This window comes from Oncorhynchus mykiss, chromosome 10 (genome assembly GCF_013265735.2).
Source record: "Oncorhynchus mykiss isolate Arlee chromosome 10, USDA_OmykA_1.1, whole genome shotgun sequence".
Lineage (NCBI taxonomy): Eukaryota > Metazoa > Chordata > Actinopteri > Salmoniformes > Salmonidae > Oncorhynchus > Oncorhynchus mykiss.
Window position 1 is genome coordinate 85,973,329 of NC_048574.1, and position 144,179 is coordinate 86,117,507.

Consider the following 144,179-nt stretch of genomic DNA (forward strand, 5'->3'; position numbering starts at 1 on the left):
CTCCACCATGGTCTCTGGTGTCCTCAGGTCCAGACTTGATACAACTCTCTCCACCATGGTCTCTGGTGTCCTCAGGTCCAGACTTGGTCCAACTCTCTCCACCATGGTCTCTGGTGTCCTCAGGTCCAGACTTGGTCCAACTCTCTCCACCATGGTCTCTGGTGTCCTCAGGTCCAGACTTGATACAACTCTCTCCACCATGGTCTCTGGTGTCCTCAGGTCCAGGCTTGATACAACTCTCTGCACCATGGTCTCTGGTGTCCTCAGGTCCAGACTTGGTCCAACTCTCTCCACCATGGTCTCTGGTGTCCTCAGGTCCAGACTTGATACAACTCTCTCCACCATGGTCTCTGGTGTCCTCAGGTCCAGGCTTGATACAACTCTCTCCACCATGGTCTCTGGTGTCCTCAGGTCCAGACTTGGTCCAACTCTCTCCACCATGGTCTCTGGTGTCCTCAGGTCCAGACTTGGTCCAACTCTCTCCACCATGGTCTCTGGTGTCCTCAGGTCCAGACTTGGTCCAACTCTCTCCACCATGGTCTCTGGTGTCCTCAGGTCCAGACTTGATCCAACTCTCTCCACCATGGTCTCTGGTGTCCTCAGGTCCAGGCTTGATACAACTCTCTCCACCATGGTCTCTGGTGTCCTCAGGTCCAGACTTGATACAACTCTCTCCACCATGGTCTCTGGTGTCCTCAGGTCCAGACTTGATACAACTCTCTCCACCATGGTCTCTGGTGTCCTCAGGTCCAGACTTGATACAACTCTCTCCACCATGGTCTCTGGTGTCCTCAGGTCCAGACTTGATACAACTCTCTCCACCATGGTCTCTGGTGTCCTCAGGTCCAGGCTTGTTCCAACTCTCTCCACCATGGTCTCTGGTGTCCTCAGGTCCAGGCTTGATACAACTCTCTCCACCGTGGTCTCTGGTGTCCTCAGGTCCAGGCTTGATACAACTCTCTCCACCATGGTCTCTGGTGTCCTCAGGTCCAGGCTTGATCCAATACTCTCCACCATGGTCTCTGGTGTCCTCAGGTCCAGGCATGATACAACTCTCTCCACCATGGTCTCTGGTGTCCTCAGGTCCAGGCATGATACAACTCTCTCCACCATGGTCTCTGGATTTGGTAAAGCAGAAGGATAGACTGTGATTAAACTAAATACAACTTATAAAGGCTTTATATAGCATACATACAGTCTTCATAAGCAGTACAAAGGGTGTTTAAAGGTTGACAGACTAGCTCCCTATGTAGGGTGCATTACCTAAATGTGACATAACCCACTATGTCACCTTCCATAAAGTCAATACTGATGGTGATATTTAACTAGGCACAGTCTAACTGTCTGTAGGTCCAACAGAACACATTAAAACACACCACTACTACTAATCTAACTGTCTGTAGGTCCAACAGAACACATTAAAACACACCTCTACTAATCTAACTGTCTGTAGGTCCAACAGAACACATTAATACACACCACTACTACTAATCTAACTGTAGGAATGATTCCAGGGGAAAACAAATGATGAAACATTGCTATTTGACTCACCTCTGAATGTGTTGGTCATCTATCTGACACAGGGTCACTGAGGAGGAGGAGTAAATACCAAATACAGGATAGAGGGGTTCAGTGAATCTGGCGTGTTCTGATTCAAGGTGTGTCAGTGTACCAGAGGAGGACACACTATAGAAGGACAAAGTACCAGCTGGCCAGTCCAGATACACTCCAACTCTCTTAGAAACAGGAAAAGTATCTGGATCAGAGATGGATCTGCAGATGGTGCTGCATCCACTATGTCTAAAGATATATATATCATTAGAGCAGAATAACCAGCAGGACCATTCCTTCTTCTTCATTCCTTTGGACGCCACACCAATGACAGCCTTGTCACCATTCATCTCCACCTCCCAGTAATAATGACCTCCAGATAAGCCTTCTCTGCAGAGAACTTGGTAACGACAATTAAAGGGTATTGAAGGGTATTGAACTTCGGGACGACAATCAAATCTTTCTGGATGGTCTTCATAATGCTGCTTCTCTTCAACCAATGTCACCTTCCTGTTCCCTTCAGACAGTATCAGGTTTCGGTGTGCTGTATCTGGGTCCAGGGTGAGATGACAGGCATCTGTAGACAAAAGGAGAGTTTAATCAAACCACATCTTCATATAAAATGTAGTTTTGTAGGAACAGAACAAGTATTGATTAGTTACTATGTTACTATAGTTCTGAATATGCAGTTAATTAGGATTGAAGAGACTTACATTTCCTCGGCCCTGATTTCAACCTGCACTCTCCACCATGATCCACACTATAGGACAAACAGGTTATTGACTGACAAAGACCTAATAAAGCAGTCAACATTTAAAACATATTGTTGTGTTCTGGTGCACTATCCCAGTGCATTACTATCCTACCTACTGCGTACAGAACGGAGTACAATTCCAACAGGATATCAGAGATGCAGAAGAAGAGTATTCATGTGGTGATGATGTATGCTGTGTTGGAGTGCTCAGCCTGCTGGGTAAACGTCCCCTTAATTCTATCATCATGTCCTCATGTTACTGACCCTACTACACTACATATGACACAACCGCTGCTCACACTATTAGGACATCTATTCTGACTTACTTCAGCTTCATCAGTTTATATGTGGGATCCATCAGAGCAGCTGAAAGCAGGCCCCCTGCAGAGTCTCCTGGGTGATTGTAGCTCAGGTCCAGCTCCTTCAGGTGGGAGGGGTTTGACCTCAGAGCTGAAGACAGAGCAGCACAGCCCTCCTCCGTGACCAGACAGCAAGACAGCCTACAGAGAGACACACAACAGCTGTCTAGGTTGATGTCCTGGTGTCAATCATCTTGTAGGACACCAATACATTTGTCCATGACATAAACAATGTGATAAAAAATAAGATTTTCAGAGTATTTGTTTTACTCAGCTCAGTACAGACCTGACTGAAACAGCTGTACTTACCCCAGTGTGTGTAGTTTACAGTCTGGATCCTCCAGTCCAGCAGACAGCAGTGTAACTCAGCTCAGTACCGACCTGACTGAAACAGCTGTACTTACCCCAGTGTGTGTAGTTTACAGTTTGGATCCACCAGTCCAGCAGACAGCAGTGTAACTCAGCTCAGTACCGACCTTACTGAAACAGCTGTACTCACCCCAGTGTGTGTAGTTTACAGTCTGGATCCTCCAGTCCAGCAGACAGCAGTGTAACTCAGCTCAGTACCAACCTGACTGAAACAGCTGTACTTACCCCAGTGTGTGTTTACAGTCTGGATCCTCCAGTCCAGCAGACAGCAGTGTAACTCAGCTCAGTACCGACCTGACTGAAACAGCTGTACTTACCCCAGTGTGTATAGTTTACAGTCTGGATCCTCCAGTCCAGCAGACAGCAGTGTAACTCCTGAGTCCTGCAGGTCATTGTCTCTCAGCTGCAGCTGTTTCAGTTGTGAGTTGGGTGAACTCAGGACTGAGGCCAGATCTGAACAGCAACCCTCTGTCAGACCACACTGACCTAGACTAGAGGGCAGAAGAGCACATGATTAACACATGTTTAAAACATCCACATAATAACTCATACTGAAGATATTTAACTCACACTAGTGTCTGTATGTTGCGGAGTGGACTGGTTTGTCCAACACAGAGAAGCTTCACTCCTCTGTCTCCCAGGTCATTGTAGCTGAGGTCCAGTTCTCTCAGGGGGGAGTTTGGTGTCTGCAGAGCTGAGGCCAGAGTCTCACAGGATTCATATGTGAGTTCGCATTCAGCCAGTCTGGAGAGAGGAGATATGTCGATACACTGTTAAATATGCAAAGCTTTAACAAAAATGAGATGCATTGAGACAATAACAGAAGGACATGATTAGACAATGTTAATTAAAAACATACTTTATTTATTCATATATTTTTAGTATATGTTTTTACACGATGAGTGATGAGAAGAGAATCAACCAGCTCATTGGGTCCCTCTCTAAACCCCCTTATGCCATGTCATGAAATATGCAGACAGACGGATTTAAAGTATGTTTACATTGTAATACTTCTGACAGACATCAACAACTGACACCCTCGAAGCATCGTTACCCATCGCTCCACAAAAGCCGCGGCCCTTGCAGATTAAGGGGAACCACTACTTCAAGATCTCAGAGCGAGTGACGTCACCGATTGAAACGCTATTAGCGCGCACCATCGCTAACTAGCTAGCCATTTCACATCGGTTACACTAACTTTAATTTCGTTAGTTATGTTCCAACATTCCCTCCGTCTTGTGCCAATATCAGTTATTTTTAAGTCTTGGTTTCAATAGTTTATATTTTTTACTAAAAAATAAGCTATTCTCTGATGATAGCACAACCAGTAAACAAAGGGGTTGGCATATTTCAACCCTGCAGGCGCTACACAAAACGCTGAAATAAAATATAAAACATGTTTAACTCACACTAGTATCTGTATGCTGCAGAGTGAACTGGTTAGTCCAACACAGAGCAGCTTCACTCCTCTGTCTTCCAGGTCATTGTAGCTGAGGTCCAGTTCTCTCAGGGGGGAGTTTGGTGTCTGCAGAGCTGAGGCCAGAGTCTCACAGGATTTATATGTGAGTTCACAGTCAACCAGTCTAGAGAGAGGAGATAATCTGTTAGATATACAAATCCTTCATTATAATGATACTGTATACATCAACTCAATAACAGAACTTACAGTGCTCTCTTGCAGGTTTTCACTACCGGCAGCAACCTCTGATAACCTTCCTCTAATGTGTTGTATGTCTTCAGGTCAAACTCCTCCAGCACCTCCTCTGACATCAGTAACAGGTAGGCCAGGGCTGAACATTGGTCAGGTTCTAGTCTTGTTTCTGAAAGAGTTCCTGATCGCAGGGAGGTCTGCATGTCTTCAACTAGAGAGTTGGAACCAAGTTCATTCAGACAGTGGAACAAGTTGATGATCCTTTCTGGTGAGGATTCCTCCTTGATGTTGTATGAAAGGTACCTGACTGTTCTCTCAACTGTTTCCTCATTGGTCTGTGTTGTACCTCCTGTCTGTGTCAGAAGGCCTCGTAACAGGTTCTGATTGGACTCCAGTGAGAGACCCAGAAGGAAGCGGAGGAACAGGTCCAGGTGTCCATTCTCACTCTTCAAGGCCTGGTCCACTGCTCTCCTGTGTAAGTCAGACAACTGGGTTGACTCCTTCTCTTCATCATCACTAGTGGGGGAGAAAACATTTTCCTTCTTGTCTAGACATGATTCTAAAGCATGCACTGCTGCTAGAAACTCCTGAATGCTCAGATGCACAAAGCTGTAGACCTTGTCTTGGTACAGCAAAGATTCTTCTTTAAAGATCTCTGTACACAATGCTGAGTACTCTGATGCCTCTGTGACATCAAGGCCACAATCTCTCAGGTCCTCCTCATAGAAGATCAGGTTGCCATTCTGCAGCTGTTGGAAAGACAGTTTTGCCAGTTTCAGGATCATCTCTTTGTCTGACTGAGACAGTTCCTTTGGGTTTGTCTCTGTGGCTTTGTTGTACTTCCTGTTCTTCACAATGATTTGGATGAGAATGAAGTGTGAGTACATCTGGGTCAGAGTTTTGGGGACTTCATCCTTCTCTGCCTCGTTCAGTATCATCTCAAGGACAGTGGCTGATATCCAACAGAAGACTGGCATGTGGCACATGATGTAGAGGCTCCTTGATGTCTTCATGTGCTTGATGATTTCATTGGCCAGATTCTGATCTGTGATTTTCTTCCTGAAATACTCCTCCTTCTGTGGATCATTGAACCCTCGCACCTCTGTCACCTGGTCAACACACTCAGTAGGGATCTGATTGGCTGCTGCCGGCCGTGAGGTTATCCAGAGGAGAGCACAGGGAAGCAGATTCCTCTCGATGAGGTTTGTCAGCAGCACGTCCACTGAGGTTGGCTTCGTGACATCACAGCACTTCTCATTGTTTTTGAAGTCTAGAGGAAGTCGACACTCGTCCAGACCATCAAAAATGAAAACAGTTTTGGTTTCACCATCTTCAATGCTGTCAATCTCTTTCAGCTCTGGGAAGTAGTGGGAAAGAAGTTGCATCAGACTGTATTGGTCCTTTTTCAGGTTCAGATCACGGAAAGGAAGAGGAAACATGAAATGAACGTCCTGATTTGCCTTTCCCTCTGCCCAGTCAAGGATGACCTTCTGCACAGAGACTGTTTTTCCAATGCCAGCGATTCCTTTTGTCAGCACAGTTCTGATTGGTTTGTCTTGTCCAGGTAAAGGCTTGAAGATGTCGTTGCATTTGATTGGTGTCTCTTGTGTGGTTTGTTTCTTGGATGCCATCTCTATCTGTCTAACCTCATGTTCATTATTGAGCCCTCCACTTCCACCCTCTGTGATGTAGAGCTCTGTGTAGATGTCTTTGAACAGACTTTGGTTTCCATGGTGTCCAATTCCTTCAGATATGTGTTGATACTTGTGTTTCAGTTTAGCCTTAATGTCTTGTTGGACTGTCAGCAGAGTTTGACCTGTAGGAAAACAATGAGAGTTGGGACTCATAAGTTAATGTGTGTGTTTTATAAGGGCCTTTGTACCCTACTTTGTGATATTGTATTAAACACAGTCTTACTTCTTCTGTCCAGAAGGTTGTGTGTGATCTTTAATACATCCTCACTGTCCAAACTCTCCACTTCCTTATTGTCATCTGGTAATGGTTCCTGGCTGAAAGCAGGTGGCTGATCACTCTTCATTGATAGCAGGCTGGTTGTAGGGGACTCTGCTCTGGGCTTCTGGACACTGAAGAAAATAGGGAGACAGATCACCTCATCAATATCACATCAAATCCTCATCTACTTCATTTCAACAACTGTATAGTGGAACCTCTGAAGTCCTGATGTTTCTTCATAAAGCTACAGTCTGCAATTGGTAAATCCATTGTTGGCCTTTTAAATGAATGATATCGACCTACAGTTTATGTAATTTGGGAACACTTTTCCCTTAGTTTTATATCTTTAATAGAACTGTATATTTTACATGTAATCTCTTACCACTTAGAACTGGTGTCTTGAGTCATTTTAGAGTCAGTGGTCCGGTCCTCTCTCTCCCCAAAGAGACTAATTTTAGAGTCAGTGGTCCCCTCCTCTCTCTCCCTAGAGAGACTCATTTTAGAGGCAGTGGTCTCCTCCTCTCTCTTCCCAGAGAGACTCATTTTAGAGGCAGTGGTCTCCTCCTCTCTCTCCCCAAAGAGACTCATTTTAGAGTCAGTGGTACCCTCCTCTCTCTCCCCAGAGAGACTCATTTTAGAGGCGGTGGTCTCCTCCTCTCTCTTCCCAGAGAGACTCATTTTAGAGGAAGTGGTCCCCTCCTCTCTCTCCCCAGAGAGACTCAATTTAGAGGAAGTGGTCCCCTCCTCTCTCTCCCCAGAGAGACTCATTTTAGAGGAAGTGGTCCCCTCCTCTCTCTCCCCAGAGAGACTAATTTTAGATGTAAGTCACAGCTCACTCAGCTGCAATAAGAAATAACAGAACAGTCAATATTTCTGAACATTGTTGAAGAACCATTAACAACAAATTTACTGTCTGAGGTCAAAGAGTTCAATCAGACTTTATGAATCAGATTTTATATTGTATCCAACAGTCCACTATTTTATTAAAGATACACAGTCCAATATGTTATTAAAGATACACAGTCCACTATGTTATTAAAGATACACAGTCCACTATGTTATTAAAGATACACAGTCCACTATGTTATTAAAGATACACAGTCCAATATGTTATTAAAGATACACAGTCCACTATGTTATTAAAGATACACAGTCCACTATGTTATTAAAGATACACAGTCCACTATGTTATTAAAGATACACAGTCCACTATGTTATTAAAGATACACAGTCCAATATGTTATTAAAGATACACAGTCCACTATGTTATTAAAGATACACAGTCCAATATGTTATTAAAGATACACAGTCCACTATGTTATTAAAGATACACAGTCCACTATGTTATTAAAGATACACAGCCCAATATGTTATTCATTTGATTTGACTTGGATCCTTATTAGCTGACATTTGTCAACAAAAAATGGAAAAAAAATTAAATAAAATTGCTACGTTATTTGATCTAATAGAAGTTTCGTAATGGTTAGGTTGTTACGAGGGGAAAAAACAACTTTATATTGGAGTTGTGCCTGTTGCCCTGGAGATGGAGGACTCATCATGGATATAATCTGTTTTAGAACGGAATGTGGTTGAGGCCTACAACCATTTTAAAAGTAGTCAACTGGGTGGGGATTCCTATGAGTTGAGTTTCCTATGAGTTTTACCAGTTTTTAATATGATAACTGTCACACCCTGACCATAGTTTGCTTTGTATGTTCAATGTTTTGTTTGGTCAGGGTGTGATCTGAGTGGGCATTCTATGTTGGATGTCTTGTTTGTCTGTTTCTATGTTTTGTTTGGTCAGGGTGTGATCTGAGTGGGCATTCTATGTTGGATGTCTTGTTTGTCTGTTTCTATGTTTTGTTTGGTCAGGGTGTGATCTGAGTGGGCATTCTATGTTGGATGTATGGTTTGTCTGTTTCTATGTTTTGTTTGGTCAGGGTGTGATCTGAGTGGGCATTCTATGTTGGATGTCTTGTTTGTCTGTTTCTATGTTTTGTTTGGTCAGGGTGTGATCTGAGTGGGCATTCTATGTTGGATGTCTAGTTTGTCTGTTTCTATGTTTTGTTTGGTCAGGGTGTAATCTGAATGAGCATTCTATGTTGGATGTCTTTTTTGTCTGTTTCTAGGTTTTGTTTGGTCAGGGTGTGATCTGAGTGGGCATTCTATGTTGGATGTCTTGTTTGTCTGTTTCTATGTTTTGTTTGGTCAGGGTGTGATCTGAGTGGGCATTCTATGTTGGATGTCTTGTTTGTCTGTTTCTATGTTTTGTTTGGTCAGGGTGTGATCTGAGTGGGCATTCTATGTTGGATGTCTTGTTTGTCTGTTTCTATGTTTTGTTTGGTCAGGGTGTGATCTGAGTGGGCATTCTATGTTGGATGTCTAGTTTGTCTGTTTCTGTGTTTGGGCCTGATATGGTTCTCAATCAGAGGCAGGTGTTAGTCATTGTCTCTGATTGGGAGCCATATTTAGGTAGCCTGTTTTGTGTTGGGTTTTGTGGGTGGTTGTTTCCTGCCTTTGTTACACCAGATAGGGCTGTTTTCGGTTTTTCACTTTACTTGTTTTGTATATTGTTCATTTATCATATTCATTAAAGATGTATCACAATAACCACGCTGCGTTTTGGTCCGCCTCTACTTCAACAGAAGAAAGCCGTGACAATAACTGATGAACAATGGGACCCACCCGGTTGGTAATTCAACCATGTTTATTGCAAGTTTTATTAACATGGGCTTATAGACTGACTGCTGATGCTCAACCACATTTACAAACTGCACCGTGTGTTTTCTCAACAGGAAGTTGGGATCCAGACTGAGTTCCAAAACAATGTTTTTTATTCTTGGTTGCGGGCCACCAGTTGCCCATCCCTGGTTTAGTGAATAGACCCATGTACTGATTGAGTTCATTTGAGTTGCGATCCGTTTATCTCGTCCGGCGCACCGGGGTTTACATTCTGAGAAAAGTTGTGGTGATGATTCAACCCGGGGTTCAAAACGCGCATAGATGAGCCGGTGACGTTATATCGAGCGCATCTGCAGTTCGCCAAACAGACCACTGCCTTCCTGATCTGTCGTCAGAAAGCTTTAAACTTAATATTTGATTTAACACAACATTTAAATAGTTCCTACGCACATTGTTGAACGTCACATTTACTTGACGAGACATACTATTTGATTTAATGACAGCTTTACATAATTCCGATGCACGTCTTCTTTCGGGAAGTGAAAGTGAGCCAGTTTCCTCAGATAATCATGTGCTGTCAATCACCGATAACAATAATACCATACCTCATAGCCCTGTAGCCTTTCTCACATCACATTGTATCTTATTGATTAGGCTAATCACTATGAATCAATACCAACGTAAATAAGCCTAAAATAATAATTATTGAACGTTTAAATCAATATTGTATTAACTTGGCGGATGTCTTAAACCCTAAATCATCTCTCTCTTTATGATGAACTAACTTCTCAAAAATACTTTTCTACATTACATTAGAAAAGAAAGCTACAAACCTCTGAAACATGTTTCTTCGACGATAACGTCCGTTACTTCCTCTACTTCCTTATACAAATGTTTCCCGTTTAGACTAGTGATGGGTCGTTCGTTAACGACAGGTTGTTTTTGAACGGATCTTTTTGGTGAACGTCGGTAACCGAATTGCATCGGTGAAAGAGCCGTTCATTTCGCTCCCTGGTTTACATACGAGGTGCTTTTTGAGCTCAAAACAACGATTACCTGCAGATAAGTTACACAATAATTCTCTGAAGAGGGTGAATCCTTACTGCAGAAACAATAAATAGTGGGCCGAGCGCGTCATTCTTGTCAAGGCTTTGTAGTGCGTAAAAAACAAACAGTTGATCTAATCATTTAAATATTAGTTATCGAAAAAAAGAAAACGCCAAATTACTTTTTGGGCCAAAACTTTTGTATTATCCAGATGTTATGAATTTTAGTGACGTTGCCAGTTCTTGTTCCTGAATGTATTTCGTTATTTGGTTCTCAAAACTTGAACTCGAGATTTACCATTTGGAGATTGCAGCGTTTCCCGCAACCATATGATTGGTCGGGTAAGCTTTGCGTCTTCACACTCCCTCATCTGATTGGTCGGGTAGGCGGACCTTCTTACTTTGTCCGACTGGGAAAAATCGATGTGAACGGTCTTCTTTCTCGAGCGCTTACATCGTATTTTTCCGAGGTCCCTGTTGTTATGAACGCGGCATAAATTGACGAGAATTACTTTTATTTTTCAAAAAAACTAGTTTACGTGACACACGTCTTCCTCCGGGAAGTGAAAGAGCGCAAAGACAATAATCACGATCATGTGCAGTCAATCTCCCACACCCTACCTACCTCATGGCCCTGTAGACTATAATATAACATTGATTCATATTGACTAGGCTGATCAATATGAATCAGCATCAATGTAAGGAAGCCTAAAATAATAATTATTGAAAGTTGAAATCAGTATTGTAATAACTTAACAATTCCGCGGATATTACCCCCTAAATCACCTCTCTCTGTGATGGCCTAACTCATGGTTCCCCAACTGGCGGCCCGCTGGCTAAATCTGGCCCCTATTATAATAATAATAATAATATAGGCTAAATGGCTTGTTCCTGACTGATTTAAAGTAAGTCAGTTGTTTAGTAGCCAGTTGAAATGACGAAAGTCAATTGATAGTGACAGAGTCCGACATATTTTCCCAGCAAAGTCCATGTTTTTGTTTCCTCGGCTATAGAAGGTTGTAGCACAGCCGCTGAACGTCATAGAGACAAACCAATGATATTCTATATGCAACACAAATCCCTAAGGTCAAATTAAAATAAACGCTGTTTATGTGAATTAAGCCTCGAATTAGCCTACTTTGCTGGGAGAGGACATAGAGAGGTGGAGGGAGGGAGAGGACATAGAGACATAGAGAGGTGGAGGGAGGAGATAGGGAGAGATGGAGGGAGGAGAGAGGGAGGGAGGAGATAGAGGGGGGTTGAGGGAGGACACAGGGAGAGGTTGAGGGAGGAGACAGGGAGAGGTGGGGGGTGGAGGGAGGAGACAGGGAGAGGTGGAGATAGGGGAGGGAGGAGACAGGGAGAGGGGAGGGAGGAGAGAGTGGAGGTGGAGGGAGAGATGGGGGAGGGGAGGAGAGAGGTGGAGGGAGGAGACAGGGAGAGGTGGAGGCAGGAGAGAGGGGAGGGGAGAAGACATAGAGAGGTGGAGGCAGGAGAGAGGAAGGTAGAGAAGTATCAGGGATATACTGTAAATATAGTGCACTATATAGGGAAATGGGTGTCATTTGAGGGTACGTACTCTACACAATGTGTAGTAACATAGGACCTTATAGATTATTGACATAGGATCTGTCTCATTAACACACACACACACACACACACACACACACACACACACACACACACACACACACACACACACACACACACCTCACCTCAATGGACTGACTACACTACATTTACAATATCTCACCTTAACAGACTGACTACACTACATGTACAACACCTCACCTTAACAGACTGACTACACTACATGTACAACACCTCACCTTAACAGACTGACTACACTACATGTACAACACCTCACCTTAACAGACTGACTACACTACATGTACAACACCTCACCTTAACAGACTGACTACACTACATGTACAACACCTCACCTTAACAGACTGACTACACTACATGTACAACACCTCACCTTAACAGACTGACTACACTACATTTACAACACCTCACATTAACAGACTGACTACACTAGATTTACAACACCTCACATTAACAGACTGACTACACTAAATGTATTACAGTAATGATATGCTGTGGTATTTATGTATAATATATTACAGTAATGATATGTTGTGGTATATATGTAGAATATATTACAGTAATGATATGCTGTGGTATATATGTAGAATATATTACAGTAATGATATGCTGTGGTATATATGTAGAATATATTACAGTAAAGATATGCTGTGGTATATATTTATAATATATTACAGTAAAGATATGCTGTGGTATATATGTAGAATATATTACAGTAAAGATATGCTGTGGTATATATGTAGAATATATTACAGTAAAGATATGCTGTGGTATATATGTAGAATATATTACAGTAAAGATATGCTGTGGTATATATTTATAATATATTACAGTAAAGATATGCTGTGGTATATATGTAGAATATATTACAGTAATGATATGCTGTGGTATATATGTAGAATATATTACAGTAAAGATATGCTGTGGTATATATGTAGAATATATTACAGTAATGATATGCTGTGGTATATATGTAGAATATATTACAGTAATGATATGCTGTGGTATATATGTAGAATATATTACAGTAATGATATGCTGTGGTATATATTTAGAACATATTACAGTAATGATATTCTGTGGTATATATGTAGAATATATTACAGTAATGATATGCTGTGGTATATATGTATAATATATTACAGTAATGATATGCTGTGGTGTATATGTAGAATATATTACAGTAATGATATGCTGTGGTGTATATATTTAGTGTCTGAATGCTTTCCGAAGGCAATGTTCGGGGTTCATGAGAGAGACTGAATATCAACACAACCATTCTCAGAGCCAGTTTCCACATGACACATTCTCAGTTACTCAACCAGCCCGGACTTGATCCATATCAACCATCTCTGACGTGACCTGAAAATAGCTGTGCAGCAACAGTCATCATCCAACCTGACAGAACTTGTCAGGCCCTGCAGAGAAGAATTGTTGTATATTTCCATAGTGGTGTTGGTGTGTCCATGGATTTGTGGTCTGGGTCAGAGAACAGTCTGGACAGGTAGGCAGGAAGACGGCGGTGGAAGAGACAACGAACACTTTCTTTCTTTCTTTCTTTCTTTCTTTCTTTCTTTCTTTCTTTCTTTCTTTCTTTCTACAGACAGACAGACAGACAGACAGACAGACAGACAGACACGACAGACTCGCTCGCTAACTTTAACCCATGCGTATGCACAGTTTCTAGTGAAGTATTGCATTTCAAGAAGGCCAGTAGATTAGTATTTAGTGTAAATGTGGGATGTGAAGGACACGCTTATTCATAACAATTAAAAGGTTAATAAGAAGATGCAATAATTTTGTCGTTAGTGAGAAGAGAGAACATCCATTCCGTTTATCTTTGCATTTTAAAATAATAAAAAAATAGCCGTCTATTCCCTAGGCTATTATTTATTTAGTTTCCATGATGATTGCATAATAAATTCCTCACCTTTTCTGTGATGGTTTCATTCTCACGAGGTTACCATTCGTCCCATCTCTTGTTTAATTGGACCCACTTCCCAGCAGCAAATAGATAAGCTATTTCAAGAATTTTGCTCTATGGAAAATACCAGGAGCCTCACTTGTAAACGTTGTCTACACACAAAATATGCCACAAAATATGCATGTTCCAGTTTTCACTCAAATGTTGTCATTTATAAAAAGTGAACTTGACATGAGAATGTGCTAACCCTCCCGCTGACTTTAGACCAGGCGTCCTTACACTTTCTAATGGTTGAAGTTGAAGCAAATAATGCAATCGGATGTCATTATGCTCCACTGACACTGAGGGTCTGTCTGTCAACATCCCTCCGCTATCCCTATCCTCCACTGACTCTGACCCAAAAGGGACACTGTCTTCCAGCTGATGACGAAACTCGAGTCGCACCGCATTATTTCTGCCTCCTGCACAAATTCATGTTGTTACTCCTATGAACAGAGAAAGTGAAATATTGCTTGATATTAAAAAAGACCCAAGCCGCTAATAATAACAAGGACTATAGATCCACTTTCCTCCTCGTTCATTACTGCTGAACTGCTTGTTGTAGCGCTGACTGGAAATAGGAACAACGAGCATTTTATGGGTTATAAAAGTGTTGAATACAAGGTGTTGACAGTGCTGAGTAAAAACTTAACATGAACTCACTCATAAAAACACCAGCTTTTTGTTGTATTCGCTGACAGTCTCCCTCTAATCATGGTTTTAAACGGTTTGAAATCTCACAGTATCAATTTGGCCGAAGCTTTCTTTTATGCCTGCTACGTTACTGCAGACTCGGTCGTCTGAGCAATCTGATTGGCCAGCGGTAACATGGTGCACTTGATTTCCTCCCCAGGCCCACCGGGAAGGCAGTTTGCACATTCAGACACATGAAATGGAAACATTTGTACCTTCAGACATGAAATGGCAACAGTTTGTACATCCAGACACATTAAATGGCAACAGTTTGTACATTCAGACACATTAAATGGAAACAGTTTGTACATTCAGACACATTAAATGGAAACAGTTTGTACATTCAGACACATGAAATGGAAACAGTTTGTACATTCAGACACATGAAATGGCAACAGTTTGTACATTCAGACACATGAAATGGCAGCAGTTTGCCTACCCGGCGCGCAGGGCAGCGGCTGAATTGTCTGCACCGACCACCAACAGCCCGAGACTAATAATACAAATGGAAACACAAGACTTTATCGTTTTTTTACAGAAATGTTTGGCGATCATCTAGAAATGCCTTGGAGATCGACGAGGCGATCGCGATCGACCGGTTGGTGACCACTGGCATAGAGCAAAATAGGCTGCTTGAAATACCGTAGTTGATCTATTTGCTGCTGGGAAGTGGGTCCAATTCAACGAGAGATGGGACGAATGGTGACCTCGTTGTAGGCCATAATATGATACCCCGTGAGAATGAAAACATCACAGAAAAGGTGTGGAATTTATTATGCAATTATCATGGAAACGAAATAAATAAAAGCCTAGGGAATAGACGGCTATTTTTTAATTATTTTAAAATGCAAAGATAAACGGAATGGATGTTCTCTCTTCTCACTAACTGTTAAAGATTGCATCATGTTATTAACCTTTTAATTGTTATGAATAAGCGTGTCCATCACATCCCACATTTACACTAAATACTAATCTACTGGCCTTCTTGAAATGCAATACTTCAACCACTAGAAACTGTGCATACGCATGGGTTAAAGTGAGCGGGAAGGAGATTGTGTGTGCGTCTGTCTGTCTGTCTGCATGTCTGTCTGCGCGTGTGCTTTGTGCGCATAAACCTATACCTGTTGAACCCGCCCACTGTGTTGAAACATGAAGTACATTTATAAGGAAGTAAAAGAAAAACTGGACACTGTCGGTCGAAGAAAAAAATTTCTACGGTATGTAGCGTAATCTTTTTTTTGTTTGTAGAAAAGTGTTTTGGAAAAGTTAGGCCATCGCAGAGAGAGGTGATTTATGGGGTAAGACAATAGCAAACTTGTTAAGTTATTACAATACTGATTTCAACTTTCAATAATGATCATTTTAGGTTTCCTTACATTGATGCTGATTCATATTGATCAGCCTAGTCTATATGAATCAATGTTATATTATAGTCTATTATAGTCTACGAGGTAGGTAGGGTATGGGATATTGACTGCACATGAAAGTTATTATTGTCTTTGCGCTATTTAACTTCCCGGAGGAAGACGTGTATCACGTAAACTAGTTTCTTTGGAGAAAAAAATTGTCAATCCGGTAAAAAAAAAAACACGTGCGGTAATGGGCATTGAAACTAAATGTGACCGATTGATTCGGTCATATGTAGCAGCATTTAAAATTGTTATTTTTCTTAATTTGATAAAATCAGAAACAGAGATACAAAATGGTGTGTCATACTCTACATGTGAGGAACAATGGGAAAGTATTTCTGCTTTGAAAGTTGATCAACCTGAAACACCACTTTTGAGAAAATGGCTCCTGAATGTTTTTGGTGCACCTACTGGAGAGCTCTCGTTTGTCTACACCCATTCAGCATTGTTCACACCCCCTTAAGCCTTAGCTCCACCCATCTGTTTAAGGATTCACATGTGAGGTCATGTGATAAACAGTGAGTAGTGTAGTAAAGATTAAGACTAAAAGTAGTAGCCTACAATAAGGAACAATTCCAGATCAACAGAAAGTGTCCAGATATAAATATTGTATAAATGTTAGATGATGCTAATCCAGACACTAAACTGATGTTTTATGTGATAGAAATGCTATACCCCCCAGCCACATCTAGCAACGTGGATGGGTCATGTGATAGAAATGCTATACCCCCCAGCCACATCTAGCAACGTGGATGGGTCATGTGATAGAAATGCTATACCCCCCAGCCACATCTAGCAACGTGGATGGGTCTCTACAGAAGGCAGAAACTGTACAGACAAATGGATACTGACATAGTAGCAATATCAGAAATAGATAGTGTCAATATAAATAATATAATTACAAGTGTCAATGTAGAGAAAGAACTACATACTATACAGTATGTAAAGGAACCATATCAATACCCATAGTAGTGATACAGTATGTAGAAGATGTTGGATTAATCTTAATTAATTATTGATTAAGGGGACCTTAAGATTCATATGTTTTGCTGCAGGCCTTTGAATAGATACTGTTGCTACGTGTCTAAAACGCTGCCACTATACGTTGCACAAGCATCTATATTAGTCTTTGTGGTTTAAGTCCTGGCTGTTGTGAGAGTGGGCTTGTAGGCTGGGTCTGAGTCTATATAAGTCCTGGCTGTTGTGAGAGTGGGCTTGTAGGCTGGGTCTGAGTCTATATAAGTCCTGGCTGTTGTGAGAGTGGGCTTGTAGGCTGGGTCTGAGTCTATATAAGCTCTGGCTGTTGTGAGAGTGGGCTTGTAGGCTGGGTCTGAGTCTATATAAGTCCTGGCTGTTGTGAGAGTGGGCTTGTAGGCTGGGTCTGAGTCTATATAAGTCCTGGCTGTTGTGAGAGTGGGCTTGTAGGCTGGGTCTGAGTCTATATAAGTCCTGGCTGTTGTGAGAGTGGGCTTGTAGGCTGGGTCTGAGTCTATATAAGTCCTGGCTGTTGTGAGAGTGGGCTTGTAGGCTGGGTCTGAGTCTATATAAGCTCTGGCTGTTGTGAGAGTGGGCTTGTAGGCTGGGTCTGAGTCTATATAAGTCCTGGCTGTTGTGAGAGTGGGCTTGTAGGCTGGGTCTGAGTCTATATAAGTCCTGGCTGTTGTGAGAGTGGGCTTGCAGGCTGGGTCTGAGTCTATATAAGTCCTGGCTGTTGTGAGAGTGGGCTTGTAGGCTGGGTCTGAGTCTATATAAGTCCTGGCTGTTGTGAGAGTGGGCTTGTAGGCTGGGTCTGAGTCTATATAAGTCCTGGCTGTTGTGAGAGTGGGCTTGTAGGCTGGGTCTGAGTCTATATAAGTCCTGGCTGTTGTGAGAGTGGGCTTGTAGGCTGGGTCTGAGTCTATATAAGTCCTGGCTGTTGTGAGAGTGGGCTTGCAGGCTGGGTCTGAGTCTATATAAGTCCTGGCTGTTGTGAGAGTGGGCTTGCAGGCTGGGTCTGAGTCTATATAAGTCCTGGCTGTTGTGAGAGTGGGCTTGTAGGCTGGGTCTGAGTCTATATAAGTCCTGGCTGTTGTGAGAGTGGGCTTGTAGGCTGGGTCTGAGTCTATATAAGTCCTGGCTGTTGTGAGAGTGGGCTTGTAGGCTGGGTCTGAGTCTATATAAGTCCTGGCTGTTGTGAGAGTGGGCTTGTAGGCTGGGTCTGAGTCTATATAAGTCCTGGCTGTTGTGAGAGTGGGCTTGTAGGCTGGGTCTGAGTCTATATAAGTCCTGGCTGTTGTGAGAGTGGGCTTGTAGGCCGGGTCTGAGTCTATATAAGTCCTGGCTGTTGTGAGAGTGGGCTTGTAGGCCGGGTCTGAGTCTATATAAGTCCTGGCTGTTGTGAGAGTGGGCTTGTAGGCTGGGTCTGAGTCTATATAAGTCCTGGCTGTTGTGAGAGTGGGCTTGCAGGCTGGGTCTGAGTCTATATAAGTCCTGGCTGTTGTGAGAGTGGGCTTGTAGGCTGGGTCTGAGTCTATATAAGTCCTGGCTGTTGTGAGAGTGGGCTTGCAGGCCGGGTCTGAGTCTATATAAGTCCTGGCTGTTGTGAGAGTGGGCTTGCAGGCTGGGTCTGAGTCAGACTGAAACTAGATAAAGAGAAGTAACCACTGTCTGGTTTTGACATGTTGATCTTGTGTGACAGTGGACAATGCTAATGAATTCACAGAAGCTACTGTAGTCAGCTCATGGAAACACACACACATTGACGTAGGTGATCATACCACTAGGGAGTGATCATGGGTATATAGTCTATATAGATAACCAGCCCTTTGGTTGGTTGCAGAAACATACATGCTATGGTTCCATTGTCAAATTCTGTCTGCAGTTGCATTAGTAAAGGTTTGATTGATTTACTTAAAGCAGATATTGTCTGATTGCTGATTTCACCAGTAAACCAATGATTGACAAGGAACAAGGAACCTACCCTGACAAAGAACAATATCAATAACCATATCAGTGATACTGGTGATAGATGAGGGTCATACCCCCCAGCCACATCTAGCAACGTGGATGGGTCATGTGATAGAAATATGTAGTAGAACAATATCAATAACCATATCAGTGATACTGGTGATAGATGAGGTAGTTAGTTACATGTATACAATCAGTATAGGTAAAGTGGCTGAGCAGCAGGATACTTTTTTAAAAGTAGCAACAACGTATGGCGTTGTGCCATAATGTCTTTTAGTTAGTTGTGTTTGGACCCCAGGTGTTATTGAGTCAGCTAATGGGGATCCAACCAGGTAGACTAGCTGTTGTTATGGAGTCAGGGGATCCAACCAGGTAGACTAGCTGTTGTTATGGAGTCAGGGGCTCTAACCAGGTAGACTAGCTGTTGTTATGGAGTCAGGGGATCTAACCAGGTAGACTAGCTGTTGTTATGGAGTCAGGGGATCCAACCTGGTAGACTAGCTGTTGTTATGGAGTCAGGGGATCCAACCAGGTAGACTAGCTGTTGTTATGGAGTCAGGGGATCCAACCAGGTAGACTAGCTGTTGTTATGGAGTCAGGGGCTCTAACCAGGTAGACTAGCTGTTGTTATGGAGTCAGGGGATCCAACCAGGTAGACTAGCTGTTGTTATGGAGTCAGGGGCTCTAACCAGGTAGACTAGCTGTTGTTATGGAGTCAGGGGATCTAACCAGGTAGACTAGCTGTTGTTATGGAGTCAGGGGATCCAACCAGGTAGACTAGCTGTTGTTATGGAGTCAGAGGATCCAACCAGGTAGACTAGCTGTTGTTATGGAGTCAGGGGATCCAACCAGGTAGACTAGCTGTTGTTATGGAGTCAGGGGATCCAACCAGGTAGACTAGCTGTTGTTATGGAGTCAGGGGCTCTAACCAGGTAGACTAGCTGTTGTTATGGAGTCAGGGGATCTAACCAGGTAGACTAGCTGTTGTTATGGAGTCAGGGGATCCAACCAGGTAGACTAGCTGTTGTTATGGAGTCAGGGGATCCAACCAGGTAGACTAGCTGTTGTTATGGAGTCAGGGGATCCAACCAGGTAGACTAGCTGTTGTTATGGAGTCAGGGGATCCAACCAGGTAGACTAGCTGTTGTTATGGAGTCAGGGGATCCAACCAGGTAGACTAGCTGTTGTTATGGAGTCAGGGGATCCAACCAGGTAGACTAGCTGTTGTTATGGAGTCAGGGGATCCAACCAGGTAGACTAGCTGTTGTTATGGAGTCAGGGGCTCTAACCAGGTAGACTAGCTGTTGTTATGGAGTCAGGGGATCTAACCAGGTAGACTAGCTGTTGTTATGGAGTCAGGGGATCCAACCAGGTAGACTAGCTCTTGTTATGGAGTCAGGGGATCCAACCAGGTAGACTAGCTGTTGTTATGGAGTCAGAGGATCTAACCAGGTAGACTAGCTGTTGTTATGGAGTCAGGGGCTCTAACCAGGTAGACTAGCTGTTGTTATGGAGTCAGGGGATCTAACCAGGTAGACTAGCTGTTGTTATGGAGTCATGGGATCCAACCAGGTAGACTAGCTGTTGTTATGGAGTCAGGGGATCCAACCAGGTAGACTAGCTGTTGTTATGGAGTCAGGGGATCCAACCAGGTAGACTAGCTGTTGTTATGGAGTCAGGGGATCCAACCAGGTAGACTAGCTGTTGTTATGGAGTCAGGGGATCCAACCAGGTAGACTAGCTGTTGTTATGGAGTCAGGGGATCCAACCAGGTAGACTAGCTGTTGTTATGGAGTCAGGGGATCCAACCAGGTAGACTAGCTGTTGTTATGGAGTCAGGGGATCCAACCAGGTAGACTAGCTGTTGTTATGTAGTCAGGGGATCCAACCAGGTAGACTAGCTGTTGTTATGGAGTCAGGGGATCCAACCAGGTAGACTAGCTGTTGTTATGGAGTCAGGGGATCCAACCAGGTAGACTAGCTGTTGTTATGGAGTCAGGGGATCCAACCAGGTAGACTAGCTGTTGTTATGGAGTCAGGGGATCCAACCAGGTAGACTAGCTGTTGTTATGGAGTCAGGGGATCCAACCAGGTAGACTAGCTGTTGTTATGGAGTCAGGGGATCCAACCAGGTAGACTAGCTGTTGTTATGGAGACAGATCAGGTAGACTAGCTGTTGTTATGGAGACAGATCAGGTAGACTAGCCGACAATAAAAGTGTTGTCATTGTTAATGGTTCTTCAATGTTCAGACATACTGTTCTGTTATTTCTTATTGTAGCTGAGTGAGCTGTGACTTACACCTAAAACGAGTCTCTCTGGGGAGAGAAAGGAGGAGACCACTGCCTCTAAAATGAGTCTCTCTGGGGAGAGAGAGGAGGAGACCACTGCCTCTAAAATGAGTCTCTCTGGGGAGAGAGAGGAGGAGACCACTGCCTCTAAAATGAGTCTCTCTGGGGGGAGAGAGGAGGGGACCACTGCCTCTAAAATGACTCAAGACACCATTTCAAAGAGGTAAGAGATGAATTGCAAAATATACATTACTATTTAAAAAATCAAACTAATGAAAACTAATGAAAAGTGTTCCCAAATGACATGGAATGTAGATCTACATAATTAATTTAAAATGCCAAACATGGATTTACCAATTGCAGACTGTAGCTTTAAAAGAAACATCAGGACTTCTAGAAGTTCCACTATATCGTTGTTAAAATGAAGTAGATGAGGTATTAATGTGATATTGATGAGGTGATCTGCCTCCCTGTTTTGTTCAGTGTCCAGAAGCCCAGAGCAGAGTCCCCTACAACCAGCCTGCTATCAATGAAGAGTGATCAGCCACCTGCTTTCAGCCAGGAACCATTGCCAGATGACAATAAGGAAGTGGAGAGTTTGGACAGTGAGGATGTATTAAAGATCACACACAACCTTCTGGACAGAATAATTAAGACTGTGTTTAATACAATATCACAAAGAATGGTACAAAGGCCATTATAAAACACACCAACTTATGAGTCCCAACTCTCATTGTTTTCCTACAGGTCAAACTCTGCTGACAGTCCAACAAGACATTAAGGCTAAACTGAAATACAAGTATCAACACATATCTGAAGGAATTGGACACCATGGAAACCAAAGTCTGTTCAAAGACATCTACACAGAGCTCTATATCACAGAGGGTGGAAGTGGAGGGCTCAATAATGAACATGAGGTTAGACAGATAGAGATGGCATCCAAGAAACAAACCACACAAGAGACACCAATCAAATGCAACGACATCTTCAAGCCTTTACCTGGACAAGACAAACCAATCAGAACTGTGCTGACCAAAGGAATCGCTGGCATTGGAAAAACAGTCTCTGTGCAGAAGGTCATCCTTGACTGGGCAGAGGGAAAAGCAAATCAGGACGTTCATTTCATGTTTCCTCTTCCTTTCCGTGATCTGAACCTGAAAAAGGACCAATACAGTCTGATGCAACTTCTTTCCCACTACTTCTCAGAGCTGAAAGAGATTGACAGCATTGAAGATGGTGAAACTAAAACTGTTTTCATTTTTGATGGTCTGGATGAGTGTCGACTTCCTCTAGACTTCAAAAACAATGAGAAGTGCTGTGATGTCACGAAGCCAACCTCAGTGGACGTGTTGCTGACAAACCTCATCGAGAGGAATCTGCTTCCCTGTGCTCTCCTCTGGATAACCTCACGGCCGGCAGCAGCCAATCAGATCCCTACTGAGTGTGTTGACCAGGTGACAGAGGTACGAGGGTTCAATGATCCACAGAAGGAGGAGTATTTCAGGAAGAAAATCACAGATCAGAATCTGGCCAATGAAATCATCAAGCACATGAAGACATCAAGGAGCCTCTACATCATGTGCCACATGCCAGTCTTCTGTTGGATATCAGCCACTGTCCTTGAGATGATACTGAACGAGGCAGAGAAGGATGAAGTCCCCAAAACTCTGACCCAGATGTACTCACACTTCATTCTCATCCAAATCATTGTGAAGAACAGGAAGTACAACAAAGCCACAGAGACAAACCCAAAGGAACTGTCTCAGTCAGACAAAGAGATGATCCTGAAACTGGCAAAACTGTCTTTCCAACAGCTGCAGAAGGGCAACCTGATCTTCTATGAGGAGGACCTGAGAGAGTGTGGCCTTGATGTCACAGAGGCGTCAGAGTACTCAGCAATGTGTACAGAGATCTTTAAAGAAGAATCTGGGCTGTACCAAGACAAGGTCTACAGCTTTGTGCATCTGAGCATTCAGGAGTTTCTAGCAGCAGTGCATGCTTTAGAATCATGTCTAGACAAGAAGGAAAGTGTTTTCTCCCCCACGAGTGATGATGAAAAGAATGAGTCAATCCAGTTGTCTGACTTACACAGGAGAGCAGTGGACCAGGCCTTGAAGAGTGAGAATGGACACCTGGACCTGTTCCTCCGCTTCCTTCTGGGTCTCTCACTGGAGTCCAATCAGAATCTGTTACGAGGCCTTCTGACACAGACAGGAAGTACAACACAGACCAATGAGGAAACAGTTAAGAGAACAGTCAGGTACCTTTCAGACAACATCAAGGAGGAATCCTCACCAGAAAGGATCATCAACTTGTTCCACTGTTTGAATGAACTTGGTGCCAACTCTCTAGTTGAAGACATGCAGACCTCCCTGCGTTCAGGAACTCTTTCAGAAACAAGACTAAAACCTGACCAATGTTCAGCCCTGGCCTACCTGTTACTGATGTCAGAGGAGGTGCTGGAGGAGCTTGACCTGAAGACATACAACACAACAAAGGAAGGTTATCAGAGGTTGCTGCCGGTAGTGAAAACCTGCAAGAGAGCACTGTAAGTTCTGTTATTGAGTTGATGTTTACAGTATCATTATAATGAAGGATTTGAATAGCTAACATATTATCTCCTCTCTCCAGACTGGATCGCTGTAAACTCACGTATAAATCCTGTGAGACTCTGGCCTCAGCTCTGCAGACACCAAACTCCCCCCTGAGAGAACTGGACCTCAGCTACAATGACCTGGGAGACAGAGGAGTGGAGCTGCTCTGTGTTGGACTAACCAGTCCACTCTGCAACATACAGACACTAGTGTGAGTTAACTTCCTTCAGTAGCCACTGTGGGTGTTTATATATTTTGTATATGGTTAGTATGTGTGTGTTTTTAACATTGTTAAATCATGTGCCCTTCTGTTTTTGTCTTACTGCATACAGTATATCACATAAGTGAGTACACCCCTCACATTTTTGTCAATATTTGAGTATATCTTTTCATGTGACAACACTGAAGAAATGACACTTTGCTACAATGTAAAGTAGTGAGTGTACAGTTTGTATAACAGTTTAAATCTGCTGTCCCCTCAAAATAACTCAACACACAGCCATTAATGTCTAAACCGCTGGCAACTAAAGTGAGTACACCCCTAAGTGAAAATGTCCAAAATGGGCCCAATTAGCCATTTTCCCTCCCCGGTGTCATGTGACTCGTTAGTGTTACAAGGTCTCAGGTGTGAATGGGGAGCAGGTGTGTTAAACGTGGTGTCATCGCGCTCACACTCCCTCATATTGACTGGAAGTTCAATACGGCACCTCATGGCAATGAACTCTCTGAGGATCTGAAAAAAATAATTGTTTCTCTACATAAAGATGGCCTGGGCTATAAGAAGATTGCCAAGACCCTGAAACTGAGCTGCAGCACGGTGGCCAAGACCATACAGGGTTTTAACTGGACAGGTTCCACTCAGAACAGGCCTCACCATGGTCGACCAAAGAAGTAGAGTGCACGTGCTCAGCGTCATATCCAGAGGTTGTCTTTGGGAAATAGACGTATGTGTGCTGCCAGCATTGCTGCAGAGGTTGAAGGGGTGGGGGGTCAGCCTGTCAGTGCTCAGACCATACGCCGTCTGCATGGCTGTCGTGCCAGAAGGAAGCCTCTTCTAAAGATGATGCACAAGAAAGCCTGTAAACAGTTTAACAAGCAGACTAAGGACATGGATTACTGGAACCATGTCCTGTGGTCTGATGAAACCAAGATAAGTTTATTTGGTTCAGATGGTGTCAAGTGTGTGTGTGGTGACAACCAGGTGAGGAGTACAAAGACAAGTGTGTCTTGCCTACAGTCAAGCATGGTGGTGGGAGTGTCATGGTCTGGGGCTGCATGAGTGCTGCCGGCACTGGGGAGCTACAGTTCATTGAGGGAACCATGAATGCCAACATGTACTGAAACAGAGTATGATCCCCTCCCTTTGGAGACTGGGCCGCAGGGCTTTATTCCAACATGATAACGACCCCAAACACACCTCCAAGATGACCACTGCCTTGCTAAAGAAGCTGAGGGTAAAGGTGATGGACTGGCCAAGCATGTCTCCAGACCTAAACCCTATTGAGTATCTGTGGGGCATCCTCAAATGGAAGGTGGAGGAGTGCAACGTCTCTAACATCCACCAGCTCCGTGATGTCGTCATGGAGGAGTGGAAGAGGTTGTCATATGAAAAAAATATACTCAAATATTTACAAAAAAATGTGAGGTATAATCACTTGTGATATACTGTATCATTAAAGCTTTGAGTATTTAATTGTGTATCGACACATCTCCTCTCTCCAGACTAGCTGGCTGTAAAATCACATATGAATCCTGTGAGACTCTGGCCTCAGCTCTGCAGACAAACTTCCCCCTGAGAGAACTGGACCTCAGCTACAATGACCTGGGAGACAGAGGAGTGGAGCTGCTCTGTGTTGGACTAACCAGTCCACTCTGCAACATACAGACACTAGTGTGAGTTCAATATCTTCAGTATCCACTGAGTATTGATACAGAATATTTTGTATGTAGTTAATATGTTTATTTTTTTAACATTGTTAAATCATGTGCCTTTCTGTTATTGTCTCAATGCATCTCATTATTCTTAAAGCTTTGCATATTTAACAGTGTCGACACATCTCCTCTCTCCAGACTGGATCACTGTGACCTCACATATGAATCCTGTGAGACTCTGGCCTCAGCTCTGCAGACACCAAACTCCCCCCTGAGAGAACTGGAACTCAGCCACAACAATGACCTGGGAGACAGAGGAGTGGAGCTGCTCTGTGTTGGACTAACCAGTCCACTCTGCAACATACAGACACTAGTGTGAGTTACATATCTTCAGTATCAGTTATTATGTGGATGTTTTCAACATGTGTTAATCCTGTGCTCTTCTGCCCTCTAGTCTAGGTCAGTGTGGTCTGACAGAGGGTTGCTGTTCAGATCTGGCCTCAGTCCTGAGTTCACCCAGCTCACAACTGAAACAACTGGAGCTGAGAGACAATGACCTGCAGGACTCAGGAGTTACACTGCTGTCTGCTGGACTGGAGGATCCAGACTGTAAACTACACACACTGGGGTGAGAATCCAGAATCCAGAATCACTGTTGTGGCTGAGGTCTAGTTAATTTTACTCTGGTTTTGAAATATGAAATATGAAAGTAGCAGATACCTACCCTCTCAAAGCCCGGTCCCTTTTTTTTAGGACATATTTTTAATTTTGGGGGGGGGGTGTTAAATTCACACTTTTGAAGGGTTTTCCTACCTAATTTCCTCATCTGCTTGCATCTGCCATCCCTATATCAAGGTGTTTTGGTACTTTTTTGAAAAACGATTTGAACCATTTTCCTGTTTGACTGCTAGGTTTTATGGGTATTATGGCTCATACTGTGGTACTCTATGTTGAGTAGATGGGTGACAAAAATCATACATTTAATCAATTTTTAAATCTGGCTGTGACACACCAAAATATGGTATAAGTCAAGGAGGATGAATACTTTCTGAAGGCACTGTATAGTCTACCAGTCTAACTCTCTATCCTGTCCTCTATCCACCATAAATAATAGTCACTGTATAGTCTACCTATCACACCCTGATCAGTTGCACCTGTCCTTGTTATTGTCTCCACCCCCTCCAGGTGTTGCTTGTTTTCCCCAGTGAATTTATCCCTGCGTTTCCTGTCTCCTGTCTCTCTGTGTCGTCTATGTTCCAAATCAACCAGCGTGTTTCTCGTTCTCCTGCCTTTGCTTTTCTTTTTTTTCTAGCCCTCCCGGGTTTTGACCCTTGCCTGTTCTAGACTCTGTACCCGCCTGCTGACCACGAGCCTGTCTGCCACTCTGCACCTCCTGAACTCTGATCTGGTTTTGACCTTTTGCCTGTCCACGACCATTCTCTTGCCTTCTCCTTTTGGATTATTAAACATTATTAGACTCCAACCATGTGCATCTGGGTCTCGCCTTCTGTCATGATACTACCAGTCTACCTGTTTATCCTGTCCTCTATCGACCATAAATAGTGACAATAGTGGATCGGTTGTCCAGATCTGCAATAGGATAACTAGCTAATATCAAACCACACATACAGTCATTTGAATTTTTAATATAAGACCATGGTGCGTCACTGAAAGAACAGTGAAGACATGAGACACGCAGCTAAAAAATAACTCCCATATTGATCTTGTTTAGTGACAATACAATTATCTAGCCTACAACACCACATTGCAATGAATAATTGTCTTACAAAATTCCACTCTAGGCTGTAAACTGCAGTGAAAATTTCATCCAAATAATGGCCCTTTGAGAATATTTAATTCTATAGATTGCATTTGGCTCAGTTGTGGGTCTCGACTCTCAACAGCTTATAGGAAAGGCCAGTCTGGCCTTGATTAGGTCTCGCTTTACCGCAGCCGCCGGGTCACTCAAGCAGACAGCACACAGTTGTACAATTTTACCAAGTAAGATGTTTGCTGTAGTGTGTCTTAAGTGGAAAAAATGTGCAGATAAACAAGTCATATCTCATTGAATGACAACACATACTTTATTGAATAATCTCTACTGTTGACCAATCAGACAAAGGGGCATCGACTTCGGCTATCGACTTCGGCTTGCCTCGAGGAAAAAATGTGTGCACGAACAGCCGAAAAACCCGAAGACCAAAATTAACAAAAATGTCCCAAAATGTCTTCATAATAAATGCAAGAACTGTTCCGAACTGTTTATTGGATGCCTTAAGCTGGCATGTGCCTAAAATAATGGTAATTGCTACCTAGGTAGCTGGCTAGCTAAATGCACACGTTAGCTCTAATACAAGTTGCTACCAGTGGTGGTGTAGATCAGCATGCTTGTGCAACAGCATGTTCTGAGTTAGCTAAAATCTTTGTCTAAATGTCGCATCTATCTATTTAAATGTGATTAGTGTCCGCTGGGAAACACTCACCAACACTTTGGTTCCTACCCTGTCATAACTCCTACCTGGCTTTTTTTTTTGTCATGCTAAACACCAACCATAAAATTAGAATAATCATTCTATTTATGTTTCCAACAGTTCAAGTCTTTTGATCTATAAAAAATAAAACATCTATCAAAAAAATTGCAATATTTGGTTGAGTTAGATTTTCTGCCCATGTTGTGGAGCCCTACTATCAACCTGGTAACTTTATATGCAAACATTTTGTGGCACAGAAAGAAAGGTGAAAAGTTTTAAAAGTTAGTAGGAATAATTTACACTGTAGGCCCAACAGGCTAAATCTCAATCAATTTAAAAATAGATTATTCTGGTGCTCCTAAATTTGATGTGGCATCCAACCAAATATTGCAATTTATCTTCTATAGATACCAATGAAAGACAAGACAATGTTTCCCCATCTTAGACTCAACACAGAGGCAGACAGAAGTTACCATTCTGTCACCAGAGATGTGTGTGCTAAGTTTTCCCTTCTGCCCTCTAGTCTTGGTCAGTGTGGTCTGACAGAGGGTTGCTGTTCAGATCTGGCCTCAGTCCTGAGTTCACCCAACTCACAACTGAAACAACTGGAGCTGAAAGACAATGACCTGCAGGACTCAGGAGTTACACTGCTGTCTGCTGGACTGGAGGATCCAGACTGTAAACTACACACACTGGGGTAAGTACAGCAGTTTCATTCAGGTCGGTACTGAGCTGAGTTACACTGCTGTCTGCTGGACTGGAGGATCCAGACTGTAAACTACACACACCGGGGTAAGTACAGCTGTTTCAGTCAGGTCGGTACTGAGCTGAGTTACACTGCTGTCTGCTGGACTGGAGGATCCAGACTGTAAACTACACACACTGGGGTAAGTACAGCTGTTTCAGTCAGGTCTGTACTGAGCTGAGTTACACTGCTGTCTGCTGGACTGGAGGATCCAGACTGTAAACTACACACACTGGGGTAAGTACAGCAGTTTCATTCAGGTCGGTACTGAGCTGAGTTACACTGCTGTCTGCTGGACTGGAGGATCCAGACTGTAAACTACACACACTGGGGTAAGTACAGCTGTTTCAGTCAGGTCGGTACTGAGTAAAACAAATATTTATACATCTCATTTTTGATTTGACTCTGGGTGCCGAGCAGTGGCGTGTATTCATGGTTGCCAAGGAAACATTTCTTTACAAAATAAAATAATGAATCTTTCACCTCTCTGTGTTTCCAAATTTTCCTTACATTCGTAAGATACTTGTGAATTTATCTCACAGGAGAAAGCATCCGATCGGCGATTCTGATCCAACCATTAATTCATACATTGTTGTGTTCTGGCCTGAGAGGATGGAAGTTCAATATGTAGCTAGATGTAGAGATCTAATGTTAACCAGCTTACGTTGACCATGAATGGAAGTTAGGTTAGCGAGCAAGCATTTTAGCCACCGGATAAGAGCGACGTACTCCAGATATAACAAACTGACCATAGCCCCCCGACAAACAAACTACTGCAGCATAAATACTGGAGGCTGAGACAGGAGGGGTCAGGAGACACTGTGGCCCCATCCGATGATACCCCCCAAGACAGGGTCAAACAGGAAGGATATAACCCCTGTGCCAAAGCACAGCCCCCACACCACTAGAGGGATATCTTCAACCACCAGCTTACCATCCTGAGACAAGGCCGAGTATAGCCCACCAAGATCTCCGCCACAGCACAACCCAAGGGGGGGAGCCAACCCAGACAGGAAGATCACATCAGTGACTCAACCCACTCAAGTGACGCACCCCTCCTAGGGACAGCATGAAAGAGCACCAATAAGCCAGTGACTCATCCCCTGTTATAGGGTTAGAGGCAGAGAATCCCAGTGGAGAGAGGGGAACCGGGCAGGCAGAGAAAGCAAGGGTGGTTCTTTGTTCCAGAGCCTTTCCGTTCACATTCACACTCCTGGGCCAGACTACACTCAATCATATGACCCGCTGAAGAGATGAGTCTTCAGTAAAGACTTAAAAGTTGAGACAGAGTCTGCGTCTCTCACATGGGTAGGCAGACCATTCCATAAAAATGGAGCTCTATAGGAGAAAGCCCTGCCTCCAGCTGTTTGCTTAGAAATTCTAGGGACAATTAGGAGGCCTGCGTCTTGTGACTGTAGCATACGTGTAGGTATGTACGGCAGGTAAAACCTTGAAATCAGCCCTTGCCTTAACAGGAAGCCAGTGTAGGGAGGCTAGCACTGGAGTAATATGATCAAATTTGTTGGTTCTAGTCAGGATTCTAGCAGCCGTATTTAGCACTAACTGAAGTTTATTTAGTGCTTTATCCGGGTAGCCGGAAAGTAGAGCATTGCAGTAGTCTAACCTGGAAGTGACAAAAGCATGGATTAATTTTTCTGCATCATTTTTCGACAGAAAGTTTCTGATTTTTGCAATGTTACATAGATGGAAAAAAGCTGTCCTTGAAACAGTCTTGATATGTACGTCAAAAGAGATCAGATGCTGAATGGAGCTGATGATGTTTTTATAATTTGATTATTTCTCAGCAGTGTAACAATATCTCTCTACCAGATTAAGTTATTTTCCCCATCAGAGAAGCTCTAGAGGCCTGTAGAGAGGCCGACAAATATTAATATTTGTTAATGTCATTTTTGTATTTACAAAATGTTTTTAACATACGTGTACGATAAGGTGTGTGTGTGTGTGCGCATGTTTGTGTAACTAATGAAGGTTGTCCTCTACTCTCCTCTAGTCTAGGTCAGTGTGGTCTGACAGAGGGTTGCTGTTCTGATCTGAACTCAGTCCTGAGTTCACCCAACTCACAACTGAAACACCTGGAGCTGAGAGACAATGACCTGCAGGACTCAGGAGTTACACTGCTGTCTGCTGGACTGGAGGATCCAGACTGTAAACTACACACACTGGGGTAAGTACAGCTGTTTCAGACAGGTTGGTACTGAGCTTAGTAAAACACAAACTCTGAAAATCTAATATTTCATCACAATGTTTGTGTCATGGACAAATGGATGGGTGTCCTACAAGATGATTGACACCAGCACATCAACCTAGACAGCTGTTGTGTCTCTCTGTAGGCTGTCTGGCTGTCTGGTCACAGAGGAGGGCTGTGCTGCTCTGTCTTCAGCTCTGAGGTCAAACCCCTCCCACCTGAAAGAGCTGGACCTGAGCTACAATCACCCAGGAGTCTCTGCAGGGGGACTGCTTTCAGCTGCTCTGGTGGATCCCACATGTAAACTGATGAAGCTGAAGTAAGTCAGAATAGATGTCCTGATAGTGTGAGCAGCGGTTGTGTCATATGTAGTGTAGTAGGGTCAGTAACATGAGGACATGATAGTATAATTAAGGGGAAGTTTACTCAGCAGGCTGAGCACTCCAACACAGCATACATCATCACCACATGAATACTCTTCTTCTGCATCTCTGATATCCTGTTGGAATTGTACTCTGTTCTGTATGCAGTATGTAGGATAGAATACCTGTATGTCTCTAGTAATGAATTGTACTCTGTTCTGTATGCAGTAGGGAGGATAGAATACCTGTATGTCTCTAGTAATGAATTGTACTATGTTCTGTATGCAGTAGGTAGGATATAATACCTGTATGTCTCTAGTAATGAATTGTACTCTGTTCTGTATGCAGTAGGTAGGATAGAATACCTGTATGTCTCTAGTAATTAATTGTACTCTGTTCTGTATGCAGTAGGTAGGATAGAATACCTGTATGTCTCTAGTAATGAATTGTACTCTGTTCAGTATGCAGTAGGTAGGATAGAATACCTGTATGTCTCTAGTAATGAATTGTACTCAGTTTCGTATGCAGTAGGTAGGATAGAATACCTGCATGTGTCTAGTAATGGGTGTGGCCAGTAGCCTAGTGTTTAGAGTAGGTTGCTTGATTGAATCCCCGAGCTGACAAGGTAAAAATATGTTGTTCTGCCCCTGAATAAGGCAGTTAACTCACTGTTCCCGGGCGCCGAAGACGTGGATGTCATTAAGGCAGCCCTCTGCACCTCTCTGATTCAGAGGGGTTGGGTTAAATGCGGAAGACAGATTTCAGTTGAATGCATTTAGTTGTACAACTAATTGTCCCTTGGATAGTGCACCAGAACACAACAATATGGTTTAAATGTTGACTGCTTTATTAGGTCTTTATCAGTCAATAACCTGTTTCTCCTACAGTGTGGATCATGGTGGAGAGTGCAGGCTGAAATCAGGGCCGAGGAAATGTAAGTCTCTTCAATCCTAATTAACTGTATATTCAGAACTATAGTAACATAGTAACTAATCAATACTGGTTCTGTTCCTACAATACAACATTTGATATGAAGATGTGGATTGATTAAACTCTCCTTTTGTCTACAGATGCCTGTCATCTCACCTTGGACCCAAGTACAGCAAACCCAGACCTGATACTGTCTGAGGGGAACAGGAAGGTGACACCGGTGGTGGAGGACCAGCATTATGAAGACCATCCAGACAGATTTGACCGTTATCGCCAAGTTCTCTGCAGAGAAGGCTTATCTGATTCTCGTTATTACTGGGAGGTGGACTGGGATGGTGGTGGGCCTGCTATTGGTTTGGTGTACAAAGGAATGTTGGGAAGGGCTGGCATTTGTATTGGACTCACAAGCAATTCCTGGTGTATGTACTGCTCTGACAGCGTTACTGACTTTTACAATGCTGGAGTCCATAGTAGATCCATTCTTAGCCCTGTATCTAGCAGAGTTGGAGTGTATCTGGACTGGCCAGCTGGTACTTTGTCCTTCTATAGTGTGTCCTCCTCTGGTGCACTGACACACCTTCACACATTCTACACCACGTTCACTGAACCCCTCTATCCTGGATTTGGGTTTCTTTTGTTGAAAACCTCCTCAGTGACCCTGTATCAGATCAACGACATTCAAAGGTGAGGTCATAGTTGACAAAGGGCAAATCCTTGAAGTCGGAAGTCAACTAGCTTAATGATTGGTTTACCGGCCATCAATTAGCTTTCTGATTGGTTACTTCACATACAGTGGAAGTCAGAAGTTTACATACACCTTAGCCAAATACATTTAAACTCTGTTTTTCACAATTCCTGACATTTAATCTTAGTAAAAAATTCCCTGTCTTAGGTCAATTAGGATCACCACTTTATTTTAAGAATGTGAAATGTCAGAATAATAGTAGAAAGAATATTTTATTTCAGCTTTTATTTCTTTCATCACCCAGTGGGTGAAGTTTACCCAGTGGGTCTGAAGTTTACATACACTCAATTAGTATTTGGTGGTATTGCCTTTAAATTGTCAATCGTTTTGGGTAGCCTTCCACAAGCTTCCCACAATAAGTTTTTTATTTTATTTATTATTTGTTTTACCTTTATTTAACTAGGCAAGTCAGTTAAGAACAAATTCTTATTTTCAATGACGGCCTAGGAACAGTGGGTTAACTGCCTGTTCAGGGGCAGAACAACAGCTTGGGTATTTGAACTTGCAACCTTTCGGTTACTAGTCCAATGCTCTAACCACTAGGCTACCCTGCCGCCCGTGAATTTTGGCCCATTCCTTCTGACAAAGATTGTGTAACTGAGTCAAGTTTGTAGGCCTCCTTGCTTTTTCAGTTCTGCCCACAAATTTTCTATGGGATTGAGGTCAGGGCTTTGTGATGGCCACTCCAATACCATGACTTTGGAAGACCCATTTGCGACCAAGCTTTAACTTCCTGACTGATGTCTTGAGATGTTGTTTCAATATATCCACGTAATTTTCCTGCCTCATGATGCCATCTATTTTGTGAAGTGCACCAGTCCTTCCTGCAGCAAAGATCCCCCACAACATGATGCTGCCACCCCTGTGCTTCACGGTTGGGATGGTGTTCTTCGGCTTGCAAGCCTCCCCCTTTTTCCTCCAAACATAACGATGATCATTATGGCCAAACAGTTCTATTTTTGTTTCATCAGACCAGAGGACATTTCTCTAAAAAGTATGATCTTTGTCCCCATGTGCAGTTGGAAACCGTAGTCTGGCTTTTTTTACGGCGGTTTTGGATCAGTGGCTTCTTCCTTGCTGAGCGGCCTTTCAGGTTATGTCAATATAGGACTCGTTTTACTGTGGATATAGATACTTTTGTACCTGTTTCCTTCAGCATCTTCACAAGATTCTTTGCTGTTATTCTGGGATTGATCTTCACTTTTCACACCAAAGTACGTTCATCTCTAGGTGACAGAGCACGTCTCCTTCCTGAGCGGTATGATGCCTGCGTGGTCCCATGGTGTTTATACTTGCGTACTATTGTTTGTACAGCTGAACGTGGTACCTTCAGGTGTTTGGAAATTGATCCCAAGGATGAACTAGACTTGTGGAGGTCTACAATTATTTTTCTGAGGTCTTGGCTGATTTCTTTAGATTTTCTCATGATGTCAAGCAAAGAGGCCTTGAAATACATCCACAGGAAAACCTGCAATTGACTAAAATTACGTCAATTAGTCTACCAGAAGCTTCTAATGCCATGACATCCTTTCCTGGAATTTTCCAAGCTTTTTAAAGGCACAGTCAACTTAGTGAATGTAAACTTCTGACCCACTGGAATTGTGATACAGTACATTATAAGTGAAATAATCTGTCTGTTAACAGTTGTTGGAAAAATTACTTGTCATGCACAAAGTAGATGTCCTAACCGACTTGCCAAAACAATTGCATTGATGGAAGCAACAATCTGCAACATTAAAGCTGAACCACCCCTGATTATTATCAACAGCTGTAAAAAGTTGTCCACTGCAGGAAACCCTCACTGGTACCATAATTTATAGAAATATCCATGTATGCTATACAATATAAAGTTGTAGTTTGTTTAATCACGGTCAATCTGTCTGCTTTCTCAACACCAGAGACCATGGTGGAGAGAGTTGGATCAAGCCTGGACCTGAGGACACCAGAGACCATGGTGGAGAGAGTTGGATCAAGCCTGGACTTGAGGATACCAGAGACCATGGTGGAGAGAGTTGGATCAAGCCTGGACCTGAGGATACCAGAGACCATGGTGGAGAGTGTTGTATCAAGCCTGGACCTGAGGACACCAAAGACCATGGTGGAGAGAGTTGGATCAAGCCTGGACCTGAGGATACCAGAGACCATGGTGGAGAGAGTTGGATCAAGCCTGGACCTGAGGACACCAGAGACCATGGTGGAGAGTGTTGGATCAAGCCTGGACCTGAGGACACCAGAGACCATGGTGGGGAGAGTTGGATCAAGCCTGGACCTAAGAACACCAGAGACCATGGTGGAGAGAGTTGGATCAAGCCTGGACCTGAGGACACCAGAGACCATGGTGGAGAGTGTTGGATCAAGCCTGGACCTGAGGACACCAGAGACCATGGTGGAGAGAGTTGGATCAAGCCTGGACCTGAGGACACCAGAGACCATGGTGGAGAGTGTTGGATTAAGCCTGGACCTGAGGACACCAGAGACCATGGTGGAGAGTGTTGTATCAAGTCTGGACCTGAGAAATGTGAGTTTTAACTGAATTGTTTATGACTCAAAATATTTTTAAAGCGTTCATTACAGTTGATTCCCAGGCAAGGAACACAATTATGATCTATTTGGTCAAAACAAACTTAAAGGTAGAGTCAGCGATATGACGTACAGTGCCTTGCGAAAGTATTCGGCCCCCTTGAACTTTGTGACCTTTTGCCACATTTCAGGCTTCAAACATAAAGATATAAAACTGTATTTTTTTGTGAAGAATCAACAACAAGTGGGACACAATCATGAAGTGGAACGACATTTATTGGATATTTCAAACTTTTTTAACAAATCAAAAACTGAAAAATTGGGCGTGCAAAATTATTCAGCCCCCTTAAGTTAATACTTTGTAGCGCCACCTTTTGCTGCGATTACAGCTGTAAGTCGCTTGGGGTATGTCTCTATCAGTTTTGCACATCGAGAGACTGACATTTTTTCCCATTCCTCCTTGCAAAACAGCTCGAGCTCAGTGAGGTTGGATGGAGAGCATTTGTGAACAGCAGTTTTCAGTTCTTTCCACAGATTCTCGATTGGATTCAGGTCTGGACTTTGACTTGGCCATTCTAACACCTGGATATGTTTATTTTTGAACCATTCCATTGTAGATTTTGCTTTATGTTTTGGATCATTGTCTTGTTGGAAGACAAATCTCCGTCCCAGTCTCAGGTCTTTTGCAGACTCCATCAGGTTTGGTCCTGTATTTGGCTCCATCCATCTTCCCATCAATTTTAACCATCTTCCCTGTCCCTGCTGAAGAAAAGCAGGCCCAAACCATGATGCTGCCACCACCATGTTTGACAGTGGGAATGGTGTGTTCAGGGTGATGAGCTGTGTTGCTTTTACGCCAAACATAACGTTTTGCATTGTTGCCAAAAAGTTCAATTTTGGTTTCATCTGACCAGAGCACCTTCTTCCACATGTTTGGTGTGTCTCCCAGGTGGCTTGTGGCAAACTTTAAACAACACTTTTTATGGATATCTTTAAGAAATGGCTTTCTTCTTGCCACTCTTCCATAAAGGCCAGATTTGTGCAATATACGACTGATTGTTGTCCTATGGACAGAGTCTCCCACCTCAGCTGTAGATCTCTGCAGTTCATCCAGAGTGATCATGGGCCTCTTGGCTGCATCTCTGATCAGTCTTCTCCTTGTATGAGCTGAAAGTTTAGAGGGACGGCCAGGTCTTGGTAGATTTGCAGTGGTCTGATACTCCTTCCATTTCAATATTATCGCTTGCACAGTGCTCCTTGGGATGTTTAAAGCTTGGGAAATCTTTTTGTATCCAAATCCGGCTTTAAACTTCTTCACAACAGTATCTCGGACCTGCCTGGTGTGTTCCTTGTTCTTCATGATGCTCTCTGCGCTTTTGACGGACCTCTGAGACTATCACAGTGCAGGTGCATTTATACGGAGACTTGATTACACACAGGTGGATTGTATTTATCATCATTAGTCATTTAGGTCAACATTGGATCATTCAGAGATCCTCACTGAACTTCTGGAGAGAGTTTGCTGCACTGAAAGTAAAGGGGCTGAATAATTTTGCACGCCCAATTTTTCAGTTTTTGATTTGTTAAAAAAGTTTGAAATATCCAATAAATGTCGTTCCACTTCATGATTGTTGTTGATTCTTCACAAAAAAATACAGTTTTATATCTTTATGTTTGAAGCCTGAAATGTGGCAAAAGGTCGCAAAGTTCAAGGGGGACGAATACTTTCGCAAGGCACTGTAGATGCACAACGTAAACAGCATAGTGGGTCAATTTCTACAACAACTAAGAGTGTTGGAGAGCAAGGCTAAACTTCTCTGCTGTTTTGGTCCCATAACTACCACACTGTAAGAGAGTGAAGAGAACCCACGCACATGGGTAGATACTGTGTGTGACTGTGTGAGAGAGAAGTCAGGCATCTTGCTCATCACAATATCTGTGGTGCTGCTCGTACATCATCATTTATCTGACTCTACCTTTAAGCTCTCATCCTAGGATCTACCAGAAATCAGGCCCCCAACATCTACAAAACATGGACCAGAACGATGTTGTTTCCTGCTTCTACAAACATTCATTAATATAACACTAATGTCAGATTATGGTATGCTAATGAGTGTACATTCTGAAACTGTTGCTCACTTATATTCATTTTTATTACAAGTCTAATTATAAATTCATTATTCCAGGATATTGTCAGTTTTAAATAACAACTACTTTTGACTTCAGGGATTCCTCAGACCTGTAAGACTTGTGACCATGTTGAGGTAAGTCATAATGTCAATTCTTACTTTTACATACCTGCAGGAGTCAGGTACAGTCTCAAAGCCAGGTGTGTACTGACCAACCATTCATACTGGGATATAGACAGTCCTGTGTTCTGCTTTAGTAATATAAACACAGTCTCAAAGCCAGGTGTGTACTGACCAACCATTCATACTGGGATATAGACAGTCCTGTGTTCTGCTTGGAGGCATGCAGGATTTTAGCTGTTGTCATATTTTGTCATTAGACAGTTTAATTGATAATTCACCAGCATTCCATGTAACATTGAATAAATACATTAGATGAGTTACTTTGGTTAATGGGCCAGTTTCCCAGACACAGATTAAGTCTAGTCCTGGACCTTAAAGAACTTTCTATTGAAACTTCCATTGAGCATGCTTTTTAGTACAGCACTAGACTCAATCTGTGTCCAGGAAACAGGCCCCATATGTATTACTGACATGCTTGTCCTTGTTCAGAACTCCACACACTGGCTTCAGATTGAACCCTTGACTTCCACTGTCCAGGGAGTGACAATGTTCAGGTAAAATAACTACTTTTAACATTTCATTCCAATTGCTAGTGTATTTCCCCATTACCTTTGGGAATAGTCTTCTAATCCAACCTCTCCATTTGACCATTGACCCTCTCTACCATATCTTGTTGTTGCTCTCAGACACAGGACACCCAAAGGGAGTTATGAGTGCACAGTGTCTGGGCTCCGCTGGCTGTGTGAGAGAGATGTCATCCTGAAGTATCACTTCAGGAACTGGGAACCCTACAGTCAACTTCTGAAAGACATGCAGTACACACAAGGTGGTCCATTGCTGGACATCACTATGGAGTTAGGTGAACTGGAGGAAGTTCATCTGCCACACTTTGTCTGTTTAGGTAAAACCACATAGATTTAGTATTCAGAAAGACATTTCCATGTAACTGAGTTTCACTTCCTAAATTAATGAATGAACTGTTCTGGGAGTTTGAGTTTACTGTGATCTGGTACTGCATATTCTTTGTGTTTTAGTTGGATGAATAATACAATATTTGTCTTTCTGTCTCCTTTGTATTGTGTTGTTCAGGGACCAACCCTTCCCTGAGGAATGAGATGAAGATTCTTCATGTAGAGGAACATGGAGTGTCTTTAGAGGAAGTGCATGAGGTCACCAGATTCCATGTTAAGATTCTCCATCCCAAGTTCTCACCTATCTCTGTTATACTGAGATTACTGTCTTGGAACGTAGATGTCCACTGTGACGTGGTCCTCTACATGGCAGTAAAAAAGTCAACAGTCATTTCAAGGCTGTACCTGCTCCTCAGAAACTCCAGTCAGAAAGAGGTGAGCCACTATCACTGAAGTGACAACAGGATGTTGAAATTTACTGAAGGAAAGCTGATAATTTGTTGAAATCTCTAGATTACAAAGACAACATGCAGCTCTGTGAGAAATCTATTTCTGTCTCGTTCATTTGAAGAGCCAGTAGACGGCACTCTTCCCTCTGGTCGAAGGAGAACCCAATGCCCGGGGCAGTGAAGGGGACATTGCCCTGCGTAGGGCGCTGTCTTTCAGATGGCATGTTAAACGGGTGGCCTCTCCATGGTCACTGAAGATCCCATGGCACTTATCGTAAGAGTGAGGATTTTAACCCCGGTGTCCTGACTCTCAATGGTCACTAAAGATCCCATGGCACTTATCGTAAGAGTGAGGATGTTAACCCCGGTGTCCTGGCTAAATTCCCAATCTGGCCCTCATACCATCATGGCTACCTAATCATCCCCAGCTTCCAATTGGCTCATTTTCCCCCTCTCCTCTCCCCTGTAACTCTTCTCCAGGTCGTTGCTGTAAAAGAGAATCTCCTCTCAGTCAACTTACCTGGTACACCTTTAAAATAATATCCTGGTAAAATAGGGATAGTAAAACAAAAGCATACACATTTGTTGTTGTTGACAAAAAATGGAATGCTCAGTGAGCTGCATGTTGTGTGAATTACGAGACTACATTGTTCTGACTGACTACTACATTGCTCATTTTGTAGGCTGTTCAGGAACGGGAGAAAAATCAGGTGTCCAAAGGATTTTCAGAATTCGTCCTGTCAAGTCCAAACGGGTCCTTAAAGCTGAACAGTTGGTTTGCGTTCAAGAATCCCCGCTCCACTTCCATCAATCCAGAGGTGTAGTTTTATCAGGCTGAGGACATGAATCTGTCATATTGTATATGAATAACTGGAATGTCATTCTATTTCACTCTCTCTTTCTCTCTCTGTCTGTTGTCTCAATCGTTGCACCATATGGCCTCCTACAGAAGATTCAGCTGTTACCTGCAGACACCACACCAAGCTGTTGTCAGATGATAATGGGAAACACAGGGGTGGACATTGAGATGGAGTTAATCGGGGATGATGAGAGGACAGTATGGAAATCAGTGTTATCAAAAGGTAAGAAATACTAGACATGAACAGTATGTCAATCATCAATGTCCTTTTCTAACAGATGCTATTAAAGTGTTTTATGATATTTTATCTTGTTTGTTTTTCAGATGTGTACAGCAACGACTCTCATCCAACATGTAAGTTTGTTTTTGTGGACGAGGTTTATAAAATGCGTTATAGAGCTAACATCTCTTCAAGTTGGGATGAAGGACACTGATGAAGGTCTTCATGAGTCGTGTTCAGTGGGGTGATGAAGGTCTCCATGAGTCGTGTTCAGTGAGGTGATGAAGGTCTTCATGAGTCGTGTTCAGTGAGGTGATGAAGGTCTTCATGAGTCGTGTTCAGTGGGGTGATGAAGGTCTTCATGAGTCGTGTTCAGTGGGGTGATGAAGGTCTTCATGAGTCATGTTCAGTGGGGTGATGAAGGTCTTCATGAGTCGTGTTCAGTGGGGTGATGAAGGTCTTCATGAGTCATGTTCAGTGGGTTGATGAAGGTCTTCATGAGTCGTGTTCAGTGGGGTGATGAAGGTCTTCATGAGTCACATTCAGTGGGGTGATGAAGGTCTTCATGAGTCGTGCTCAGTGGGGTGATGAAGGTCTTCATGAGTCGTGCTCAGTGGGGTGATGAAGGTCTTCATGAGTCGTGTTCAGTGGGGTGATGAAGGTCTTCATGAATCATGTTCAATGGGGTGATGAAGGTCTTCATGAGTCATGTTCAGTGGGGTGATGAAGGTCTTCATGAGTCGTGCTCAGTGGGGTGATGAAGGTCTTCATGAGTCATGTTCAGTGGGGTGATGAAGGTCTTCATGAGTCGTGTTCAGTGAGGTGATGGTCTTCATGAGTCATGTTCAGTGGGGTGATGAAGGTCTTCATGAGTCGTGCTCAGTGGGGTGATGAAGGTCTTCATGAATCGTGTTCAGTGGGGTGATGAAGGTCTTCATGAGTCGTGTTCAGTGGGGTGATGAAGGTCTTCGTGAGTCGTGTTCAGTGGGGTGATGAAGGTCTTCGTGAGTCGTGTTCAGTCGGGTGATGAAGGTCTTCATGAATCATGTTCAGTGGGGTGATGAAGGTCTTCATGAGTCGTGTTCAGTGGGGTCATGAAGGTCTTCATGAGTCGTGTTCAGTGGGGTGATGAAGGTCTTCATGAGTCGTGTTCAGTGGGGTGATGAAGGTGTAATGATATAAATACTTACAAAGGCACTGTATATGAGGCCTTGTCTTTGTAGAAAGTTGAATCTGTGCTTGAAATGTGATACTTGACTGAGGGACCTTCCAGATGTTGTATGTATGGGGGACAGGTCCAATTTGACATTACAGAGTATTTTCAGTCGACTTAACATTACAATTAAATCCATTTTAATCCCACTATGTAACACAATAGAGATATCCAAGGGGTATGAACACTTTTGCCAGGCTCTGTATGTTATGTAGAATAGACAATCGTGTCAGCCAGGGTAGGTGTCAATTCCAAATAAATCAGTCAATTCAGGAAGTAAACTGAAATTCCAATTCAATAACTGGAAAAGGGCATCTACTTTTAACTTTCAGTGACTTCTCAATAAACCCAATAGGAATTTCATTTTTATTTTTTGACTGACTTCAATTGTAATTGCCTACAACCCTGGAGTCAGCTCTATTCAAGAAATGACTATCATAGGAATGTTAACTGGAGAGACTGTTAGATGTAGAAACAGCTGCTGTTAACCCTAAAACCATATTAATTTAATTGACCCCCCCTTCAGCATTAACACTCTCTGGGATTCCTGCTGAGGAGTTTCTGAAGAAATACAGGGCTATACTCATTCAGGGAGTCAAAAACACAATGCCAATAGCAGATGATCTGTCGTCAAAGAGCATGATTGGTGATGAAGAGTACTCCAGAATAACAGCTGAAACAACTGAACAGGAGCGAATGAGAGAACTACTGAACGCAGTCCTCCCTAAAGGACCAGAAGTGATGGGAGCTTGTCTCAAAGCTCTCAGTGAACATGAACACCATCTTGTTAAGTACTTGAGTGAATCTAGGTAAGACCGGTTTCTTTTCTCCCTCCCTTGAATATGTGGAATGATTAAATATAGGTCAAATAAAAACATAGCTACCCAGATCAAAGAGAAAGTATTTTTCAGAATGGAATTATGTTTTTGTGTTGCTGCCTGTAATAGATGTATATTTTTATAGTTCTATCATAGGACCACCATCACATCATTATCTCAGGTGTATCATAGGACCAAATACGCAAATCATTATCTCAGGTGTATCATAGGACCATCATCACATCATTATCTCAGGTGTATCAAGGACCATCATCAAATCATTATCTCAGGTGTATCATAGGACCAAATACGCAAATCATTATCTCAGGTGTATCATAGGACCATCATCACATCATTATCTCAGGTGTACCATAGGACCATCATCTCATCATTATCTCAGGTGTATATCAGGACCATCATCACATCACATCATTATCTCATAGGACCATCATCACATCATTATCTCAGGTGTATCAGGACCATCATCACATCATTATCTCAGGTGTATCAGGACCATCATCACATCATTATCTCAGGTGTATCGTAGGACCATCATCACATCCTTATCTCAGGTGTATCATAGGACCATCAACACATCATGATCTCAGGTGTATCATAGGACCATCATCACATCATTATCTCAGGTGTACCATAGGACCATCATCTCATCATTATCTCAGGTGTATATCAGGACCATCATCACATCACATCATTATCTCATAGGACCATCATCACATCATTATCTCAGGTGTATCATAGGACCATCATCACATCATTATCTCAGGTGTATCATAGGACCATCATCACATCATTATCTCAGGTGTATCATAGGACCATCATCACATCATTATCTCAGGTGTATCACAGGACCATCATCACATCATTATCTCAGGTGTATCATAGGACCATCATCTCATCATTATCTCAGGTGTATATCAGGACCATCATCACATCACATCATTATCTCATAGGACCATCATCACATCATGATCTCAGGTGTATCATAGGACCATCATCAAATCATTATCTCAGGTGTATCATAGGACCATCATCACATCATTATCTCAGGTGTATCATAGGACCATCATCACATCATTATCTCAGGTGTATCACAGGACCATCATCACATCATTATCTCAGGTGTATCATAGGACCATCATCACATCATTATCTCAGGTGTATCTCACTCCTCATCCTTCCCGTTTTGTAGCACCTAATCTGAAGATGCTGAGGCCTGTCTTTTAGTCTGTGGACAAAGACACTTCTCCACCTAATCTGAAGATGCTGAGGCCTGTCTCCTAGTCTGTGGACAAAGACACTTCTTCACCTAATCTGAAGATGCTGAGGCCTGTCTCCTAGTCTGTGGACAAAGACACTTCTTCACCTAATCTGAAGATGCTGAGGCCTGTCTCCTAGTCTGTGGACAAAGACACTTCTTCACCTAATCTGAAGATGCTGAGGCCTGTCTCCTAGTCTGTGGACAAAGACACTTAAATTATTGTAATGTAAATGTTTATGTTCGTGCTATTATTTTAACAAATGTCTGTGTTTTATTCATGTGCTGTTCTATAAACCAATGTGTGTTCATTAAGTGGCCGACTGTACAAATCCTCACTATCAGTAGCTGTAATTTGGCAGTAAGGCCAGACGTTGGTTTGAGAAGGAGAGATCTCAGTTTCAGTTTAGAGAGAAGAAGACTGGTGACGTGTTGGTCTGTCAAATGCTATGAACCAGTATTGGTCGGTCACATGAATGGAACAAAATGGTAAAGAATCATGAATAAATGATAAATATAATATAGTAATATATCTGTGTATAGCATATATATAAGACAACTGCTGGGTCTGACCAGGTAGAGCTCCTGATTGACATGTGTACTGTGGTACATTGAGTTGGGTCTGACCAGGGAGAGATCCTGATTGATATGGGCACTATGGTACATTGAGTTGGGTCTGACCAGGTATAGTCAGATTGTAAATGTTATTCGAACATCACATATAAGATGCAGCGTTATTTGGTGAATATTTGTTGTGCGTTTTTTTGTAGAGAATTCCCGCTAATACTAGCTAACAACTACTACAAGTTGGAGTTCGTGTCGATGATTGATTGTACACAACGCAAGAAGAGGATTGTTACAGTGGATGGTGTCAGATAATGAATAGAGGTGATAGTGTCAGATATTGAATAGAGGTGATAGTGTCAGATATTGAATAGAGGTGATGGTGTCAGATATTGAATAGAGGTGATGGTGTCAGATATTGAATAGAGGTGATAGTGTCAGATATTGAATAGAGGTGATAGTGTCAGATATTGAATAGAGGTGCTAGTGTCAGATATTGAATAGAGGTGCTAGTGTCAGATATTGAATAGAGGTGATGGTGTCAGATATTGAATAGAGGTGCTAGTGTCAGATATTGAATAGAGGTGCTAGTGTCAGATATTGAATAGAGGTGATAGTGTCAGATATTGAATAGAGGTGATAGTGTCAGATATTGAATAGAGGCGCTGGTGTCAGATATTGAATAGAGGTGATAGTGTCAGATATTGAATAGAGGCGCTGGTGTCAGATATTGAATAGAGGTGATAGTGTCAGATATTGAATAGAGGTGATAGTGTCAGATATTGAATAGAGGTGCTGGTGTCAGATATTGAAGAGGTGTTAGTGTCAGATATTGAATAGAGGTGCTAGTGTCAGATATTGAATAGAGGTGATAGTGTCAGATATTGAATAGAGGTGATAGTGTCAGATATTGAATAGAGGTGCTAGTGTCAGATATTGAATAGAGGTGCTAGTGTCAGATATTGAATAGAGGTGATAGTGTCAGATATTGAATAGAGGTGATAGTGTCAGATATTGAATAGAGGCGCTGGTGTCAGATATTGAATAGAGGTGATAGTGTCAGATATTGAATAGAGGCGCTGGTGTCAGATATTGAATAGAGGTGATAGTGTCAGATATTGAATAGAGGTGATAGTGTCAGATATTGAATAGAGGTGCTGGTGTCAGATATTGAAGAGGTGTTAGTGTCAGATATTGAATAGAGGTGCTAGTGTCAGATATTGAATAGAGGTGATAGTGTCAGATATTGAATAGAGGTGATAGTGTCAGATATTGAATAGAGGTGATAGTGTCAGATATTGAATAGAGGTGATAGTGTCAGATATTGAATAGAGGTGCTAGTGTCAGATATTGAATAGAGGTGATAGTGTCAGATATTGAATAGAGGTGCTGGTGTCAGATATTGAAGAGGTGTTAGTGTCAGATATTGAATAGAGGTGCTAGTGTCAGATATTGAATAGAGGTGATAGTGTCAGATATTGAATAGAGGTGATAGTGTCAGATATTGAATAGAGGTGATAGTGTCAGATATTGAATAGAGGTGCTGGTGTCAGATATTGAATAGAGGTGATAGTGTCAGATATTGAATAGAGGTGATAGTGTCAGATATTGAATAGAGGTGCTGGTGTCAGATATTGAATAGAGGTGATAGTGTCAGATATTGAATAGAGGTGATAGTGTCAGATATTGAATAGAGGTGATAGTGTCAGATATTGATTAGAGGTGATAGTGTCAGATATTGAATAGAGGTGCTGGTGTCAGATATTGAATAGAGGTGATGGTGTCAGATATTGAATAGAGGTGATAGTGTCAGATATTGATTAGAGGTGATAGTGTCAGATATTGAATAGAGGTGCTGGTGTCAGATATTGAATAGAGGTGCTAGTGTCAGATATTGAATAGAGGTGCTGGTGTCAGATATTGAATAGAGGTGCTAGTGTCAGATATTGAATAGAGGTGGTAGTGTCAGATATTGAATAGAGGTGCTGGTGTCAGATATTGAATAGAGGTGCTAGTGTCAGATATTGAATAGAGGTGCTAGTGTCAGATATTGAATAGAGGTGATAGTGTCAGATATTGAATAGAGGTGCTAGTGTCAGATATTGATTAGAGGTGATAGTGTCAGATATTGAATAGAGGTGCTAGTGTCAGATATTGAATAGAGGTGGTAGTGTCAGATATTGAATAGAGGTGCTGGTGTCAGATATTGAATAGAGGTGATAGTGTCAGATATTGAATAGAGGTGCTAGTGTCAGATATTGAATAGAGGTGATAGTGTCAGATATTGAATAGAGGTGCTAGTGTCAGATATTGAATAGAGGTGCTAGTGTCAGATATTGAATAGAGGCGCTGGTGTCAGATATTGAATAGAGGTGATAGTGTCAGATATTGAATAGAGGTGCTGGTGTCAGATATTGAATAGAGGTGGTAGTGTCAGATATTGAATAGAGGTGATAGTGTCAGATATTGAATAGAGGTGGTAGTGTCAGATATTGAATAGAGGTGCCAGTGTCAGATATTGAATAGAGGTGCTAGTGTCAGATATTGAATAGAGGTGATAGTGTCAGATATTGAATAGAGGTGCTGGTGTCAGATATTGAATAGAGGTGGTAGTGTCAGATATTGAATAGAGGTGATAGTGTCAGATATTGAATAGAGGTGATGGTGTCAGATATTGAATAGAGGTGATGGTGTCAGATATTGAATAGAGGTGGTAGTGTCAGATATTGAATAGAGGTGATAGTGTCAGATATTGAATAGAGGTGGTAGTGTCAGATATTGAATAGAGGTGATGGTGTCAGATATTGAATAGAGGTGCTAGTGTCAGATATTGAATAGAGGCCCTAGTGTCAGATATTGAATAGAGGTGCTGGTGTCAGATATTGAATAGAGGTGGTGGTGTCAGATATTGAATAGAGGTGATGGTGTCAGATATTGAATAGAGGTGCTAGTGTCAGATATTGAATAGAGGTGCCAGTGTCAGATATTGAATAGAGGTGCTGGTGTCAGATATTGAATAGAGGTGATAGTGTCAGATATTGAATAGAGGTGATGGTGTCAGATATTGAATAGAGGTGCTAGTGTCAGATATTGAATAGAGGTGATAGTGTCAGATATTGAATAGAGGTGGTAGTGTCAGATATTGAATAGAGGTGATAGTGTCAGATATTGAATAGAGGTGCTAGTGTCAGATATTGAATAGAGGTGATGGTGTCAGATATTGAATAGAGGTGCTAGTGTCAGATATTGAATAGAGGCCCTAGTGTCAGATATTGAATAGAGGTGCTGGTGTCAGATATTGAATAGAGGTGGTGGTGTCAGATATTGAATAGAGGTGGTAGTGTCAGATATTGAATAGAGGTGATAGTGTCAGATATTGAATAGAGGTGCTGGTGTCAGATATTGAATAGAGGTGATGGTGTCAGATATTGAATAGAGGTGCTGGTGTCAGATATTGAATAGAGGTGGTAGTGTCAGATATTGAATAGAGGTGATAGTGTCAGATATTGAATAGAGGTACTACTGTCAGATATTGAATAGAGGTGATGGTGTCAGATATTGAATAGAGGTGATAGTGTCAGATATTAAATAGAGGTGATAGTGTCAGATATTGAATAGAGGTGCTGGTGTCAGATATTGAATAGAGGTACTACTGTCAGATATTGAATAGAGGTGATAGTGTCAGATATTGAATAGAGGTGCTGGTGTCAGATATTGAATAGAGGTGCTAGTGTCAGATATTGAATAGAGGTACTACTGTCAGATATTGAATAGAGGTGATAGTGTCAGATATTGAATAGAGGTGATGGTGTCAGATATTGAATAGAGGTGATGGTGTCAGATATTGAATAGAGGTGATAGTGTCAGATATTGAATAGAGGTGCTAGTGTCAGATATTGAATAGAGGTGATAGTGTCAGATATTGAATAGAGGTGATAGTGTCAGATATTGAATAGAGGTGATGGTGTCAGATATTGAATAGAGGTGCTAGTGTCAGATATTGAATAGAGGTGATAGTGTCAGATATTGAATAGAGGTGATAGTGTCAGATATTGAATAGAGGTGCTAGTGTCAGATATTGAATAGAGGTGCTGGTGTCAGATATTGAATAGAGGTGCTAGTGTCAGATATTGAATACAACCAAAAGGTTGTATTTGTCTCACTCAGTTGTGGTTTGATGTGTAAAAATGTAAACATATCTACAAATAGAGGACCATTAGGACAATTCAAGTTGATTTATCAATGACAAATATACTTCATATTAGTAGTCAATACTCACCAATAAGCCATCCGTCCTCAACAGCTCCCTCCTGTAGGCGGAAAGGCCAACACTGTTCTGAAGAACGAACAAGTCGTGCTTTCTACCTGGCCACCACATTCAGTCTTTTACACATAACATTACCTATCATCACCTACACATTTACCCTGCCCCCACCACCCAACGGACTATCATCACCTTCACATTAAGAGTAGAAACCTTCTCTGTTCATATAGTCTATCACCTTCACATTAAGAGTAGATGTCTTCTCTGTTCATATAGTCTATCACCTTCACATTAAGAGTAGAAACCTTCTCTGTTCACATTAAGAGTAGATGTCTTCTCTGTTCACATAGTCTATCACCTTCACATTAAGAGTAGATGTCTTCTCTGTTCACATAGTCTATCACCTTCACATTAAGAGTAGATGTCTTCTCTGTTCACATAGTCTATCACCTTCACATTAAGAGTAGAAGCCTTCTCTGTTCATATAGTCTATCACCTTCACATTAAGAGTAGAAGCCTTCTCTGTTCATATAGCCTAGTTGAACTCGTTTTTGGATGGTGCTCTTATGGCGATGTGGCTACCGTCTATTTCTCCATTCGTATTTGGGAACCCATTGATGGCAAAGAAACCCCTCTTAACCTGTTGCGTGTGTGAGATGCCTCTGTCTGAAAAGTTCCCCTTGCCGCCTCTACACTCTAACCACTAGGCTACCCTGCCGCCTCTACACTCTAACCACTAGGCTACCCTGCCGCCTCTACACTCTAACCACTAGGCTACCCTGCCGCCCAGTGTGTGAGATGCCTCTGGCTGAAAAGTTCCCCTTGCCGCCTCTACACTCTAACCACTAGGCTACCTGCCTCCTCTACACTCTAACCACTAGGCTTCCCTGCCGCCTCTACACTCTAACCACTAGGCTACCTGCCTCCTCTACACTCTAACCACTAGGCTACCTGCCTCCTCTACACTCTAACCACTAGGCTACCTGCCTCCTCTACACTCTAACCACTAGGCTACCTGCCTCCTCTACACTCTAACCACTAGGCTACCTACCTCCTCTACACTCTAAACACTAGGCTACCCTGCCGCCTCTACACTCTAACCACTAGGCTACCCTGCCGCCCAGTGTGTGAGATGCCTCTGGCTGAAAAGTTCCCCCTGCCAAAAACCCGAGGATGGATTTGGATGCAGCGGTGCCAAATCTTCCAACAGATCAGAACAGACATCTCTCATTGTGTTTCCATTATCTCAGTCTGTTATAGTATTTGCACAGTAGTTGACCTTTCACACGTTCCTCTAACTTAACACATTACTGGCCTTTATATGGATGATTATCGTATCAAATGACCTGATGTGGTCAGATTATATACAGCCTGTCAAGACATGTTGAATTCACACTGGAAATACAAATAAATAAAACAATACTGTCATTATTACTCTCACAATTTCACACATTTTCAACATACAGAATATTTTCTACATTCTACACTTGACAAGCCGTTCCCTCATTCCACCACGCGGCACTGTTCTGTACGTACCATGGTCACGGGGCTGCACACTGTCAAGATAACGTTTATATTGATACATCTCACACTTTTCGTGGTAATGATCCCTAGCATGGTTCACACACAGATGATCTCCTACGTCTGATTAATTAAATGAGGCCTCAGGTAATGAATAATAATAATAACAACAGTAAAAAATATTCATTATTTTGAAAACAAGAAAAATCTTAAAGTGCATAAAATAAAGGAGAAAATAAAGGTGAACAAACAACACATTAGTGTGTTTGGGGGGGTTGAAACAGAATTGTATTTTAGAACAAAACAGGACAGAAACAAAACTATGAGAAGACGGGAGACAAATTCAAAGGAAATTAAACCAAAGCTGGTTTGTTGTTACTAATGACCACCATGGATCACTTCCTCATTTACACATTACCCAAACAGACTCGTACCCTGCCCCCCACCACCCAACAGACTCTTACCCTGCCCCCCAACACCTAACAGACTCTTACCCTTCCCACCCACCACCCAACAGACTCTTACCCTGCCCCCCACCATCCAACAGACTCTTACCCTGCCCCCCACCACCTAACAGACTCTTACCCTTCCCCCCACCATCCAACAGACTCTTACCATGCCCCCCCACCACCTAACAGACTCTTACCCTTCCCCCACCACCTAACAGACTCTTACCCTTCCCCCCACCATCCAACAGACTCTTACCATGCCACCCCTACCTAACAGACTCTTACCCTGCCCCCCAACACCTCACAGACTCTTACCCTTCCCCCCCACCACCTAACAGACTCTTATCCTTCCCCCCAACACCTAACAGACTCTTACCCTTCCCCCCAAAACCTAACAAACTCTTACCCTTCCCCCCAACACCTAACAGACTCCTACCCTGCCCCCCCACCACCTAACATACTCTTACCCTTCCCCCCACCACCTAACAGACTCTTACCCTGCCCCCACCATCCAACAGACTCTTCCCCTTCCCCCCCACCACCTAACAGACTCTTACCCTTCCCCCCCACCACCTAAGACTCTTACCCTTCCCCCCACCACCTAAAAGACTCTTACCCTGCCCCCCACCACCTAACAGACTCTTACCCTTCCCCCCCACCACCTAACAGACTCTTACCCTTCCCCCCCACCACCTAACAGACTCTTACCCTTCCCCCCCACCATCCAACAGACTCTTACCCTTCCCCCCCACCAAACAGACTCTTACTCTCCCCCCCACCATTCAACATACTCTTACCATGCCCCCCACCATCCAACATACTCTTACACTTCCCCCCCACCACCTAACAGACTCTTACCCTGCCCCCCACCATCCAACGGACTCTTACCCTGCCCCCACCATCCAACACTCTTACCCTTCCCCCCCACCACCTAACAGACTCTTACCCTGCCCCCATCACCCAACAGACTCTTACCCTGCCCCCCCCCCCACCATCCAACAGACTCTTACCCTTCCCCCCCACCACCTAACAGACTCTTACCCTGCCCCCCACCATCCAACAGATGCTTACTCTTACAATTTTACATTCCTTTTCACAATGCAAATAGTAAATGGTAACAATAGACCTTTACAGGCCTTGTTACATTAACAGCTATTGACAGAATTTAACCCGCAACATATTTGATGTGGAAAAATATCAGAGCCTTCGTGAATGGTGGCCCTCAAGAGCTTTTGATGGTGATTTGATGGTCTCCAGAATGTGAAATGTTGGGAACCACTGAGCTAGTCAGTCACATCTGGGTGGTAACATGATAGGAAGGGTAACCAATGATATACAATTATTTTGCAAACCCAAAACAGACTGATTAGAATGTTTGGTATATGATTTTACATTGAACTCATCACAGTAATCAGAGACCAACTCACACACACAGTATGTACAAAGACACACAAAATGCATTCCTTTTAATTTACATATACTGCATGTATTTGACAGAGATTCTGCACATCAGGAATATGATGCCATTTGTGACATCTTTGGCTGATCAGTAAAGATCGAGGGTCATGCTCAGGGGATTACCATGGAGATAGAGGAATATGTAAAACGGTGACAGGTTAACAGCTCCTTATATGTCCTTCAGACACTCTCAAGTCATTGGTAAAGGAGTGACAGGTTACACAGCTCCTTATATGTCCTTCAGACACTCTCAAGTCATTGGTAAAGGAGTGACAGGTTACACAGCTCCTTATATGTCCTTCAGACACTCTCAAGTCATTGGTAAAGGAGTGACAGGTTAACAGCGGGTCCAGCTAGGTACCTAGTGGAGGACTAACTGACCCTCCTGCTAGATAGGGGTCCAGCTAGGTACCTAGTGGAGGACTAACTGACCCTCCTGCTAGATAGGGGTCCAGCTAGGTACCTAGTGGAGGACTGACTGACCCTCCTGTTAGAAGATCCACACGTCCATGAGGCTGCAGAAGGAGAGAGGCTGTGTGGTTGGACCTAACTGACCCTACTGCTAGAATATCCACACATCCAGGAGGCTGCAGAAGGAGAGAGGCTGTGTGGTTGGACCTAACTGACCCTCCTGCTAGAAGATCCACACGTCCAGGAGGCTGCAGAAGGAGAGAGGCTGTGTGGTTGGACCTAACTGACCCTCCTGCTAGAAGATCCACACGTCCAGGAGGCTGTGTGGTTGGACCTTTCGTACGTGCCTTCTCTGCCCTCTCAGCTATCCCCCTTAGTGAGTCCATTTCCTCATCCCATAAAGAATCTAAGGAAGGTCAAGATGACAACGTGGTGGTGTGTATCTTTGACTAGCCTCACACAGTGACACTCAAAGTCAATCTTAAATGAATCATTATTTATTGTCAGTGAGCTGGAGAGGTTCCAACCAACTCAATGCACCATAGTACACATGTCAATCAGGGGCTATGCCTGGGGCAGCCCCAGCAGTTTTCTTATATATAGCTATACACAGACAAGTTACATTTGCATGATTTAGCATAATTAATGAATCATTACTGTTTGCTTCATTCATGTGACCGACCAATACTGGTTCATAGCATTTGACAGACCAACACCTCACGAGACTTCTTCTCTCTGAGATGAGACCTTGAAACTGAGATATCTCCTTCTCAAACCAACGTCTGGCCTTACTGCCAAATTACAGCGACTGATAGTAAGGATTTGTACAGTCAGCCACTTGCATGAACACAGAAATTAGTTTACAGAACAGCACATGAATAAAACACAGACATTTGTTAAATTAATAGCACAAACAAACATTTCCCTTAAAATCATTTAAGTGTCTTTGTCCACAGACTAGGAGACAGGCCTCAGTATCTTCAGATTAGGTGAAGAAGTGTCTTTGTCCACAGACTAGGAGACAGGCCTCAGTATCTTCAGATTAGGTGAAGAAGTGTCTTTGTCCACAGACTAGGAGACAGGCCTCAGCATCTTCAGATTAGGTGGAGAAGTGTCTTTGTCCACAGACTAGGAGACAGGCCTCAGCATCTTCAGATTAGGTGAAGTGTCTTTGTCCACAGACTAGGAGACAGGCCTCAGCATCTTCAGATTAGGTGCTACAAAACAGAGGATGGAGGAGAAGGGAAGCGAGAGATCAGAAAGTATGGAGAAGAATAGGAGTGAGATACACCTGAGATAATGATGTGATGATGGTCCTATGATACACCTGAGATAATGATGTGATGATGGTCCTATGATACACCTGAGATAATGATGTGATGATGGTCCTATGATACAACTGAGATAATGATGTGATGATGGTCCTATGATACACCTGAGATAATGATGTGATGATGGTCCTATGATACACCTGAGATAATGATGTGATGATGGTCCTATGATACACCTGAGATAATGATGTGATGATGGTCCTATGATACACCTGAGATAATGATGTGATGATGGTCCTATGATACACCTGAGATAATGATGTGATGATGGTCCTATGATACACCTGAGATGATGATTTGACGATGGTCCTATGATAGAACTATAATAAGACACATTTATTACAGGCAGCAACACAAAAACATGGTCCCATTCTGAAAAAGACTCTCTTTGATCTGAGTAGCTATGTTTTTATTTTAACCAATATTTAATCATTCCACATATTCAAGGGAGGGAGAAAAAGAAACCGGTCTTACCTAGATTCACTCAAGTACTTAACAAGATGGTGTTCATGTTCACTGAGAGCTTTGAGACAAGCTCCCATCACTTCTGGTCCTTTAGGGAGAACTGCGTTCAGTAGTTCTCTCATTCGCTCCTGTTCAGTTGTTTCAGCTGTTATTCTGGAGTATTCTTCATCACCAATCATGCTCTTTGACAACAGATCATCTGCTATTGGCATTGTGTTTTTGACTCCCTGAATGAGTTCAGCCCTGTGTTTCTTCAGAAACTCCTCAGCAGGAATCCCAGAGAGTGTTAATGCTGAAGGGGGGGGGGTCAATTAAATTAATATGGTTTTAGGGTGAACAGCAGCTGTTTCTACATCTAACAGTCTCCAGTTATCATTCCTCTGATAGTAATTTCTTGTATAGAGCTGACTCCAGGGTTGTAGGCAATTACAATTGAAGTCAGTCAAAAAATAAGAATGAAATTCCTATTGGGTTTATTGAGAAGTCACTGACAGTAAAAAGTAGATGCCTTTTTCCAGTTATTGAATTGGAATTTCAGTTTACTTCCTGAATGGACTGATTTATTTGGAATTGACGCCTACCCTGGCTGACACGATTGTCTATTCTACATAACATACAGAGCCTTGTAAAAGTGTTCATACCCCTTGGATTTCTCTATTGTGTTAAATAGTGGGATTAAAATTGATTTAATTGTAATGTTAAGTCGACTGAAAATACTCTAATGTCAAATTGGACCTGTCCCCCATACATACAACAGCTGGAAGGTCCCTCAATCAAGTATCGCATTTCAAGCACAGATTCAACTTTCTACAAAGACAAGGCCTCATATACAGTGCCTTTGTAAGTATTTATATCATTACACCTTCATCACCCCACTGAACACGACTCATGAAGACCTTCATCACCCCACTGAACACGACTCATGAGGACCTTCATCACCCCACTGAACACGATTCATGAAGCCCTTCATCACCCCACTGAACACGACTCATGAAGGTCTTCATCACCCCACTGAACATGACTCATGAAGACCTTCATCACCCCACTGAACACGACTCATGAAGACCTTCATCACCCCACTAAACACGACTCATGAAGACCTTCATCACCCCACTGAACACGACTCATGAGGACCTTCATCACCCCACTGAACACGACTCATGAAGATCTTCATCACCCCACTGAACACGACTCATGAGGACCTTCATCACCCCACTGAACACGATTCATGAAGCCCTTCATCACCTCACTGAACACGACTCATGAAGACCTTCATCACCTCACTGAACACGACTCATGAAGACTTTCATCACCCCACTGAACACGACTCATGAAGGTCTTCATCACCTCACTGAACATGACTCATGAAGACCTTCATCACCCCACTGAACACGACTCATGAAGACCTTCATCACCCCACTGAACACGACTCATGAAGACCTTCATCACCCCACTGAACATGACTCATGAAGACCTTCATCACCCCACTGAACACGACTCATGAAGACCTTCATCACCCCACTGAACATGACTCATGAAGACCTTCATCACCCCACTGAACGACTCATGAAGACCTTCATCACCCCACTGAACACGACTCATGAAGACCTTCATCACCCCACTGAACACGACTCATGAGGACCTTCATCACCCCACTGAACACGACTCATGAGGACCTTCATCACCCCACTGAACACGACACATGAAGACCTTCATCACCCCACTGAACACGACTCATGAAGACCTTCATCACCCCACTGAACATGACTCATGACTCATTAAGACCTTCATCACCCCACTGAACATGACTCATGACTCATTAAGACCTTCATCACCCCACTGAACATGACTCATGAAGACCTTCATCACCCCACTGAACATGACTCATGAAGACCTTCATCACCCCACTGAACATGACTCATGAAGACCTTCATCAGTGTCCTTCATCCCAACTTGAAGAGATGTTAGCTCTATAACCCATTTTATAAACCTCGTCCACAAAAACAAACCTACATGGTGGATGAGAGTCGTTGCTGTACACATCTGAAAAACAAACAATAGAAAATATCATAAAACATTTTAATAGCATCTGTTAGAAAAGGACATTGATGATTGACATACTGTTCATCTATAGTATTTCTTACCTTTTGATACCACTGATTTCCATACTGTCCTCTCATCATCCCCGATTAACTCCATCTCAATGTCAACCCCTGTGTTTCCCATTATCATCTGACAACAGCTTGGTGTGGTGTCTGCAGGTAACAGCTGAATCTTCTGTAGGAGGCCATATGGTGCAACGATTGAGACAACAGACAGAGAGAGAAAGAGAGAGTGAAATAGAATGACATTCCAGTTATTCATATACAATATGACAGATTCATGTCCTCAGCCTGATAAAACTACACCTCTGGATTGATGGAAGTGGAGCGGGGATTCTTGAACGCAAACCAACTGTTCAGCTTTAAGGACCCGTTTGGACTTGACAGGACGAATTCTGAAAATCCTTTGGACACCTGATTTTTCTCCCGTTCCTGAACAGCCTACAAAATGAGCAATGTAGTAGTCAGTCAGAACAATGTAGTCTCGTAATTCACACAACATGCAGCTCACTGAGCATTCCATTTTTGTCAACAACAGAAAATGTGTTTGCTTTTGTTTTACTATCCCTATTTTACCAGGATATTATTTTAAAGGTGTACCAGGTACGTTGACTGAGAGGAGATTCTCTTTTACAGCAACGACCTGGAGAAGAGTTACAGGGGAGAGGAGAGGGGGAAAATGAGCCAATTGGAAGCTGGGGATGATTAGGTAGCCATGATGGTACGAGGGCCAGATTGGGAATTTAGTCAGGACACCGGGATTAACATCCTCACTCTTACGATAAGTGCCATTGGATCTTTAGTGACCATTGAGAGTCAGGACACCGGGGTTAACATCCTCACTCTTACGATAAGTGCCATGGGATCTTCAGTGACCATGGAGAGGCCACCCGTTTAACATGCCATCTGAAAGACAGTGCCCTACGCAGGGCAATGTCCCCTTCACTGCCCCGGGCATTGGGTTCTCCTTCGACCAGAGGGAAGAGTGCCGTCTACTGGCTCTTCAAATGAACGAGACAGAAATAGATTTCTCACAGAGCTGCACGTTGTCTTTGTAATCTAGAGATTTTCAACAAACTATCAGCTTTCCTTCAGTAGGTTTCAACATCCTGTTGTCACTTCAGTGATAGTGGCTCACCTCTTTCTGACTGGAGTTTCTGAGGAGCAGGTACAGCCTTGAAATGACTGTTGACTTTTTTACTGCCATATAGAGGACCACGTCACAGTGGACATCTAAGTTCCAAGACAGTAATCTCAGTATCAGAGCGATAGGTGAGAACTTGGGATGGAGAATCTTAACATGGAATCTGGTGACCTCATGCACTTCCTCTAAAGACACTCCATGTTCCTCTACATGAAGAATCTTCATCTCATTCCTCAGGGAAGGGTTGGTCCCTGAACAACACAGTACAAAGGAGACAGAAAGACAAATATTGAATTATTCATTATTCTAAAAAAACACAAAGAATATGCAGTACCAGATCACAGTAAACTCAAACTCCCAGAATAATGAATTCATTATTTCAGGAAGTGAAACTCAGTTACATGGAAATGTCTTTCCTGAATACTATTTCCATATGGTTTTACCTAAACAGACAAAGTGTGGCAGATGAACTTCCTCCAGTTCACCTAACTCCATAGTGATGTCCAGCAATGGACCACCTTGTGTGTACTGCATGTCTTTCAGAAGTTGACTGTAGGGTTCCCAGTTCCTGAAGTGATACTTCAGAATGACATCTCTCTCACACAGCCAGCGGAGCCCAGACACTGTGCACTCATAACTCCCTTTGGGTGTCCTGTGTCTGAGGGCAACAACAAGATATGGTAGAGAGGGTCAATGGTCAAATGGGGAGGTTGGATTAGAAGACTATTCCCATAGGTAATGAGGAAATACACTAGCAAGTGGAATGAAATGTTAAAAGTAGTTATTTTACCTGAACATTGTCACTCCCTGGACAGTGGAAGTCAAGGGTTCAATCTGAAGCCAGTGTGTGGAGTCCTGAACAAGGACAAGCATGTCAGTAATACATATGGGGCCTGTTTCCTGGACACAGATTGAGTCTAGTGCTGGACTAAAAAGCATGCTCAATGGAAGTTTCAGTAGAAAGTTCTTTACGGTCCAGGACTAGACTTAATCTGTGTCTGGGAAACTGGCCCATTACCAAAGTAACTCATCAAATATATTTACTCAATGTTACATGGAATGCTGGTGAATTATCAATTAAACTGTCTAATGATAAAATATGACAACAGCTAAAGTCCTGCATGACTACAAGCAGAACACAGGACTGTCTATATCCAAGTATGAATGGTTGGTCAGTACACACCTGGCTTTGAGACTGTGTTTATATTACTAAAGCAGAACACAGGACTGTCTATATCCCAGTATGAATTGTTGGTCAGTACACACCTGGCTTTGAGACTGTGTTTATATTACTAAAGCAGAACACAGGACTGTCTATATCCCAGTATGAATGGTTGGTCAGTACACACCTGGCTTTGAGACTGTGTTTATATTACTAAAGCAGAACCCAGGACTGTCTATATCCCAGTATGAATGGTTGGTCAGTACACACCTGGCTTTGAGTCTGTGCCTGACTCCTGCAGGTATGTAAAAGTAAGAATTGACATTATTACTTACCTCAACATGGTCACATGTCTTACAGGTCTGAGGAATCCCTGAAGGCAAAAGTAGTTATTTAAAATGGACAATCTCATGTAATAATGAATTAATAATGATTAAATAGACTTGTAATAAAATGAATATAAGTGAGCAACAGTTTCAGAATGTACACTCATTAGCATACCATAATCTGACATTAGTGTTATATTAATTAATGTTTGTAGAAGCAGGAAACAACATCGTTCTGGTCCATGTTTTGTAGATGTTGGGGGCCTGATTTCTGATAGATTCTAGGATGAGAGCTTAAAGGTAGAGTCAGCTAAATGATGATGTACGAGCAGCACCACAGATATTGTGATGAGCAAGATGCTGACCCACTATGCTGTTACCTTTGTGCATCTACGTCATATCGCTGACTCTACCTTTAATTTTGTTTTGACCAAATAGATCATGATTTTGTTAATTGCCTGGGAATCAACTGCAATGAACGCTTTAAAAATATTTTGAGTCATAAACAATTATCAGATAACACTCACATTTCTCAGGTCCAAACTTGTCTCTGGTGTTCTCAGGTCCAGGCTTGGTCCAACACTCTCCACCATGGTCTCTGGTGTCCCCAGGTCCAGACTTGATACAACTCTCTCCACCATGGTCTCTGGTGTCCTCAGGTCCAGACTTGATACAACACTCTCCACCATGGTCTCTGGTGTTCTCAGGTCCAGACTTGATACAACTCTCTAAGCCATGGTCTCTGGTGTCCTCAGGTCCAGGCTTGATCCAACACTCTCCAGCATGGTCTCTGGTGTTCTCAGGTCCAGGCTTGATCCAACTCTCTCCACCATGGTCTCTGGTGTCCTCAGGTCTAGGCTTGATCCAACACTCTCCACCATGGTCTCTGGTGTTCTCAGGTCCAGGCTTGATCCAACTCTCTCCACCATGGTCTCTGGTGTCCTCAGGTCAATGCTTGATACAACACTCTCCACCATGGTCACTGGTGTCCTCAGGTCCAGGCTTGATCCAACTCTCTCCACCATGGTCTCTGGTGTCCTCAGGTCCAGGCTTGATACAACACTCTCCACCATGGTCTCTGGTGTCCTCAGGTCTAGGCTTGATACAACTCTCTCCACCATGGTCTCTGGTGTCCTCAGGTTCAGACTTGATCCAACTCTCTCCACCATGGTCTCTGGTGTCCTCAGGTCCAGACTTGATCCAACTCTCTCCACCATGGTCTCTGGTGTTGGTAAAGCAGAAGGATAGACTGTGATTAAACTAAATACAACTTATAAAGGCTTGATATAGCATACATACAGTCTTCATAAGCAGTACAAAGGGTGTATAAAGGGTGACAGATCAGGTCCCTATGTAGGGTGCATTGCCTAAATGTGACATAACCCACTATGTCACCTTCCATAAAGTCAATACTGATGGTGATATTTAACTAGGCACAGTCTAACTGTCTGTAGGTCCAACAGAACACATTAAAACACACCACTACTACTAAGCTAACTGTCTGTAGGTCCAACAGAACACATTAAAACACACCACTACTACTAATCTAACTGTCTGTAGGTCCAACAGAACACATTAATACACACCACTACTACTAATCTAACTGTCTGTAGGTCCAACAGAACCCAACACACCACTACTACTAATCTAACTGTCTGTAGGTCCAACAGAACACAACACACCACTACTACTAATCTAACTGTCTGTAGGTCCAACAGAACACATTAAAACACACCACTACTACTAATCTACCTGTCTGTAGGTCCAACAGAACACATTAAAACACACCACTACTACTAATCTACCTGTCTGTAGGTCCAACAGAACACATTAAAACACACCACTACTACTAATCTAACTGTCTGTAGGTCCAACAGAACACATTAAAACACACCTCTACTAATCTAACTGTCTGTAGGTCCAACAGAACCCAACACACCACTACTACTAATCTAACTGTCTGTAGGTCCAACAGAACACAACACACCACTACTACTAATCTAACTGTCTGCAGGTCCAACAGAACACATTAAAACACACCACTACTACTAATCTAACTGTCTGTAGGTCCAACAGAACCCATTAAAACACACCACTACTACTAATCTAACTGTCTGTAGGTCCAACAGAACACAACACACCACTACTACTAATCTAACTGTCTGTAGGTCCAACAGAACACATTAATACACACCACTACTACTAATATAATTGTAGAAATGATTCCAGAGGAAACAAATTATAAATCATCGCTATGACTCACCTCTGAATGTGTTGGTCATCTATCGGACACAGGGTCAATGAGGAGGAGTACATTATAAACCCAGGATAGAGGGGTTCAGTGAATGTGGTGTGTTCTGTGTAGAAGTGTGTCAGTGTACCAGAGGAGGACACACTATAGAAGGACAAAGTACCAGCTGGCCAGTCCAGATACACTCCAACTCTCTTAGAAACAGGACAAGTATCTGGTCGACTGTATCTGATGACTCCATTATGGTAAAAGTTATAAGCACTATCATAGCAGACTAAACACCAGGACTCCTTATTGTGTCCAATCCTACGGTCAATCTTCCCTCCCTTCCTCTTCATTCCTTTGTACACCACACCAATGAAAGCCCCGTCACCATCCCTCTCCACCTCCCAGTAATAACGACCTCCAGATAAGCCTTCTCTGCAGAGAACTTGGGGATGAAAGTCAAATCTTTCTGGATGGTCTTCATAATGCTGGTCCTCCACCACCCGTTTCAACTTCCTGTTCCCCTCAGACAGTCTCAGGTTTGGGTGTGCTGTATTTGGGTCCAGGGTGAGATGACAGGCATCTGTAGACAAAAGGAGAGTTTAATCAAACCACATCTTCATATAAAATGTTGTTTTGTAGGTACAGAACAAGTATTGATTGGTTACTATGTTACTATAGTTCTGAGTATTCAGTTAATTAGGATTGAAGAGACTTACATTTCCTCGGCCCTGATTTCAGCCTGCACTCTCCACCATGATCCACACTGTAGGAGAAACAGGTTATTGACTGACAAAGACCTAATAAAGCAGTCAACATTTAAACCATATTGTTGTGTTCTGGTGCGCTATCCCAGTTCATTACTATCCTACCTACTGCATACAGAACGGAGTACAGTTCATTACTAGAGACATACAGGTATTATATCCTACCTACTGCATACAGAACGGAGTACAGTTCATTACTAGAGACATACAGGTATTATATCCTACCTACTGCATACAGAACAGAGTACAATTCATTACTAGAGACATACAGGTATTATATCCTACCTACTGCATACTGAACAGAGTACAATTCATTACTAGAGACATACAGGTATTCTATCCTACCTACTGCATACAGAACGGAGTACAATTCATTACTAGAGACATACAGGTATTCTATCCTACCTACTGCATACAGAACAGAGACATACAGGAATTCTATCCTACCTACTGCATACAGAACAGAGTACAATTCATTACTAGAGACATACAGGTATTCTATCCTACCTACTGCATACAGAACGGAGAACAATTCCAACGGGATATCAGAGATGCAGAAGAAGAGTATTCATGTGGTGATGATGTATGCTGTGTTGGATTGCTCAGCCTGCTGGGTAAACGTCCCCTTAATTCTACCATCATGTCCTCATGTTACTGACCCTACTACACTACATATGACACAACCACTTCTCACACTATTAGGACATCTATTCTGACTTACTTCAGCTTCATCAGTTTATATGTGGGATCCCTCAGAGCAGCTGAAAGCAGTCCCCCTGCAGAGACTCCTGGGTGATTGTAGCTCAGTTCCAGCTCTTTCAGGTGGGAGGGGTTTGACCTCAGAGCTGAAGACAGAGCAACACAGCCCTCCTCTGTGACCAGACAGCCAGACAGCCTACAAAGAGACACACAACAGCTGTCTAGGTTGGTGTACGGGTGTCAATCATCTTGTAGGACACCAATTCATTTGTACACGACACAAATATTGTGATGAAACATCAGATTTTGAGAGTTTTTGTTTTACTCAGCTCAATACCGACCTGAATGTAACAGCTGTACTTACCCAAGTGTGTGTAGTTTACAGTCTGGATCCTCCAGTCCAGCAGACAGCAGTGTAACTCAGCTCAGTACCGACCTGACTGAAACAGCTGTACTTACCCACGTGTGTGTAGTTTACAGTCTGGATCCTCCAGTCCAGCAGAGAGCAGTGTAACTCAGCTCAGTACCGACCTGACTGAAACAGCTGTACTTACCCCAGTGTGTGTAGTTTACAGTCTGGATCCTCCAGTCCAGCAGACAGCAGTGTAACTCAGCTCAGTACCGACCTGACTGAAACAGCTGTACTTACCCAAGTGTGTGTAGTTTACAGTCTGGATCCTCCAGTCCAGCAGACAGCAGTGTAACTCAGCTCAGTACCGACCTGACTGAAACAGCTGTACTTACCCCAGTGTGTGTAGTTTACAGTCTGGATCCTCCAGTCCAGCAGACAGCAGTGTAACTCAGCTCAGTACCGACCTGAATGAAACTGCTATACTTACCCCAATGTGTGTAGTTTACAGTCTGGATCCTCCAGTCCAGCAGAGAGCAGTGTAACTCCTGAGTCCTGCAGGTCATTGTCTCTCAGCTCCAGTTGTTTCAGTTGTGAGTTGGGTGAACTCAGGACTGAGGCCAGATCTGAACAGCAACCCTCTGTCAGACCACACTGACCTAGACTAGAGGGCAGAAGAGCACATGATTAACACATCTTTAAAACATCCACATAATAACATATAATGAAGATATTTAACTCACACTAGTGTCTGTATGTTGCAGAGTGGACTGGTTAGTCCAACACAGAGCAGCTCCACTCCTCTGTCTCCCAGGTCATTGTAGCTGAGGTCCAGTTCTCTCAGGGGGGAGTTTGGTGTCTGCAGAGCTGAGATCAGAGTCTCACAGGATTTATATGTGAGGTAACAGTCAGCCAGTCTGGAGAGAGGAGATATGTTGATTCACTGTTAAATATGCAAAGATTTAACTATAATGAGATGCATTAAGACAATAACAGAAGGACATGATTAGACAATGTTAAAAACATACTTTATTTATTCATATATTTTTAGTATACGTTTTTACACCATGAGTGATGAGAAGAGAATCAACCAGCTCATTGGGTCTCTCTCTACACCCCCTATACGCCATGTCATGAAATATGCAGACAGATGGATTAAAAGTATGTTTACATTGTAATACTTCTGACAGACAACTTCTATCTCCTCCCATAACTTTAGGAATTATAGCATTCCCAGAAAGCATGAATTATTGACTCATTGTTAGATTTACACTTAAGACATGGCTCTGTCGTTGTGCTGTAGAATTTGTTAATTTTGTCTTGTGTAACAAATTCTATACATTACTTTATACTGGATTAACCGCACATTTTTGCTAACTTTAATTTCATTAGTTATGTTCCAACATTCCCTCCATCTTGTGCCAATTTCAGTTATTTTTAAGTCTTGGTTCCAATAGTAAAACATTTTTTTTTCTCTAAAAACAAATACTAACTCACACAAGATATTTAACCTTAGTTTGATATATTTATCACATTCGATTAATGTTTCTGCATATTTACCAAGATGTTCAAATAATGTTAAAAACCTAACACATACTAGCTACATACAAAATATATAAACACTATAGAGACAGTGGATACTGGAGATATTGAACTCACACTAGTGTCTGTATGTTGCAGAGTGGACTGGTTAGTCCAACACAGAGCAGCTCCACTCCTCTGTCTCCCAGGTCATTGTAGCTGAGGTCCAGTTCTCTTACGGGAGAGTTTGGTGTCTGCAGCGCTGAGGCCAGAGTCTCACAGGATTTATATGTGAGTTTACAGCCATCCAGTCTGGAGAGAGGAGATAATCTGTTAGATAAACAAATCCTTCATTATAATGATACTGTATACATCAACTCAATAACAGAACTTACAGTGCTCTCTTGCAGGTTCTCACTACCGGCAGCAACCTCTGATAACCTTTCTCTGATGTGTTGTATGTCTTCAGGTCAAACTCCTCCAGCACCTCCTCTGACATCAGTAACAGGTAGGCCAGGGCTGAACATTGGTCAGGTTTTAGTCTTGTTTCTGAAAGAGTTCCTGAATGCAGGGAGGTCTGCATGTCTTCAACTAGAGAATTGGCACCAAGTTCATTCAGACAGTGGAACAAGTTGATGATCCTTTCTGGTGAGGATTCCTGGTTGATCTTGTCTGAAAGGTACCTGACTGTTCTTTTAACTGTTTCCTCATTGGTCTGTGTTGTACTTCCTGTCTGTGTCAGAAGGCCTCGTAACAGATTCTGATTGGACTCCAGTGAGAGACCCAGAAGGAAGCGGAGGAACAAGTCCAGGTGTCCATTCTCACTCTTCAAGGCCTGGTCCACTGCTCTCCTGTGTAAGTCAGACAACTGGATTGACTCCTCCTCTTCTTCATCATCAGTAGGGACTGCTTTGGGGGAGAAAACATTTTCCTTCTTGTCCAGACATGATTCTAAAGCATGCACTGCTGCTAGAAACTCCTGAATGCTCAGATGCACAAAGCTGTAGACCTTGTCTTGGTACAGCCCAGATTCCTCTTTAAAGATCTCTGCACACAATGCTGAGTACTCTGATGCCTCTGTGACATCAAGGCCACACTCTCTCAGGTCCTCCTCATAGAAGATCAGGTTGCCCTTCAGCAGCTGTTGGAAAGCCAGCTTTGCCAGTTTCAGGATCATCGCTTTGTCTGACTGAGACATTTCCTTTGGGTTCGTCTCTGTGGCTTTGTGGTACTTCTTGTTCTTCGCAATGATTTGGATGAGAATGAAGTGTGAGTACATCTGGGTCAGAGTTTTGGGGACTTCATCCTTCTCTGCCTCTTTCAGCATCATCTCAAGGACAGTGGCTGATATCCAACAGAAGACTGGCATGTGGCACATGATGTGGAGGCTCCTTGATGTCTTCATGTGTTTGATGATTTCATTGGCCAGTTTCTGATCTGTGATTTTCTTCCTGAAGTACTCCTTCTTCTGTGGATCATTGAACCCTCGTACCTCTGTCATCTGGTCAACACACTCAGGAGGGATCTGATTGGCTGCTGCAGGTCGTGAAGTTATCCAGAGTAGAGCAGAGGGAAGCAAATTCCCCTTGATGAGGTTTGTCAGCAGCACGTCCACTGAGGTTGGCTTCGTGACATCACAGCACTTCTCATTGTTTTTGAAGTCTAGAGGAAGTCGACACTCATCCAGACCATCAAAAATGAAAACAGTTTTGGTTTCACCATCTTCAATGCTGTCAATCTCCTTCAGCTCTGAGAAGTAGTGGGAAAGAAGTTGCATCAGACTGTATTGGTCCTTTTTCAGGTTCAGATCACGGAAAGGAAGAGGAAGCATGAAATGAACGTCCTGATTTGCTTTTCCCTCTGCCCAGTCAAGGATGACCTTCTGCACAGAAACTGTTTTTCCAATGCCAGCGATTCCTTTGGTCAGCACAGTTCTGATTGGTTTGTCTTGTCCAGGTAAAGGCTTGAAGATGTCGTTGCATTTGATTGGTGTCTCTTGTGTGTTTTGTTTATTGGATGCCATCTCTATCTGTCTAACCTCATGTTCATTATTGAGCCCTCCACTTCCACCCTCTGTGATGTAGAGGTCTGTGTAGATGTCTTTGAACAAACATTGATTTCCATGGTGTCCAATTCCTTCAGATATGTGTTGATACTTGTGTTTCAGTTTAGCCTTAATGTCATGTTGGACTATCAGCAGAGTTTGACCTGTAGGAAAACAATGAGAGTTGGGACTCATAAGTTTGTGTGTGTGTTTTATAAGGGCCTTTGTACCATTCTTTGTGATATTGTATGAAACACAGTCTTACTTCTTCTGTCCAGAAGGTTGTGTGTGATCTTTAATACATCCTCACTGTCCAAACTCTCCACTTCCTTATTGTCATCTGGTAATGGTTCCTGGCTGAAAGCAGGTGGCTGATCACTCTTCATTGATAGCAGGCTGGTTGTAGGTGACTCTGCTCTGGGCTTCTGGACACTGAACAAAACAGGGAGACAGAACACCTCATCAATATCACATCAAATCCTCATCTACTTCATTTTAACAACTGTATAGTGGAACTTCTAGGCCTGATGTTTCTTATAAAGCTACAGTCTGCAATTGGTAAATCCATTTTTGGCCTTTTAAATGAATGATGTACAGTCATGGCCAAAAGTTTTGAGAATTAATATTAATTTTCACAAAGTCTGCTGCCTCAGTTTGTATGTTGGCAATTTGCATATACTCCAGAATGTTATGAGGAGTGATCAGATGATTTTCAAAGTCCCTCTTTGCCATGCAAATGAACTGAATCCCCCAAAAACATTTCCACTGCATTTCAGCCCTGCCGCAAAAGGACCAGCTGACATCATGTCAGTGATTGTCTTCTTAACACAGGTGCGAGTGTTGATGAGGATAAGGCTGTAGATCACACTGTCATGCTGATTGAGTTTGAATAACAGACTGGAAGCTTCAAAATGAGGGTTGTGCTTGGAATCATTGTTCTTCCTCTGTCAACCATGGTTACCTGCAAGGAAACACGTGCTGTCATCATTGCTTTGCACAAAAAAAGGGATTCACGGGCAAGGATATTGCTGCCAGTAAGATCGCACCTAAATCAACCATTTATCGGATAATCAAGAGCTTCAAGGAGAGCGGTTCAATTGTTGTGAAGAAGGCTTCAGGGCTCCCAAAGTCCAGCAAGCGCCAGGACCGTCTCCTAAAGTTGATTCAGCTGTAGAATCGGGGCACCACCAGTACAAAGTTTGCTCAGGAATGGCAGCAGGCAGGTGTGAGTGCATCTGCACGCACAGTGAGGTGAAGACTTTTGGAGGATGGCCTGGTGTCAAGAAGGGCAGCAAAGAAGCCACTTCTCTCCAGGAAAAAAGTCAGGGACAGACTGATATTCTGCAACAGGTACAGGGATTGGACTGCTGAGGGCTGGGGTAAAGTCATTTTCTCTGATGAATCCCCTTTCCGATTGTTTGGGGCATCCAGAAAAAAGCTTGTCCGGAGAAGACAAGGTGAGCGCTACCATCAGTTCTGTGTCATGCCAACAGTAAAGCATCCTGAGACCATTCATGTGTGGGGTTGCTTCTCAGCCAAGGGAATGGGCTCATTCACAATTTTGCCTAAGAACACAGCCATGAATAAAGAATGGTACCAACACATTCTCTGAGAGCAACTTCTCCCAACCATCCAGAAACAGTTTGGTGACGAACCATGCCTTTTCCAGCATGATGGAGCACCTTACCATAAGGCAAAAGTGATAACTAAGTGGCTCGGGGAAGAAAAAACAGATCAATATTTTGGGTCCATGGCCAGGAAACTCCCCAGACCTTAATCCCATTGAGAACTTCTGGTCAATCCTCAACAGGTGGGTGGACAAACAAAACCCCACAAATTCTGACAAACTCCAAGCATTGATTATGCAAGAATGGGCTGCCATCAGTCAGGATGTGGCCCAGAAGTTAATTGACAGCATGCCAGGGTGGAATGCAGAGGTCTTGAAAAAGAAGGGTCAACACTGCACATATTGACTCTTTGCATCAACTTCATGTAATTGTCAATAAAAGCCTTGGACACTTATGAAATGCTTGTAATTATACTTCAGTATTCCATAGTAACATCTGACAAAAAATATCTAAAGACACTGAGGCAGCAGACTTTGTGAAAACTAATATTTGTGTCATTCTCAAAACTTTTGGCCACGACTGTAGACCTACATTTGATATAATTTGGGAATACTTTTCCCTTTAGTTTTATATCTTTAAGAGAAATGTATATTTTACATTTAATCTCTTACCACTTAGAACTGGTCTCTTGAGTCATTTTAGAGTCAGTGGTCCCCTCCTCTCTCTCCCCAGAGAGACTCATTTTAGAGGCTGTGGTCTCCTCCTCTCTCTCCCCAGAGAGACTCATATTAGATGTAAGTCAAAACTCACTCAGCTACAATAAGAAATAACAGAACAGTCAATATTTCTGAACCTTGTTGAAGAACCATAAACAATGACAACACATTTACTATCTGTGGTCAAAGAGTTCAATCAGCGACTTCATATTGTATCCAACATACACAGTCCACTATGTTATTAAAGATACACAGTCCACTATGTTATTAAAGATACACAGTCCACTATGTTATTAAAGATACACAGTCCACTATGTTATTAAAGATACACAGTCCACTATGTTATTAAAGATACACAGTCCAATATGTTACATACACAGTCCACTATGTTATTAAACATACACAGTCCACTATGTTATTAAAGATACACAGTCCACTATGTTATTAAAGATACACAGTCCACTATGTTATTAAAGATACACAGTCCACTATGTTATTAAACATACACAGTCCACTATGTTATTAAACATACACAGTCCACTATGTTATTAAAGATACACAGTCCACTATGTTATTAAAGATACACAGTCCACTATGTTATTAAAGATACACAGTCCAAAATGTTATTAAAGATACACAGTCCAATATGTTATTAAAGATACACAGTCCACTATGTTATTAAAGATACACAGTCCACTATGTTATTAAACATACACAGTCCACTATGTTATTAAAGATACACAGTCCACTATGTTATTAAACATACACAGTCCACTATGTTATTAAAGATACACAGTCCACTATGTTATTAAACATACACAGTCCAATATGTTATTAAACATACACAGTCCAATATGTTATTAAAGATACACAGTCCACTATGTTATTAAAGATACACAGTCCACTATGTTATTAAAGATACACAGTCCACTATGTTATTAAAGATACACAGTCCACTATGTTATTAAAGATACACAGTCCACTATGTTATTAAAGATACACAGTCCACTATGTTATTAAAGATACACAGTCCACTATGTTATTAAACATACACAGTCCACTATGTTATTAAAGATACACAGTCCACTATGTTATTAAACATACACAGTCCACTATGTTATTAAAGATACACAGTCCACTATGTTATTAAACATACACAGTCCACTATGTTATTAAAGATACACAGTCCAATATGTTATTAAAGATACACAGTCCACTATGTTATTAAAGATACACAGTCCAATATGTTATTAAAGATACACAGTCCACTATGTTATTAAACATACACAGTCCACTATGTTATTAAAGATACACAGTCCAATATGTTATTAAAGATACACAGTCCACTATGTTATTAAAGATACACAGTCCACTATGTTATTAAAGATACACAGTCCACTATGTTATTAAAGATACACAGTCCACTATGTTATTAAAGATACACAGTCCACTATGTTATTAAAGATACACAGTCCACTATGTTATTAAACATACACAGTCCACTATGTTATTAAAGATACACAGTCCACTATGTTATTAAACATACACAGTCCAATATGTTATTAAACATACACAGTCCAATATGTTATTAAAGATACACAGTCCACTATGTTATTAAAGATACACAGTCCACTATGTTATTAAAGATACACAGTCCACTATGTTATTAAAGATACACAGTCCACTATGTTATTAAAGATACACAGTCCACTATGTTATTAAAGATACACAGTCCACTATGTTATTAAAGATACACAGTCCACTATGTTATTAAACATACACAGTCCACTATGTTATTAAAGATACACAGTCCACTATGTTATTAAACATACACAGTCCACTATGTTATTAAAGATACACAGTCCACTATGTTATTAAACATACACAGTCCACTATGTTATTAAAGATACACAGTCCAATATGTTATTAAAGATACACAGTCCACTATGTTATTAAAGATACACAGTCCAATATGTTATTAAAGATACACAGTCCACTATGTTATTAAACATACACAGTCCACTATGTTATTAAAGATACACAGTCCAATATGTTATTAAAGATACACAGTCCACTATGTTATTAAAGATACACAGTCCACTATGTTATTAAAGATACACAGTCCACTATGTTATTAAAGATACACAGTCCACTATGTTATTAAAGATACACAGTCCACTATGTTATTAAAGATACACAGTCCACTATGTTATTAAAGATACACAGTCCGCTATGTTATTAAAGATACACAGTCCAATATGTTACATACACAGTCCACTATGTTATTAAAGATACACAGTCCACTATGTTATTAAACATACACAGTCCACTATGTTATTAAAGATACACAGTCCACTATGTTATTAAACATACACAGTCCACTATGTTATTAAACATACACAGTCCACTATGTTATTAAACATACACAGTCCACTATGTTATTAAAGATACACAGTCCACTATGTTATTAAAGATACACAGTCCACTATGTTATTAAAGATACACAGTCCAATATGTTATTAAACATACACAGTCCAATATGTTATTAAAGATACACAGTCCACTATGTTATTAAAGATACACAGTCCAAAATGTTATTAAAGATACACAGTCCACTATGTTATTAAAGATACACAGTCCACTATGTTATTAAAGATACACAGTCCACTATGTTATTAAACATACACAGTCCACTATGTTATTAAAGATACACAGTCCACTATGTTATTAAAGATACACAGTCCAATATGTTATTAAACATACACAGTCCAATATGTTATTAAAGATACACAGTCCACTATGTTATTAAAGATACACAGTCCACTATGTTATTAAAGATACACAGTCCACTATGTTATTAAAGATACACAGTCCACTATGTTATTAAAGATACACAGTCCACTATGTTATTAAAGATACACAGTCCACTATGTTATTAAAGATACACAGTCCACTATGTTATTAAACATACACAGTCCACTATGTTATTAAAGATACACAGTCCACTATGTTATTAAACATACACAGTCCACTATGTTATTAAAGATACACAGTCCACTATGTTATTAAACATACACAGTCCACTATGTTATTAAAGATACACAGTCCAATATGTTATTAAAGATACACAGTCCACTATGTTATTAAACATACACAGTCCACTATGTTATTAAAGATACACAGTCCAATATGTTATTAAAGATACACAGTCCACTATGTTATTAAAGATACACAGTCCACTATGTTATTAAAGATACACAGTCCACTATGTTATTAAAGATACACAGTCCACTATGTTATTAAAGATACACAGTCCAATATGTTACAGACACAGTCCACTATGTTATTAAAGATACACAGTCCACTATGTTATTAAACATACACAGTCCACTATGTTATTAAAGATACACAGTCCACTATGTTATTAAACATACACAGTCCACTATGTTATTAAACATACACAGTCCACTATGTTATTAAAGATACACAGTCCACTATGTTATTAAAGATACACAGTCCACTATGTTATTAAAGATACACAGTCCACTATGTTATTAAACATACACAGTCCACTATGTTATTAAACATACACAGTCCACTATGTTATTAAAGATACACAGTCCAATATGTTATTAAACATACACAGTCCAATATGTTATTAAAGATACACAGTCCACTATGTTATTAAAGATACACAGTCCAAAATGTTATTAAAGATACACAGTCCACTATGTTATTAAAGATACACAGTCCACTATGTTATTAAAGATACACAGTCCACTATGTTATTAAACATACACAGTCCACTATGTTATTAAAGATACACAGTCCACTATGTTATTAAAGATACACAGTCCAATATGTTATTAAACATACACAGTCCAATATGTTATTAAAGATACACAGTCCACTATGTTATTAAAGATACACAGTCCACTATGTTATTAAAGATACACAGTCCACTATGTTATTAAAGATACACAGTCCACTATGTTATTAAAGATACACAGTCCACTATGTTATTAAAGATACACAGTCCACAATGTTATTAAAGATACACAGTCCACTATGTTATTAAACATACACAGTCCACTATGTTATTAAAGATACACAGTCCACTATGTTATTAAACATACACAGTCCACTATGTTATTAAAGATACACAGTCCACTATGTTATTAAACATACACAGTCCACTATGTTATTAAAGATACACAGTCCAATATGTTATTAAAGATACACAGTCCACTATGTTATTAAACATACACAGTCCACTATGTTATTAAAGATACACAGTCCAATATGTTATTAAAGATACACAGTCCACTATGTTATTAAAGATACACAGTCCACTATGTTATTAAAGATACACAGTCCACTATGTTATTAAAGATACACAGTCCACTATGTTATTAAAGATACACAGTCCACTATGTTATTAAAGATACACAGTCCACTATGTTATTAAAGATACACAGTCCGCTATGTTATTAAAGATACACAGTCCAATATGTTACATACACAGTCCACTATGTTATTAAAGATACACAGCCCACTATGTTATTAAAGATACACAGTCCACTATGTTATTAAAGATACACAGTCCAATATGTTATTAAACATACACAGTCCACTATGTTATTAAAGATACACAGTCCACTATGTTATTAAACATACACAGTCCAATATGTTATTAAAGATACACAGTCCAATATGTTACATACACAGTCCACTATGTTATTAAAGATACACAGTCCACTATGTTATTAAAGATACACAGTCCAATATGTTTTTAAACATACACAGTCCACTATGTTATTAAACATACACAGTCCACTATGTTATTAAAGATACACAGTCCAATATGTTACATACACAGTCCACTATGTTATTAAACATACACAGTCCAATATGTTACATACACAGTCCACTATGTTATTAAAGATACACAGTCCACTATGTTATTAAAGATACACAGTCCACTATGTTATTAAACATACACAGTCCACTATGTTATTAAAGATACACAGTCCACTATGTTATTAAAGATACACAGTCCACTATGTTATTAAACATACACAGTCCAATATGTTATTAAACATACACAGCCCAATATGTTATTAAAGATACACAGTCCACTATGTTATTAAAGATACACAGTCCACTATGTTATTAAACATACACAGTCCAATATGTTATTAAAGATACACAGTCCAATATGTTATTAAACATACACAGTCCAATATGTTATTAAAGATACACAGCCCAATATGTTATTCATTTGATTTGACTTGGATCCTTATTAGCTGACATTTGTCAACAAAAAATGGAATTACTAAATTGCTACGTTATTTGATCTAATAGAAGTTTCGTAATGGTTAGGTTGTTACGAGGGGAAAAAACAACTTTATATTGGAGTTGTGCCTGTTGCCCTGGAGATGGAGGACTCATCATGGATATAATCTGTTTTAGAACGGAATGTGGTTGAGGCCTACAACCATTTTAAAGTAGTCAACTGGGTGGGGATTCCTATGGGTTGAGTTTCCTATGAGTTTTACCAGTTTTTATAGAAGGAAACAAAATAAACTGAACATTAATTATGATGGTTTTATTTTATTTTTGTTTTGGAATCAATGATTATAGTTGTAGTTTTTCAAATGGAGGAAAATTGACCAGTTTTTAATATGATAACTGTCACACCCTGACCATAGTTTGCTTTGTATGTTCTATGTTTTGTTTGGTCAGGGTGTGATCTGAGTGGGAATTCTATGTTGGATGTCTAGTTTGTCTGTTTCTGTGTTTGGGCCTGATATGGTTCTCAGAGGCAGGTGTTAGTCATTGTCTCTGATTGGGAGCCATATTTAGGTAGCCTGTTTTGTGTTGGGTTTTGTGGGTGATTGTTCCTGTCTTTGTTACACCAGATAGGGCTGTTTTTGGTTTTTCCGCATTTCTTGTTTTTTATATTGTTCATTTATCATATTCATTAAAGATGTATCACAATAACCACGCTGCGTTTTGGTCCGCCTCTCCTTCAACAGAAGAAAGCCGTGACAATAACTGATGAACAATGGGACCCACCCCGGTTGGTAATTCAACCATGTTTATTGCAAGTTTTATTAACATGGGCTAATAGACTGACTGCTGATGCTCAACCACATTTACAAACTGCACCGTGTGTTTTCTCAACAGGAAGTTGAGATCCAGACTGAGTTCCAAAACAATGTTTTTTATTCTTGGTTGCGGGCCACCAGTTGCCCATCCCTGGTTTAGTGAATAGACCCATGCACTGATTGAGTTCATTTGAGTTGCGATCCGTTTATCTCGCCCGGCGCACCGGGGTTTTCATTCTGAGAAAAGGCGTGCTGATGATTCAACCCGGGGTTCACAACGCGCATAGATGAGCGGGTGGCGTTATATCGAGCGCATCTGCAGTTGGTCAAACAGACCACCGCCTTCCTGATCTGTCGTCAGAAAGCTTTAAACTTAATATTTGATTTAGCCCTACATTTAAATAGTTTATATGCACATTGTTGAACGTCACATTTACTTGACGAGACAGACTATTTGATTTAATGACAGCTTTACATAATTCCGATGCACGTCTTCTTTCAGGAAGTGAAAGTGAGCCAGTTTCCTCAGATAATAATCACCTTAATGTGCTGTCAATCACCGATAACAATAATACCATACCTCATAGCCCTGTAGCCTTTCTCACATCACATTGTATCTTATTGATTAGGCTAATCACTATGAATCAATACCAACGTAAATAAGCCTAAAATAATCATTCTTGAACGTTTAAATCAATATTGTATTAACTTGGCGGATGTCTTAAACCCTAAATCATCTCTCTCTTTATGATGAACTAACTTCTCAAAAATACTTTTCTACATTACATTGTAAAAGAAAGCTACAAACCTCTCAAACATTTTTCTTCGACGATAACGTCCGTTACTTCCTCTACTTCCTTATACAAATATTTCCCGTTTCAACTAGTGATGGGTCGTTCGATAACGACAGGTTGTTTTTGAACGGATCTTTTTGGTGAACGTCGGTAACCGAATTGCATCGGTGAAAGAGCCGTTCATTTCGCTCCCTGGTTTACATACAGCTACGAGGTGCTTTTTGAGCTCAAAACAGCGATTAACTGCAGATAAGTTACACAATAATTCTCTGAAGAGGGTGAATCCTTACTGCAGAAACAATAAATAGTGGGCCGAGCGCGTCATTCTTGTCAAGGCTTTGTAGTGCGTAAAAAACAAACAGTTGATCTAATCATTTAAATACTAGTTATTGAAAAAAAGAAACACGCCCACTTAATTCTTTGGCCAAAACTTTTGTATTTTTCTGATGTATGAATTTTAGTGACGTTGCCAGTTCTTGTTCCTGAATGTGTTTCGTTATTTGGTCCTCAAAACTTGAACTCGAGATTTGCCCATTTGGAGATTGCAGCGTTTCCCGGAACCATATGATTGGTCGGGTAAGCTAATGCGTGATCACCCTCCCTCATATGATTGGTCGGGTAGGCGGACCTTCTTACTTTGTGGATGTGGTAACTAGTGAGCAAAGCAGATCACCACCTTTCTGAGTTTATCAACTTAATGTCGCATTCAAAACCACAGGGATCTCGGTAAAAAAAATAAATCTGACTGGGAAAAATCGATTTGAACAGTCCTCTTTCCCGAGCGCTGACATCGTATTTTTCAGAGCTCCCAGTTGTTGTGATGGCGGCAAAAACTTTTCACATGAGCCCTTCATTCAGTTTCAATACCCATTGCCGCACGTCACTTTTACTTGCCCGAATTGACGAGAATTACTTTTATTTTTCAAAGAAACTAGTTTACGTGACGGGTCTTCCTCCGGGAAGTGAAAGAGCGCAAAGACAATAATCACGGTCATGTGCAGTCAATCACCCATACCCTACCTACCTCATAGCCCTGTAGACTATAATATAACATTGATTCATATTGACTAGGCTGATCAATATGAATCAGCATCAATGTAAGGAAGCCTAAAATAATTATTATTGAAAGTTGAAATCAGTATTGTAATAATTTAACAATTTTGTGGATGTCTTACCTGTGCGATGGCCTCACTCCTCCGAACCACTTTTCTCCGTAAAATTGTAAAAGAACGGTACAGTACAAACCTTAGAAAAAAATTTATTCTACCGATATTGTCCATTTCTTCCTTCACTTCCTTATAAATGTACTTCCTATTTCAACACAGTGGGCTGGTTCAACATGTATACGATTATATTATATATTCACATTTATGTCATGTAACGTTTTCATACACTTAATGCCAGAATTCAGCCCATAAATTCATATTCTATCTGGTAGACGTGCATTTTGTATTATTTTATATTAGGATTTGTTTGAGTGATGTTTTACAGTACTACCAGCAGAGGGCAGTGTGACAACAACCAGGTTCGGCAGAGGGACGCAAGACGTTCATATCTGTGTTTTTATGGTAACAATGATAGACAATGACAATGATTCTGTAAACCCCCCAAAATATTGATTATAATGTATAGCATATGAAGTTAAAAATAGACTATTTATAATGTGAAGTTACATTGAACTAATCACACTAATCAAAGACACAGAGACCAACACACATTCAGAGATAGACATGCGCAGACAAATACATTCCATTCCTTTTCCTGTCATTTATTGAAAATGTATTTGACAGAGATACTTCACATCAATCATAATTTCTGTAAATGTGACAGATTTAGCCAGCTAGCTAATTTAACTGTAGTTTCTGGGCAGGTAGATCAACGTAGGTCGAACAGCTCCTTATATGTCCTTCAGACACTCTCAAGTCATTGATAAAGGAGTGACAGGTCACACAGCTCCTTATATGTCCTTCAGACACTCTCAAGTCATTGGTAAAGGAGTGACAGGTTACACAGCTCCTTATGTCTGTCAATGGTCAATGTGTTCCAGACGTGAGGCTCTCACTGACAAAACTACTGATATACTGAGGTGGTGGTGTTGATAATCAGTCTCTCTCATGAACCTCTAACAGGCCAACACTGTATAGTATATTCATCAAATAAATGTCTGTGGTTTTAAGTTGAATGCCAAATTCTCAGAGCCAGTTTCCCAGACACATTCACAGTGAGTATGCAAATACAGTAAATACATTCCAATAACATCACAATACATGTTTACAATCTCCTCCCATAGGGTGTCATTTCAGATGGTAATCCTAGACTCCCCTCATCTCCTCCAATAGGGTGTCATTTCAGATGGTAATCTTCGACTCCCCTCATCTCCTCCAATAGGGTGTCATTTCAGATGGTAGTCCTCGACCCCCTCATCTCCTCCAATAGGGTGTCATTTCAGATGGTAATCCTAGACTCTCCTCATCTCCTCCAATAGGGTGTCATTTCAGATGGTAGTCCTAGACTCTCCTCATCTCCTCCAATAGGGTGTCATTTCAGATGGTAATCTTAGTCTCCCCTCATCTCCTCCAATAGGGTGTCATTTCAGATGGAAGTTCGTTTTCTAATACTCATACTAACCATACTAACCACACTATTTGTGACGTGAATTGAGTATATAGTACGCTTAATGGTCATAGTATGATATAGTTTAGTATGCCAAAAGTTTCCGGATATCGTACAAAATTTGCCAAAATATGAAGTTTATACGCAGAGGACACTACTTCCGCACTTTAGGGCCCATAATGCAATTCTTCATGAAATGGGCGGGGCTTCACGTCGTTTTCAGATTTGAAGAAAATAGTGGAAAGTATGTTGCTGAAGTCCAACGACAGCGGATACAAATTAATTGCTTTAACTAATTATGACAAATGTTAAGAACATTTTGAGCAATGTAATAAAGTAATTACTTTTCAAATAAATTACCTTACACGTTATGTTGGCTGACAATTTGCTAGCTGCGCTGTCCTTACGAACCACACATCATATCATTACAGCTGTATGTACCGGTATGTTAGCTACCTACCTAACGCTACAGTAGTTGGCTACTTATACATCAAACGTGCCAGTATATTAACTACAGGCTAACTAACTACTCAACGTTTATTGACTGGATTATTCCCGTCATTCTTAGCTTAGCTAAATGGTATAGTCGTTGTGTTTTCGTAAATTCTCTCTGTCTCTACTCCGATTTCAGAGCATCTCGCCTGAGAGACCAGAGCGCAGAATAATGAATTTACGAGCCGCTCAACACCCGTTGAATATGACCAGTGTCAGTAAACATCGGGGGGAAAAAACGTAATTAAATTGTTTCCAGCAGCACCAGAAAGCTCAAATCAACCCTACTCCTCTGTCTGAGCGTCCAGCACTCCAGATTTAATTTAATAACACACCCAAAGTCGAACAATGTCTAACTAGTAATTTGTTACGCTAACTAGCTAGCAAGAGGTTGCATAGCAACAGCATCAACTTCCGGTAGAGAAAGCAACGAGCTGGTCGGTTACAGTATACTAAAATTAACTAATAGTATGTAGTATATAATCATTAAGTATGTAGTATACAGTATACTAAAATGAACTAATAGTATGTAGTATATCCTCATTAAGTATGTAGTATACAGTATACTAAAATGAACTAATAGTATGTAGTATATACTCATTAGTGTGTATGTAACGGATGTGAAACGGCTAGCTTAGTTAGCGTGGGCGCTAAGTAGCGTTTCAATCAGTGACGTCACTTGCTCTGAGACCTTGAAGTAGTAGTTCTGCAAGGGCCGTGGCTTTTGTGGAGCGATGGGTAACGACGCTTCGAGGGTGACTGTTGATGTGTGCAGAAGGTCCCTGGTTCGCGCCCGGGTATGGGCGACGGGACGGTCTAAAATTATACTGTTACATGTAGTATACAGTATACTAAAATGAACTAATAGTATGTAGTATACTGTATACTAAAATGAACTAATAGTATGTAGTTTTCTCATTAAGTATGTAGTATACAGTATGTTAGTATGGGTATTCGAAAACAGCTCTAGACTCCCCTCTCCCACTCATCTCTGCACACTAGACTGTCACGTCTAAACCAGAGACAGTCACACAAACTTTGTAGTCTATGATCATACCCTCAAATGGCACCCTCCTCCTTATATAATGTACTACTTCCCTCACAGCTCTGGTCTAAAGTAGTGCACTTCATAGGGAACAGGGTGCCAGTTGAGATTAGAGCCTATTTGTATGGACCCGTATGCTAAAGCTGGACATGGGCCAGTTTCCTGTATCCATGGCTCTGGGTTGTAGTGTCAGCCTAGTGACCGTTGCTTAGCGATAGACGGAGGACTGATCAGCGAAGCAGAACGACCGGAACAGTTTGTTTTTCTTCACCCTGTTGTTATGGTTACCTGTTCTGGTTTTTGTTTGGCACATTATTTACCTGTTCAGGGACACGGGGCAGTAGATGTTTTTGCGTTACTGTGTGTGTGTGTGTGTGTGTGTGTGTGTGTGTCTCATTCTTAATGTGTGTGTATTAGATTAATGTTTACAGGCTTCCCAGCCAACCAATAATGAATAGACAGAAGTGTGGTGGAATACTCACCAAGTTAAAGAATGAGTCCTAAATGGTACCCTATTGCCTATGTAGTGCACTACTTTAGACCAGAGCCCTATTCCCTATATAGTGCACTACTTTAGACCAGGGCCCTATTCCCCATATATAGTGGTACTACTTTAGACCAGGGCCCTATTCCCTATATAGTGGTACTACTTTAGACCAGGGCCCTATTCCCTATATAGTGGTACTGCTTTAGACCAGGGCCCTATTCCCTATATAGTGCACTACTTTAGACCAGGGCCCTATTCCCTATGTAGTGCACTACTTTAGACCAGGGCCCTATTCCCTATATAGTGCACTACTTTAGACCAGGGCCCTATTCCCTATATAGTGCACTACTTTAGACCAGGGCCCTATTCCCTATATAGAGCCCTATGGGCCCTGGTCTAAAGTAGTGCACTACATAGGGAATAGGGCCCTGGTCGATACTAGTGCACTACATAGAGAATAGAGCACTATGGAACCATTTTAGGAACCAAAAACTATATTTAATTGGTCTAGGATCAGGATCAACACTGTTACTACCCATTCTACCATTAGGATGGTACCCCAACACTGTTACCATCCATTCTACCATTAGGTTGGTACCCCAACACTGTTACTATCCATTCTACCATTAGGATGGTACCCCAACACTGTTACTACCCATTCTACCATTAGGTTGGTACCCCAACACTGTTACTATCCATTCTACCATTAGGTTGATACCCCAACAGTGTTACTATCCATTCTACCATTAGGTTGATACCCCAACACTGTTACTATCCATTCTACCATTAGGTTGATACCCCAACACTGTTACTATCCATTCTACCATTAGGTTGATACCCCAACACTGTTACTACCCATTCTACCAGTAGGTTGATACCCCAACACTGTTACTATCCATTCTACCATTAGGTTGATACCCCAACACTGTTACTGTCCATTCTACCATTAGGTTGGCACCCCAACACTGTTACTATCCATTCTACCATTAGGTTGATACCCTAACACTGTTACTGTCCATTCCAAATCAAATCAAATGTATTTGTCACATACACATGGTTAGCAGATGTTGTTAATGCGAGTGTAGCGAAATGATTGTGCTTCTAGTTCCGACAATGCAGTAATAACCAACAAGTAATAACCTAACCTAACAATTCCACAACTATTTCCTTATACACACAAGTGTAAAGGGATAAAGAATATGTACATAAAGATATATGAATGAGTGATGGTTACAGAACGGCATAGGCAAGATGCAGTAGATGGTATCGAGTACAGTATATACATATGAGATGAGTAAAGTGGCATAGTTGGGGTACCATTAGGTTGGTACCCCAACACTGTTACTGTCCATTCTACCATTAGGTTGATACCCCAACACTGTTACTGTCCATTAGGTTGGTACCCCAACACTGTTACTATCCATTATACCATTAGGTTGATACCCCAGCATTGTTACTATCCATTCTACCATTAGGTTGGTACCCCAAAACTGTTACTATCCATGCAACCATTAGGTTGGTACCCCAACACTGTTACTATCCATTCTACCATTAGGTTGGTACCCCAACACTGTTACTATCCATTCTACCATTAGGTTGGTACCCCAACACTGTTACTATCCATTGGGTTGGTACCCCAACACTGTTACTGTCCCCATTCTACCATTATGTTGGTACCCCAACACTGTTGATCTGAAGCTGTGAACAAAGATAGGCGTCCAGCTTCCCAAGAAGGTTGATCATCCTGGAACACGACTCAGTTCCTTTTCTCAACACCATGTCGATGATGTCACGTGCCTTCTCTGCCCTCTCAGCTATCACCTTCACTGACTCCATTTCCTCCTGGTTGATGACTGTGTGTTGCAGGAGTCTGTCCAGCAGACCATCCAGGACAGGTCCTGATACTCGTTTCACAAACTCTGTCCGTACAGAACGCAGCTGCTGCTCTGAAGAACCAGTCAGACTGCTCTCAGCCGGACCTCCTGACCCCAACACAGCACCTGAGAGAGTCAGGTTACAAAATAATTACATTTGTACATTTACATTTCAGTCATTTAGAAGCAGACTCCTAAAATAAAAGTATTGAGAAAACATTATCTTTTACAATAACGACCTGAACATATCACATATTCACATTTAGGGACGGTTTCACAGACATAGAAAAACAGACTGGGGCATTCAGAACCAGGCTAATCTACATCACGTCCTGGAGGAGATGTCATTGGGGCATTCAGAACCAGGCTAATCTACATCACGTCCTGGAGGAGATGTCATTGGGGCATTCAGAACCAGGCTAATCTACATCAAGTCCTGGAGGAGATGTCATTGGGGCATTCAGAACCAGGCTAATCTACATCACGTCCTGAAGGAGATGTCATTGGGGCATTCAGAACCAGGCTAATCTACATCACGTCCTGAAGGAGATGTCATTGGGGCACTCAGAACCAGGCTAATCTACATCACGTCCTGGAGGAGATGTCATTGGGGCATTCAGAACCAGGCTAATCTACATCACGTCCTGGAGGAGATGTCATTGGGGCATTCAGAACCAGGCTAATCTACATCAAGTCCTGGAGGAGATGTCATTGGGGCATTCAGAACCAGGCTAATCTACATCAAGTCCTGGAGGAGATGTCATTGGGGCATTCAGAACCAGGCTAATCTACATCACGTCCTGGAGGAGATGTCATTGGGGCATTCAGAACCAGGCTAATCTACATCACGTCCTGGAGGAGATGTCATTGGGGCATTCAGAACCAGGCTAATCTACATCAAGTCCTGGAGGAGATGTCATTGGGGCATTCAGAACCAGGCTAATCTACATCAACTCCTGGAGGAGATGTCATTGGGGCATTCAGAACCAGGCTGATCTACATCAAGTCCTGGAGGAGATGTCATTGGGGCATTCAGAACCAGGCTAATCTACATCACGTCCTGGAGGAGATGTCATTGGGACATTCAGAACCAGGCTAATCTACATCAAGTCCTGGAGGAGATGTTATTGGGGCATTCAGAACCAGGCTAATCTACATCAAGTCCTGGAGGAGATGTCATTGTTCTTGAAGACAGTCTTTTATAATCAGGACTAGTCCAGGTCCTACAGTAAACCATGTTGACTGACCCTCAAGTCATTGGTTTGTATCTCTCATGTTTACTTACTAGTTGAATGGGTTTCAGTGATGAATTCATCTGAAATAAACATACATTGGTTATATCACTAAATAGTATCTGTCAGAAAAAGTTGTGATTGACATGTTCTCCTACATTTTTGTACAGTTTCTTTCCATACTATCCTCTCATCATCACCGATTAACTCCATCTCAATCCCTGTAATTTCCATATCCACCTTGAAAAAGCTTGGTGTGGTGTCTCTATGTATGAGATGAATCCTCTGGGGGGAGGGAGGGAGAGAGAGCGAGAGAGGTTAAACAAAAACATGGTTAAACATTAATTAAAAACACAACACCAAATCTTCCGCCACAGTAACTAAAAACAACAGCCTCTAAATACCCCATATACTCAAACAGATCAATGTTAACCATTTTGTAACAGGCAAACTCAACCCTCAGTCTGGCTGCCAACATCCCCTCCAGCATTCCCACCACGTCCACAGTCCCCTGTTCCCGAATACTGTTCTTTCATGTCTATCAAATTGATAATTTAGCTGCCCCTGACACAAAGTTAAGTAAGAGAACAACACCCCTTCTACTAAACCTGTACTTTGTCCCAAATATAAACATTTGGGAAGAAAAAACCTCTCCCAGAGCTGAGAACCAACCAGTGATCAGGTCAATCATCTCGACCAACCTGGGACACTGTAAGAACAGATGTGTCAGAGTTTCAGACTCAGCACAGAATGGACACCCCTCCCCAACATGGTGAAAACTCTCCAAGCCTGTATAATAGACTTATAGAATGGAGTCAGACCAGACAAATCACCCCCCCCCCCCCCCTCCAGCTTTAAGAGGAAACTCTCCAAGCCTGCATAACAGACTCATAGAATGGAGTCAGGCCAGACAAATCACCCCCCTCCATCTTTAAGAGGAAAAGTTGCTTGTCTAAGCAAAACAGCCTGCTCTCCTCATCAATGTGTCGGCTGTATCCACCCAGCTAGAACCGTCACAGTACAACAGTCTCTGGGCTGCATGAAGCCAGAAAGCCATGATCCAAGAAGAGATGTCCACCAGGCCTTGTGTAACAGTTTAGACTTTACACCCATCCCCTCGCCCCAACCTGGGCGCGAACCAGGGACGCTCTGCACACGTCAACAGTCACCCTCTTGGCATCGTTACCCATCGCCCCACATAAGCCGTGGCCCTTGCAGAGCAAGGGGAACCACTACTTCAAGGTCTCAGAGCAAGTGACGTCACTGATTGAAATGCTATTAGCGCGCACCACCGCTAACTAGCTAGCCATTTCACACCGGTTACACTCACCTCCCTTTTGACCTCCTCCTTTTCCGCAGCAACCAGTGATCCGGGTCACGGCACCAATGTAACAGTTTAACTTTAGACAATATATCAGTCCTGAAATTGGGCATCCCTGCCTGATGCCCCTTTGGATGGGGATGGGGCAGCTCAACCCACCCTCCCCATACACGAGGCCCCAGCAGACAGTAAACTCATCCAAGACAAAAAAAACATCCCCAAACCCAAAGGCTTTCATTGTTTTAAACATGGTGGTCCACACGATCAAAAGCCTTCTTCATTCTATATACCTGTTTGAGAGACACGTAGATATCATTTAAAATTCTGCACACAGCAATGCAACAAGTTGGCAGTTTTTTTTAAAAGGGCCAAATCCCCCCCTTTTGCAACAATGAAAGCACAACACGTTGACAGGATACAGGAAGAGAATACTCATGACAAGATTCACACACCACTTCATAAAAATCCCCCCCAATAGACAGCTGGGGTAGCACCCCAGTGCTTATAGAACTCAGATTGTAAAACATTGATGCCAGGGGCTCCGGGGTCCATCTGAGTGAGCAACTTCAATTCAATAGATGTGATGTCCTGTTTAAGGGCCCTGATAGTCTCTTTAACTCAATACTAGACGGAGCAGTATACTGTTGACAAGACACACGTATTTGGGCCTTCCCAACCACCCACCATTGTCTCAAAGATTCTAAATTCAAATTAATAACCCTCAATTTTTCCCAAAACACCAAAAACCTTTCCCAAAACATTGCGTCATGTAATATCTTCATGTTGAAATACCAATAAGGTGAACCTTCATGGACATGACAAGTGAATATCAACAGTAACAATATGGTGATCAGAAAAACCCTCAGGAGTAATGTCACCTTACAACCGTACTGCAGTAGTGATCAGATACATACAACCTGTTTGACCTTGCTGCACCGACACCACCTTCATTAACTACTACAGTAGAGCTCAGATACATACAACCTGTCTAACCTTGCTGCACCGACACCACCTTCATTAACTACTACAGTAGAGCTCAGATAATACAACCTGTCTAACCTTGCTGCACCGACACCACCTTCATTAAATACTACAGTAGAGCTCAGATAATACAACCTGTTTAACCTTGCTGCACCGACACCACCTTCATTAACTACTACAGTAGAACTCAGATACATACAACCTGTCTAACCTTGCTGCACCGACACCACCTTCATTAACTACTACAGTAGTGATCAGATACATACAACCTGTCTAACCTTGCTGCACCGACACCACCTTCATTAACTACTACAGTAGAGCTCAGATACATACAACCTGTCTAACCTTGCTGCACCAACACCACCTTCATTAACTACTACAGTAGAGCTCAGATACATACAACCTGTCTAACCTTGCTGCACCGACACCACCTTCATTAACTACTACAGTAGAGCTCAGATACATACAACCTGTCTAACCTTGCTGCACTGAGACCACCTTCATTAACTACTACAGTAGAGCTCAGATAATACAACCTGTCTAACCTTGCTGCACCGACACCACCTTCCTCAAATACTACAGTAGAGCTCAGATACATACAACCTGTCTAACCTTGCTGCACCAACACCACCTTCATTAAATACTACAGTAGAGCTCAGATACATACAACCTGACACCACCTTCATTAACTACTACAGTAGAGCTCAGATACATACAACCTGTCTAACCTTGCTGCAGCGACACCACCTTCATTAAATACTACAGTAGAGCTCAGATACATACAACCTGACACCACCTTCATTAACTACTACAGTAGAGCTCAGATACATACAACCTGTCTAACCTTGCTGCAGCGACACCACCTTCATTAACTACTACAGTAGAGCTCAGATACATACAACCTGTCTAACCTTTCTGCACCGACACCACCTTCATTAAATACTACAGTAGAGCTCAGATACATACAACCTGTCTAACCTTGCTGCACCAACACCACCTTCATTAAATACTACAGTAGAGCTCAGATACATACAACCTGTCTAACCTTGCTGCACCGACACCACCTTCATTAACTACTACAGTAGAGCTCAGATACATACAACCTGTCTAACCTTGCTGCACCGACACCACCTTCATTAAATACTACAGTAGTGATCAGATACATACAACCTGTCTAACCTTGCTGCACCGACACCACCTTCATTAACTACTACAGTAGAGCTCAGATACATACAACCTGTCTAACCTTGCTGCACCGACACCACCTTCATTAACTACTACAGTAGAGCTCAGATACATACAACCTGTCTAACCTTGCTGCACCGACACCACCTTCATTAACTACTACAGTAGAGCTCAGATACATACAACCTGTCTAACCTTGCTGCACTGAGACCACCTTCATTAACTACTACAGTAGTGATCAGATACATACAACCTGTCTAACCTTGCTGCACTGAGACCACCTTCATTAACTACTACAGTAGTGATCAGATACATACAACCTGTCTAACCTTGCTGCACCGACACCACCTTCATTAACTACTACAGTAGAGCTCAGATACATACAACCTGTCTAACCTTGCTGCACTGAGACCACCTTCATTAACTACTACAGAAGTGATCAGATACATACAACCTGTCTAACCTTGCTGCACCGACACCACCTTCATTAATTTTTAACCATGTTTACTGACTAACTTTTGCATTCTTTACACTCCACACATCAGAAGGCTCAAACTCAGTTAGTAGACCAGACAGACAAGAAGCCACGCTGTCTTAAGGTTTCCATTACTTGATGAAATACAGCAATGGACTCTGTACCCTCATCAGGAGCAGAAACATTACAAAAAAAACATTGACCACTAAAACCTAACCCTTGACAATCTCTAGATACCAGTCACCCTTAAGCCTGAGGAAAACAAAATTGCCGTCCCAGCACTGAAAGTAGTACCATGACTGAGTATATCAAATCAAATGTATTTATAAAGCCCTTCGTACATCAGCTGGTATCCCAAAGTGCTGAACAGAAACCCAGCCTAAAACCCCAAACAGCAAAACATGTGTAAAAGCTGCCCCTCCCACCATATTCCCAAGTCCACCTCATTGGCCTCATCATGTAACTCCTGTTGAAAAACTAAATGAAGCCATTTCTGTTTTATTACCTCTAATACCCAAGCCAATTTAACAGATTTCCCCAAAGTCTGGTCCAGAAACGCATTTACCTAGATTGTCCATTGAGTCATCGCCAGCTGCTATCATATCAGAAATGTTCATATCCTTATCCTGATCCTCCTCAACTGAGGTCACAGACACGTGACTCCCCTCTGCCACATCCCTCTCAACACTCCCCTCCTGTACCACATCACCCGTACTGGGCATCTCCACTACCTGGGAGACTAGCTCCACCTGAACCCCCTCCTGTACCACATCACTAGTACCGGGCATCTCCTCCACTACCTGGGAGACTAGCTCCACCTGAACCCCCTCCTGTACCACATCACTAGTACCGGGCATCTCCTCCACTACCTGGGAGACTAGCTCCACCTGAACCCCCTCCTGTACCACATCACTAGTACCGGGCATCTCCTCCACTACCTGGGAGACTAGCTCCACCTGAACCCCCTCCTGTACCACATCACTAGTACCATCTTCTCCACTACCTGGGAGACTAGCCCCACCTGAACCCCCTCCTGTACCACATCACTAGTACCGGGCATCTCCTCCACTACCTGGGAGACTAGCCCCACCTGAACCCCCTCCTGTATCACATCACTAGTACCGGGCATCTCCTCCACTACCTGGGAGACTAGCCCCACCTGAACCCCCTCCTGTACCACATCACTAGTACCGGGCATCTCCTCCACTACCTGGGAGACTAGCCCCACCTGAACCCCCTCCTGTACCACATCACTAGTACCGGGCATCTCCTCCACTGCCATCCCCATTTCCAGTGACATCCCCATGTGGGTCGCCATCCCAACCAAAACAATTCAACAAGAAATACAATATATCTAATTCTACCACTGAAAAAAACCTGAATCAGTGGCAAAAAGGAAACCACCCAGAAAAGTAACCACAGGCGATCTAACTCCAGGCAACACTCACACTCGCTCATACAATACCCAGCATGCACCAAACACTGCCAGCATGAACAGAGACAGAGAGAGAGAGATATATGTGACTTAAATGTCAGATTCCTGTTCTTAGTCTACTAAAACTGTACCGGTGGAGTGATGGAGGTTGAACAGGGAATGTTCAGTCTGAAGTAACTATTCAGTTTGAAGGACCGCTCTGGTCTTGTGATGGGAATCCTTTTAGACCCTTGAAACTTTATTTCCTGTTGTTCCACAGCCTGCGAAACGAGGCACGGAATACACAGCCAGTCAATGTATAGTCTAATTCAAACATTATTCAGAAAACTAGCAACACACTTATCTTCATTTAATGAGTGTCAACATAACTAACCAGTGGTACAGTTTAAGGTCATCTCTATAATAATGGTACCTCACCTGTATCTGGCCGGGGTTACTGGGAAACAGGTATAGGCGTTGAATTAGTTTTTCCTTTATCACTGTCAGATAGAGCATCAGCTCACAGTGGACATCTACGTTCCAAGACAGTAATCTCAGTATAACAGAGATAGCTGAGAACTTTGGATGGAGAATCTTAGCATGGAATCTGGTGACCTCATGCACTTCCTCTAAAGACACTCCATGTTCCTCTACATGAAGAATCTTCATCTCATTCCTCAGGGAAGGGTTGGTCCCTGAACAACACAATACAAAGGAGACAGAAAGACAAATATTGTATTATTCATCCAACTAAAACACAAAGAATATGCAGTACCAGATCACAGTAAACTCAAACTCCCAGAATAGTTCATTCATTCAGGAAGTGAAACTCAGTTACATAGAAATAGTATTCAGAAAGACATTTCCATGTGGTTTTACCTAAACAGACAAAGTGTGGCAGATGAACTTCCTCCAGTTCACCTAACTCCATAGTGATGTCCAGCAATGGACCACCTTGTGTGTACCGCATGTCTTTCAGAAGTTGACTGTAGGGTTCCCAGTTCCTGAGGTGATACTTCAGAATGACATCTCTCTCACACAGCCAGCGGAGCCCAGACACTGTGCACTCATAACTCCCTTTGGGTGTCCTGTGTCTGAGAGCAACAACAAGATATGGTAGAGAGGGTCAATGGTCAAATGGAGAGGTTGGATTAGAAGACTATTCCCAAAGGTAATGGGGAAATACACTAGCAAGTGGAATGAAATGTTAAAAGTAGTTATTTTACCTGAACATTGTCACTCCTTGGACAGTGGAAGTCAAGGGTTCAATCTGAAGCCAGTGTGTGGAGTCCTGAACAAGGACAAGCATGTCAGTAATACACATGTATTAGTACTTGTGTTTTATTCTCCGGTCTATTTTGATCCTGTGTGTTTGGTTGACCGTGTTTTTTGTGCTCCGGAGAATGAACTGTCGAATCACTGAAACCTGCTCTCTGCGCCTGATTCCACCCACCTTGATAAAACGTGACACTATAACTAATGTATTTAATCAATGTTTCATGGAATGCTGGTGATTTATCTATTGAACTGTCTAATGACAAAATATGACAACAGCTAAAATCCTGCATGCCTCCAAGCACAACACAGGACTGTATATATCCCAGCATGAATGGTTGATCAGTACACACCTGGCTGTGAGACTGTGTTTATATTACTAAAGCAGAACACAGGACTGTCTATATCCCAGCATGAATGGTTGATCAGTACACACCTGGCTTTGAGACTGTGTTAATATTACTAAAGCAGAACACAGGACTGTCTATATCCCAGCATGAATGGTTGATCAGTACACACCTGGCTGTGAGACTGTGTTTATATTACTAAAGCAGAACACAGGACTGTCTATATCCCAGTATGAATGGTTGGTCAGTACACACCTGGCTTTGAGACTGTGTTTATATTACTAAAGCAGAACACAGGACTGTCTATATCCCAGCATGAATGGTTGATCAGTACACACCTGGCTTTGAGACTGTGTTAATATTACTAAAGCAGAACACAGGACTGTCTATATCCCAGCATGAATGGTTGGTCAGTACACACCTGGCTGTGAGACTGTGTTTATATTACTAAAGCAGAACACAGGACTGTCTATATCCCAGTATGAATGGTTGGTCAGTACACACCTGGCTGTGAGACTGTGTTAATATTACTAAAGCAGAACACAGGACTGTCTATATCCCAGCATGAATGGTTGGTCAGTACACACCTGGCTTTGAGACTGTGTTAATATTACTAAAGCAGAACACAGGACTGTCTATATCCCAGTATGAATGGTTGGTCAGTACACACCTGGTTTTGAGACTGTGCCTGACTCCTGCAGGTATGTAAAAGTAAGAATTGACATTATGACTTACCTCAACATGTTCACAAGTCTTACAGCTCTGAGGAATCCCTGAAGTCAAAAGTAGTTATTTAAAATGGACAATCTCATGTAATAATGAATTAATAATTATTAAATAGACTTGTAATAAAATGAATAAAACTAAGCAACAGTCTCAGAATGTACACTCATTAGCAGACCATAATCTGACATAAGTGTTATATTAATTAATGTTTGTGGAAGCAGGAAACAACATTGTTCTGGTCCGTGTTTTGTAGATGTTGGGGTCTGATTTCTGCTAGATCCTAGGATGATCTCTTCACTCTCTAACAGAGTGTCAGCCAAGAAGTTTAGCATCGTGTTACAAAGCTCTTAGTTGTTGCGGAAATCAGCCCACAATACCGTTTACTTTGTGCATCTACGTCATATCGCTGACAATACCTTTAAGTTTGTTTTGACCAAATAGATCATGATTGTGTTCCTTGCCTTGGAATCAAGTGCAATGATTGCTTTCATCGTATTTGGATTTTAAAACAATTAAATTAGTTTACTCACATTTCTCAGGTCCAGACTTGATAAAACACTCTCCATCATGGTCTCTGGTGTTCTCAGGTCCAGGCTTGATACAACACTCTCCACCATGGTCTCTGGTGTCCTCAGGTCCAGGCTTGGTCCAACTCTCTCCACCATGGTCTCTGGTGTCCTCAGGTCCAGGCTTGATCCAGCTCTCTCCACCATGGTCTCTGGTGTCCTCAGGTCCAGGCTTGTTCCAACTCTCTCCACCATGGTCTCTGGTGTCCTCAGGTCCAGACTTGATACAACACTCTCCATCATGGTCTCTGGTGTCCTCAGGTCCAGGCTTGGTCCAACTCTCTCCACGATGGTCTCTGGTGTCCTCAGGTCCAGGCTTGGTACAACTCTCTCCACCATGGTCTCTGGTGTCCTCAGGTCCAGGCTTGGTCCAACTCTCTCCACCATGGTCTTTGGTGTTCTCAGGTACAGGCTTGATCCAACTCTCTCCACCATGGTCTCTGGTGTTCTCAGGTCCAGGCTTGGTCCAACTCTCTCCACGATGGTCTCTGGTGTTCTCAGGTCCAGGCTTGATCCAACACTCTCCACCATGGTCTCTGGTGTTCTCAGGTCCAGGCATGGTCCAACTCTCTCCACGATGGTCTCTGGTGTTCTCAGGTCCAGGCTTGATACAACACTCTCCACCATGGTCTCTGGTGTCCTCAGGTCCAGGCTTGGTCCAACTCTCTCCACGATGGTCTCTGGTGTTCTCAGGTCCAGGTTTGATCCAACACTCTCCACCATAGTCTCTGGTGTTCTCAGGTCCAGGCTTGGTCCAACTCTCTCCACGATGGTCTCTGGTGTTCTCAGGTCCAGGCTTGGTCCAACTCTCTCCACCATGGTCTCTGGTGTTCTCAGGTCCAGGCTTGGTCCAACTCTCTCCACCATGGTCTCTGGTGTTCTCAGGTCCAGACTTGGTCCAACTCTCTCCACCATGGTCTCTGGTGTCCTCAGGTCCAGACTTGGTCCAACTCTCTCCACCATGGTCTCTGGTGTTCTCAGGTCCAGGCTTGGTCCAACTCTCTCCACCATGGTCTCTGGTGTTCTCAGGTCCAGGCTTGGTCCAACTCTCTCCACCATGGTATCTGGTGTTGGTAAAGCAGAAGGATAGACTGATTCAACTAAAAACTTATTAAGGCTTTATAAAGCATACATTACATTTTTTTATTTAACCTTAAGCAAGTCAGTTAAGAACAAATCCTTATTTTTCTTACGTCACGTGAGACTAGATAAAATAAATGTTGCTCCTCAGTCCTCACCTGTAAACACATCACTAATCTAACTGTCTGTGGGTCCAACAGAACCCATTAAAACACACCACTACCACTAATCTAACTGTCTGTAGGTCCAACAGAACCCATTAAAACACACCACTACTACTAATTTAACTGTCTGTAGGTCCAACAGAACCCATTAAAACACATCACTACCACTAATCTAATTGTAGGAATGATTCCAGAGGAAACAAATGATGAAACATTGCTATGACTCACCTCTGAATGTGTTGGTCATCTATCTGACACAGGGTCACTGAGGAGGAGGAGTAAACCCCAAACCCAGGATAGAGGGGTTCAGTGAATGTGGTGTGTTCTGTGTGAAGGTGTGTCAGTGTACCAGAGGAGGACACACTATAGAAGGACAAAGTACCAGCTGACCAGTCCAGATACACTCCAACTCTGTCAGAATCAGGACCAGAGATGGATCTGCAGAATGCAGTATGGTTAAATTCATAACCACTATGAGAGCAGTATAAACACCAGGATTCCCTATTGGATCCAATCCAACTGTCATCCTCCCTTCCCTTCCTCTTCATTCCTTTGTACACCACACCAATGTCAGCCCCGGAACCATCCCTCTCCACCTCCCAGTAATAACGACCTCCAGATAAGCCTTCTCTGCAGAGAACTTGGTACAGAGAGTCAAATCTGTCTGGATGGTCTTCATAAGGCTGCTTCTCCACCACCCGTGTCACCTTTCTGTTCCCCTCAGACAGTATCAGGTTTGGGTTTTCTGTATTTGGGTCCATAGTGAGATGACAGGCATCTGTAGACAAAAGGAGAGTTTAATCAAACCACATCTTCACAAAAAATGTTGTTTTGTAGGTACAGAACAAGTATTGATTGGTTACCATGTTACTATAGTTCTGAATATGCAGTTAATTAGGATTGAAGAGACTTACATTTCCTCAGTCCTGATTTCAGCCAGCACTCTCCACCATGATCCACACTGTAGGAGAAACAGGTTATTGACTGACAAAGACCTAATAAAGCAGTCAACATTTAAACCATATTGTTGTGTTCTGGTGCACCATCCCAGTTCATTACTATCCTACCTACTGCATACAGAACAGAGTAAAATTCATTACTAGAGACATACAGGTATTCTATCCTACCTACTGCATACAGAACGGAGTACAATTCATTACTAGAGACATACAGGTATTATATCCTACCTACTGCGTACAGAACATAGTACAATTCATTACTAGAGACATACAGGTATTATATCCTACCTACTGCATACAGAACAGAGTACAATTCCAACAGGATATCAGAGATGCAGAAGAAGAGTATTCATGTGGTGATGATGTATGCTGTGTTGGAGTGCTCAGCCTGCTGAGTAAACTTCCCCATAATTCTACCATCATGTCCTCATGTTACTGACCCTACTACACTACATACAGTATGACACAACCACTGCTCACACTATTAGGACATCTATTCTGACTTACTTCAGCTTCATCAGTTTAAATGTGGGATCCACCAGAGCAGCTGAAAGCAGTCCCCATACAGAGTCTCCTGGGTGATTGTAGCTCAGGTCCAGCTTTTTCAGGTGGGAAGGGTTTGACCTCAGAGCTGAAGACAGAGCAGTACAGCCCTCCTCTGAGACCAGACAGCCAGACAGCCTACAAAGAGACACACAACAGCTGTCTAGGTTGGTGTACGGGTGTCAATCATCTTGTAGGACACCAATTCATTTGTACATGACACAAATATTGTGATGAAACATCAGATTTTGAGAGTTTTTGTTTTACTAAGCTCAGTACCGATCTGAATGTAACAGCTGTACTTACCCAAGTGTGTGTAGTTTACAGTCTGGATCCTCCAGTCCAGCAGACAGCAATGTAACTCCTGAGTCCTGCAGGTCATTGTCTCTCAGCTCCAGTTGTTTCAGTTGTGAGTTGGGTGAACTCAGGACTGAGGCCAGATCTGAACAGCAACCCTCTGTCAGACCACACTGACCTAGACTAGAGGGCAGAAGAACACATGATTAACACATGTTTAAAACATCCACATAATATCTCATACTGAAGATATTTAACTCACACTAGTGTCTGTATGTTGCAGAGTGGACTGGTTAGTCCAATACAGAGCAGCTTCACTCCTCTGTCTCCCAGGTCATTGTAGCTGAGGTCCAGTTCTCTCAGGGGGGAGGTTGGTGTCTGCAGAGCTGAGGCCAGAGTCTCACAAGATTCATATGCGAGTTTACAGCCATGCAGTCTGGAGAGAGGAGATCATCCGTTAGATATACAAGTCCTTCATTATAATGATACTGTAAACATCAACTCAATAACAGAACTTACAGTGCTCTCTTGCAGGTTCTCACTACCGGCAGCAACCTCTGATAACCTTCCTTTGACGTGTTGTATGTCTTCATGTCAAACTCCTCCAGCACCTCCTCTGACATCAGTAACAGGTAGGCCAGGGCTGAACATTGGTCAGGTTCTAGCTCTGTTTCAGAAAGAGTTCCTGAACGCAGGGAGGTCTGCATGTCTTCAACAAGAGAATTGGCACCAAGTTCATTCAGACAGTGGAACAAGTTGATGATCCTTTCTGGTGAGGATTCCTGGTTGATCTTGTCTGAAAGGTACCTGACTGTTCTGTTAACTGTTTCCTCATTGGTCTGTGTTGTACTTCCTGTCTGTGTCAGAAGGCCTCGTAACAGATTCTGATTGGACTCCAGTGAAAGACCCAGAAGGAAGCGGAGGAACAGGTCCAGGTGTCCATTCTTACTCTTCAAGGCCTGGTCCACTGCTCTCCTGTGTAAGTCCGACAACTGGATTGACTCCTTCTCTTCATCATCACTAGTGGGGGAGAAAACATTTTCCTTCTTGTCCAGACATGATTCTAAAGCATGCACTGCTGCTAGAAACTCCTGAATGCTCAGATGCACAAAGCTGTAGACCTTGTCTTGGTACACCCCAGATTCTTCTTTAAAGATCTCTGTACACAATGCTGAGTACTCTGATGCCTCTGTGACATCAAGGCCACACTCTCTCAGGTCCTCCTCATAGAAGATCAGGTTGCCCTTCTGCAGCTGTTGGAAAGCCAGCTTTGCCAGTTTCAGGATCATCTCTTTGTCTGACTGAGACAGTTCCTTGGGGTTTGTCTCTGTGGCTTTGTTGTACTTCTTGTTCTTCACAATGATTTGGATGAGAATGAAGTGTGAGTACATCTGGGTCAGAGTTTTGGGGACGTCATCCTTCTCTGCCTCTTTCAGCATCATCTCAAGGACAGTGGCTGATAACCAACAGAACACTGGCATGTGGCACATGATGTGGAGGCTCCTTGATGTCTTCATGTGCTTGATGATTTCATTGGCCAGGTTCTGATCTGTGATTTTCTTCCTGAAATACTCCTCCTTCTGTGGATCATTGAACCCTCGTACCTCTGTCACCTGGTCAACACACTCAGGAGGGATCTGATTGGCTGCTGCAGGCCTTGAGGTAATCCAGAGGAGAGCAGAAGGAAGCAGATTCCCCTTAATGAGGTTTGTCAGCAGCACGTCCACTGAGGTTGGTTTCGTGACATCACAGCATTTCTCATTGTTTTTGAAGTCTAGAGGAAGTCGACACTCATCCAGACCATCAAAAATGAAAACAGTTTTGGTTTCACCATCTTCAATGCTGTCAATCTCTTTCAGCTCTGAGAAGTAGTGGGCAAGAAGTTGCATCAGACTGTATTGGTCCTTTTTCAGGTTCAGATCACGGAAAGGAAGAGGAAACATGAAATGAACGTCCTGATTTGCTTTTCCTTCTGCCCAGTCAAGGATGACCTTCTGCACAGAGACTGTTTTTCCAATGCCAGCGATTCCTTTGGTCAGCACAGTTTTGATAGGTTTGTCTTGTCCAGGTAAAGGCTTGAAGATGTCGTTGCATTTGATTGGTGTCTCTTGTGTGGTTAGTTTCTTGGATGCCATCTCGATCTGTCTAATCTCATGTTCATTATTGAGCCCTCCACTTCCACCCTCTGTGATGTAGAGGTCTGTGTAGATGTCCTTGAACAAACTTTGATTTCCATGGTGTCCAATTCCTTCAGATATGTGTTGATACTTGTGTTTCAGTTTAGCCTTAACGTCTTGTTGGACTGTCAGCAGAGTTTGACCTGTAGGAAAACAATGAGAGTTGGGACTCATCAGTTTGTGTGTGTGTTTTATAAGGGCCTTTGTACCGTTCTTTGTGATATTGTATGAAACACAGTCTTACTTCTTCTGTCCAGAAGGTTGGGTGTGATCTTTATTACATCCTCACTGTCCAAACTCTCGACTTTCTTATTGTCATCTGTTAATGGTTCCTGGCTGAAAGCAGGTGGCTGATCACTCTTCATTGATAGCAGGCTGGTTGTAGGTGACTCTGCTCTGGGCTTCTGGACACTGAACAAAACAGGGAGACAGAACACCTCATCAATATCACATCAAATCCTCATCTACTTCATTTTAACAACTGTATAGTGGAACTTCTAGAAGTCCTGATGTTTCTTTTAAAGCTACAGTCTGCAATTGTTAAATCCATTTTTGGCCTTTTAAATGAATGATGTACAGTCATGGCCAAAAGTTTTGAGAATTAATATTAATTTTCACAAAGTCTGCTGCCTCTGTTTGTATGATATAAATTTGCATATACTCCAGAATGTTATGAAGAGTGATCAGATGATTTTCAAAGCCCCTCTTGCAAATGAACTGAATCCCCCAAAAACATTTCCACTGCATTTCAGCCCTGCCGCAAAAGGACCAGCCGACATCATGTCAGTGATTCTCTCCTTAACACAGGTGCGAGTGTTGATGAGGATAAGGCTGTAGATCACTCTGTCATGCTGATTGAGTTTGAATAACAGACTGGAAGCTTCAAAAGGAGGGTTGTGTTTGGAATCATTGTTCTTCCTCTGTCAACCACGGTTACCTGCAAGGAAACACGTGCTGTCATCATTGCTTAGCACAATAAAAGGGATTCACGGGCAAGGATAATGCTGCCAGTAAGATCGCAACTAAATCAACCATTTATCGGATCATCAAGAGCTTCAAGGAGAGCGGTTCAATTGTTGTGAATGAAGGCTTCAGGGCTTCCAAATTCCAGAAAGCGAAAGCACCGTCTCCTAAAGTTGATTCAGCTGTAGAATCGGGGCACCACCAGTACAGAGTTTGCTCAGGAATGGCAGTAGGCAGGTGTGAGTGCATCTGCACGCACAGTGAGGTGAAGACTTTTGGAGGATGGCCTGGTGTCAAGAAGGGCAGCAAAGAAGCCACTTCTCTCCAGGTAAAAAGTCAGGGCCAGACTGATATTCTGCAAAAGGTACAGGGATTGGACTGCTGAGGACTGGGGTAAAGTCATTTTCTCTGATGAATCCCCTTTCCGATTGTTTGGGGCATCCAGAAAAAAGCTTGTCCGGAGAAGACAAGGTGAGCGCTACCATCAGTCCTGTGTCATGCCAACAGTAAAGCATCCTGAGACCATTCATGTGTGGGGTTGCTTCTCAGCTAAGGGAGTGGGCTCATTCACAATTTTGCCTAAGAACACAGCCATGAATAAAGAATGGTACCAACACATTCTCTGAGAACAACTTCTCCCAACCATCCAGAAACAGTTTGGTGACGAACCATGCCTTTTCCAGCATGATGGAGCGCCTTATCATAAGGCAAAAGTGATAACTAAGTGGCTCGGGGAAGAAAAAAATATCAATATTTTGGGTCCATGGCCAGGAAACTCCCCAGACCTTAATCCCATTGAGAACTTTTGGTCAATCCTCAACAGGTGGGTGGACAAACAAAACCCCATAAATTCTGACAAACTCCAAGCATTGATTATGCAAGAATGGGCTGCCATCAGTCAGGATGTGGCCCAGAAGTTAATTGACAGCATGCCAGGGCGGAATGCAGAGGTCTTGAAAAAGAAGGGTCAACACTGCAAATATTGACTCTTTGCATCAACTTCATGTAATTGTCAATAAAAGCCTTTGACACGTATGAAATGCTTGTAATTAAACTTCAGTATTCCATAGTAACATCTGACAAAAATATCTAAAGACACTGAGGCAGCAGACTTTGTGAAAACGAATATTTGTGTCATTCTCAAAAATGTTGGGAACACTTTTCCCTTTAGTTTTATATCTTTAAGAGAAATGTATATTTTACATTTAATCTCTTACCACTTTGAACTGGTGTCTTGAGTAATTTTAGAGGCAGTGGTCCCGTCCTCTCTCTCCCCAAAGATACTAATTTTAGAGGCAGTGGTCTCCTCCTCTCTCTCCCCAGAGAGACTCATTTTAAAGGCAGTAGTCCCCTCCTCTCTCTCCCCAGAGAGACTAATTTTAGAGGCAGTGGTCTCCTCCTCTCTCTCCCCAGAGAGACTAATTTTGATCTAAGTCAAAACTCACTCAGCTACAATAAGAAATAACAGAACAGTCAATATTTCTGAACATTGTTGAAGAACCATTAACAATGACAACATATTTACTATCTGTGGTCAAAGAGTTCAATCAGCGACTTCATATTGTATCCAACATACACAGTCCACTATGTTATTAAAGATACACAGTCCACTATGTTATTAAAGATACACAGTCCACTATGTTATTAAAGATACACAGTCCACTATTTTATTAAAGATACACAGTCCACTATGTTATTAAAGATACACAGTCCACTATGTTATTAAAGATACACAGTCCAATATGTTATTAAAGATACACAGTCCACTATGTTATTAAAGATTCACAGTCCACTATGTTATTAAAGATACACAGTCCAATATGTTATTCATTTGATTTGACTTGGATCCCCATTTGCTGATTCCACAACAACAGCTAGTCTACCTGGTTGGATCCCCTGACTCCATAACAACAGCTAGTCTACCTGGTTGTATCCCCTGATTCCATAACAACAGCTAGTCTACCTGGTTGGATCCCCATTAGCTGACTCCATAACAACAGCTAGTCGACCTGGTTGGATCCCCAGATTCCATAACAACAGCTAGTCTACCTGGTTGGATTCCCTGACTTCATAACAACAGCTAGACTACCTGGTTGGATCCCCTGACTCCATAACAACAGCTAGTCTACCTGGTTGGATTCCCTGACTTCATAACAACAGCTAGTCTACCTGGTTGGATCCCCTGATTCCATAACAGACCATTTTTTTGGGGAAATCCATTACAGCAAAGTACTTCATTAATTGTTAACCAGAAATGATTTGTTATTGATATAAACATGCCTGCTTTGGGTCTTTAAAGCTAGAATCCTTAGTTGCTACATCCATTTTTGGACTTATGAATTAATGATATACTGTATACTGTGACGACCCTCCCACTCTGTCTGCCGTATTCTCTCTTTGTTCTCGTTTCCTTATTAGGATGCCGGTGGGCGGAGTTTGGAGGGTCGTCAGCTACATGGGAAACACCTGGGTCCAGTGTGTCCAAGGACAAATACACCACTTCCCCATTCTTGGAGGAGACTCTCTCCATGCAGACACACCTGGGTCCAGTGTGTCCAAGGACAAATACACCACTTCCCCATTCTTGGAGGACACTCCATGCAGACACCTTTTGGATTTTGTTGTGTATCTTGGTGGTTTTTTGGTTGTTTGCTTTGGCACCTTTCAACACCCTGCATTATCACATTCATGCAAAACACTGACTTACATGACTGATTACACCATTACCATTGTATCTTGAACTTCGTTTACTTTATTTAATAAATATATGTTTTGTTACTCCTTATCTCCACGTTGTCTCCCTTTTGTTACGGGCTTTGAGCCAATTCGTGACAATACTTATCCATTCTTGAAGAATAGAACTTACAAATGCCTCATGAGTTCAGTTCAACTGTCGTACTGCATCAGAACCCAAAATATAAGCTTGTTTTACCCCAATGTTTGTAAACAATCACCGTAGCCTTAAAACATGGTTAAAACGATAATTTAATGTTGATATAATGTCTGGTCAGTCCTTGCATCCATAGCTTCGTCTATGAATCCGTCGATATCGCCCTTCCGCATCTGCGGTTGAAGATGGCAGAGCTTCAACGGTGTTTGTCAGACCACGAGACATCCCGAAAATCGTTTTTCTCACAAAATCTTATGTAGCGTCTGAACGGTTTGTCCTACAAACTATTATGGCCTACAAACTATTATGACCTATAAACTATTATGACCTACAAACTATTATGGCCTACAAACTATTATGGCCTACAAACTATTATGACAATATTATATTGTATTTATAATAACAATAACATATAACATGTATATTCGATAGGCAATGAGTTGAAAAACTACAAACCTCAGATTTCCAACTTCCTGGTTGGATTTTTCTCAGGTTTTCGCCTGCCATATGAGTTCTGTTATACTCACAGACATCATTCAAACAGTTTTAGAAACTTCAGAGTGTTTTCTATCCAATACAACTAATAATATGCATATATTAGCTTCTGGGCCTGAGTAGCAGGATGTTTACTCTGGGCACGCTTTTCATCCAAACATGAAAATGCTGCCCCCTATCCCAAACAGGTTTTAAACCTAACCTTAACCACACTGCTAACCTTGTGCCTAACCATTACCTCAGATTAAGGATAATTAACGTGGCAGGTTAGGATGACTAATGTGGCAGGTTAGGATTATTAACGTGGTAGGTTAGGATAATTAACGTGGCAGGTTAGGATAATTAACGTGGTAGGTTAGGATAATTAACGTGGTAGGTTAGGATAATTAACGTCGCAGGTTAGGATAATTAACGTGGTAGGAGAGCAAAATGTTTCAACAACGAGAGTTTCTATTGGACAAATTCAGGTAGTTCCCTCTCCTTATCATTTAGTGCAGGGATGGAGAACATTGATAAGGTGGGGGCCACAAAAAAATGTCAGTCATCATGAGGGGCCTCAGTGTCTCGTGAGTCTGCATACCCACATCCATACACCCCCATGGGTCAGGAGAAAAACATTTTCAGTTTTACAGATAATTCTACTCATGTTGCCATGGGGACATGTTGCCATGAGGTGGAGACAAATGTTAACAGTTTTTAATATGATAACTGATGATCAATGGGACCCACCCCGGTTGGTAATTCAACCATGCTTACCACAAGTTTAGCCGCTAGACTAATTTACCAATCTAAAAACATGTAGCTAACATGGGCTAATAGACTGACTGCTGATGCTCAACCACATTTACATTTACATTTTCTATTATTCTAACGGTCAACAGGAAGTTGAGATCCAGACTGAGTTCCAAAACAATGTTTGTATTATTATTGGTTGCGGGCCGCCAGTTGCACATCCCTGGTTTAGTGAAGAGACTCATGTTCTGCTTGAGTTCACTTGAGGTGCGATCAGTTTATCTCGCCCGGCGCACCGGGGTTTACATTCTGAGAAAAGTTGTTGTGACGATTCAAGCCGGGGTTCAAAACGCGCATAGATGAGCCGGTGACGTAATATCGAGCGCATCTGCAGTTCGCCAAACAGACCACTGCCTTCCTCATCTGTCACCAGAAAGCTTTAAAGTTGACATGTGATTTAGCCCTACATTTAAATAGTTCCTACGCACATTGTTGAACGTCACATTTACTTGACGAGGCAGACTATTTTACTTATTGACAGCTATACATAATATACATAACTCCGATGTCTTCTTTCGGGAAGTGAAAGTTAGCCAGTTTCCTCAGATAATAATCACCTTAATGTGCTGTCAATCACCGATAACAATAATACCATACCTCATAGCCCTGTAGCCTTTCTCACATCACATTGGATCTTATTGATTAGGCTAATCACTATGAATCAATACCAACGTAAATAAACCTAAAATAATCATTCTTGAACGTTTAAATAAATATTGTATTAACTTGGCGGATGTCTTAAACCCTAAATCATCTCTCTCTTTATGATGAACTAACTTCTCAAAAATACTTTTCTACATTACATTGTAAAAGAAAGCTACAAACCTCTGAAACATGTTTCTTCGACGATAACGTCCGTTACTTCCTCTACTTCCTTATACAAATATTTCCTGTTTCAACTAGTGATGGGTCGTTCGGATCTTTTTGGTGAACGTCGGTAACCGAATTGCATCGGTGAAAGAGCCGTTCATTTCGCTCCCTGGTTTACATACAGCTACGAGGTGCTTTTTGAGCTCAAAACAACGATTACCTGCAGATAAGTTACACAATAATTCTCTAAAGAGGGTGAATCCTTACTGCAGAAACAATAAATAGTGGGCCGAGCGCGTCATTCTTGTCAAGGCTTTGTTGTGCGTAAAAAACAAACAGTTGATCTAATCATTTAAATACTAGTTATCGAAAAAAAGAAAAAACGCCCACTTAATTCTTTGGCCAAAACGTTTGTATTTTCCTGATGTTATGAATTTTAGTGACGTTGCCAGTTCTTGTTCCTGAATGTATTTCGTTATTTGGTCCTCAAAACTTGAACTCGAGATTTACCCATTTGGAGATTGCAGCGTTTCCCGCAACCATATGATTGGTCGGGTAAGCTAATGCGTCATCACACTCCCTCATCTGATTGGTCGGGTAGGCGGACCTTCTGAATTTGTGGATGTGGTAACTAGTGAGCAAAGCAGATCACCACCTTTCTGAGTTTATCAACTTAATGTCGCATTCAAAACCACAGGGATCTCGGTAAAAAACTAAATCTGACTGGGAAAAATCGATTTGAACCGTCCTCTTTCTCGAGAGCTGACATCGTATTTTTCAGAGCTCCCAGTTGTTGTGATCGCGGCAAAAACTTTTCACATAAGCCCTTCTTTTAGTTTCAATACCCATTGCCGCACGTCACTTTTACTTGCCCGAATTGACGAGAATTACTTTTATTTTTCAAACTAGTTTACGTGATACACGTCTTCCTTCGGGAAGTGAAAGAGCGCAAAGATAATAATCACGATCATGTGCAGTCAATCTCCCATACCCTACCTACCTCATGGCCCTGTAGACTATAATATAACATTGATTCATATTGACTAGGCTGATCAATATGAATCAGCATCAATGTAAGGAAGCCTAAAATAATTATTATTGAAAGTTGAAATCAGTATTGTAATAATTTAACAATTCTGTGGATGTCTTACCTGTGCGATGGCCTAACTCCTCCAAACCTCTTTTCTCCATAAAATTGTAAAAGAACGGTACAGTACAAACCTTAGAAACATTTTTCTTCTACCGATATTGTCAGTTTCTTCCTTCACTTCCTTATAAATATACTTCCTATTTCAACACAGTGGGCTGGTTCAACATGTATACGATTATATTATAGATTCACATTTATGTCATGTAACGTTTTCATACACTTAATGCCAGAATTCAGACCATGAATTCATATTCTATCTGGTACACGTGCATTTTGTATTATTTTATATCAGGATTTGTTTGAGTGATGTTTTGCAGTGCTACCAGCAGAGGGCAGTGTGACAACAACCAGGTTCGGCAGAAGGACGCTAGACGGTCATATCTGTGTTGTTAAGGGAACATGATAGGATGGGTAACCAATGATAGACAATGATTCTGCAAACTCCCCCAAAATATTGATTATAATGTATAGCATATGAAGTTAAAAATACACTATTTATAATGGGAAGTTACATTGAACTAATCACACTAATCAAAGACACATTCACACACAGAGACCAACACACATTCAGAGATAGACATGCACAGACAAATACATTCCATTCCTTTTCCTGTCATTTATTGAAAATGTATTTGACAGAGGTACTTCACATCAGTCATCATTTCTGTAAATGTGACAGATTTAGCCAGCTAGCTAGTTTAACTGTAGTTCCTGGGCAGGTAGATCAACGTAGGTTGAACAGCTCCTTATATGTCATTCAGACACTCTCAAGTCATTGGTAAAGGAGTGACAGGTCACACAGCTCCTTATATGTCCTTCAGACACTCTCAAGTCATTGGTAAAGGAGTGACAGGTCACACAGCTCCTTATATGTCCTTCAGACACTCTCAAGTCATTGGTAAAGGAGTGACAGGTCACACATCTCCTTATATGTCCTTCAACCACTCAAGTCATTGGTAAAGGAGTGACAGGTCACACAGCTCCTTATATGTCCTTCAGACACTCTCAAGTCATTGGTAAAGGAGTGACAGGTCACACAGCTCCTTATATGTCCTTCAGACACTCTCAAGTCATTGGTAAAGGAGTGACAGGTCACACAGCTCCTTATATGTCCTTCAGACACTCTCAAGTCATTGGTAAAGGAGTGACAGGTCACACATCTCCTTATATGTCCTTCAACCACTCAAGTCATTGGTAAAGGAGTGACAGGTCACACAGCTCCTTATATGTCCTTCAGACACTCTCAAGTCATTGGTAAAGGAGTGACAGGTCACACATCTCCTTATATGTCCTTCAGACACTCTCAAGTCATTGGGAAAGGAGTGACAGGTTAACAGCTCCTTATTTGTCCTTCAACCACTCTCAAGTCATTGGTAAAGGGGTGACAGGTTAACAGCTCCTTATTTGTCCTTCAACCACTCTCAAGTCATTGGTAAAGGGGTGACAGGTTACACAGCTCCGTATGTCTGTCAATGGTCAATGTGTTCCAGACGTGAGGCTCTCACTGAGAAAACTGCTGATAGACTGAGATGGTTGTGTTGATATTCAGCCTCTCTCATTAACCTCTAACAGGCCAACACTGTACAATATATTCATCAAATACATTTCTGTGGTTTTAAATTGAATGCCAAATTCTCAGAGCCAGTTTCCCAGACACATTCACAGTGAGTATGCAAATACAGTAAGTACATTCCAATAACATCACAATACATGTTTACAATATATATACAATACATGTTTACAATCTCCTCCAATAGGGTGTAATTTCAGATGGTAGTCCTCGACCCCCTCATCTCCTCCAATAGGGTGTCAGTTCAGATGGTAATCCTAGACTCTCCTCATCTCCTCCAATAGGGTGTCATTTCAGATGGTAATCTTAGTCTCCCCTCATCTCCTCCAATAGGGTGTCATTTCAGATGGTAGTCCTAGACTCTCCTCATCTCCTCCAATAGGGTGTCATTTCAGATGGAAGTTCGTTTTCTAATACTCATACTAACCACACTAACCGTACTATTTGTGACGTGATTTGAGTATATAGTATGCTTATTGGTCATAGTATGATATAGTTTAGTTTGCCAAAAGTTCCCGGATCTCGTACGTATTCGCCAAAATATTAAATTTACAAGCAGAACACACTAATTCCGTACTTGAGGGCCCATAATGCAATTCTTCATGAAGTGGGCGGGGCTTCACATCGTTTTCAGATTTGAAGAAAATCGTGGAAAGTATGTTGCTGAAGTCCAACGACAGCGGATACAAATGAATTGCTTTAACAAATTTTGACAAATGTTAAGAAAATGTTGAGCAATGTAATAAAGTAATTACTTTTCAAATAAGTTACCTTACACGTTATGTTGGCTGATAATTTGCTAGCTACGCTGTCCTTACGAACCACACATCATATCATTACAGCTGTATGTACCGGTATGTTAGCTACCTACCTAACGCTACAGTAGTTGGCTACTTATACATCAAACGTGCCAGTATATTAACTACAGGCTAACTAACTACTCAACGTTTATTGACTGGATTATTCCCGTCATTCTTAGTTTAGCTAAATGGTATAGTCGTTGTGTTTTCGTAAATTCTCTCTGTCTCTACTCCGATTTCAGAGCATCTCGCCTGAGAGACCAGAGCGCAGAATAATGAATTTACGAGCCGCTCAACACCCGTTGAATATGACCAGTGTCAGTAAACATCGGGGGAAAAAAAGCGTAATTAAATTGTTTCCAGCAGCACCAGAAAGCTCAAATCAACCCTACTCCTCTGTCTGAGCGTCCAGCACTCCAGATTGAATTTAATAACACACCCAAAGTCGAACAATGTCTAACTAGTAAAGTGTTACGCTAACTAGCTAGCAAGAGGTTGCATAGCAACAGCATCAACTTCCGGTAGAGAAAGCAACGAGCTGGTCGGTTACAGGATACTAAAATGAACTAATAATATGTAGTATACAGTATACTAAAATTAACTAATAGTATGTAGTATATAATCATTAAGTACAGTGCCTTGCGAAAGTATTCGGCCCCCTTGAACTTTGCGACCTTTTGCCACATTTCAGGCTTAAAACATAAAGATATAAAACTGTATTTTTTGTGAAGAATCAACAACAAGTGGGACACAATCATGAAGTGGAACGACATTTATTGGATATTTCAAACTTTTTGAACAAATCAAAAACTGAAAAATTGGGCGTGCAAAATTATTCAGCCCCCTTAAGTTAATACTTTGTAGCGCCACCTTTTCCATTCTAACACCTGGATATGTAAATTTTTGAACCATTCCATTGTAGATTTTGCTTTATGTTTTGGATCATTGTCTTGTTGGAAGACAAATCTCCGTCCCAGTCTCAGGTCTTTTGCAGACTCCATCAGGTTTTCTTCCAGAATGGTCCTGTATTTGGCTCCATCCATCTTCCCATCAATTTTAACCATCTTCCCTGTCCCTGCTGAAGAAAAGCAGGCCCAAACCATGATGCTGCCACCACCATGTTTGACAGTGGGGATGGTGTGTTCAGCTGTGTTGCTTTTACGCCAAACATAACGTTTTGCATTGTTGCCAAAAAGTTCAATTTTGGTTTCATCTGACCAGAGCACCTTCTTCCACATGTTTGGTGTGTCTCCCAGGTGGCTTGTGGCAAACTTTAAACAACACTTTTTATGGATATCTTTAAGAAATGTCTTTCTTCTTGCCACTCTTCCATAAAGGCCAGATTTGTGCAATATACGACTGATTGTTGTCCTATGGACAGAGTCTCCCACCTCAGCTGTAGATCTCTGCAGTTCATCCAGACTGATCATGGGCCACTTGGCTGCATCTCTGATCAGTCTTCTCCTTGTATGAGCTGAAAGTTTAGAGGGGCGGCCAGGTCTTGGTAGATTTGCAGTGGTCTGATACTCCTTCCATTTCAATATTATCGCTTGCACAGTGCTCCTTGGGATGTTTAAAGCTTGGGAAATATTTTTGTATCCAAATCCGGCTTTAAACTTCTTCACAACAGTATCTCGGACTTGCCTGGTGTGTTCCTTGTTCTTCATGATGCTCTCTGCGCTTTTAACGGACCTCTGAGACTATCACAGTGCAGGTGCATTTATACGGAGACTTGATTACACACAGGTGGATTGTATTTATCATCATTAGTCATTTAGGTCAACATTGGATCATTCAGAGATCCTCACTGAACTTCTGGAGAGAGTTTGCTGCACTGAAAGTAAAGGGGCTGAATAATTTTGTACGCCCAATTTTTCAGTTTTTGATTTGTTAAAAAAGTTTGAAATATCCAATAAATGTCATTCCACTTCATGATTGTGTCCCACTTGTTGTTGATTCCTCACAAAAAAATACAGTTTTATATCTTTATGTTTGAAGCCTGAAATGTGGCAAAAGGTCGCAAAGTTCAAAGGGGCCGAATACTTTCGCAAGGCACTCTATGTAGTATACAGTATACTAAAATGAACTAATAGTATGTAGTATATACTCATTAAGTATGTAGTATACAGTATATTAAAATGAACTAATAGTATGTAGTATATACTCATTAAGTATGTAGTATACAGTATACTAAAATGAACTAATAGTATGTAGTATATCCTCATTAAGTATGTAGTATACAGTATACTAAAATGAACTAATAGTATGTAGTATATACTCATTAAGTATGTAATATACAGTATGTTAGTATGGGTATTCAAACACAGCTCTAGACTCCTCTCACCCTCATCTTGGCACACAAGACTGTCACCTCTAAACCAGAGACAATCACACAAACTCTGACTGTTGTCTATGGTCACACCCTCAAATAGCACCCTCCTCCTTATATAATGTACTGCTTCGCCCTATTCCCTATGGAGTGCACTAATATGACCAGGGCCCATAGGGCTCTCTATAGGGAATAGGATGCCATTTGGGACAGCTTTGGATGATCAGTAAAGGTCGAGGGTCATGCTCAGGGGGTTACCATGGAGATAGAGGAATATGTAGAATTAAAACGGGATGGCCAAACCTACTCCTGGAGAGATGCTACTGGCCGTGCAGGCTTTTACTCCGACCCTGCTCTAGCACACCTGATTCTACTAATCAGTCTAATCAGAACCGTGACTGGCAGAATGGGGTGTGTTAGAGCATGGCTGAAGCAAAAGCCTGCAGACCCAGTAGCTCTCTGGGAGGAGGGTTGATATTTAGGTTCATACGGCATCAACTAGCATTCTGATTGGTTTACCGGCCATCAACTAGCTTTCTGATTGGTTTACCGGCCATCAACAAGCTTTCTGATTGGAAAATGTTTTTCCTTTTATATTCTTTATATGGTATTTCTGAACAGGTGTGTTATGATCCTAGCAGATGTGTGTATGAATGATCACGTAACAGGTGTGTATGTAACAGGTGTGTTATGATCCTAGCAGACGTGTGTATGAATGATCACGTAACAGGTGTGTATGTAACAGGTGTGTGTACAGTAAACTACCCAGAAACAGAATACATTCTCTTTATCATGTTAAAACTCAAACAGGAGCACTATGGAACCATTTTAGGAACCAAAAACTATATTTAATTGCTTAGAAAAATGTATTGAATTTTATGTGGAAGGCTAAGCCAGACAAAATTAAACGTGCCCATTTAAATAATGAATATGAGTTTGGGGGGCTAAAATTAAAGCTTTAAACCTCTCACTAAAATCTTCCCTCATACATAAATTATAATTAATTAAACCCAAAATGGTTCTCCAGTAGATTAAGAAAATCTCATCCTTTGTTTAAAAATAGTTTTTTGCCTTTATACAGATTACAACTTCTCATGTCTGACTAATTGAAAATTACATTTTGTTAAAAGTACCGCCCTTTCTTCAACAAGCCATACAAAGCTGGTTACAATTTCAGTTTTATACTCCGTAAAAGGTAGAAAAAAATAGTTCAACAAATGTAATGGTTAAACTCAAATATATTGATTAATTTAAAAAAAAAACATTCTTTATGAATTAAAAAAAAAATGGTATTATATTTATTTATGATATTATGAATAGAAATGGAGTTGTCACATATGCAGTTATTGAAAATATATCAGAATGTCTGTTCAATCCACATTTACAACCAACTTACGGCAGCACTACTTTAAAATGGAGGAGGCAAGTGGAAAAGGGAGAAGGTACTTGTTTGTCTGCCATATAGGGGGCAGCGTTTTCACTTTAATAGCGTGCCCAAAGTGAACTGCCTCCTACTCTGTCCCAGATGCTAATATGTGCATATGATTATTACTATTGGATATAAAACACTCTAAAGTTTCTAAAACTGTTTGAATGATGTCTGTGAATATAACGGAACTCATATGGCAGGCAAAGCCCAAACAGGAAGTGGGAATTCTGAGGCTGGTCGATTTTCAACTCATCGCCTATTGAAATCCCAGTGGGATATGGATCTGTTTGCACTTCCTACGCCTTCCACTAGATGTCAACAGTCTGTAGATCATTGAATGAAGCTTCTACTGTGATGTTGAGTCGGATAAGAGCTGTTTGAGTCAGTGGTCTGGCAGAGTGCCCGGTCCTGGTCACGCGCATTCCAAATGATATCGACTTGCGTTCCATTATTTCTATAGACACAAAGGAATTCTCTGGTTGGAACGTTATTGAATATTTAGGATAACAACATCCTAAAGATTGATTCTATAGTTAGTTTGACAAGTTTATTCGACCTGTAATATAATTTTTTTTTTAGTTTTCGTCCGACGTTCGCCTGGACCTGCACGAGCGTTTGGATGTGTGTACTAAACGCGCTAAGAAAAGTAGCTACTTGGACATAAATAATGGACAATATCGAACAAAACAACAATTTATTGTGGAACTAGGATTCCTGGGAGTGCATTCTGAGGAAGATCATCAAAGGTAAGGGAATATTTATCATGTAGTTTCGTATTTCTGTTGACTCCAACATGGCAGAGAATTTATTTTTCTGGGTGTTTTTTGGACTTGGCGGTGATCTAACATAATCATATGTTGTGTTTTAGCTATAAAACGTTTTTAAATCGGACATGATGGGTAGATTAACAATATGTTTATCTTTCATTTGCTCTATTGGACTTGTTAATGTGTGAAAGTTACATATTTAAAAAATATATTTTTGAATTTTCCGCGCTGCCTTTTAAGCGGAATGTTGTTGCTAGCGGAACGTGTGTCCTAGACAGGTTAAAGATACAAATTGGCTGAAAGGAACTGGCATAAATGGAAAAATATACCAGTTTCATCTGAGGGCAAACATGTTGACAGCTGCGACAAAAAATAAATGGGAGGAGATTTTCGATTTACCAATTCCATGGCACATGGTTTATGAACTGGTACAAAAAAACAACAACACTTAATTCAACGAGTTTTTCAATTTAAATGATTATATAAAATTATTGCCGCTTACAGAATGCTATATATATGGGGCAACAATACAACAATCTCAGCTCTGTAGATATTGTTGCGAAGAGACAGAATAAATAGATCATTTATTCTGGTATTGCCCTGATGTAGCTAGTTTCTGGTCATAGGTTCAGGAATGGTTAGAAAATCATATAATAATACTATATAATAATATATAATATAATATATAATAATATATAATAATACTATATAATATATACTATATAATAATATATAATAATACTATATAATATATACTATATAATAATATATAACATAATATATAATAATACTATATAATATATACAATATAATAATATATAATATAATATAATAATACTATATAATATATACTATATAATAATATATAATATAATATATAATAATACTATCTAATAATATATAATAATACTCGCAGGAAAGGTTTTCATCTTCAGCTCACAATATGTGGATACTATACGATTAGAAAGATTCAAACATTGAGTAAAACATCACAGCTCAATAAAGAATATATATGGCAAATGTGTGTGTATACATGCATATGTATGTATGTGTAGTAAAAAAGCTGTGGAAAAAAACTAAGAGATGTGTCCTCTGAAGAGGGTGGTGGAGGTTGCTGCATTTTTTTGACAAAGATTTACAGCCCAGTCAGATCAGGGGTGTATTCATTAGTCACCCACAGTAGCACAGCGTTTTGAAAACAAAATAGTTGTTGCAAATAGTTGGATTTTTTTATATTTTGGACAAATTCAGGTAGGTCCCTATCCTGTTTTTGGGGGGGGGGGGGGGGGGGAGCATTCAGGGTAATCCTAAACATTGAATAGGCGTGTTGATCTAGGAGTAGGTCTCCCCAGTCCAAATTATTCCAATTATATTCAATGTTTTTTTTACACAACATTGTGTCTCCATAACATTTGTACAGTTATTTTTGTATTTGGTACCCCAACACTGTTACTATCCATTCTACCATTAGGTTGGTACCCCAACACTGTTACTATCCATTCTACCATTAGGTTGGTACCCCAACACTGTTACTATCCATTCTACCATTAGGTTGGTACCCTAACATTGATCTGAAGCTGTGAACAAAGACAGGGATCCAGCTCCCCAAGAAGGTTGATCATCCTGGAACACGACTCAGTTCCTTTTCTCAACACCATGTCGATGATGTCACGTGCCTTCTCTGCCCTCTCAGCGATCACCTTCACTGACTCCATTTCCTCCTGGTTGATGACTGTGTGTTGCAGGAGTCTTTCCAGCAGAACATCCAGGACAGGTCTTGACACTCGTTTCACAAACTCTGTCCGTACAGAACGCAGCTGCTGCTCTGCAGAACCAGTCAGACTGCTCTCAGCCGGACGCCCTGCCCCCAACACAGCACCTGAGAGAGTCAGGTTACAAAATAACTACATTTGTTCATTCACATTTCAGTCATATAGAAACAGACTTCATTCAAAGTGACCTACAATAAAAGCCTAAATTATATCATTGAATCTTTGCATTGAGAACCTATTCTCGAACAATAACGACCTGCATCAATGAACACATCACACCACTACTGTTTCAATCATATTCGGTTCCACAGACATAGACAAAGAGGCTGGGGCATTCAGAACCAGGCTAATCTACATCAAGTCCTGGAGGAGATGTCATTGGGGCATTCAGAACCAGGCTAATCTACATCAAATCCTGGAGGAGATGCCATTGGGGTATTCAGAACCAGGCTAATCTACATCAAGTCCTGGAGGAGATGTCATTGGGGCATTCAGAACCAGGCTAATCTACATCAGGCCCTGGAGGAGATGTCTTTGGGGCATTCAGAACCAGGTTAATCTACATCAGGTCCTGGAAGAGATGCCATTGGGGTATTCAGAACCAGGCTAATCTACATCAAGTCCTGGAGGAGATGTCATTGTTCTTGAAGACAGTCTTTTATAATCAGGACTAGTCCAGGTCCTACAGTAAACCATGTTGACTGACCCTCAAGTCATTGGTTTGTATCTCTCATGTTTACTTACTAGTTGAATGGGTGTCAGTGATGTATTGATCTGAAAGAAACAGAAATAGGTTATATCACTCTAAATAGCATCGGTCAGAAAATAACAGTTATGATTGACATATTCTCCTACCTGCTTGTAGCATATCTCTCCACGCTGTCTTCTCATCATCCCCGATTAACTCCATCTCAATGTCAACCCCTGTGTTTCCCATTATCATCTTACAACAGCTTGGTGTGGTGTCTGCAGGTAACAGCTGAATCTTCTGTAGGAGGCCATATGGTGCAACGATTGCGACAACAGAGGGAAATAGAATGATATCCCAGTTATTCACATTGTCATGACTCTCCTGGCTGAGGATCCAAGGCCTCAGATCAGCTTGGCAAATGGCTGACAGATAGCCAGACCTCTTTCCCAGAGGAAGGCCGGGGTTTGACACCTTTACACCCGATCATGAATTAGTCAGGAGGGAAATCTCCCGCTCTTCATTAACAAACAAATGAATATCTTTATCTTTGTCGAAAACTATTGGAACAATATTTAAATGATAGAAATGTGAGGAATGGTCGGTGGGGATCTAAAGAATAATCATGTCATATTGTTTATTATTTTGTGATGTCAATAAAAACTTCATTATCTTTCACACTGTCAGGTTTACATCCTTTACGTTGTGAAATATGAAGAACAATGAAACTATTTTTTGTTAAGATAGGAATGTTATATTAGTTTTCTAAGGAGATCATAGTTTTCCGTGTCCGTTGCACATAAAACTAAGCGACGCCCCCAAATGACGTCAGAAGAGTGTGTCATTGTGATGGAACCGCCCCTTTCTGGCCAGAGAGCTTAAAAGGACTGACTAAGAATTAACATATGGGACCAGCAGACGGACAGCGTGAGCTGAACGTTCCCGAAAATGGTTGGAAACTCTGAAAAAATCAACACGAGGTGAGAAGATAAACCTCCACTACGAGTCCAGAAACATTCTGTCTGCAGCTGTAACATGTGGTCCTAGAACTTTGACTAAAAGACACGAGGTGGGAAGGAAGAAATCCCATCTCAGACAATCACTGGTGCATCTCAGTCTGCTCTATTTGAACCCTCCACTACCAGAGAAGTTCTACAACTAAGAAGGACATTGTGACCTCTGGTGGACAAGCTGAGCCTTACACCGAAGCGTGAACTACAACGACCCCGCCCCTATAGAGTTGATTGGTTAAAACAGAGAGACGACAAACAAAGACATCTACACCTAAATATATACATTGCATTACATTGCTTGGGGTGCTACGTACTCTGATTACTGTGAGCGTAGTTTCCAAATGTATCCAAGTGTTGACTCTCTTTTTCCTTTCCTTTCCATTGTGTAAAAAGCCGTCATATCGTTTCAGTCCACTAGGGACTTTCATCTCATGTAAGTGTATTCTGTGTTATTATTTAGTTAGTTAGTAAAATAAATTAAATAAATTGGTGAATGATCAGAAAGGGTTCTTGCAGATTCAAGAGGTCTGCGACGTTCAGAATGAGACTGATATGAGGTAATGATTGATAAGTGACTTATCGAGAGACATATATCTTCTCGAGTTTAATTCAGGAGATGGTAACTCGCTAAACATCTTCCGTGGTGCCCCAATTTCCTAATGAGTTAATTGCTACATGATTCATCTTCTTTTTTTTTTTTCCTTTTTTTTTATCGGGTAACAAATAAACATAGTTGATTCAATAAATAACAGTCATCACATTAATGATGATGTCACGCCATGACATATACAAAATGACAGATTCATGTCCTCAGCCTGCTAAAACTGTACCTCTGGATTGATGGAGGTGGAGAGGGGATTCTTGAGTGCAAACCAATTGTTCAGCTTTAAGGACCCGTTTGGACTTGACAGGAGAAATTCAGAATATCCTTGGGACAGCTGATTTTTCTCCCGGTCCTGAACAGCCTACAAAATTAGCAATGTAGTAGTCAGTCAGAACAATGTAGTCTCGTAATTCACACAACATGCAGCTCACTGAGATAAATGTTGGTCATAGTTTCTATTGTATTACACATTTTAATGTTAGTGCCTCACCTCTTTCTGACTGGAGTTTCTGAGGAGCAGGTACAGCCTTGAAATTACTGTTGACCTTTTTACTGCCAAATAGAGGATCACGTCACAGTGGACATCTACGTTCCAACAGGCGATTTTGTTCAGTACAACAGAGACCGATGAGGACTTGGGATGGAGAATCTTAGCATGGAATCTGGTGACCTCATGCACTTCCTCTAAAGACACTCCATGTTCCTCTACATGAAGAATCTTCATCTCATTCCTCAGGGAAGGGTTGGTCCCTGAACAACACAATACAAAGGAGACAGAAAGACAAATATTGTATTATTCATCCAACTAAAACACAAAGAATATGCAGTACCAGATCACAGTAAACTCAAACTCCCAGAATAGTTCATTCATTCAGGAAGTGAAACTCAGTTACATGGAAATGTCTTTCTGAACACTATTTCTACATGGTTTTACCTAAACAGACAAAGTGTGGCAGATGAACTTCCTCCAGTTCACCTAACTCCATAGTGATGTCCAGCAATGGACCACCTTGTGCGGTACGCATGTCTTTCAGAAGTTGACTGTAGGGTTCCCAGTTCCTGAGGTGATACTTCAGAATGACATCTCTCTCACACAGCCAGCGGAGCCCAGACACTGTGCACTCATAACTCCCTTTGGGTGTCCTGTGTCTGAGAGCAACAACAAGATATGGTAGAGAGGGTCAATGGTCAAATGGAGAGGTTGGATTAGAAGACTATTCCCAAAGGTAATGGGGAAATACACTAGCAAGTGGAATGAAATGTTAAAAGTAGTTATTTTACCTGAACATTGTCCCTCCCTGGACAGTGGAAGTCAAGGGTTCAATCTGAAGCCAGTGTGTGGAGTCCTGAACAAGGACAAGCATGTCAGTAATACATATGGGGCCTGTTTCCTGGACACAGATTGAGTCTAGTGCTGGACTAAAAAGCATGCTCAATGGAAGTTTCAATAGAAAGTTCTTTAAGGTCCAGGACTAGACTTAATCTGTGTCTGGGAAACTGGCCCATTAACCAAAGTAACTAATATAATGTATTTATTCAACATTACATGGAATGCTGGTGATTTATCAATTAACCTCTAGGGGGCGGTATTTTGACGTCCAGATGAAAAGCTTGCCCCAAGTAAACTGCCTGTTACTGAGGCCCAGAAGCTAGGATATGCATATAATTTGTAGATTTGGATAGAAAACACTCTAACGTTTCTAAAACTGTTAAATGTCTGAGTATAACAGAACTGATATGGCAGGCGAAATCCCTAGGACAAACCATCCCAAAATGTTTTTTTTTTAAATATTTTTAAAAAATCAGCCTACCCCTATTTTCAATGGCTATCACTTTTATTCTAAGTCCTCCCAGATTGCAGTTCCTAGGGCTTCCACTAGATATCAACAGTCTTCAGAAAGAGTTTCAGGCAAATGAGGGAGAAGTTGTAGTTTGTGGCTCCCATTTTGGGTTTTGGAAAAATTTGCCAGAAATTGTAGTTTTTCTAGGTGGTTCCCATTTTGGCTGTAGTGTTTCCAAGCGGAAGAGAGCGCGTTCTTTGGTATTTTTCTCCGGTAAAGACAATAACGATTCTCCGTCTTAAATTGTATAATTTATTTACGTATTGGGGTACCTAAAGTTTGATTATAAACGTTGTTTGACTTGTTTGGATAAGAATATTAGTAACGTTTGGGATTCGTTTTTGTATGCATTTTGAAGGAGGGAAACTGGGTGGATTATTGACTGAAGCGCGCCAGCTAAACTGAGTTTTTATGGATATAAAGAAGGACATTATTGAACAAAAGGACCATTTGTGATGTAACTGGGACCTTTTGGAGTGCCAACAGAAGAAGATCATCGAAGGCATTTTTATATCGCTATTTCTGACTTTCGTGTCGCACCTGCCTGGTTGAAATATGTTTTTCATGTGTTTGTATGCGGGGCGCTGTCCTCAAATAATCGCATGGTTTGCTTTCGCCCTAAAGCCTTTTTGAAATCTGACACAGCGGCTGGATTAAGAAGTTAAGCTTTATTTTGATGTACACTTGTGATTTTATGAAAGTTAAATATTTATAATTCTGTAGTTTGAATTTCGCGCTCTGAAATTTCACCGGCTGCTGGCCAGGTGGGACACTACCGTTTTAAACAGTCTAATGACAAAATATGAAAACAGCTAAAGTCCTGCATGCCTACAAGCAGAACACAGGACTGTCTATATCCCAGTATGAATGTTTGGTCAGTACACACCTGGCTTTGAGACTGTGTTTATATTACTAAAGCAGAACACAGGACTGTCTATATCCCAGCATGAATGGTTGGTCAGTACACAATCTGGCTTTGAGACTGTGCCTGACTCCTGCGGGTATGTAAAAGTAAGAATTGACCATATGACTTACCTCAACATGGTCACAAGTCTTACAGCTCTGAGGAATCCCTGAAGTCAAAAGTAGTTATTTAAAATGGACAATCTCATGTAATAATGAATTAATAATGATTAAATAGACTTGTAATAAAAATGAATAAGTGAGCAAAAGTCTCGTTAAATCAAATTGTATCTGCATTGAATACAACACCTGTTCACCTTACTGTGAAATGCTTACTTACAAGCCCTGAAACCAACAGTGCAGTTTAAGGAAATAGAGTTTAGTATATTTAGTCAATATTTTCTTAAGTAAAAAATAAAGTAACATAACAATAACGAGGCACGGTACAGGTTAGTCAAGGTCACTTGTGCATGTAGGGGTAAAGTGACTATGCATAGACAATGAATAGAGAGTAGCAGCAGTGTAAAAATAAACAGGGGGGGGGGGGGTCAAAGTAAATAGACCGGGTGGCCATTTGATTAATTGTTCAGCAGTCTTATAGCTTGGGGCTAGAAGCTGTTAAGGAGCCTTTTGGACCTAGACTTGGTGCTCCGGTACTGCTTGCCGTGCGGTAGCAGAGAGAAGAGTCTATGACTTGGGTGACTTGAGTCTAAACATTTTTGGGGCCTTCCTCTGACACCGCCTGGTATAGAGGTCCTGGATGGCAGGAAACTTGGCCCCAGTGATGTACTGGGCCGTACGCACAACCCTCTGTAGCGCCTTATGGTCAGACACCATATCAGGTGGTGATGCAACCGATCAGGATGCTCGATGGTGCAGCTGTAAAACTTTTTGAGGATCTGAAGACCCACGCCAAATCGTTTCAGTCTCCTGAGGTGTTGTCGTGCCCTCTTCACAACTGTCTTGGTGTGTTTGGACCATGATAGTTTGTTGGTGATGTGGACACCAAGGAACTTGAAGCTCTCAACCTGCTCCACTACAGCCCTGTCGATGAGAATGGAGGCGTGCTCGGTCCTCTTTTTCCTGTAGTCCACAATCATCTCCTTTGTCTTGATCACGTTGAGGGAGAGGTTGTTGGCCTGGCACCACACTGACAGGTCTTTGACCTCCTCCTTTATAGGCTGTCTCATCGTTGTCCCAGATCAGGCCTACCACTGTTGAATCGTCAGCAAACTTAATGATGGTGTTGGAGTCGTGCCTGGCCATGCAGTCGTGAGTGAACAGGGAGTACAGGAGGGGAATAAGCACGCACCCCTGAGGGGAACCGGTGTTGAGGATCAGCGGGTTGGATGTGTTGTTGTCTACCCTCACCACCTGCGGGAGGCCGTCAGGAAGTCCAGCATCCAGTTGTGGAGGGAGGCGTTTAGTCCCAGGGTCCGTAACTTAGTGATGAGCTTTGAGGGCACTATGGTATTGAACGCTGAGCTGTAGTCAATGAATAGCATTCTCACATAGGTTTTCCTTTTGTCCAGGTGGGAAAAGGCAGTGTGGAGTGCAATAGAGATTGCATCATCTGTGGATCTGCTGGGGCGGTATGCAGACTGGAGTGGGTCTAGGGTTTCTGGGATAATGGTGTTGATGTGAGCCATGACCAGCCTTTCAAAGCACTTCATGGATACCGACATGAATGCTAAGGGGCAGTAGTCATTTAGGCAGGTTACCTTCACCTTCTTGGGCACAGGGACAATGGTGGTCTGCTTGAAACATGTGGGTATTACAGACTCAGTCAGGGAGAGGTTGAAAATGTCAGTGCAGACATTTGCCAGCTGGTCTGCACATGCTGAGTAGACGCTCTGGTAATTCGTCTGGCATTGCGGCCTTGTGAATGTTGACCTGTTTAAAGGTCTTGCTCACGTCGGCTACGGGAGCGTGATCACACAGTCATCACACAGTCATCCGGAACAGCTGGTGCTCTCATGCATGCTTCAGTGTTGCTTGCCTCGAAGCGAGCATAAAAGGCATGTAGCTCACCTGGTAGGCTTGCGTCACTGGGAAGCTCGCAGCTGGGTTTCCCTTTGTAGTCTGTTGTAGTTTTCAAGCCCTGCCACATACGACGAACGTCAGAGACGGTGTAGTACGATTCAATTTTAGTCCTGCATTGACGCTTTGCCTGTTTGATGGTTCGTCTGAGGGCATAGCGTGATTTCTCATAAACTTCCAGGATTAGTGTCAATGCACTTATTGATGAAGCCGGTGACTGAGGTGGTGTACTACTCAATGCCATTTGATGAATCACGGAACATATTAGCATACCATAATCGGATATTAATGTTATATTAATTAATGTTTGTGGAAGCAGGAAACAACATCGTTCTGGTCCATGTTTTGTAGATGTTGGGGGCCTGATTTCTGGTAGATCCTAGGATGAGAGCTTAAAGGTAGAGTCAGCTAAATTATTTTGTACGAGCAGCACCACAGACATTGTGATGAGCAAGATGCCTGACTTCTCTCTCACACAGTCACACACAGTATCTGCCCATGTGCAAGTGTTCTCTTCACTCTCTTACAGAGTGTTAGTCACAGGACCAAAACAGCAGAGAAGTTTAGCCATGCGCTCCAACACTCTTAGTTGTTGTAGAAATTGACCCACTATGCTGTTTACTTTGTGCATCTACGTCATATCGCTGACTCTACGTTTAAGTTTGTTTTGACCAAATAGATCATGATTGTGTTCCTTGCCTGGGATTCAAGTACAATGAACGCTTTGAAACTATTTTCATTTTAAAACAATTAAAATCAGTTAACACTCACATTTCTCAGGTCCAGGCTTGACACAACTCTCTCCACCATGGTCTCTGGTGTCCTCAGGTCCAGGCTTGATACAACTCTCTCCACCATGGTCTCTGGTGTCCTCAGGTCCAGGCTTGATACAACTCTCTCCACCATGGTCTCTGGTGTCCTCAGGTCCAGGCTTGATACAACTCTCTCCACCATGGTCTCTGGTGTCCTCAGGTCCAGACTTGACACAACATTCGCCAACATGGTCTCTGGTGTTTGTAAAGCAAAAAGATAGACTGTGAATAAACTAAACACAACTTATAAAGGCTTTATATAGTATACATAGTCATAAGAACTATAAAGGGTGTATAAAGGGTGACAGAACAGCTCCCTATGTAGGGTGCATTGCCTAAATGTGACATAACCCACTATGTCACCTTCCATAAAGTCAATACTGATGGTGACATTACAGGTGGCATGCTTATCTTGATGAAAGCCCCTAGAGATGTGAAGTCACCAGGTATCATGAGTTACATTCCCCCCTAGAGATGAAGTCACAGACTTCAACTTCTCAACACAGAATAGGACTTCCTGTTTCTTTGTTAACCGCTCAACACAGAATAGGACTTCCTGTTTCTTTGTTAACCGCTCAACACAGAATAGGACTTCCTGTTTCTTTGTTAACTGCTCAACACAGAATAGGACTTCCTGTTTCTTTGTTATTTAGAGAATATATCCTTTCTAATATTTTATTTAGCTATTTTCAATTTCATTCTATAAAATATAAAATAATGCCAACGGAATTCTAAACAAATCTTGTCTGCTAAATGAACTAGTGTAGCCCACAGCCATATGGCACAGTCAGATCAGGACCTAACATAACGACAACTCAGAGTATGTTATTCTGTTCTTCTGAAATAGACTACATTATCTTCATATCATGTTTCTTCAGACCTGTCTAAAATAAATAATGGATTTATTGTGATGGTGTAGGCTATATTACATGGATTTATTGTGATGGTGTAGGGTATATTACATGGATTTATTGTGATGGTGTAGACTATATTACATGGATTTATTGTGATGGTGTAGACTATATTACATGGATTTATTGTGATGGTGTAGGTAGACTATATTACATGGATTTATTGTGATGGTGTAGACTATATTACATGGATTTATTGTGATGGTGTAGACTATATTACATGGATTTATTGTGATGGTGTAGACTATATTACATGGATTTATTGTGATGGTGTAGACTATATTATATGGATTTATTGTGATGGTGTAGACTATATTACATGGATTTATTGTGATGGTGTAGGTAGACTATATTACATGGATTTATTGTGAAGGTGTAGGTAGACTATATTACATGGATTTATTGTGATGGTGTAGGTAGACTATATTACATGGATTTATTGTGATGGTGTAGACTATATTACATGGATTTATTGTGATGGTGTAGGCTATATTACATGGATTTATTGTGATGGTGTAGGTAGACTATATTACATGGATTTATTGTGAAGGTGTAGACTATATTACATGGATTTATTGTGATGGTGTAGACTATATTACATGGATTTATTGTGATGGTGTAGACTATATTACATGGATTTATTGTGATGGTGTAGGTAGACTATATTACATGGATTTATTGTGATGGTGTAGACTATATTACATGGATTTATTGTGATGGTGTAGGTAGACTATATTACATGGATTTATTGTGATGGTGTAGACTATATTACATGGATTTATTGTGATGGTGTAGGTAGACTATATTACATGGATTTATTGTGATGGTGTAGACTATATTACATGGATTTATTGTGATGGTGTAGACTATATTACATGGATTTATTGTGAAGGTGTAGGTAGACTATATTACATGGATTTATTGTGATGGTGTAGGTAGACTATATTACATGGATTTATTGTGATGGTGTAGACTATATTACATGGATTTATTGTGATGGTGTAGACTATATTACATGGATTTATTGTGATGGTGTAGGTAGACTATATTACATGGATTTATTGTGATGGTGTAGACTATATTACATGGATTTATTGTGGAGGTGTAGACTATATTACATGGATTTATTGTGATAGTGTAGACTATATTACATGGATTTATTGTGATGGTGTAGACTATATTACATGGATTTATTGTGATAGTGTAGGTAGACTATATTACATGGATTTATTGTGATGGTGTAGACTATATTACATGGATTTATTGTGATGGTGTAGACTATATTACATGGATTTATTGTGATGGTGTAGACTATATTACATGGATTTATTGTGATGGTGTAGACTATATTACATGGATTTATTGTGATGGTGTAGACTATATTACATGGATTTATTGTGATGGTGTAGGTAGACTATATTACATGGATTTATTGTCATGGTGTAGGTAGACTATATTACATGGATTTATTGTGATGGTGTAGGTAGACTATATTACATGGATTTATTGTGATGGTGTAGACTATATTACATGGATTTATTGTGATGGTGTAGGCTATATTACATGGATTTATTGTGATGGTGTAGGTAGACTATATTACATGGATTTATTGTGAAGGTGTAGACTATATTACATGGATTTATTGTGATGGTGTAGACTATATTACATGGATTTATTGTGATGGTGTAGACTATATTACATGGATTTATTGTGAAGGTGTAGGTAGACTATATTACATGGATTTATTGTGATGGTGTAGGTAGACTATATTACATGGATTTATTGTGATGGTGTAGACTATATTACATGGATTTATTGTGATGGTGTAGACTATATCAAATGGATTTATTGTGATGGTGTAGGTAGACTATATTACATGGATTTATTGTGATGGTGTAGACTATATTACATGGATTTATTGTGGAGGTGTAGACTATATTACATGGATTTATTGTGATAGTGTAGACTATATTACATGGATTTATTGTGATGGTGTAGGTAGACTATATTACATGGATGTATTGTGATGGTGTAGACTATATTACATGGATTTATTGTGATGGTGTAGGTAGACTATATTACATGGATTTATTGTGATGGTGTAGACTATATTACATGGATTTATTGTGATGGTGTAGGTAGACTATATTACATGGATTTATTGTGATGGTGTAGACTATATTACATGGATTTATTGTGATGGTGTAGACTATATTACATGGATTTATTGTGATGGTGTAGGTAGACTATATTACATTTATTTATTGTGATGATGTAGACTATATTACATGGATTTATTGTGATGGTGTAGACTATATTACATGGATTTATTGTGATGGTGTAGACTATATTACATGGATTTATTGTGATGGTGTAGGTGTAGACTATATTACATGGATTTATTGTGATGGTGTAGACTATATTACATGGATTTATTGTGATGGTGTAGGTAAACTATATTACATGTATTTATTGTGATGGTGTAGGCTATATTACATGGATTTATTGTGATGGTGTAGGCTATATTACATGGATTTATTGTGATGGTGTAGGCTATATTACATGGATTTATTGTGATGGTGTAGGCTATATTACATGGATTTATTGTGATGGTGTAGGCTATATTACATGGATTTATTGTGATGGTGTAGGCTATATTACATGGATTTATTGTGATGGTGTAGGTAGACTATATTACATGGATTTATTGTGATGGTGTAGGTAGACTATATTACATGGATTTATTGTGATGGTGTAGACTATATTACATGGATTTATTGTGATGGTGTAGACTATATTACATGGATTTATTGTGATGGTGTAGACTATATTACATGGATTTATTGTGATGGTGTAGACTATATTACATGGATTTATTGTGAAGGTGTAGGTAGACTATATTACATGGATTTATTGTGATGGTGTAGGTAGACTATATTACATGGATTTATTGTGATGGTGTAGACTATATTACATGGATTTATTGTGATGGTGTAGACTATATTACATGGATTTATTGTGATGGTGTAGACTATATTACATGGATTTATTGTGATGGTGTAGACTATATTACATGGATTTATTGTGAAGGTGTAGGTAGACTATATTACATGTATTTATTGTGATGGTGTAGACTATATTACATGGATTTATTGTGATGGTGTAGACTATATTACATGTATTTATTGTGATGGTGTAGGCTATATTACATGGATTTATTGTGATGGTGTAGGCTATATTACATGGATTTATTGTGATAGTGTAGGTAGACTATATTACATGGATTTATTGTGATGGTGTAGGTAGACTATATTACATGGATTTATTGTGATGGTGTAGACTATATTACATGGATTTATTGTGATGGTGTAGACTATATTACATGGATTTATTGTGATGGTGTAGACTATATTACATGGATTTATTGTGATGGTGTAGACTATATTACATGGATTTATTGTGAAGGTGTAGGTAGACTATATTACATGGATTTATTGTGATGGTGTAGGTAGACTATATTACATGGATGTATTGTGATGGTGTAGACTATATTACATGGATTTATTGTGATGGTGTAGACTATATTACATGGATTTATTGTGGAGGTGTAGACTATATTACATGGATTTATTGTGATGGTGTAGACTATATTACATGGATTTATTGTGATGGTGTAGACTATATTACATGGATTTATTGTGATGGTGTAGACTATATTACATGGATTTATTATGATGGTGTAGACTATATTACATGGATTTATTGTGATGGTGTAGACTATATTACATGGATTTATTGTGATGGTGTAGGTAAACTATATTACATTTATTTATTGTGATGGTGTAGGTAGACTATATTACATGGATTTATTGTGATGGTGTAGGGTATATTACATGGATTTATTGTGATGGTGTAGACTATATTACATGGATTTATTGTGAAGGTGTAGGTAGACTATATTACATGGATTTATTGTGAAGGTGTAGGTAGACTATATTACATGGATTTATTGTGATGGTGTAGACTATATTACATGGATTTATTGTGATGGTGTAGACTATATTACATGGATTTATTGTGATGGTGTAGACTATATTACATGGATTTATTGTGATGGTGTAGACTATATTACATGGATTCATTGTGATGGTGTAGACTATATTACATGGATTTATTGTGATGGTGTAGGTAGACTATATTACATGGATTTATTGTGATGGTGTAGGTAGACTATATTACATGGATTTATTGTGATGGTGTAGGTAGACTATATTACATGGATTTATTGTGATGGTGTAGACTATATTACATGGATTTATTGTGATGGTGTAGACTATATTACATGGATTTATTGTGATGGTGTAGACTATATTACATGGATTTATTGTGATGGTGTAGGTAGACTATATTACATGGATTTATTGTGAAGGTGTAGACTATATTACATGGATTTATTGTGATGGTGTAGACTATATTACATGGATTTATTGTGATGGTGTAGACTATATTACATGGATTTATTGTGATGGTGTAGGTAGACTATATTACATGGATTTATTGTGATGGTGTAGACTATATTACATGGATTTATTGTGATGGTGTAGACTATATTACATGGATTTATTGTGAAGGTGTAGGTAGACTATATAACATGGATTTATTGTGATGGTGTAGGTAGTCTATATTACATGGATTTATTGTGATGGTGTAGGTAGTCTATATTACATGGATTTATTGTGATGGTGTAGGTAGACTATATTACATGGATTTATTGTGATGGTGTAGACTATATTACATGGATTTATTGTGATGGTGTAGACTATATTACATGGATTTATTGTGATGGTGTAGGTAGTCTATATTACATGGATTTATTGTGATGGTGTAGGTAGACTATATTACATGGATTTATTGTGATGGTGTAGACTATATTACATGGATTTATTGTGATGGTGTAGACTATATTACATGGATTTATTGTGATGGTGTAGGTAGACTATATTACATGGATTTATTGTGATGGTGTAGACTATATTACATGGATTTATTGTGATAGTGTAGACTATATTACATGGATTTATTGTGATGGTGTAGACTATATTACATGGATTTATTGTGATGGTGTAGACTATATTACATGGATTTATTGTGATGGTGTAGGTAGACTATATTACATGGATTTATTGTGATGGTGTAGGTAGACTATATTACATGGATTTATTGTGATGGTGTAGACTATATTACATGGATTTATTGTGATTGTGTAGAGTCTACACAATCACAATAAATCCATGTAATATAGTCTACACTGTAGACTATATTACATGGATTTATTGTGATGGTGTAGACTATATTACATGGATTTATTGTGATGGTGTAGACTATATTACATGGATTTATTGTGATGGTGTAGACTATATTACATGGATTTATTGTGATGGTGTAGGTAGACTATATTACATGGATTTATTGTGATGGTGTAGGTAGACTATATTACATGGATTTATTGTGATGGTGTAGGTAGACTATATTACATGGATTTATTGTGATGGTGTAGACTATATTACATGGATTTATTGTGATGGTGTAGACTATATTACATGGATTTATTGTGATGGTGTAGACTATATTACATGGATTTATTGTGATGGTGTAGGTAGACTATATTACATGGATTTATTGTGAAGGTGTAGACTATATTACATGGATTTATTGTGATGGTGTAGACTATATTACATGGATTTATTGTGATGGTGTAGACTATATTACATGGATTTATTGTGATGGTGTAGGTAGACTATATTACATGGATTTATTGTGATGGTGTAGACTATATTACATGGATTTATTGTGATGGTGTAGACTATATTACATGGATTTATTGTGAAGGTGTAGGTAGACTATATAACATGGATTTATTGTGATGGTGTAGACTATATTACATGGATTTATTGTGATGGTGTAGGTAGTCTATATTACATGGATTTATTGTGATGGTGTAGGTAGACTATATTACATGGATTTATTGTGATGGTGTAGACTATATTACATGGATTTATTGTGATGGTGTAGACTATATTACATGGATTTATTGTGATGGTGTAGGTAGTCTATATTACATGGATTTATTGTGATGGTGTAGGTAGACTATATTACATGGATTTATTGTGATGGTGTAGACTATATTACATGGATTTATTGTGATGGTGTAGACTATATTACATGGATTTATTGTGATGGTGTAGGTAGACTATATTACATGGATTTATTGTGATGGTGTAGACTATATTACATGGATTTATTGTGGAGGTGTAGACTATATTACATGGATTTATTGTGATAGTGTAGACTATATTACATGGATTTATTGTGATGGTGTAGACTATATTACATGGATTTATTGTGATGGTGTAGACTATATTACATGGAATTATTGTGATGGTGTAGGTAGACTATATTACATGGATGTATTGTGATGGTGTAGACTATATTACATGGATTTATTGTGATGGTGTAGGTAGACTATATTACATGGATTTATTGTGATGGTGTAGACTATATTACATGGATTTATTGTGATGGTGTAGGTAGACTATATTACATGGATTTATTGTGATGGTGTAGGTAGACTATATTACATGGATTTATTGTGATGGTGCAGACTATATTACATGGATTTATTGTGATGGTGTAGGTAGACTATATTACATGGATTTATTGTGATGGTGTGGGTAGACTATATTACATGGATTTATTGTGATGGTGTAGGTAGACTATATTACATGGATTTATTGTGATGGTGTAGACTATATTACATGGATTTATTGTGATGGTGTAGGTAGACTATATTACATTTATTTATTGTGATGGTGTAGACTATATTACATGGATTTATTGTGATGGTGTAGACTATATTACATGGATTTATTGTGATGGTGTAGACTATATTACATGGATTTATTGTGATGGTGTAGACTATATTACATGGATTTATTGTGATGGTGTAGGTAGACTATATTACATGGATTTATTGTGATGGTGTAGACTATATTACATGGATTTATTGTGATGGTGTAGGTAAACTATATTACATGTATTTATTGTGATGGTGTAGACTATATTACATGGATTTATTGTGATGGTGTAGACTATATTACATGGATTTATTGTGATGGTGTAGACTATATTACATGGATTTATTGTGATGGTGTAGACTATATTACATGGATTTATTGTGAAGGTGTAGGTAGACTATTTTACATGGATTTATTGTGATGGTGTAGGTAGACTATATTACATGGATTTATTGTGATGGTGTAGACTATATTACATGGATTTATTGTGATGGTGTAGGTAGACTATATTACATGGATGTATTGTGATGGTGTAGACTATATTACATGGATTTATTGTGGAGGTGTAGACTATATTACATGGATTTATTGTGATGGTGTAGACTATATTACATGGATTTATTGTGATGGTGTAGACTATATTACATGGATTTATTGTGATAGTGTAGACTATATTACATGGATTTATTATGATGGTGTAGACTATATTACATGGATTTATTGTGATGGTGTAGACTATATTACATGGATTTATTGTGATGGTGTAGGTAGACTATATTACATGGATTTATTGTGATGGTGTGGGTAGACTATATTACATGGATTTATTGTGATGGTGTAGGTAGACTATATTACATTTATTTATTGTGATGGTGTAGACTATATTACATGGATTTATTGTGATGGTGTAGACTATATTACATGGATTTATTGTGATGGTGTAGACTATATTACATGGATTTATTGTGATGGTGTAGACTATATTACATGGATTTATTGTGATGGTGTAGGTAGACTATATTACATGGATTTATTGTGATGGTGTAGACTATATTACATGGATTTATTGTGATGGTGTAGACTATATTACATGGATTTATTGTGATGGTGTAGACTATATTACATGGATTTATTGTGAAGGTGTAGGTAGACTATTTTACATGGATTTATTGTGATGGTGTAGGTAGACTATATTACATGGATTTATTGTGATGGTGTAGACTATATTACATGGATTTATTGTGATAGTGTAGACTATATTACATGGATTTATTATGATGGTGTAGACTATATTACATGGATTTATTGTGATGGTGTAGACTATATTACATGGATTTATTGTGATGGTGTAGACTATATTACATGGATTTATTGTGATGGCGTAGACTATATTACATGGATTTATTGTGATGGTGTAGGTAGACTATATTACATGGATTTATTGTGAAGGTGTAGACTATATTACATGGATTTATTGTGATGGTGTAGACTATATTACATGGATTTATTGTGATGGTGTAGGTAGACTATATTACATGGATTTATTGTGATGTTGTAGACTATTACATGGATTTATTGTGATGGTGTAGACTATATTACATGGATTTATTGTGATGGTGTAGACTATATTACATGTATTTATTGTGATGGTGTAGACTATATTACATGGATTTATTGTGATGGTGTAGGCTATATTACATGGATTTATTGTGATGGTGTAGACTATATTACATGGATTTATTGTGATGGTGTAGACTATATTACATGGATTTATTGTGATGGTGTAGACTATATTACATGGATTTATTGTGATGGTGTAGACTATATTACATGGATTTATTGTGATGGTGTAGGTAGACTATATTACATGGATTTATTGTGATGGTGTAGACTATATTACATGGATTTATTGTGATGGTGTAGGCTATATTACATGGATTTATTGTGAAGGTGTAGGTAGACTATTTTACATGGATTTATTGTGATGGTGTAGGTAGACTATATTACATGGATGTATTGTGATGGTGTAGACTATATTACATGTATTTATTGTGAAGGTGTAGACTATATTACATGGATTTATTGTGAAGGTGTAGGTAGACTATTTTACATGGATTTATTGTGATGGTGTAGACTATATTACATGGATTTATTGTGACGGTGTAGGTAGACTATATTACATGGATTTATTGTGACGGTGTAGGTAGACTATATTACATGGATGTATTGTGATGGTGTAGACTATATTACATGGATTTATTGTGGAGGTGTAGACTATATTACATGGATTTATTGTGATGGTGTAGACTATATTACATGGATTTATTGTGATGGTGTAGACTATATTACATGGATTTATTGTGATAGTGTAGACTATATTACATGGATTTATTATGATGGTGTAGACTATATTACATGGATTTATTGTGATGGTGTAGACTATATTACATGGATTTATTGTGATGGTGTAGGTAGACTATATTACATGGATTTATTGTGATGGTGTGGGTAGACTATATTACATGGATTTATTGTGATGGTGTAGGTAGACTATATTACATGGATTTATTGTGATGGTGCAGACTATATTACATGGATTTATTGTGATGGTGTAGGTAGACTATATTACATGGATTTATTGTGATGGTGTGGGTAGACTATATTACATGGATTTATTGTGATGGTGTAGGTAGACTATATTACATGGATTTATTGTGATGGTGTAGACTATATTACATGGATTTATTGTGATGGTGTAGGTAGACTATATTACATTTATTTATTGTGATGGTGTAGACTATATTACATGGATTTATTGTGATGGTGTAGACTATATTACATGGATTTATTGTGATGGTGTAGACTATATTACATGGATTTATTGTGATGGTGTAGACTATATTACATGGATTTATTGTGATGGTGTAGGTAGACTATATTACATGGATTTATTGTGATGGTGTAGACTATATTACATGGATTTATTGTGATGGTGTAGACTATATTACATGGATTTATTGTGATGGTGTAGACTATATTACATGGATTTATTGTGATGGTGTAGACTATATTACATGGATTTATTGTGATGGTGTAGACTATATTACATGGATTTATTGTGATGGTGTAGACTATATTACATGGATTTATTGTGATGGTGTAGACTATATTACATGGATTTATTGTGATGGTGTAGGTAGACTATATTACATGGATTTATTGTGATGGTGTAGGTAGACTATATTACATGGATTTATTGTGATGGTGTAGGTAAACTATATTACATGTATTTATTGTGATGGTGTAGACTATATTACATGGATTTATTGTGATGGTGTAGACTATATTACATGGATTTATTGTGATGGTGTAGACTATATTACATGGATTTATTGTGATGGTGTAGACTATATTACATGGATTTATTGTGAAGGTGTAGGTAGACTATTTTACATGGATTTATTGTGATGGTGTAGGTAGACTATATTACATGGATGTATTGTGATGGTGTAGACTATATTACATGGATTTATTGTGATGGTGTAGGTAGACTATATTACATGGATTTATTGTGATGGTGTAGGTAGACTATATTACATGGATTTATTGTGATGGTGTAGACTATATTACATGGATTTATTGTGGAGGTGTAGACTATATTACATGGATTTATTGTGATGGTGTAGACTATATTACATGGATTTATTGTGATGGTGTAGACTATATTACATGGATTTATTGTGATAGTGTAGACTATATTACATGGATTTATTATGATGGTGTAGACTATATTACATGGATTTATTGTGATGGTGTAGACTATATTACATGGATTTATTGTGATGGTGTAGGTAGACTATATTACATGGATTTATTGTGATGGTGTAGACTATATTACATGGATTTATTGTGATGGTGTAGACTATATTACATGGATTTATTGTGATGGTGTAGGTAGACTATATTACATGGATTTATTGTGATGGTGTAGACTATATTACATGGATTTATTGTGATGGTGTAGGTAGACTATATTACATGGATTTATTGTGATGTTGTAGACTATTACATGGATTTATTGTGATGGTGTAGACTATATTACATGGATTTATTGTGATGGTGTAGGTAAACTATATTACATGTATTTATTGTGATGGTGTAGACTATATTACATGGATTTATTGTGATGGTGTAGACTATATTACATGGATTTATTGTGATGGTGTAGGTAGTCTATATTACATGGATTTATTGTGATGGTGTAGGTAGACTATTTTACATGGATTTATTGTGATGGTGTAGGTAGACTATATTACATGGATGTATTGTGATGGTGTAGACTATATTACATGGATTTATTGTGGAGGTGTAGACTATATTACATGGATTTATTGTGATGGTGTAGACTATATTACATGGATTTATTGTGATGGTGTAGACTATATTACATGGATTTATTGTGATGGTGTAGACTATATTACATGGATTTATTATGATGGTGTAGACTATATTACATGGATTTATTGTGATGGTGTAGACTATATTACATGGATTTATTGTGATGGTGTAGGTAGACTATATTACATGGATTTATTGTGAAGGTGTAGGTAGACTATATTACATGGATTTATTGTGATGGTGTAGACTATATTACATGGATTTATTGTGATGGTGTAGGTAGACTATATTGCATGGATTTATTGTGATGGTGTAGGTAGACTATATTACATGTATTTATTGTGATGGTGTAGACTATATTACATGGATTTATTGTGATGGTGTAGACTATATTACATGGATTTATTGTGATGGTGTAGACTATATTACATGGATTTATTGTGATGGTGTAGACTATATTACATGGATTTATTGTGAAGGTGTAGGTAGACTATATTACATGTATTTATTGTGATGGTGTAGGTAGACTATATTACATGGATGTATTGTGATGGTGTAGACTATATTACATGGATTTATTGTGGAGGTGTAGACTATATTACATGGATTTATTATGATGGTGTAGACTATATTACATGGATTTATTGTGATGGTGTAGACTATATTACATGGATTTATTGTGATGGTGTAGGTAGACTATATTACATGGATTCATTGTGATGGTGTAGACTATATTACATGGATTTATTGTGATGGTGTAGGTAGACTATATTACATGGATTTATTGTGATGGTGTAGACTATATTACATGGATTTATTGTGATGGTGTAGGTAAACTATATTACATTTATTTATTGTGATGGTGTAGGTAGACTATATTACATGGATTTATTGTGATGGTGTAGACTATATTACATGGATTTATTGTGATGGTGTAGACTATATTACATGGATTTATTGTGAAGGTGTAGGTAGACTATATTACATGGATTTATTGTGAAGGTGTAGGTAGACTATATTACATGAATTTATTGTGATGGTGTAGACTATATTACATGGATTTATTGTGATGGTGTGGGTAGACTATATTACATGGATTTATTGTGATGGTGTAGACTATATTACATGGATTTATTGTGATGGTGTAGGTAGTCTATATTACATCGATTTATTGTGATGGTGTAGGTAGTCTATATTACATGGATTTATTGTGATGGTGTAGGTAGACTATATTACATGGATTTATTGTGATGGTGTGGGTAGACTATATTACATGGATTTATTGTGATGGTGTAGACTATATTACATGGATTTATTGTGATGGTGTAGGTAGTCTATATTACATGGATTTATTGTGATGGTGTAGGTAGACTATATTACATGGATTTATTGTGATGGTGTGGGTAGACTATATTACATGGATTTATTGTGATGGTGTAGGTAGACTATATTACATGGATTTATTGTGATGGTGTAGACTATATTACATGGATTTATTGTGATGGTGTAGGTAGTCTATATTACATGGATTTATTGTGATGGTGTAGGTAGACTATATTACATGGATTTATTGTGAAGGTGTAGACTATATTACATGGATTTATTGTGAAGGTGTAGGTAGACTATATTACATGGATTTATTGTGATGGTGTGGACTATATTACATGGATTTATTGTGATGGTGTAGGTAGACTATATTACATGGATTTATTGTGATGGTGTAGACTATATTACATGGATTTATTGTGATGGTGTAGACTATATTACATGGATTTATTGTGATGGCGTAGACTATATTACATGGATTTATTGTGATGGTGTAGGTAGACTATATTACATGGATTTATTGTGATGTTGTAGACTATTACATGGATTTATTGTGATGGTGTAGGTAGACTATATTACATGGATTTATTGTGAAGGTGTAGACTATATTACATGGATTTATTGTGATGGTGTAGACTATATTACATGGATTTATTGTGATGGTGTAGGTAGACTATATTACATGGATTTATTGTGATGTTGTAGACTATTACATGGATTTATTGTGATGGTGTAGACTATATTACATGGATTTATTGTGATGGTGTAGGTAAACTATATTACATGGATTTATTGTGATGGTGTAGGTAGTCTATATTACATGGATTTATTGTGATGGTGTAGGTAGACTATTTTACATGGATTTATTGTGATGGTGTAGGTAGACTATATTACATGGATGTATTGTGATGGTGTAGGTAGGCTATATTACATGGATTTATTGTGATGGTGTAGGTAGACTATATTACATGGATTTATTGTGATGGTGTAGGTAGACTATATTACATGGATTTATTGTGATGGTGTAGGTAGACTATATTACATGGATTTATTGTGGAGGTGTAGACTATATTACATGGATTTATTGTGATGGTGTAGACTATATTACATGGATTTATTGTGATGGTGTAGACTATATTACATGGATTTATTGTGATGGTGTAGACTATATTACATGGATTTATTATGATGGTGTAGACTATATTACATGGATTTATTGTGATGGTGTAGACTATATTACATGGATTTATTGTGATGGTGTAGGTAGACTATATTACATGGATTTATTGTGATGGTGTAGACTATATTACATGGATTTATTGTGATGGTGTAGGTAAACTATATTACATTTATTTATTGTGATGGTGTAGACTATATTACATGGATTTATTGTGATGGTGTAGACTATATTACATGGATTTATTGTGATGGTGTAGACTATATTACATGGATTTATTGTGATGGTGTAGACTATATTACATGGATTTATTGTGATGGTGTAGGTAGTCTATATTACATGGATTTATTGTGATGGTGTAGGTAGACTATATTACATGGATTTATTGTGATGGTGTGGGTAGACTATATTACATGGATTTATTGTGATGGTGTAGGTAGACTATATTACATGGATTTATTGTGATGGTGTAGACTATATTACATGGATTTATTGTGATGGTGTAGGTAGTCTATATTACATGGATTTATTGTGATGGTGTAGGTAGACTATATTACATGGATTTATTGTGAAGGTGTAGACTATATTACATGGATTTATTGTGAAGGTGTAGGTAGACTATATTACATGGATTTATTGTGATGGTGTGGACTATATTACATGGATTTATTGTGATGGTGTAGGTAGACTATATTACATGGATTTATTGTGATGGTGTAGACTATATTACATGGATTTATTGTGATGGTGTAGACTATATTACATGGATTTATTGTGATGGTGTAGGTAGGCTATATTACATGGATTTATTGTGATGGTGTAGGTAGACTATTTTACATGGATTTATTGTGATGGTGTAGGTAGACTATATTACATGGATGTATTGTGATGGTGTAGACTATATTACATGGATTTATTGTGGAGGTGTAGACTATATTACATGGATTTATTGTGATGGTGTAGACTATATTACATGGATTTATTGTGATGGTGTAGACTATATTACATGGATTTATTGTGATGGTGTAGACTATATTACATGGATTTATTATGATGGTGTAGACTATATTACATGGATTTATTGTGATGGTGTAGACTATATTACATGGATTTATTGTGATGGTGTAGGTAGACTATATTACATGGATTTATTGTGATGGTGTAGACTATATTACATGGATTTATTGTGATGGTGTAGGTAAACTATATTACATTTATTTATTGTGATGGTGTAGACTATATTACATGGATTTATTGTGATGGTGTAGACTATATTACATGGATTTATTGTGATGGTGTAGACTATATTACATGGATTTATTGTGAAGGTGTAGGTAGACTATATTACATGGATTTATTGTGATGGTGTAGGCTATATTACATGGATTTATTGTGATGGTGTAGACTATATTACATGGATTTATTGTGATGGTGTAGACTATATTACATGGATTTATTGTGAAGGTGTAGGTAGACTATATTACATGGATTTATTGTGATGGTGTAGGTAGACTATATTACATGGATTTATTGTGATGGTGTAGACTATATTACATGGATTTATTGTGATGGTGTAGGTAGACTATATTGCATGGATTTATTGTGATGGTGTAGGTAGACTATATTACATGTATTTATTGTGATGGTGTAGACTATATTACATGGATTTATTGTGATGGTGTAGACTATATTACATGGATTTATTGTGATGGTGTAGACTATATTACATGGATTTATTGTGATGGTGTAGACTATATTACATGGATTTATTGTGAAGGTGTAGGTAGACTATATTACATGGATTTATTGTGATGGGGTAGACTATATTACATGGATTTATTGTGATGGTGTAGACTATATTACATGGATTTATTGTGAAGGTGTAGGTAGACTATATTACATGGATTTATTGTGATGGTGTAGACTATATTACATGGATTTATTGTGATGGTGTAGGTAGACTATATTACATGAATTTATTGTGATGGTGTAGACTATATTACATGGATTTATTGTGATGGTGTGGGTAGACTATATTACATGGATTTATTGTGATGGTGTAGACTATATTACATGGATTTATTGTGATGGTGTAGGTAGTCTATATTACATCGATTTATTGTGATGGTGTAGGTAGTCTATATTACATGGATTTATTGTGATGGTGTAGGTAGACTATATTACATGGATTTATTGTGATGGTGTGGGTAGACTATATTACATGGATTTATTGTGATGGTGTAGACTATATTACATGGATTTATTGTGATGGTGTAGGTAGTCTATATTACATGGATTTATTGTGATGGTGTAGGTAGACTATATTACATGGATTTATTGTGATGGTGTGGGTAGACTATATTACATGGATTTATTGTGATGGTGTAGGTAGACTATATTACATGGATTTATTGTGATGGTGTAGACTATATTACATGGATTTATTGTGATGGTGTAGGTAGTCTATATTACATGGATTTATTGTGATGGTGTAGGTAGACTATATTACATGGATTTATTGTGAAGGTGTAGACTATATTACATGGATTTATTGTGAAGGTGTAGGTAGACTATATTACATGGATTTATTGTGATGGTGTGGGTAGACTATATTACATGGATTTATTGTGATGGTGTAGGGAGGCTATATTACATGGATTTATTGTGATGGTGTGGACTATATTACATGGATTTATTGTGATGGTGTAGGTAGACTATATTACATGGATTTATTGTGATGGTGTAGACTATATTACATGGATTTATTGTGATGGTGTAGACTATATTACATGGATTTATTGTGATGGCGTAGACTATATTACATGGATTTATTGTGATGGTGTAGGTAGACTATATTACATGGATTTATTGTGAAGGTGTAGACTATATTACATGGATTTATTGTGATGGTGTAGACTATATTACATGGATTTATTGTGATGGTGTAGGTAGACTATATTACATGGATTTATTGTGATGGTGTAGGTAGACTATATTACATGGATTTATTGTGATGGTGTAGGTAGTCTATATTACATGGATTTATTGTGATGGTGTAGGTAGACTATATTACATGGATTTATTGTGATGGTGTAGGTAGTCTATATTACATGGATGTATTGTGATGGTGTAGGTAGACTATATTACATGGATTTATTGTGATGGTGTAGGTAGTCTATATTACATGGATTTATTGAGATGGTGTAGACTATATTACATGGATTTATTGTGATGGTGTAGACTATATTACATGGATTTATTGTGATGGTGTAGGTAGACTATATTACATGGATTTATTGTGATGGTGTAGGTAGTCTATATTACATGGATTTATTGTGATGGTGTAGACTATATCACATGGATTTATTGTGATGGTGTAGACTATATTACATGGATTTATTGAACTCTTACCTCTTACTGGTGTCTTGAGGCAAACTATTTTTAGAGGCATTGGCCCTCTCTTCTCTCTCAGAATACCTCCTCTTAGAGGCAGTGCCTCTCTCCTCGCTCTCCCCAGACAGACTCATTTTAGAGGCAGTGGTCCCTCTCTCTCTCCCCAGATGTGACTCGTTTTAGAGGCAGTGGTCTCTCTCTCTCTCTCTCTCCCCAGATGTGACCCGTTTTAGAGGCAGTGGTCTCCCTCTCTCTCTCTCTCTCTCCCCAGAGAAACTTGTTTTCAAAGTAAGTCACAGCTCGCTCAACTACAACATGAAAGAAGAGATTAACAGTCAATATTTCTGAACATTGTTGGAAGTACCATTAACAATGACAAGACTTTAACCGTCCATGGTCACAGAGTTCACACAACGACGTCACCTGCTAAATTAAATTACCTTCATAACAGCATTTGTCAGGTAAAATGTAACAATCAGGGGTTGGAACTGACATCATTTTTAAATTGTTTAGTTCTGAACAGAACCATCATTGTTTTGGTTCCGTTCCACTGTTTAGACCAGCAGAATGTAGTTCTGAACAGAACCATCATTGTTTTGGTTCCGTTCCACTGTTTAGACCCAGCAGAATGTAGTTCTGAACAGAATCACATTGTTTTGGTTCCGTTCCACTGTTTAGACCCAGCAGAATGTAGTTCTGAACAGAATCACATTGTTTTGGTTCCGTTCCACTGTTTAGACCAGCAGAATGTAGTTCTGAACAGAACCTTATTGTTTTGGTTCCGTTCCACTGTTTAGACCAGCAGAACATAGTTCTGAACAGAACCTTATTGTTTTGGTTCCATTCCACTGTTTGGACCCAGCAGAATGTAGTTCTGAACAGAACCATCATTGTTTTGGTTCCGTTCCACTGTTTAGACCAGCAGAATGTAGTTCTGAACAGAACCTTATTGTTTTGGTTCCGTTCCACTGTTTAGACCAGCAGAATGTAGTTCTGAACAGAACCATCATTGTTTTGGTTCCGTTCCCCTGTTTAGACCAGCATAATGTAGTTCTGAACAGAACCTTATTGTTTTGGTTCCGTTCCACTGTTTAGACCAGCAGAACATAGTTCTGAACAGAACCTTATTGTTTTGGTTCCATTCCACTGTTTGGACCCAGCAGAATGTAGTTCTGAACAGAACCATCATTGTTTTGGTTCCGTTCCACTGTTTAGACCAGCAGAATGTAGTTCTGAACAGAACCATCATTGTTTTGGTTCCGTTCCCCTGTTTAGACCAGCAGAATGTAGTTCTGAACAGAACCTTATTGTTTTGGTTCCGTTCCACTGTTTAGACCAGCAGAATGTAGTTCTGAACAGAACCATATTATTTTCATTCTGTTCCCCTGTTTAAACCAGCAGAACGTAGTTCTGAACCCTTTCAAAACCAACAAAAATTAATTGTATATATCGTTCCTTGTTTAAACCTCTGAAAATCTATTTTTATTTTATTTATCTCTACATTAAATAACTTCACCAATCAGTGCTGACAGAGCAGCTTGCTAAGGAGCGGGCAAGATATTTAAATGCATTTGGACTGTAAGGGCGCAAGTCGAGACTGACATTTAGCCTGTGGGGGAAAGAGTGAGAGGAGGCTGGAGGAGGAGGCGGGGGCTTGAAACGCCATCTTGTTATGTCATACTATTTATTAAAAACAATATATTCATATGATTTTTGAACACTATTTATTTGCAAACACAACTGGTAATAGCCATATTCCCACTTGGTTTTGAATGCAGCATAATGCCCGATGTCCATGAGGTTTTATTTTGCGGGATGTCTAGCCCCACACATGCGCTTCGCTTCTCAACTCGCTAAAAGCCAGCTAGTTGGGGTCTGTGTGTGTACTTCCATTTGTACCACCGCACAGTAAAGCAACGCACATGTTCACAGCCTAGTGCGGCATCCCCAGCGTAGCTAAAGACGAATGGTGCGTTTGCTGACAATCATTTTTATTTTACCAAGCAAGTCAGTTAAGAACAAATTCTTATTTTCAATGACGGCCTAGGATCAGTGGGTTAACTGCCTGTTCAGGAGCAGAATTACAGATTTGTACCTTGTCAACTCGGGGATTTGAACTTGCAACCTTCCGGTTACTAGTCCAACGCTCTAACCGCCCCAATCATTGAACACATCAGCTCACGTTAAAACGGACCACCGCCTTTCTGATCTGTGTAACCAGAACGCTCCCAATCTTAAACTTTTAACGTCATTTAGCCCGATATTATATTTTAATGTTTAACTATCGGTAGTTCATTTTCCTTTAGTTGCATGTCACTTTTACTTGCTCGACTTCATTAGGAATCAAATATAGGAATCAGCATAAGCCTAAAACGGGGTGGGTATAATTTGTGGAACTTTCCAACAGGAATCTGTTCCAAAAACTTCGTAAATAACAAGGTTTCCAACAAACAACGCATACAGAGTCGTATTGCGGCCAAATAAGATACCGGGTAGGGAGTGGGCTATTTCATTAAGTGTTTAACTCACCACGTTTATTCCGAAAAAAATGTCTGTCCTCACTCTGGTAGCCTATGGACAAACATTAAGAATAAACTACGTGGTGAGTTGATGCCTATTCGTTAGCAAGGTTAATTGATCGTGCTACATTGTTGCGTTATTTGTTGGCAACGAAGTTTTTGGAACGTATTCCTTTTGGAACGTTCCACAAATTATACCCACCCCCCCTTAAAACGATCATTATTGAAAGTTGAAATCAGTATTGTGATAACTTTCCAATTCTGCGGATGTTTTACCACCTGAAACACCTTTCTCTTGAATAGTCTTAACGTATCTATATTAAATTGTAAAAGAACGCTACAAACCTTAGAAACATTTTTATTCGACTGATTGGTGTCCATTTCTTCCTCTACTTCCGTATAAATGTATTTCCTGTTTCAACACAGTGGGCGGGTTCAACAGGTATAGGTTTATAGTATAGGTTTATATTTATGTCATGTAAAGGCTTAATACATTTAATGCAAGTATTCAGCCCATAAATTCATATTCTTTCTGGTAAGAATGTTTTTTATTTTATTTCATGATATCATTTGATATCAGCTGATGTACGAAGGGCTATATAAATACATTTGATTTGATCATTTAGTGATGTTTTGCAGTGCTACCAGAAGAGGGCAGTGTGATAACAACAATAGACGGTCATATCTGTGTTGTTATGGTCAATCAATCAAACAATCAATCAATTAGACTAATTTATAAAGACCTTTTTACATCAGCCGATATCTCAAAGTGCTGTACAGAAACCCAGCCTAAAATCCCCAAACAGCAAGCAATGCAGGTGTAGAAGCACGGTGGCTAGGAAAAACTCCCTAGAAAGGCAGGAACCTAGGAAGAAACCTAGAGAGGAACCAGGCTCTGAGGGGTGGGCCAGTCCTCTTCTGGCTGTGCCTGGTGGAGATTAGAAACCTAGAGAGGAACCAGGCTCTGAGAGGTGGGCCAGTCCTCTTCTGGCTGTGCCGGGTGGAGATTAGAAACCTAGAGAGGAACCAGGCCCTGAGAGGTGGGCCAGTCCTCTTCTGGCTGTGCCAGGTGGAGATTAGAAACCTAGAGAGGAACCAGGCTATGAGGGGTGGCCAGTCCTCTTCTGGCTGTGCCTGGTGGAGATTAGAAACCTAGAGAGGAACCAGGCTCTGAGGGGTGGACCAGTCCTCTTCTGGCTGTGCCGGGTGGAGATTAGAAACCTAGAGAGGAACCAGGCTATGAGGGGTGGCCAGTCCTCTTCTGGCTGTGCCGGGTGGAGATTAGAGACCTAGAGAGGAACGAGGCTCTGAGGGGTGGGCCAGTCCTCTTCTGGCTGTGCCTGGTGGAGATTAGAAACCTAGAGAGGAACCAGGCTCTGAGGGGTGGGCCAGTCCTCTTCTGGCTGTGCCGGGTGGAGATAAGAGTACATGGCCAAGATGTTCAAACATTCATAGATGCCCAGCGGGTAAAAGTGACATTGAACTTATCACACTTATCAACGATAGACTGACACACACATAAATACAGTGCCTTGCGAAAGTATTCGGCCCCCTTGAACTTTGCGACCTTTTGCCACATTTCAGGCTTCAAACATAAAGATATAAAACTGTATTTTTTTGTGAAGAATCAACAACAAGTGGGACACAATCATGAAGTGGAACGACATTTATTGGATATTTCAAACTTTTTTAACAAATCAAAAACTGAGAAATTGGGCGTGCAAAATTATTCAGCCCCTTTACTTTCAGTGCAGCAAACTCTCTCCAGAAGTTCAGTGAGGATCTCTGAATGATCCAATGTTGACCTAAATTACTAATGATGATAAATACAATCCACCTGTGTGTAATCAAGTCTCCGTATAAATGCACCTGCACTGTGATAGTCTCAGAGGTCTGTTAAAAGTGCAGAGAGCATCATGAAGAACAAGGAACACACCAGGCAGGTCCGAGATACTGTTGTGAAGAAGTTTAAAGCCGGATTTGGATACAAAAAGATTTCCAAGCTTTAAACATCCCAAGGAGCACTGTGCAAGCGATAATATTGAAATGGAAGGAGTATCAGACCACTGCAAATCTACCAAGACCTGGCCGTCCCTCTAAACTTTCAGCTCATACAAGGAGAAGACTGATCAGAGATGCAGCCAAGAGGCCCATGATCACTCTGGATGAACTGATCTACAGCTGAGGTGGGAGACTCTGTCCATAGGACAACAATCAGTCGTATATTGCACAAATCTGGCCTTTATGGAAGAGTGGCAAGAAGAAAGCCATTTCTTAAAGATATCCATAAAAAGTGTTGTTTAAAGTTTGCCACAAGCCACCTGGGAGACACACCAAACATGTGGAAGAAGGTGCTCTGGTCAGATGAAACCAAAATTGAACTTTTTGGCAACAATGCAAAACGTTATGTTTGGCGTAAAAGCAACACAGCTGAGCACACCATCCCCACTGTCAAACATGGTGGTGGCAGCATCATGGTTTGGGCCTGCTTTTCTTCAGCAGGGACAGGGAAGATGGTTAAAATTGATGGGAAGATGGATGGAGCCAAATACAGGACCATTCTGGAAGAAAACCTGATGGAGTCTGCAAAAGACCTGAGACTGGGACGGAGATTTGTCTTCCAACAAGACAATGATCCAAAACATAAAGCAACATCTACAATGGAATGGTTCAAAAATAAACATATCCAGGTGTTTGAATGGCCAAGTCAAAGTCCAGACCTGAATCCAATCGAGAATCTGTGGAAAGAACTGAAAACTGCTGTTCACAAATGCTCTCCATCCAACCTCACTGAGCTCGAGCTGTTTTGCAAGGAGGAATGGGAAAAAATTTCAGTCTCTCGATGTGCAAAACTGATAGAGACATACCCCAAGCGACTTACAGCTGTAGTCGCAGCAAAAGGTGGCGCTACAAAGTATTAACTTAAGGGGGCTGAATAATTTTGCACGCCCAATTTTTCAGT

General features: G+C 40.6%; 8 protein-coding genes across 9 annotated transcripts; 2 read left to right on the top strand and 6 right to left on the bottom strand.

Moving 5' to 3' along the window:
* Window positions 1-1,496: 1,496 nt before the first annotated feature.
* LOC110515420 (NACHT, LRR and PYD domains-containing protein 12) lies at window positions 1,497-7,136 on the bottom strand. Its single transcript, XM_036934335.1, has 9 exons — window positions 7,020-7,136; window positions 6,602-6,768; window positions 4,700-6,500; window positions 4,443-4,616; window positions 3,604-3,777; window positions 3,351-3,524; window positions 2,632-2,805; window positions 2,265-2,311; window positions 1,497-2,128 (listed from the first exon to the last, which is right to left on the bottom strand). Exons 1-9 carry the CDS (start codon window positions 7,133-7,135, stop codon window positions 1,548-1,550), a joined length of 3,408 nt encoding a protein of 1,135 aa, XP_036790230.1. The 5' UTR covers window position 7,136; the 3' UTR covers window positions 1,497-1,547.
* Window positions 7,137-21,207: 14,071 nt separating this feature from the next.
* Window positions 21,208-35,472, top strand: LOC118966669 (NACHT, LRR and PYD domains-containing protein 3-like). The gene is made up of 14 exons (XM_036989418.1): window positions 21,208-21,497; window positions 21,758-21,879; window positions 22,022-23,822; window positions 23,906-24,079; window positions 25,591-25,761; window positions 25,939-26,115; window positions 26,195-26,368; window positions 28,735-28,908; window positions 30,968-31,141; window positions 31,308-31,481; window positions 32,412-32,458; window positions 32,595-33,138; window positions 35,098-35,313; window positions 35,436-35,472. Exons 1-14 carry the CDS (start codon window positions 21,337-21,339, stop codon window positions 35,470-35,472), a joined length of 4,146 nt encoding a protein of 1,381 aa, XP_036845313.1. The 5' UTR covers window positions 21,208-21,336.
* A 131-nt stretch (window positions 35,473-35,603) lies between these two features.
* LOC110528614 (NACHT, LRR and PYD domains-containing protein 1 homolog) lies at window positions 35,604-44,247 on the top strand. Its single transcript, XM_036934356.1, has 10 exons — window positions 35,604-35,717; window positions 37,946-37,983; window positions 38,461-38,525; window positions 38,658-38,872; window positions 39,061-39,317; window positions 40,015-40,149; window positions 40,281-40,413; window positions 40,515-40,544; window positions 42,150-42,432; window positions 43,652-44,247. Exons 3-10 carry the CDS (start codon window positions 38,518-38,520, stop codon window positions 43,656-43,658), a joined length of 1,068 nt encoding a protein of 355 aa, XP_036790251.1. The 5' UTR covers window positions 35,604-35,717; window positions 37,946-37,983; window positions 38,461-38,517; the 3' UTR covers window positions 43,659-44,247.
* A 9,294-nt stretch (window positions 44,248-53,541) lies between these two features.
* On the bottom strand, window positions 53,542-58,523 carry LOC118936856 (NACHT, LRR and PYD domains-containing protein 1 homolog). Of its 2 annotated transcripts, none has more exons than XM_036934350.1 (8): window positions 58,217-58,523; window positions 57,870-58,084; window positions 57,421-57,677; window positions 56,589-56,723; window positions 56,325-56,454; window positions 56,194-56,223; window positions 54,190-54,472; window positions 53,542-53,601 (listed from the first exon to the last, which is right to left on the bottom strand). In XM_036934350.1, the coding sequence occupies exons 1-8, from the start codon at window positions 58,363-58,365 to the stop codon at window positions 53,595-53,597; spliced, it is 1,206 nt and encodes a 401-aa protein (XP_036790245.1). In that variant the 5' UTR covers window positions 58,366-58,523; the 3' UTR covers window positions 53,542-53,594. The 2 variants fall into 2 exon arrangements, with proteins under 2 accessions (XP_036790245.1, XP_036790244.1); XM_036934349.1 differs by having other exon boundaries at window positions 56,325-56,457; window positions 58,217-58,513.
* Window positions 58,216-76,178, bottom strand: LOC110528610 (NACHT, LRR and PYD domains-containing protein 3). Its single transcript, XM_036934357.1, has 13 exons — window positions 75,733-76,178; window positions 68,770-68,912; window positions 66,796-66,962; window positions 64,882-66,694; window positions 64,625-64,798; window positions 63,709-63,882; window positions 63,456-63,629; window positions 62,639-62,812; window positions 61,870-61,916; window positions 61,178-61,733; window positions 59,442-60,040; window positions 58,924-58,961; window positions 58,216-58,281 (listed from the first exon to the last, which is right to left on the bottom strand). The coding sequence occupies exons 2-11, from the start codon at window positions 68,883-68,885 to the stop codon at window positions 59,863-59,865; spliced, it is 3,573 nt and encodes a 1,190-aa protein (XP_036790252.1). The 5' UTR covers window positions 68,886-68,912; window positions 75,733-76,178; the 3' UTR covers window positions 58,216-58,281; window positions 58,924-58,961; window positions 59,442-59,862.
* A 5,403-nt stretch (window positions 76,179-81,581) lies between these two features.
* Window positions 81,582-91,863, bottom strand: LOC110528612 (NACHT, LRR and PYD domains-containing protein 1 homolog). Its single transcript, XM_036934353.1, has 9 exons — window positions 91,716-91,863; window positions 91,195-91,232; window positions 90,064-90,128; window positions 89,717-89,931; window positions 89,276-89,532; window positions 88,990-89,118; window positions 83,620-83,746; window positions 83,515-83,544; window positions 81,582-82,355 (listed from the first exon to the last, which is right to left on the bottom strand). The coding sequence occupies exons 3-9, from the start codon at window positions 90,069-90,071 to the stop codon at window positions 82,021-82,023; spliced, it is 1,101 nt and encodes a 366-aa protein (XP_036790248.1). The 5' UTR covers window positions 90,072-90,128; window positions 91,195-91,232; window positions 91,716-91,863; the 3' UTR covers window positions 81,582-82,020.
* Window positions 91,864-92,061: 198 nt separating this feature from the next.
* On the bottom strand, window positions 92,062-104,210 carry LOC118936855 (NACHT, LRR and PYD domains-containing protein 3-like; the record flags this gene model as incomplete). Its single annotated transcript, XM_036934334.1, has 10 exons — window positions 104,143-104,210; window positions 99,152-99,383; window positions 97,216-97,382; window positions 95,314-97,114; window positions 95,057-95,230; window positions 94,804-94,977; window positions 94,462-94,635; window positions 93,910-93,956; window positions 93,224-93,773; window positions 92,062-92,623 (listed from the first exon to the last, which is right to left on the bottom strand). Coding segments are annotated over exons 2-10 (3,765 nt in total), but the record flags the coding sequence as incomplete, so codon positions are not given.
* A 5,386-nt stretch (window positions 104,211-109,596) lies between these two features.
* Window positions 109,597-141,632, bottom strand: LOC110529051 (NACHT, LRR and PYD domains-containing protein 1 homolog). The gene is made up of 11 exons (XM_036934348.1): window positions 141,563-141,632; window positions 138,717-139,006; window positions 120,599-120,834; window positions 117,920-117,957; window positions 116,325-116,389; window positions 115,978-116,192; window positions 115,534-115,793; window positions 115,270-115,404; window positions 113,594-113,726; window positions 113,483-113,512; window positions 109,597-112,845 (listed from the first exon to the last, which is right to left on the bottom strand). Exons 2-11 carry the CDS (start codon window positions 138,830-138,832, stop codon window positions 112,514-112,516), a joined length of 1,560 nt encoding a protein of 519 aa, XP_036790243.1. The 5' UTR covers window positions 138,833-139,006; window positions 141,563-141,632; the 3' UTR covers window positions 109,597-112,513.
* Between the last annotated feature and the right edge of the window lie 2,547 nt (window positions 141,633-144,179).

What these genes read in the sequence shown, in the direction of transcription:
- LOC110529051 (XM_036934348.1), bottom strand. Translation starts at nt 138,832, where the DNA reads ATGAGTCTGTCTGGGGAGAGCGAGGAGAGAGGCACTGCCTCTAAGAGG. An exon ending in AGACTTGTGACCATGTTGAG is followed by an intron (nt 116,390 to 117,919) that starts GTAAGTCATATG and finishes GTCCTTGTTCAG; the next exon opens with GACTCCACACACTGGCTTCA. An exon ending in CAGGGAGGGACAATGTTCAG is followed by an intron (nt 116,193 to 116,324) that starts GTAAAATAACTA and finishes TGTTGCTCTCAG; the next exon opens with ACACAGGACACCCAAAGGGA.
- LOC110528610 (XM_036934357.1), bottom strand. Translation starts at nt 68,885, where the DNA reads ATGAGTCTCTCTGGGGAGAGAGAGGAGGAGACCACAGCCTCTAAAATG. An exon ending in CAACCTTCTGGACAGAAGAA is followed by an intron (nt 66,695 to 66,795) that starts GTAAGACTGTGT and finishes GTTTTCCTACAG; the next exon opens with GTCAAACTCTGCTGATAGTC. An exon ending in GATGACCAACACATTCAGAG is followed by an intron (nt 60,041 to 61,177) that starts GTGAGTCATAGC and finishes TGAGGACACCAG; the next exon opens with AGACCATGGTGGAGAGAGTT.
- LOC110515420 (XM_036934335.1), bottom strand. Translation starts at nt 7,135, where the DNA reads ATGAGTCTCTCTAGGGAGAGAGAGGAGGGGACCACTGACTCTAAAATT. An exon ending in CAACCTTCTGGACAGAAGAA is followed by an intron (nt 6,501 to 6,601) that starts GTAAGACTGTGT and finishes GTTTTCCTACAG; the next exon opens with GTCAAACTCTGCTGACAGTC. An exon ending in CGCAACATACAGACACTAGT is followed by an intron (nt 3,525 to 3,603) that starts GTGAGTTAAATA and finishes TCTGCCCTCTAG; the next exon opens with TCTAGGTCAGTGTGGTCTGA.
- LOC110528612 (XM_036934353.1), bottom strand. An exon ending in GCCACACTTTGTCTGTTTAG is followed by an intron (nt 89,533 to 89,716) that starts GTAAAACCACAT and finishes TGTGTTGTTCAG; the next exon opens with GGACCAACCCTTCCCTGAGG. An exon ending in GAAAGAAACTGTACAAAAAT is followed by an intron (nt 83,545 to 83,619) that starts GTAGGAGAACAT and finishes TGTTTATTTCAG; the next exon opens with ATGAATTCATCACTGAAACC.
- LOC118936856 (XM_036934349.1), bottom strand. Translation starts at nt 58,365, where the DNA reads ATGCTTTTTAGTCCAGCACTAGACTCAATCTGTGTCCAGGAAACAGGC. An exon ending in GAAACTCCAGTCAGAAAGAG is followed by an intron (nt 56,724 to 57,420) that starts GTGAGCCACTAT and finishes CTCATTTTGTAG; the next exon opens with GCTGTTCAGGAACGGGAGAA. An exon ending in CAACGACTCTCATCCACCAT is followed by an intron (nt 54,473 to 56,193) that starts GTAGGTTTGTTT and finishes CCCCCCCTTCAG; the next exon opens with CATTAACACTCTCTGGGATT.
- LOC110528614 (XM_036934356.1), top strand. An exon ending in GCCACACTTTGTCTGTTTAG is followed by an intron (nt 38,873 to 39,060) that starts GTAAAACCACAT and finishes TGTGTTGTTCAG; the next exon opens with GGACCAACCCTTCCCTGAGG. An exon ending in GAAATCAGTGTTATCAAAAG is followed by an intron (nt 40,414 to 40,514) that starts GTAAGAAATACT and finishes TTTGTTTTTCAG; the next exon opens with ATGTGTACAGCAACGACTCT.
- LOC118966669 (XM_036989418.1), top strand. Translation starts at nt 21,337, where the DNA reads ATGAGTCTCTCTGGGGAGAGAGAGGAGGAGACCACTGCCTCTAAAATG. An exon ending in AAAACCTGCAAGAGAGCACT is followed by an intron (nt 23,823 to 23,905) that starts GTAAGTTCTGTT and finishes TCCTCTCTCCAG; the next exon opens with ACTGGATCGCTGTAAACTCA. An exon ending in GAAATCAGGGCCGAGGAAAT is followed by an intron (nt 32,459 to 32,594) that starts GTAAGTCTCTTC and finishes TTTTGTCTACAG; the next exon opens with ATGCCTGTCATCTCACCTTG.